The sequence below is a fragment of the Stigmatopora nigra genome, chromosome 1, assembly GCF_051989575.1.
Source record: "Stigmatopora nigra isolate UIUO_SnigA chromosome 1, RoL_Snig_1.1, whole genome shotgun sequence".
Taxonomy (NCBI): Eukaryota; Metazoa; Chordata; class Actinopteri; order Syngnathiformes; family Syngnathidae; genus Stigmatopora; species Stigmatopora nigra.
Window position 1 is genome coordinate 4,813,502 of NC_135508.1, and position 144,179 is coordinate 4,957,680.

Below are 144,179 nucleotides of genomic sequence, written 5' to 3' on the forward strand. Positions count from 1 at the left end.
ACTTTGTACCAATTCTGGTTGAGTTTAATGACTTTTTAAGGGTTTTGATGGAGCATAACTCCATTATACCATTAAAATACAGTGTTCAAGTCACATAGTCATCATTCCTTATATTCCCAAAATAGCGAAAACAGATTATTGATCAACAAACAAACAAAAACTGATTATGACAAATCTCATACATTGATGCACTGATGGGGAAACCGTAGTACCAAGAGAAAACCCACGCAGGCCCGGCGAGAGCATGCAAACTCCACATAGGTGTACCGACCTGGATTTGAACCCAGGACCACAGAACTATAAGGCAATCGTACTAACCACTCATCCGCCAGCTGCTCATGCAAATGCTAATAAATCGTATTTATGCTTTTGACAACAAAGCAAAATTGTTAGAAACTAGAAACCAAGTTATTCCTTGAAAAATTGAATCAAATTTTTATTTCAAGGTTCAACCACATTAATCTCATGACTGTTGAGCCAACTCCAGTAAATTCCTTGTGACGGCTCAGTAGACACAAGCTAACATTTATAGTCTCACATCACTTGTAAGGATGACACATACACACACACCAGTAACACCCATTTGCAGACAAAGAATTCCTGCCTTCCTCCAAAAACCACTCTGCTGAAAGATGTGTTTCGACTTGAGGCTGCGTATTCATGCATCACTAACGTTACCTTTGGTAAACCAAAGCAGCTAATAGTGGACAGAATCCAACGGGTTTCCTCCCATGCAATGTTCCCTCTAATTTTCAGACACAAAATATAGATCTGTTGTAAGTCTTAAGTACTGAATGTGATAAGCTACCTTGTGAAGCGTTCCTTTGGAGTCTCCTAGGAAAGCAATGCTGTGGTCATACCTCACACTGATTGCTATACCGCCTTAGCTACAATAGGCACTCCGCTTGCCATTGGACTTGGGGTGTAGTCTGAGCCACATTGATATGCTAGAAGTGTGTTCTATAATATACACATAACCATCATTCAGTATACAGTGTTCCCTCGCTTATCGCGGTTAATGGGGACCGGGACCACCCGCGATAAGTGAATTTCCGTGAAGTAGGGATTCCCCTCAAAAATGCTTAATTTGAATTTAATTTCAAAAAATTATTATTTTTTAATCTATTTTTTATTAACCCCCCCCCCTGTATACAGTACACCATATAGAATACGGGTAGAGAGAGTGCAATTCATGTTATAACAAAAAAAACACTGTAAAACATGTTGTCTCAATGCAATATTTGTATTTTTTTTAATCCAAAAAAAATCTGCGAAGCTCTGAGTCCGCGGTAGCTGAACCGCAAAGTAGCGAGGGAACACTGTACAAAAAAACAATAACAATCATTTATTTTCAAATGACAAAACTTCTTATTGTTCAGAAGACCCTTGACCAATGTTCCCTCTAATTTTTCATTGGTCTGGGCAGAAAGAAAACCTGCCTGAGCGCACTGAGCGACATCATCATTGCTCGCTATGGCCACACCAGTATCACACTTGCTATAAGCAGGTGTATGTCAATGTTTCATCTAATTTTTTATGTAAAACATGCTGTAAAACACTAAAAAACATAAGAGTGGACAGAGCTACTGCCACTGGCTGCCACGTAAACGGCGCCTCATGGAGAAAGGGGTATAAAAAAAAATTGGATTTTATTTACTGCACGCCATATGATTGCTGCTGCGCAGAGAAGACGACAGTAGTGCGCAATTAGAGGGAACATTGCTCCCATGACACTGTGAAAGAATGACTGTTTTTAACCATGCATTCTTCTGTGGTTGATCTAAATAGGGCAACAATATACCATCACACAAAGCAAGCTGTTGGTTTGAATGTAAAATACTTTTATTTGACCTTCTCAAACATCTTTGAGTAACAGAAATTGTCATAGTGAGTGAGTAACACTATTCATATAAAGGTATTAATTAGACAATATGACTTCAAATTCAAACTAAGCATCATGTTAGCATAAACAATGAAAAGCAAAACAAACTCATTTCAGATTTTCCACAATAATGTAAATTGAAATTGTTCGTTTCCTCTTTTTAAAATCTATTTCTTAAATAAAAAATAGATTTCTTTAGATTCCAACAATCAATCATACATTAGTGAATTGAAATTAATCAAAGTGAACTCATGACAAAACAATAACCATCTATAAGAAAATATACTTAAAGTAAACCTTAACATTACGTTAAGATAGAGAACATTAATAATAATTTGAAAAAAATTCTGACAAATAGCCGCAGAATTCTTTTGTGACATACACCCACACACACAAAAAAAACAGATAAAATATTTCTTCTTTTCTTCATGTAACACATGATATTTTGGCAACATTTCTAGATATAACAGAAAGATCAACAAGAATCAGAACATAATTCACCAGACTCTAGTCATCATTGCCCCAATCCCATAACCCAACATGATGTCTTTATACATGGTATTGAACAACAAAGAAAATTTGATGACATTTACATGGTCCACAAACAGTATTGAGATATTAGAAAATAACCTACCAATCCCAACTAAATCTTTACGTCTTTGAATTAACCTCCTAAGGCATGCATTTTTATTTTCTCTTTGATAATTTGGCTAATGCCAGGCCCTTGTAGTCCAAAATTTAACATTGGTGGCTTGTGACAACCAAAAATTTGCGTGACCGGACGTTTGGTTGCTGGTCTTTTGGTCCCCGTTGGTCACCGGTCTTTTGGTCGCCGTTAGGGTTAGGGTTAGGGTTAGGCTTGGGGGTAGACTTGGGGTTAGGGTTAGAGTTAGGCTTAGGGTTAGTCTTAGGGTTTGAGTTAGGGTTTAATATCGAAGTACATTTGACAACCCTAACCCTAACTGCGACCAAAAGACAGGCGACCAAAAGACCGGCGACCAAAAGACCGGCGACCAAAAGACCGGCGACCAAAAGGCCGGCGACCAAAAGACCGGGCGACCAAAAGACCGGCGACCAAAAGATCGGCGACCAAAAGACCGGCGGCCAAAAGACCGGCGACCAAAAGACCTGCCCCAAAAGACCGGCGACCAAAAGACCGGCGACCAAAAGACCGGCGACCAAAAGACCGGCGACCAAAAGACCGGCGACCAAAAGACCGGCGACCAAAAGACCGGCGACCAAAAGACCGGCGACCAAAAGACCGGCGACCAAAAGACCGGCGACCAAAAGACCGGCGACCAAAAGACCGGCGACCAAAAGACCGGCGACCAAAAGACCGGCGACCAAAAGACCGGCGACCAAAAGACCGGCGACCAAAAGACCGGCGACCAAAAGACCGGCGACCAGAAGACCGGCGACCAGAAGACCGGCGACCAAAAGACCGGCGACCAAAAGACCGGCGACCAAAAGACCGGCGACCAAAAGACCGGCGACCAAAAGACCGGCGACCAAAAGTCCGGCGACCAAAAGACCGGCGACCAAAAGACCGGCGACCAAAAGACCGGCGACCAATAGACCGGCGACCAATAGACCGGCGACCAAACGTCCGCGCACCAAAATTTGGGGTCTACGTATACATGTGGACGCTAGGTCCTAGGAGGTTAACTTTGATGACTTTTCACCATTCAAAACAAACAACTAAGTTGGAAATTCAGTTCCATTGCTTGAATTGAAACTCATTTGCAATCAAACCCATTTCACATCACTTAAGCGCTCAGTCGGAGTGTTGGAGTCTTTTAGTAGAAAGAAAAAAAACCCTACAATGTCTCTACTTGTTTTGATGGTTCCCCACCATATCTGGATCAAAAGTTCTTAGAGGCACCTGGAGTAGTAGAAATATGTGCTCATCAAGGTGAAGATAGCGTCAATTTCATGTTAACGTTTGTTTCAGTTCAGCGTTGACTCCTCACAATTAAGGACAAAATGGAGCCTGGATCGGCCAAAGTACAGCCAATGGCGTTTGGATGTCCAAATTGGACTATGTAAGCCTCTTTCAAGTTTTCTTTCATTTGTTTTGAAGATCTTTTTCTTTGTTTGTTTGTTTGTTTTCTTGATTTCTTCTTATTTTTGTTTTAAAGGCATTCTGGACCCTTGAAAGAATTCCCAAAATGAGATCCTGATATTTTCCCTACCAAGACACATCTTTATGCATTGTGGAGATGTCAAAAGGCCATGATTTAGGTGTCATCAAGTGGACTATTTTGCTCAAAATCGACCTAAAAAGGTAACCCCACAATTTCTAAAATTTCAGCCATTACACAATTATCATACAGTTCATTGTTGCTTTCAAATCAAGGCTTGACTATGCGAGTTTTGTCAGTTTGACAGCATTAGCTTCAATATGGAGGCTATTTTCATATAGCCTAGCTAACCCATCTTGAAAAAAACGAGAATACTTGTTCCCAATTTATCAAAAGGAACAAACAAGAGATGCATTCATATTCAAAGCATCTGCAAGACACGCTTATTCCCATTACAAGCTATTAATATAGTGCTGTGTGTACAGCTTCCTGAGAGTTAGCTAGCATCCCCCAACAAAAAAAACAACAACAAAAAACTACATCTAGGAGTAAATCTAGCTAATCTGCTCATGACTGTACCCGGAAAATAAGGTCAAAAGGTACACACAGTATTTTGCTGTGGAGTAGGCTTGGGTGAGACTATTTGTATTTAAAATTGCTGTTTTGATTCATTTATGGTAAACATGTAGTAAACGTGCTTTGTTGAACAAACCAGCAGGTGTTAGAACCTAGAAAATTTGTACTATAAAGTTCTTTACTTGTGAATTTTGCTGTATAATATGCATTTTGCCTCAAGTTCAAAGACCCTTTTAAAACTTAGTGGACATTCAGAACTTGAAAATAATCACTTCCAGTAGGCGGGTATACCATTAAATTTAGTTTTCAGTAGTTTGAAATTAATGAAAATGTCCGTTATTGCCATTCTAATTTTGTATTTCTTTTTACCAAAACAGATGACAATAATCAGAATTTAGTTTTTGCCCCTCCCCATTCATGACACACATGTAATGTATATATAAATATATATTTATATACAGAGAGGGCATCTTAGTGGTATTTCTTTCGTTCATGTCATAATATCGTTTTCTTTAATGAGACGGTGTATGTATTTTATTGATTGATTTTTTTGTTCAGATTATTTTGCCTTGGAAATGATATCCAGAAAAAGTTTTTAGGAGGTCTTGGCAAGTGTTTCATGCATTATATCCAAAATCTGTTATAGTTTATGGAGAAAATATGTTTAAGATGTGAACACATTCATGTTAGGAGCTTGGTTATGGGACAGAATGTGCTCGTATCTAGAGGGTCCATTGTATTATATTGTTTTGTTTTGTTTTTTAACTTTAGATTCCAGCTCTCAACTACTGTGTTTGATCATTAGTTCTGATGGTCCACTGTGTTTGACATGGGCCTACAGCAGGGGTGAGCAAACCTTTCGGCCCGGGGGCCACATTGACTTTAAAAATTTGACAGATGGGCCAGGTCAGCACAAGATAGGATACAAATAAAAAAGTGCATCCGTTAACAGTACAAATGAAACATAAACAGAAAAAAGGACTCAAGTATTAACATACTCATTACTCATCATTAAAGTAAAAAGTATAAAGTACAAAGTCAAGTGAAAAGGAATGTATATTAAGAAATATTAAAATGTAGTTAAAAAAAGAGGGGCTGTAAAACACAAAAAAACAAATAAGAGTGGACAGAGCTACTGCCACTGGCTTCCGCGTGAAGGCGCCATCTTGGGGATTTAAAAAAAAAAAAAACTATTTGGACAACGTCGGTGGGCCGGATTAAAAAGCCTAACGGGCCATATGTGGCCCGCGGGCCGTAGTTTGCCCCATTCCTGGCCTACAGTAAATTTTCAGTTGTTGTAACCAAGTCATGGTATGGCAAAAACAGGAGCTACAGGTTTTTTGGTGCTATAATAATATTTAAGAATTTTATGGAATGCCTTGAAAAATGTAGTCAATGGAATTGCTAATTTTGTTTGTTTGAATTCATTTCTACTCTAAATCTTGAATAAAGTACAAATCCAGGATTTCCCCTCATGCATAATGTATGACATACTATAAAATCAGATCTTACTCTTGTCATGGTGTTCTGTGACAAAATTTAACATTAGAAATAAGCAAAACAACAGAATAGTTAAAAACATAACCCAGCTTTCTTGGGAAGAAGTACAATATTATTTTAAAATGAATCATTTGTGGGGGGCAACAACGTATAACAGTTAAAGGGGTGCTTATGTAGCATGCACAAACCCTAACAGTGACAACATAACACAAAATAGAATATAATAAAGTATAATCATGATTTGAATTGATGTATTTTGCTACATAGTTAGCAAAATATTGCCCGAATATTATTTAGAAATCTTACGCTGGAAGCTGTAGCTTTCCAATTTAAAATAAAAATGTATTGTAAACATCTTTGATACAAAGTCCCATTATTAGACAACTGGCTTTCTGATGATTCATAATTGTATATAAAGTGATCTGATATAAGGAAAACAATGATCACAGAATTTGTACACATTTCCGTTCGTAAAACACAACAAAAAATGTCAACATGGGTAAACCAAAATTTGTAAATGTTGTGTATATATATGGTAACTGTATGTCGAAATTATTTTGCTATTTTGGTTAGAAAATAAAGGCTTTTTAAATAGCAAATGAATTACTAGTTATCTCCATCACCATCATTGTAATCATCATTGGGAACAATTCATTGTTTCTAAATGTTGCTCCAGTAAACTATGAATTAATTTTCTATTAAGGAATCACTTTCCTGTCAATCACAAGTCAAATGCTATTGTTTATACCCAGGAATATTATTCATCACTAGCAAAGAAGAAAAAGTAAAATATGAATTTTTCCGGTAGTTAATGGTTCTCACAACTACCAACCATTTCACTAATTTGCGGCCCTAAATTTTATTATATGATTCTGCCTTTAATAAACTATGCATTACATTTATTTTGTGTCAGTTTAGCTGTTTTTGATCGTAATCAACAGTTGTGGTTATGTTAATTGAGCATGTTTGGCTTCTGCTAACTTTGAAACTAAAGTAAACGTATTTTTTGTATTTTGTAATAATAAACCTCTATCATTTTCTGCTATTGATGGCAATGTCTGGCTTAAGAATTAAAGCTAACAAATAAAATGGTTTAAAATATTGGCGCAAAGCACTGCAAAACTGGATTATTTTTGTCCGTGTGAAATTGGAAAACTGGGAAATGCTGGTAAAACGTTCCAAAACGCAGCGTGTAAGTTATAATTCGATGGGAGTTGACTCATTTTTCCTATTCGTTGCTGGAAATAAGGTTTAAATCAAGGGTGTCAGACTCGGGTTGGTTCGCGGGCCACTTTAACGTCAACTTGATTTCATGTGGACCGGACTATTTTAGATATAATATTTATATATTATTTTATAAATGGATTAAAGGCCCGGGAATATTCCTTTTTTTGTAGATCTAAAACAATGTTTATTTTAGCTTTTTAAATATATTTTTAGATTTTAAAAAAAGGATTTTTAAACTAAAAACAGGAAAAAATGATTAAAAAATTACAGTTATTGATTTAAAAGGGCGAAAAAATCAGGAAATTTAATAAACCTCTATACTCCATTTTAATTTGATCCTAAAACAGAAAGTCGGCACTCATGATTGACGTTCTCGGGCCGCACAAAATGATGCGGCGGGCCATATCTGGCCCCCAGGCCGCCACTTTGACACCTGTGGTTTAAATGCTGCTTCTGAAGAAGGGATCTAAACTTGAGCGCAAGGTTGACCGCTGGTCTAAGGCGATTTTGGTGTACCTGCGATCAGGACAGGATCAGGCAGAGAGATTAGCAAAATCTATGAACATGATTGATGTGATGTGATCTATCCAAGCCAATTTGACACCTTTTTAAAGTCTGATTACACTTTCTTGTACCAAATGTACATCGACTGTAGCAAAACAGCAAACAAAAGCCTTGATAAGGACTGGCAGTTTAAAAAAGTAGACTACCGTATTTTCACGACTATTTGGCGCACCGTCAATGAATGACACATTTTAATTTTTTTCCATATATAAAGCATACTGGATTATAAGGCGACCTATCTATTTTGGAGAAAATTTCAGACTTTTAAGTGCTCCTTATAGTCGTGAAAATACGGTAATCATTTCTTCCATTGAAGGCATTGTTAGTGTAGATCCCATAACTTCCCCTTTTGCTAGATGATCTTGTATATATAATATATTATATATTATATACCGTATTTTCACAACTATAATGCGCACTGTATTATAAGGCGCACTGTATTATAAGGCGCACTGTATTATAAGGCGCACTGTATTATAAGGCGCACTGTATTATAAGGCGCACTGTCTATTTTGGAGAAAATTTAAGACTTAAGTGTGCCTTATAGTCATGAAAATACAGTAATTGCTATTGACTTCCAGGTATGAAGCACACAGTCACCTTTAGAGCCAGCCATTGTTGATGTTTTGGATTTTTTTTGTATAAAATCTTGCAGTGGGGGAGGAGCTATATGAGGGAAGATGTTGTGAACTAAGATGGCATCTGCATATTTAACAGTATTGTTTCAGTTCAGGCGTTTGTGTTTTGTTAATATCCAACAGTGGTGTTTTTTCGTTTTTGGTTTTCTGTTGTCTCCATATATAAGACGCACTGGATTATAAGGCGCACTGTCTATTTTGGAGAAAATTTAAGACTTTTTAGTGCGCCTTATAGTCGAGAAAATACGGTAGATATATATATGCTCTTTACTTAAGCCTTAACGTCATGTAAAGCACAGAATTTCCCAATGGTTTTTGTAAAGCTGTTATGGGGTAATCCTGGAAATGTCATCAAGGAGCCACCTGCTATTGTTGTTGGTTCATTTCCAGGAGTATTGATATTTTGAATGAACTACTGTACTGGATAAGTACTCTCATTTGTAAATTGCGTATATGAAAATACAAAAAACACACAGTGATGACGTTGCAAAACTAAGGTCCAAACAAATTATTGACAGACAAGATTTTTTTTTGATCTTATGTTTCGTCACATAAATTAAGATAAATAAACTTTCCCCACACCATAAATGTATTTTTTTCTGAAAGTCAAGTGTTCACTCCACTGTACAGATGTTTTTTTTCTTCAAAATATAGTTTATCCCAATTATTATTATGATTTTTGCTTAATATTTTACATAATCCTGTACACTTTGTGTCTGTATTGACATTGGGTGAAATCCTGATCATTGCAAAGAAGAGAAACAGGGTAGAGGAAGAAGAAGAAGAAGAGAAATAGAGAAGAATAGTAGAAGAAGAGTAGATGTCCAGTGCTATCGTCGTCCTCAGTGGAGACGTTGTACTCCATATCTTGGTTCTCTTCTATCTCGAACCTCAATCTGAAGAAAGAAAAAGTATCATGATACAGTTCATTGCTAGTAATGAAAAACTTTTTCTTTAGTTTTCATAAATTAAACCCTAAATCAGGGGTGTCAAACATATGGCCCGCGGGCCGCATCTGGCCCGTCTGGTGGTTTGGTACGGCCCGGGGAAGAAAGCTGCATTGTATAAAAAAAAAATGAATTTTCTTTAAAATCTGTAGTTCTTGTATTGTCCGCTAAGGGGCGCAGTGTTTTAGTAGATGCAGACAATATGAATTGACATTTATTTATGTTCTTATGTTATTCTCTTGTTCATAATATATTGTTCATAATGTAAAAGGGAAATTCTTTTAGTAAATATTTTGATAATTTACTCATTCTTTGCACTAATTATTAGTATTAGTGACTAATACAAAGGAAAAAAGTGGGCTTATTGTTAGTTCTATGTCATTTTGCAATGAGTTTACTGGTCCGGCCCGCTTGATCTCAAATTAAACTGAATTCGGCCCGCAGACCAAAGGGAGTTTGACACCCCTGCCCTAAATCATATAAATAATTCGTAAATTTTATATAATTCCAGGCACAAGCCACCACAGAGAACATTTATACAACGAATACATACATGCATGGGTAGACAGAATAGACACTTGCTAGCTATTTACCGGCTTCAATAAATAAACAAGGAAAGTAAAGGGGTAGGGGCAATATTCCCTCTATTTTTTCATTGGTCTGGGCAGAAAGACAACCTCCCTGAGAGCACTGAGTACCAGTGTGAGCGACATCATCATTGCTCGCTATGGGCACACCAGTATCACACCTGCCATAAGCAGGTGTATGTCAATGTTCCCTCTAATTTTTCATGTAAAATATGCTGTAAAACACAAAAAACATAAGAGTGGACAGAGCTACTGCCACTGGCTGCTGCATAAACGGCGCCATCATGAGGAAAAGGGTAAAAAAAGAAGTTTGGATTTTATTTACTGCGCGCCATATGATTGCTGCTGCGCAGAGAAGACGAGACTAGGCAAAGTAAGCAAAGTTTTCAACTCTTCTCTTAAGGAAGAAAATTGACAATCTTTTAAAACACTCTTATACAAACATACACATTCAGAATAGACTTTAAAGGTGAACAATAACACACTTTTCTCCAACTATCAACAAGGTCAATAATCTAATATCAATCAGTTTTCAGCAAACTTGGAATTTCAATCTGCCCGAGTCTTAACTAGTCCCAGATGTTCCAATTAAGTCTAAATTCATGTGATTTTTTTGACTGGCCAATCACACGCCAGTATTTTTTTTTTTTTGCTCCATTCATTTGTTGCAGCTGAGTTCCACAGCTGGAGTGTTAACAGTCCAACACAAGCTCACCACCATGACAGGCAGTTTACCTAAATCTGAGTGATCATATCCCTCTTAGCTGTCTCCCTATCCCTCCATTTTGTCCATAGTTACCTTTCATTAACTGCCAGGAGTACAAAACTAACTTGCCCTTGTTTGTGCATCGTTTTGTTTGAAAATGCTACAGCAGACGGTGAGTTTGGCAACATTTTTATTTCCCCTACCCCAGCATTGGCTCCTCTTGGGACCACCTACTGAGCTTTCCTGTGATTAGCTACCAAAGACAAATTTACACCTTGCTGCAGTTCTTTTTATCTGCTTAATTTTCCATGAAATGAAACTGTTTGGCACTCTGATGACTCATTATTTTGGAGCCAAGGAAACACCTGAATTAAACCTTTTTTTTTCTATAAATCTGCCCGGCAACCCCACACATTCTCTTTGGTGTTACATGCAGAAAGAAATGACAAATGGCAATATCACAGAAACACATGTTTTCACAGGAATATACTCTAATTATTGTGAAAATTAGATTAGTCTGAATAAACTTAGTTATATTTCGCATTAATGAATGCATTTTACCAACCATGTGTTTGTGTTGATGAACAGTGGTTAGTCCATTTGGTTCACAGTTCTGAGATAAAGGGTTCAAGCCTGGGGTCTGGCTTTCCCTTTTGGACTCTGAATGTTCTCCCGGTGCCTGTGTGGGTTTTCTCAGAGTATGCCGATTTCTACCTACTTACCAAAAACTTGCCTGATAGCCTGATTCAATGCTTTCAAGTGTTAGAAGCAATGTTCCCTATAAGATGTGTACTACTCTCGTCTTCTCTGCGCAGCAGCAATCATATGGCGCGCAGTAAATAAAATGCAAAGTTGTTGTTTTTTGTTTTATTTTACCCCTTTTCCCATGATGGCGCCATTTTCTTGGTAGCCAGTGGTAGTAGCTCTGCCCACTCTTATGTTTTTCATGTTTTACATGAAAAATTAGAGGGAACATTGACATGCACCTGCTTATGGTAGGTGTCATACTGATGTGCCCATAGCGAGTAATGATGATGTCACTCACACTGGTACTCAGTGTGCTCAGGGAGGTTGTCTTTCTGCCCAGACCAATGAAAATTAGAGGGAACATTGGTTAGGAGTGTGGGGTTGAATGATTGTTTGTATTATTGCTACCGCTATTAGCTGGCCACCAATTGAGGATTTCCCCCTGGCTACTTCCTATTATTGCCTGGGTTATGCTCGACCACCCCTACGGAGATGAGCAGTGTGTAAAAACAATTGAAAAAGTGAATGATCTGTTTTATTTGTATACATGTCTGCATTTTTGGGTAGCAAGCAATAGGTTGAATTTGACCAATAGGAATACAGCATGAAATAAAATTATTTCGTATGACTTAGTAAGGTAAATAATTCCTTTGTAAACACCCAATTTACTTTATCAAACAAACTAAATTTGTGTTTTTCATAATTTAAATAATGCAATGTTGCTGTAATGCTTGTTTATCATGCACACACATACACACACACACACACACACACACACACACACACACTTATTGTTGTCTATTTGTAATTCACATACAACTTACTAAGCAAAATTTCTTACTTACCCTGGACACTGCAAAATCTGGAAAGACACAAATGGGACAACAGTGTTGGCTTTTTTTTTTAAAGGTGAAAGAAAACCCATGTGCGCAAAACATTATTATGCTTATATAAGTCTGCTTTAACCATATACATCATTGTTTATGGCCAAATGAAGACATTTAATAGCTGCCAGCGGGGTTAATCAAATAAAATCAAAAGTCACGCCCACACACTGGAATATCTCTTGTTACCATGGCAACTATCAGAAGTCTATTGGAGAAGGGAGACCCCTATCTATTGCTATATCTTATTATCTTACACTGTTATTGAAATATTGTCACTATGTCATTGTGTCATCCTGTTTATTTTTTTATTTTTTTAATACAGATTAATAATTTTATTCATTTCTTTCCTCCATTGTATGCTTTCACATAGCTTAACGAGAAGGTTTTAAGCATCCTGATGCAACTTTAAGCAAGCTATTTTACCAAGGGAGCTTCTCTAGCTTTTCAATGCAACACTGAAACTAAAATGGAAAAATGAGTGAAGTCAGATCCGAGTGTATTTTTTTTTCAAATATGAGAACCTGTACCAAATTATATTTCTTTCATTTGTATTTGATGTATTATAATTTTTTTAGGGTAAAGGCTTTTCCATGCTAATTCTAAACAATAATAGTTTAACCTAGGGGTGGGAAATTTTTTTACTTCCGGGGGCCACATTGACTTTAAAAATTTGACAGATGGGCCAGGTTAGCACAAAATACGATACAGATAAAAAAGTGCATCCGTTAAGAGTACATATGAAACATAAACAGAAAAAAAGGACTAAAGTATTAACATATTCGTCACTCATCATTAAAGTACAATGTAGAGAAAAAGGAATGTATTAAGAAATATTAAAATTGAATTTAAAAAAAGATAGAGGGGCTTTAAAACACTGGCTTAACCTCTTTAAGACCCAAACTCTTTCAAAGCATGCATTTTTATTTTCTCTTTGATATTTAGTCTAATTGGTACCAGAGTATAAAAAAAACAAAAAATATTATTATTATTTTTTTTTTACAAGATTTTAATAGGATGTCTATCAAAGCACAAAACAAGTTTGTCTTAACCTTTGTTGTCGGTTTGCAGGTCATCCAGGTAGAAATCATTCTGCCGGTTGCCCAGGACGAAGGCAATTAAAGACAGAATCAGGGCGTTAAGGATGCCCATGATGGCCAACATGTAGGTCCAGCGTACAGAGCAGTCGCCAAGGGAGTACTTTCCTGTATGCTCCCCGCACATGTCCCGGATGACTTCAGCATCCCATCCATCAGGAAAGATTACGCAGCCCAGCACCAAGCACACTCCTGGAGGAGAACAAGTAAGAAAAGAAAATGATGATTTTATATATAGACCTAGTTTACTTGTACACAATTGAGGGTGCTCGGACGTTTGGTTGCTCGAACGTTTGGTCGCTGGCCGTTTGGTCGCCGGACGTTTGGTCGCCGGACGTTTGGTCGCCGGACGTTTGGTCGCCGGACGTTTGGTCGCCGGACGTTTGGTCGCCGGACGTTTGGTCGCCGGACGTTTGGTCGCCGGACGTTTGGTCGTTGGGTCTTTTGCTCGCCGGGTCTTTTGGTCGCCGGGTCTTTTGGTCGCCGGGTCTTTTGGTCGCCGGGTCTTTTGGTCGCCGGGTCTTTTGGTCGCCGGGTCTTTTGGTCGCCGGGTCTTTTGGTCGCCGGGTCTTTTGGTCGCCGGGTCTTTTGGTCGCCGGGTCTTTTGGTCGCCGGGTCTTTTGGTCGCCGGGTCTTTTGGTCGCCGGGTCTTTTGGTCGCCGGGTCTTTTGGTCGCCGGGTCTTTTGGTCGCCGGGTCTTTTGGTCGCCGGGTCTTTTGGTCGCCGGGTCTTTTGGTCGCCGGGTCTTTTGGTCGCCGGGTCTTTTGGTCGCCGGGTCTTTTGGTCGCCGGGTCTTTTGGTCGCCGGGTCTTTTGGTCGCCGGGTCTTTTGGTCGCCGGGTCTTTTGGTCGCCGGGGCTTTTGGTCGCCGGGGCTTTTGGTCGCCGGGGCTTTTGGTCGCCGGGTCTTTTGGTCGCCGGGGCTTTTGGTCGCCGGGGCTTTTGGTCGCCGGGGCTTTTGGTCGCCGGGGCTTTTGGTCGCCGGGGCTTTTGGTCGCCGGGGCTTTTGGTCGCCGGGGCTTTTGGTCGCCGGGGCTTTTGGTCGCCGGGGCTTTTGGTCGCCGGGGCTTTTGGTCGCCGGGTCTTTTGGTCGCCGGGTCTTTTGGTCGCCGGGTCTTTTGGTCGCCGGGTCTTTTGGTCGCCGGGTCTTTTGGTCGCCGGGTCTTTTGGTCGCCGGGTCTTTTGGTCGCCGGGTCTTTTGGTCGCCGGGTCTTTTGGTCGCCGGGTCTTTTGGTCGCCGGGGCTTTTGGTCGCCGGGTCTTTTGGTCGCCGGGGCTTTTGGTCGCCGGGGCTTTTGGTCGCCGGGGCTTTTGGTCGCCGGGGCTTTTGGTCGCCGGGGCTTTTGGTCGCCGGGGCTTTTGGTCGCCGGGGCGTTTGGTCGCCGGGGCTTTTGGTCGCCGGGGCGTTTGGTCGCCGGGGCTTTTGGTCGCCGGGGCTTTTGGTCGCCGGGGCTTTTGGTCGCCGGGGCTTTTGGTCGCCGGGGCTTTTGGTCGCCGGGGCTTTTGGTCGCCGGGGCTTTTGGTCGCCGGGGCTTTTGGTCGCCGGGGCTTTTGGTCGCCGGGGCTTTTGGTGACAGAAAATTTACTGTTGAAGCCAGCTCTATCTAAGAGAGAGAGTTTACTATCTAAATACTCTTTAATATCTAAGTACATTTGACCGGCGACCGAAAGGGACTAAAATACTGGCGACCAGACGTCAGGTCACGCAATTGAGTCGACGTGAACGGATATTTCAGAATAGCTTTGTTTATATTTCAGAGACAAACTTTTATGATTGTTATATATGTTATAAAAATTGGTACAGCCTGAACCGGGTCAGTGGCATTGTAATGGTTACACTGACTGATCTTTGTTCAGCTAGCGTGATTTTGAGCAAGATAAACTGAATAGAATATGGATGAGTCGATGTAAGCCCTGACAAAAACTGGAAAACACATGTGACTTATTCAGGTTAACTTGGCCTTGATACCCTTTTACGTCTTAGCTGCAGTGCTTTAGAGTGATACCTCACCCACTGCCTCTAATGTCTACAGGATTTCAGTGTTAGTGATCTTAAATGTTGTTGAGGGACAGTATTCATGCATAAGGTTTTGATATTGGAGGACAGACAAATACGACAATCAGCTAACCGCTAACAACAATTAGCTAACAGCGAACAACAATTTGAAGTCCAAAGAAAATAACCTCAAGTTGTTTCCACTGATACCCACAAACACAAAACATTATAGATTCAAAGACTGCAAGAGATATGGGAATCCGAACCTTGTGCCAATGCGAATCCATGAAATAAACATTACTATGGGAACTGATTGGACCATGTCCCACGTTTACCAGCTCTTTCTAAATAGTGTTCAGCCTGAGGCTTTTCAAGGAAAGCAGTGGGCTATACCGGGAGATGGTGACCATACATGGCAGGCGTCACACCAAATCCTCATTCAGGCCAGGCTGTGTCTTTTTAAAGCCAACATCACCAAGAAACATTTATAAAAGAATCATATTAAGTGATTATTGTGTACCACTCAATGTTACAAAGTCCTATGTTCTGCTGAAAAACTGAAACAAGATAGACTGTTTTTAAAACTGAATGGCGCCAGTAGCAACCACGGCAAACAAAACCAATTATTATAAAATACCGCCTAAACTTATGGCTAAAGAGGGTGATCAAGTAGGAATTTCATAGTTCCTCATACTTAATGTGCAGTGACCTCACAGTGACACCAGTTTCTCCTTCTGTCAGGCAGACCATGAGGGGTGTAATAAACACTAATGTGTTTTCAAGGAAATGGTAAAATGGTCTGCTTACTTGTGTGACGGTTTTGGTGGTGTTCACGCCTATTACCAACACATCCCACTCTATTTTCAAAGCGCATTTTGTATATAAAGACCGTTCATTTGGCTAGATTTAGACGGTGTATGAATATAGAGCTCTAAAGTCAAGTAGAGTAGGGAATTTGAAATTGGTTATACCTTGGAGCTGCCAATTTTTGAGTATTTGGGAGTATTTGGGGTTATGCTGATGCATATTTTATGTATTCATGTTTTGTAACTTTGTGTATAGGTTAAGGGTGTCAGACTCGGGTTGGTTTGCGGGCCGCTTTAACGTCAACTTGATTTCATGTGGGTCGGATCATTTCAGATATAATACTTAGATTATTTTATAAATGGATTAAAAGAACTGCATTAAAAGCCCCGAATATTCAGTTTTCTTTATAGATCTAAAACAATGTTTATTTTAGCTTTATATTTTTTTAGATTTTACATAATGCTTTTTGAATTAAAAACTGAAAATTTTGATTAAAATGACAATTATTGATTTAAAAGGGGGAAAATCAGGATTCAATATACATCTATGCTCTTCATTTGAATTTTCTCCTAAAACAGAGTCGGCGCTCATGATTGACTTTCCCGGGCCACAAAAAAACGATGCGGTGGGCCAGATTTGGCCCCCGGGCCGCCACTTTGATACCTGTGGTTTAGGTGCTAGACATTATATTGATGTACGCAAAGTTGATTCTTCAGCAGTCCATGCAATGCGTTTATACCGTATTTTCACGACTAAGGCGCATCGCATTATAAGGCGCACCCTCAATGAATGACATTTTTCCATATATAAGGCACTAAGGCGCACTGTATTATAAGGCACACTGTATTATAAGGCGGACTGTATTATAAGGCGCACTGAATTATAAGGCGCACTTTATTATAAGGCGCACTGTATTTTAAGGCGCTCTGTCTATTTTGGAGAAAATTTAAGACTTAAGTGCGCCTTATAGTCGTGAAAACACGGTATCTAAAATTAAAGTCCATGAGGCATATTGTAGGTTCTTGAAACATTAGCCATTCCTTGTGAGAACCCCTTGCTTTACCTTCTCATCCATCACAAGTCAATGGTGGGCGGTGAACTCTTGGCAATAGATGAGGGAGAATACAAGATTAGTCAGCGCACATCTTGAGAGAGGATACACTCAGAGTGGTTCTGCTCCCCCAGAATCATTGCATGCATAATGAGGGAATGTAATGAGAAGGGATATAATGACAGTATTATAGTAAGTAATGAGAGAATAGAGGACCAATATGAGCCATCATCCTGGGAAATCAGAACATTATTAGCTTCTCTTTATGACCACCACGCAAGATAGAAACAAAGACGGGCGAAGAGGGGGAAAAAATCATTTACAATGTAATGAGTATCAGTTAACATGTTTTAGAGGTTTTTGATGAACATGTGAGATTTGACAATTCTCTACAGTCGCATGGAGTTTCTTTGAGAGTGAAAAGATCGTTTCGATGAAACATATCTGCTAGAGGGAAGCCCGATTAATAAGTGTACTCCTCTTTGTTTACCTCCAATCATTCATTCATGCATCTGCCGTACAGCTCATTCCTGTAAATCATTATAAATGGAATAAAAGAACTGGATTAAAAACCCAGAATATTCAGTTTTTTTATAGAACTAAATCTGTTTATTTTAGCTTTTTTTAAATATATTTTTAGATTTTACAAAAGGATTTTTGAACTAAAAAAACTAAAACAATTGATTTAAAAATGACTTAATTTGAAAGGGGGACCCATGTGATGATTATGAATGAAAAAAAGAAGTATAGTACATCACACACGGAACTATTTAGCTACCTCACAAACAAGTACCGTATTTTCACGACTATAAAAGCGCACTTAAAAGTTTTAAATTTTCTCCAAAATAGACAGGTTGCCTTATAATCCAGTGTCTTTTATATATAGAAACAAATTAAAATGTGTCATTCATTGAGGGTGCGCCTTATAATGCAGTGCGCCTTATAGTCCTGGAAATATGGTAGCATTATTAGATGTCAAATGGATTGGATGTTTATTGCTGTCAGTGCCAGTCACAGAGTTGAATTACGGTAACATCAATTAAATTTATCATCGTAAAAGTACACCACTTGTTAACTTAATTTGAACAGATACATTTCCAATTGTATTGCTAGTTCCCTTTGTAAATTCTGTGAAAGTACCAGTGAGCAAGACACTAAACCAGGGGTGGGCAAACTTTTCGGCCCGGGGGCCACATTGACTTTAAAAATTTGACCGAAGGGCCGGGTTAGCACATGATACAATAACATATAAAAAAGTGCATCCGTTAACAGTACATATGAAACATAAACAGAAAAAACGACTAAAGTATTAACATACTCGTCACTCATCATTAAAGTATAAAGTACAAAGTCAAGTATAAAGGAATGTATTGAGAAATATTCAAAAAAGGGGAGGGGCTGTAAAACACAAAAAACAAAAGAATGGACAGAGCTACTCCCACTGGCTTCCACGTAATGGCGCCATCTTGGGGAAAAAAACTATTAGGACAACGTCAGCGGGCCGGATTAAAAAGCCAAACAGGCCGTATGTGGCCCGCGGGCCGTAGTTTGCCCATGTCTGCACTAATACTGGTTGGTCAAATGCCATTCAAGTACACTGCCAAGCTAGAAATAAGAGACATGGTTACACTAGCCTCCATCTTTCCATTTACTCCTTACTCTAGTGTTTAAAAGTGGCCACCATTGAGCTAAAAATAAAACTCGAGAAAAGCCCTTTGAAGCTGTTGGGGTTTTCCTCTGCTTCTTCTTCTCATTCCAATTTCTCAAGGCGCTTCTTTCTGAACTCACAGCCCACAGACATCAAAGTTGTCAAGTAGGAAGATCGAACAGCTAGTGTAAGAAAGAAAAAATAATTTAAAAAAGCCGGACGCTCTCTGCTACAATACACCATTATGTCTTTTTTATCTATCTTCACGAGCTGTCAGCTGTTTGGAGCATAGCTTCAAAGACAAAACCCCCCTAATGAGAGTATTTGAGATTTAAAAGATGAAAAAAAATCTAAGGCACAATTGTGATCGAACTGGTTAAATATTCTGCACAAGCAGCTATATATAGCACATCAAAGATATTTCTAGACCTCTTATATAACAATTTTGACAGACTTTCAGATCCACATGGCATTCTAATTCTGGTTAACCAGCCCAATGTGATTATATAAAGGTCCTAAAAATACATTCAGTGATCTAAATTTAAGTGTGTGGGCACATTTTCATTTTTTTTTATCTTGAGGGAGCAGCTTTGCTCTACGTTTTTTCCTGAGTATTCTGATTTTATCTTATATGCCGTATTTTCAGGCCTATAAGGCGCACTGCATTATAAGGCGCACTGCATTATAAGGCGCACTGCATTATAAGGCGCACTGCATTATTAGGGGCACTGCATTATTAGGGGCACTGCATTATAAGGCCACTGCATTATAAGGGCCACTGCATTATAAGGGGCACTGCATTATAAGGGGCACTGCATTATAAGGGGCACTGCATTATAAGGGGCACTGCATTATAAGGGGCACTGCATTATAAGGGGCACTGCATTATAAGGGGCACTGCATTATAAGGGGCACTGCATTATAAGGGGCACTGCATTATAAGGGGCACTGCATTATAAGGGGCACTGCATTATAAGGGGCAATGCATCATAAGGGGCACTGCATTATAAGGGGCACTGCATTATAAGGGGCATTGCATCATAAGGCGCACTGCATTATAAGGCGCACTGCATTCTAAGGCGCACTGCATTCTAAGGCGCACTGCATTATAAGGCGCACCCTCAACAAATGAAAAATTGAATGAATGTTACTGTAAATCCAATCCATTTGACCTCTAATGAAGCTACCGTATTTTCACGACTATAAGGCGCACCGCATTTAAAGGCGCACCCATAACGAATGATACATTTAATTTTTTTTCTCCATATATAAAGCTCACTGGATTATAAGGCGCCCTGTCTATTTTAGAGAAAATTTCAGACTTAAGTGCGCCTTATAGTCGTGAAAATACGTTATATTTTACCAAAATTCAGAGAAAAGTCCTGTTAAAAAAATAGTGTTCTTGTATATTTATTGAGTAAAGCGTATTCTCAGTAAGAGAAATCTCAAAAATTGGGGGAAAAGATTAAAAACATGTTATTTCAACCTTAAGGTGAAGGCAATAGATCCTTTTACTAGTCCAAGCACAATTATTATTTCTGTGTAAACCAGGAGCAGGGAACCTATGGCTCGGGAGCCACATGTGGCTTTTTTTGTTGGTAAAAATGGCTAAAATACGGAAACTGCTTGTGACAGAGCTGAGATATTACGTCTAAGGCTGCTTTAATAATTTATTTTTTTGCATTAGACTTCTGGGATACATACTCATTGATTAGCAACTGCATAATACAAGTATTTTCCACTTAAAAGTTGTGAAATTACAAAAAAAGGCACCCACTTACATGTATTTTGCCTTTTAAATTTGGAACATGGCTCCTACGGAATAACATTAGAAAATAGGAATTGTTTGTAGCTCTCTTCGTCAAATCAAAAAGGTTCCCGACCCCTCTGGTGTAAACTAACATGAATCAAACACACACATAATGCTGGGTGACCTATTGTTTTCAATGTCTTCCTCAGCCATTGTACTTCTTTGTTAGAATCATTTGTGATTTTCATCTCCTCTGGGAATATGTTGTGGAAATATTTTACTTGCAGCCATCTGCTCTGGCAAATGGTCCAAACTGTATTCTGGTCAGCTCAAGTAAGCCTGATCACTTGTTGAAAAATTAGCTTAAAAAAAGAGACTACTAAAATAGTCAGTGAAAACTGGTGGTAGCAAGTTTGTACAAGTAAAGTGCAACAATCAGTCAAAAACAGACCCCCAACATGCGTACACTGACAAGCGAGACAGCCAAGGAGGGTCTAAGAAATCCATTATTCATATTTCAGTCTATTTTTAGAACTACCCTAGTGTCTTAAGAATTATTTATTAAGTGCCTGATAATTAAAACATGGACATTTGTTTGGGAAAAGCCATCCAGAAATCTCAGAAATAGAGCGAAAGGGAGGGGATGGAAAGAAGGGGGGGTTTAGGGTATTCCCCTCGGAATCTCTCTCTTTCTCTTGTTCTATATTTAACTCAACCACTGCAGAATGTATTAAATTATGGGCACATTTGTCTGTATACATGCACTGAGACTCTCGATAACACACAGTAAAGTGGAAATACTTTAGGTGGGCAAACGTGTCTTTGAGGATATTTGGCATCCACAAAATACTGTTGAAGGCAGGTGTCAAAGTGGTGGCCCGGGGGCCAAATATGGCCCGCCGCATCATTTTGTGTGGCCCGGGAAAGTAAATTATGAATGCCGACTTTCTGTTTTAGGACCAAATTAAAATGAAGAGTGTAGATGTATATTACATTTCCTGATTTTCCCCCTTTTAAATCAGTAATTGTAATTTTTTAATCATTTTTTCTTAGTTTTTAGTTCAAAAATCCTTTTTATTAAATATATTTAAAATAAAAAGCTAAAATAAACATTGTTTTAGATCTATACAAAAAACTATATTTTGATCCAGTTCTTTTAATCCATTTATAGAAAAAAATAAAATCTAAATATTACATATTTGCTGATTTTCCCCCTTTTAAATCAATAATCATAATTTTTTAATCCATCTTTTTCAGTTTTTAATTCAAAAATCTTTTTTTTTTAAATGTAAAAATATATTAAACAAAAAAAGCTCAAATAAACATTGTTTTAGATCTATAAAAAATAATATTCAGGGCTTTTAATCCAGTTTTTTAATCCATTTATATAAAAAATCTAAATATTATATCTAAAATGGTCTAAAATGGAAGTTAAGAATATTGTCGTCACCAGATGTCAATATAACTAACAACAAAAGGTTAGAATGTAGCTTTAACCCATTTTTGCAACACTTCCAAATATCCCAAAGATAACTATAACATAATATTACTACCTAGACATTCCCAAATATATTGTCATATTTATAGTCTTGCCTATTATGCCTTAAGGCTATATTTTCCGGCAAATTGTATGTCACAGAAATCCTTTAATGAATAAAGTCTTGCCTTGAAGAATTATACAGCATTTCATTCTAATTTGGTTTACAATTGCCATAACTTGTCATGTTACTGCAGAAAATTGACAGTGAAATCCTCAAAGGAAAATGAACCAATCAGGATTAGGCAGAATGTAATATTTCTGTCTTGGGATCAAACACAAAATAATTGGCATTGCTAATAAACAGTAAAATTCTAATGATCTAAATGTAATATAATTGCAGATTCCATTCGGTTAACCTCGAATTAAAATGTGGACCATGTAAATATAATTCCATAGTAAGAAATTGGAGTATTTGGGCATAGAGTTACTCCTAAGGATCAGATGTGGCTGTGTTAGCTAATAATAGCGCATATGGATATGAATATTAATGTAATTCTGAATTTAAAAAAAAACTAATTGTCTACCATGTATTCTCACAAGGGTCGCAGAGGGTGCTGGCAACAGTGAGATTAACATCCAGTCACACTCATACCTAGGGCAATTTAGAGTCCAGCCTACCTTGCATGTTTTTGGGATGTGGGAGGAAGCTGGAGTACCCAGAAAAAAAACCACACAGGCATGGGGAGTACATGCAAACTCCCCACAGAAACTTTGAGGCTGACACGCTAACCCAGGGGTGTGTAAACTTTTCAGCCCGGGGGTCACATTGACTTTATAAAAATTTGACGGACGGGCCGGGTCAGCATAAGATACGATACATATAAAAAAGTGCATCCGTTAACAGTACATATGAAACATAAACATAAAAAAAGGACTAAAGTATTAACATACTCATCACTCATCATTAAAGTCTAAAGTACTAAGTAAAGTATAAAGGAATTAATAAGAAATATTAGAACAGAATTTTTAAAAAAGATATATGTTCTCAGATGTACTGTTAACGGATGCACTTTTTTATATGTATCGTATCTTGTGCTGACCCGGCCCGTTTGTCAAATTTTTAAAGTCAATGTGGCCCCTGGGCCGAAAAGTTTTCTCATCGCTCATCATTGAAGTAAAAAGTATGATGTACAAAGTCAAGTAAAAATGAATGTATTAAGAAATATTTAAATGGAATTTAAAAAAAGATGGAGGGGCTGTAAAACACGAAAAAAAATAAGTGGACAGAGCTACTGCCACTGGCTTCCGTATGACGGCGCCATCTTGGGGTGGGAGGGGGTTGGTTGGTGATACTAATGAAATTAAATTAATTGGACAACGTCCGCGGGCCGGATTAAAAATCCTAACGGGCCGTATGTAGCCCACAGGCCGTAGTTTGCCCATATTTGCCCTAACCATTCACCCTTTATAATCTTACAGCAGTTAAAAGCAGCCCATTTCATTGCACAGACTTATTTATTTGGACGACCCTTTCCAACACATCTAACATCAATTACACACACACACATGCGCAATCACTCAAAAAAAAAACACGTTGACCGTGCAGAAACTGACAGTTCATTTGTACCAAGACAGCTCGTCCCTTGAGCCACGGCCCATGTCCTGCTTAGTTCTGTTTAATATTGCAACAGATGAGGTCAGATGTAAAGAGGGAATGGATGGATGGATGAGTTGATAGTTGAAAGAAGAGTGACTAATGGGCCACATGCCTTCTTCCTATAGTAACTAATTTCTTCTGGAAGGCTGAAGAAAGACAACATGAGTGATAAAGTGGAAAAGGGGAATAGAAGGGGAAGTAAATTGTGTTATGTAAACATGAAAATAAAATCAAAACAGGTCAATCTCATTGAGATTATGCTCTTTTGCACACAAATAAAGGTTTTTGGGAAGGCCTAAAAACATGAAAACAAACTAATTTTTATATGGGAGAATGTTAGCAGAATGAATGGAAATGTATGTCAAAGTACAGGCAGAAAAGATCCTCCTAGACCACAAATTCTTTGGGGACATCTTGTCCTGAACTTGTTCTTTTCGTTTGAGGAAGCGTGCATCTTCTTCGTCTAGACTTTTAAAGTTATATGTCTATTATTCATGTTTCTTGTGAAGGTACGGGGATAAGAGGGAGGAGATACAATGTCACGACTTCAACTCGGTGATGCCGTAACGGCACTGGGGAAACCCATGCCATATTCATTTATTTATTGGTATTAATCATTGTAAATTAAGGATGGAAAATCTAAAATAGTTTCTTTTTAAGAGCTAGTTCTAGTTTTGTCCGTCTCCTTGTGCTCTACGATTGGCTTGCCACCGAATAAGGGTGGTTTGGTCGCTGGACGTTTGGTGGCCGGGACGTTTGGTGGCCGGGACGTTTGGTGGCCGGGACGTTTGTTGGCCGGGACGTTTGGTGGCCGGGACGTTTGGTGGCCGGGACGTTTGGTGGCCGGGACGTTTGGTGGCCGGGACGTTTGGTGGCCGGGACGTTTGGTGGCCGGGACGTTTGGTGGCCGGGACGTTTGGTGGCTGGAGCGTTTGGTGGCCGGGGCGTTTGGTGGCCGGGGCGTTTGGTGGCCGGGGCGTTTGGTGGCCGGCGCGTTTGGTGGCCGGGGCGTTTGGTGGCCGGGGCGTTTGGTGGCTGGGGCGTTTGGTGGCCGGGGCGTTTGGTGGCCGGGGCGTTTGGTGGCCGGGGCGTTTGGTGGCCGGGGCGTTTGGTGGCCGGGGCGTTTGGTGGCCGGGGCGTTTGGTGGCCGGGGCGTTTGGTGGCCGGGGCGTTTGGTGGCCGGGGCGTTTGGTGGCCGGGGCGTTTGGTGGCCGGGGCGTTTGGTGGCCGGGGCGTTTGGTGGCCGGGGCGTTTGGTGGCCGGGGCGTTTGGTGGCCGGGGCGTTTGGTGGCCGGGGCGTTTGGTGGACGGGGCGTTTGGTGGCCGGGGCGTTTGGTGGCCGGGGCGTTTGGTGGCCGGGGCGTTTGGTGGCCGGGACGTTTGGTGGCCGGGACGTTTGGTGGCCGGGACGTTTGGTGGCCGGGACGTTTGGTGGCCGGGACGTTTGGTCGCCGGGACGTTTGGTCGCCGGTCTTTGGGTCGCCGGTCTTTTGGTCTCTTTTGGTCGCCGGTCTTTTGGTCTCCTTTTGATCGCCGGTCAATTAGTGGCAGAGTTTACTCTTGAAGCCAGCTCTCAAAATTATATTCATGAGAGAGTTTAATATCTAAAAACTGTTTAATATCCAAGTACATTTGACTGGCAACTAAAAGACCGGCGACCAAACGTCCGGTCACGGAGTTTCCCGCCGTCTCTACTTTTTTCCTAATCGAACTATTTATTAATTCTAACTGGACATTCCCTTTTTTAAAGAAGCGTACATTCACAAATTGGATTTGACGGTACTTCAGCACCGTGTGGGCGGTCAGAGATTTAGTGTGGTTTGATCTGCTATAAACCTAAACTGATAATGGCATATTTCCCTTTTACCCTCCGAGGTGGATTTGAAAGCACAACGACCTCATGATCCTCACCCTAACTGCTCTGGAATTGACACGTTTGGTCTATTTGGCCTGAATTGAGGCCACCGTCAGTTCAAATTGGCCATCAGTGCATTCGCAGTGGCATAGCTGGCCAATAGGCTGTGCCAGGGGACGTGCTGTTACCTCCATCAAGTCAAAGTGGAGGATTAAATGTTGATGTTCAAGGTTGTGAACAACATTTGGCCATTGGCCAAGCCTTTTTGACAACTTACCTCTGTCCCATTATACGGTTTAAGTCCACAGAGAGAAGGTTTGGTACTTGAAACAATATTGTAATACATAATTGTTTCATGAATACTTGAAATTCATTTATTAATTCATCTTATGTACTCCACATCCTTGTATGGTTTGGTGGAGTCTATCCCCAGCTAACTTCAGGCAAAAGGTAGACTACACCCTAGACCAAACTATGGCTTGTGGGCCACATCCGGTCCGCCAGGCCTTTTAATCCGGCCCGCCGACGTTGTCCAAATATTTGTTTTGTTGTTGTTGTTGTTTTTCTTCAAGATGGCGTCGTCACGCAGAAGTCAGTGGCAGTAGCTCTGTCCACTTTTATTTGTTTTTTGTCTTTTACAGCCCCTCTATCAATTTTTTTAATTTCATTTTAATATTTCTTAATACATTCCTTTTTACTTTACTTTGTACTCTATACTTTTTACTTTAATGATGAGTGAAGAGTATATTTATACTTTAGTCCTTTTATTTCTGTTTATGTTTCATATGTACTGTTAACGGATGCACTTTTTTATATGTATCGTATCTTGTGCTGACCCGGCCCATCTGTCAATTTTTTTTAAGTCAATGTGGCCCCTGTTTGGGGCCATAGTTTGCCCATATCTGAGATAGACTCTGCTGTTAGCTCAGTAGTTAGCACATCTGACTACCACAGTGACTACTTGAGTTCAAAACTCCAGCTCGAACAGGGGAAGAGAAAGAAATTCAATGATACTTTTTGCAGTATTTTTAAGCTAAGCATTCATTCATTCGTTTCCCATGTCATAACATACGAAATATACCTCAAAATAAGTATTTATCCGGGATTTTATTATTAATTTGACAGTTAACCTTTTACTGTTACCCTGCAACGGTATAATTCTACCAGTATTATCCAGTAAATTTGCGTTTATTTCATAAATACAGTCGATTGACAGCCTTGGAATTCCCCTTTCCCCTCCAACCCGTTAGAATGAGGATATGTAGACATGGATACTGCAAGTGAGGCCTAAAACCACACCAATTAGATTCTATATTTACCAACAAATCCTTACTTTAAGATTAAATCAAAACATGCTCAAGCCAGAAACCCCCTTGCTACACCAATACCACGTGCATCTCAAGGACCACCTGCCCCCCTCCCATGAAATATAGACAAAAACAAACAAAAGATGCGGGTATTCCCTTATTTGCCAAACATGCACGCGCTTACCGCACAGCAGCTGCATCCAAGCGCAGGTCTTGTAGACGGTAGAGGTGTTGCAGAAGAAGAATAGCGCCATACACGCTATGCAACCAATGATCAGCACCATGGACAGCAACACAAACACCGATGCTGCTTTAAAGGCTCCGGATGGGATGGAACTAAAGTCGGAGAAGCTGCCCACGCAGGTGAGCTCCCGGCTGGGCGACGGCCCGGTGCCCACGCAGTAGTGAAAGAGGCCGAAATAACCGGCCTGTTGTGTATTCACACTGTCGCCGATCCAGTAAGGTTGGATGAAGACCACCACGTTGACGATGGCGAAGCAAATGGTGAAAATGGCCCACAGTACTCCAACAGCCCGTGGGTTGTAGTTGTAGTTGTAATTGCTGTGGTAGATCTTGGAGGCTTCTTGAGAAGGCAGCATGTTTTTTTTTTTTTTTTTGCTTTCTTTCAACAAAAAAAATGGAAAAAATAGCTTTTCTGCCAAAAAGAAGCAAATAAAATCCACACCAAAAAAGATACTCTTCAGCATCCACTTGATAGTAAACCTAAGTGTATATGGACTATATTTTTTTTAACAAGAAAAATCATATATGGCGAAATAATAGAAAAAAAATCATATAGTACCAATGAATTATTCACTAGGACAAGTGATTCAACATTGCTCGTTTTCCTTAGGGCTACACTATGAATGATTAAAAAGGAAAATCAATAAAAAAGAAGGGAATTTCTCTATTCTACAATCTCTAGCTCTGCCTTTTAATTTAAATCTTCTAATTATCTTTCTTTATCAACAAATACAGCTTCCATCATGTCTATTACAAGCATCTTAAATGGTGAAATGATGGATGGATGTATAAATGGATGGATGGTAAGCCTTGTTGCGTCCTGTTTTTTTTTTTTTTTACCTTCCCATGCATCCGTGAGGTACTCCCCCTTCTCTGTCTCGGTTAGATGAGCACGTAGGATGTGCAAAATGAAGAACAAAATAAAAAGAAGAGAAAGAGAAAGGATGTAGGAGACTAAGAAGAGGCGTATAAGGAGAAAAAAAGGAGCCTCCTCTGTCAAATTTGAGCAGTCCTTTCTTGCAAATCCACGATTCTCCACCGCCTCGACTCCATCCTCATCATGCTCCTCGTTGTACAGCCTTTCCCCCCCCCACCACCACAACGTCCTGCAGCGGTGGCAGCACCAGCAGCCCCTCTCTCTTTTTTTTCCCTCTCTGTATTTCCCTCTCTCACCTCCCGTCTCCCCTTCCTCGGGCTCCTCGCGCGTACCCGGCAAAGACGCTGATGTTTGTACTGATGACAGCCAGGGGGCGCGTTCGTGTGCGCGTTCGCGATGAGTGGAGGGAGGGGGGTGGGGGTGGTTTGCGTCAAAGCGCGCCACTGCTGGTTTCATTTTTAATTCAGATTGAAGGTTTGTTACCTCCCCCGTGATTTGGAGAAAACGGTTTGGTTGATTAGATTTTTTTTTATACATTTTTTATATATATTTTTTGCTGGTAGTGTGTTGCATTTCAATGAAAAAGTGGGAGTAATCGGTTAAAAGACCATAGTAAACATTTTCATTTTTCCAATTGAAACCTAATGGAATAATATCCCCACTCATATTCTATATGCAGTGCTACCTCGACATATGAACTTAATCCGTCCCAGGGCTGAGATCGTATGTCAAGCTTTTTTTGTAACGTCCCTTTTGGTCGCCGGTCAAATGTACTTAGATATTAAAAAGTACTTGGATATTAAACAGTACTTAAATATTAACCAGTACTTGGATAATAAACAGTACTTAGATATTAAACTCTCTCTCTTAGATATGAAACTCTCTCTCATTAATATAATTTTGAGAGCTGGCTTCAACAGTAAACTCTCTATCACCATAAGACCGACGACCATAAGACCCGACGACCATAAGACCCGACGACCATAAGACCCGACGACCATAAGACCCGGCGACCAAAAGACCCGGCGACCAAAAGACCCGGCGACCAAAAGACCCGGCGACCAAAAGACCCGGCGACCAAAAGACCCGGCGACCAAAAGACCCGGCGACCAAAAGACCCGGCGACCAAAAGACCCGGCGACCAAAAGACCCGGCGACCAAAAGACCCGGCGACCAAAAGACCCGGCGACCAAAAGACCCGGCGACCAAAAGACCCGGCGACCAAAAGACCCGGCGACCAAAAGACCCGGCGACCAAAAGACCCGGCGACCAAAAGACCCGGCGACCAAAAGACCCGGCGACCAAAAGACCCGGCGACCAAAAGCCCCGGCGACCAAAAGCCCCGGCGACCATAAGACCCGGCGACCAAAAGGGACCAAAGAACCGATGACCAAACGTCCGTGCACCCAAAAAGAACACGGAAAAAATGCAAACCTACGCCCTGTGCTCGTAGAAATCTTTCTACGAGGGATATACGACAAGAAAGATGTTATCAAAGGCACTCTCTCGCGTCTCGTTCACTTTGCTGTCTCTTATGCTCATATCTCAAAATTTACTCTGATCTCAAGGCGAATATTTGATCGGAATTTTTCTCGTATCTCAAATTTCCCGTATGTTGGGGCACTCGTAAGTCAAGGTATTACTGTAGTCATTTCTGTCATAGGTAAGATGAAATCCATCTCAAGCTGCCAGATTCTGGACTCAGCCAATCGTGCCAGATGGCCTTCCCAATAAACTAACTCAATCTGGTTGGGGTTCATTTGCGAGTGGGTATTGGCACAATCTCGTTTTGCTCATGAATGCCACTAGGGGCACACTAGTAAAAGCGCTCATGAATTTTGGTCTTCGATGAATATATTAATATTGCCAACATTGCCACGGTTAATTTAATGAGGGTGCCGTAGTTGTCCTTCCCAACTGGCCGAACGTAGTGGAAACGACCTAACATAGGCAGATTGTGGAATACTTTTTATTACCAATGTGTCTCCATGCTAGATGAATGCATCACCTTTAAAAATTGAATTTTATTAGGATGCAGTCTATGGTTGGAAATGTCTCTCATATCCAAATATGTTCAAACCAATATCTTTTAAACCAAAATTAAAGTAAAGCTTGCCTGTTAATGAGGACAATTGTCACTACAGTGTTCCCTCGCTTATCGCGGTTAATAGGGACCGGGATCACCCGCGATAAGTGAATTTCCGCGAAGTAGGGATTCCCCTTCAAAAATGCTTAATTTGCTTTAATTTTTTTTTCAATTTTTTTTTACGCCCCTGTATCCAGTACACCATATAGAATACGAGTAGAGAGTGAAATTCATGGTATAACAAAAAAACTGTAAAATATGTTGTTTCAATGTAATATTTGTATTTTTTTTCCCCAAAAAATCCGCGAAACTCTGAGTCCGCGGTAGCTGAACCGCGAAGTAGCGAGGGAACACTGTATTTTCTTAATTCATTTATTAGTATCTTGTTTTCTTTGAGGCCAGCTCTTGCATTAACTATTGAAGCCATTTTTCCTCTTTCTATTAAAAGCCCTATAATAAATACTCTTGAGATTGATAAGTGTATCTTCTTGTAGACAGCATATTCATTCAAAAACAAGGCCAGGACATTAGTGTCTTATTGAAAGTGGATAATAAAGCCTTTTCTTTAGTTTTAAAAACATTTCGAGACAACATAAGGAACAGTGCTATGAAGACCTGAATAATTGTATTCCTACGATTATTTTTTTCAACTCAAATTTTCGCATGCCTACGATTCTTATTCGGGTGCTTACGCTTATTAATTTTTGCCTCAATTAAGTCCGTGCAGCAGCAACATTGTTCTATATCATTAACTTTCTACGTGTAAAGCACACGTGCTGTTTTTACTAACGTAGTAGTACTAGTAAGAACGTGCAATTGCCACTGGTAAAGTTGCAATATACATACTAGCCTATGTAATCGATCATCATGACTTTAATTTGTAGCTAATTGTGGAATTTAAACATATTATTTTGTTTCATGCTACTAGTAAACTGTTGATTAAACTAATAATTATTGTCCTTGTTATGACTTTATAATAAATATTCCATCATAGCTTTAATTCTATGCATTGAATCTGTTTAGACACTAATTATCTCGTGCCTACTAATATTCATTATTTTTGGAATTTTCCACTGCCTACTGTTATTCAAGTGCCTACTATTATTCGGGTCTTCATAGTACTACAGTGTTCCCTCGCTTATCGCGGTTAATGGGGACCGAGACCCCCCGCAATAAGTGCATTTCCGCGAAGTAGGGGTGCCCCTTCAAAAATGCTTAAAGAAACGTGTAACACGTGCACAAATGCACCACCATGCAAAAACATCATAGTAGTCCGGATGGAGGATCTTCTGCAGTTTTTTGCACGTAAGAAACATCGGTATTGGGAGTTGTGAACATTGTTTTTTTTGGGCGGTGAAGATGTGCCTGTAAACAGCCATGACATCATCAATGCCATTCCTGAACTCTCACCATGTTATTGACCATTTCTTTGGCCTTTTTTTGATGCAATTACTAATTCTCATTGAATATTTCGTTTCCACCTCTTGTAAGATGATGTAATTTATAATTTTAACTTAATATCTTTACATTTTTTATTTATTTTTCCTGAAAAAAATCCGCGAAGCTCTCAGTCCGCGATAGCTGAAGCGCCAAGTAGCGAGGGAACACTGTAGTCTTACCCATAAACATTTTTTTTTAAAGATTTTCACCATGTATTTCTTCATGCATCATGATGTATCTTCGGGTTGTGTTGCAAACAGCACATCTGTATTGTGTCTAAATAAACATCTATGTCTGACCTCCACTCCCACAACGTTCAGGCTCTATTTTTGTCATCCTAAGGACTCCTGTCATGTCGACTGGGTTGGGGTTTTTTGATGAACTATCTGTGTGTGTGTCTATGTTTGTGCACAAATATGTGTAGTTTGTACTTTGGTACGGCTATAAGTGGTTTACTGTGTGCGCATTTTTTTTTGTGCACAAGTGTAGCGTGTTAATGGGTGCCCAAAAAACTAGCAGAGCGAAAGGTGCAATGTATTTGCTGAAGTGAGGACATGTCATAGGAAAGAAAATAGACTGTTCAAGCTAAGGGGGGGATGCCTCTTGAGGACTCAGGTGTTTTTTTCCAGAGTGAAGAGAAGGGGTTATGAGTTGACTGTGTGTGTGTGTGTGTGTTGGGGGTGGGGGGAAGGGATGTGGTGTCAGATCAGAGGACAGTGTAATGCCAACCTCATAAATATAGACTCAGAAGTGTTTGCTTCAATCCGTTTCAACCTTGGTTATTTTATATGTTTCGTATTATGAATGTTGTGCTCCATACTAGCTTATATTTTGTGCTATATTGCAGTTTATCTCTAAGTGTGTAACATAGACGTAGCAGGAAATTAAAATAAGTACAGTGTTCCCTCGCTACTTCGCGGTTCAGCTACCGCGGACTCGGAGCTTCGCGGATTTTTTTGGGAAAAAAAATACAAATGTTTTATTGAAACATCATATTTTACAGTTTTTTGTTATAACATGAATTTCACTCTCTACCCGTATTCTATATGGTGTACTGTATACAGGGGGTAAAATATATATATATATATATATATATATATATATATATATATATATATATATATATATATATATATATATATATATATATATATATATATATATATATATATATATATATATATATATATATATATATATATATATATATATATATATATATATATATATATATATTAAATTTCCTGATTTTTTTCCATCTTTCCATTTTTTCTGTGTTTTTAGTGAAAAATCATTTTGTAAAATCTAAAAATATATATAAAAAAAGCTAAAATAAATTTAGTTTTAGATCTATAAAAAAATGAATATTGAGGGCTTTTAATCCAGTTCTTTTAATCAATTTATGTAAAAAAAAATCTAAATATTATAACACTTAACTTAAACACTTAAACACAATGGCTCCCTAGTTTTCATAACGTGGTGACTGAAACTTTGCTGTTTTACCTGATTTCGTTTTTGAGTAGTACATCTGCAAGTTGTTTTATTTTCTAATCTCATCTAGTCTAAATCTAAATCTATCTAATCCTTATCGAAGTCTCCTCTACTGACATAAGTCTTGGTTTCAATACAATTGAAGTACAGTACAATTTCAACAGGTACTTCTATTTGCTCCTACGTATCCAAGATTTATTCAAATTTGTCTGCGTGAATGGTTGTTTGTCTGTGTGCTCTGTGATTGGCTGGCAGTCAGTTGACCCCCGCCTGCTCTCCCTTGTAAACTAGGATAGGCTCCTGCACCCCTTGCGACCCTCGTGATAAGTGCTTCAGAATACCATCACTGAAATGTATTAAAACCATGAGATAATTATATTTTATTTGCATATATACCATAGTAGTTAAACACTGACATGTACTACTGTGACATTTGGACTGAGCTCAAACTAAAAAATATACAGAATACTCCTGTAAAACTTACATTAACCACTAGAGCGCAGCATTTAATCAAAACTGTCAAAAAGATGCTATAGTACTACTTAATGAAGTGATGCTGATTTCCATAGCGAATCATTATGCTCATACCAGTAGAATATTTAATTTTAATCAATTCACTCATTATGAGGAATTGGACTTTTATAACATTTGGGGCGGTACACTTTAATTGGATGGCTTGCCTCAGTGACTTGAAGTCCAAGTGTTCACTATGGTTTTGATTCAGGACTGCTTATTTGCAATATTTATGTGGTTGTACCAGCTGTGCAATTGCAAATGTGCTGCTACATTATAGAAGGTCAGGCCTGTAAGTAGAGTAACCGGGTTTCCAGCCAATTGCAGCGCAGATGGAGATGAACCACCATACAGTCATATCTAGGGACAATTTAATGTGTTCAACCAGCATAACTTAGTACCTGCTTTTAGGGATGTAGGAGAAAGCCAGAGTTATATATATATATATTTTATCCTCTCTTGTTTCTTGCATACATATACTTACATTTGCATACATATGTACACAAACCTTTGCAAAAGGTTTAGGGCAGTAATGGGCAAACTACGGCCCGCGGGCCACATCTGGCCCGTTAGGCCTTTTAATCCGGCCCGCCGACGTTGAACAAATAATGTATTTTTTTAAATTTTATGTTTTTTACCCAAGATGGCGCCGTCACGTGGAAGCCAGTGGCAATTGCTCTGTCCACTCTAATTTGTTTGTTGGTGTTTTACAGCCCCTCTATCTTTTTTTAAATTACATTTTAGTATTTCTTAATACATTTATTTTTACTTTACTTGGTACTTTATACTTTTTACTTTAATGATGAGTGATGAGTATGTTAATACTTTAGTCCTTTTTTTCTGTTTATGTTTCATATGTACTCTTAACGGATGCACTTTTTTATATGTATCGAATCTTGTGCTGACCCGGCCCATCTGTCAAATTTTTAAAGTCAATGTGGCCCCCGGGCCGAAAAGTTTGCCCACCCCTGATTTAGGGGCTAGTATTTAATAATGTGGAAGAAAATTATACTAATTCAAAGTAAAATACATCTTTACTTACATAAGCACGAGTACGTACAGCTGTTTAAATGATTGTCAGGGCAACATTCTATCCAAAAATCACACAATTCACTCTACAGAAATGAAGTATATGAGATCAAATGAATACTATTAATTTCAGGAAAAAAAGCGACATAACTTGATATGAGTATATTTTCAATATACAATTTGATTAGTAGGTAAATAACTAAAATGGAATGTGGCCTTTTGGTTTATTATATGATTGCGTAATGTAAAAATAAAACCATGATCATTCTCAATCATTTAAAATATGTGGAAAATGAGAATATCTTGAGCCAACAACTGCGCTCTAAACATTTTTAGTGTCAAAAATTTATGAATGAATGAATGAACAAACATGGCGATAAATGTCCAAATAAATTAAAAGTAAACAGTAAATCATATGCCAAATTTGAATGTACTTTCTTTCATAAGTCATGTCAATGGATCTTTCCTTTCAGTTGTGGCAGCAGCACGCAATCAATTCTGGTAGTTGCGTTGAGTCCTCCAAAATCGGCTGATGAGGAGTAACCATTTTGAGTGCATACGAGTCTGGAGCATCCTCAAGGATTAAAGGACTGGGAGAGGCCTTCCACACAATCTTATGATGTAACTTCTCTTCAAATGCAACATACTGTGTATGCAGTCTCTGAATTACAGCACAGCGTCTTGACCACGGGATATCCAGTTGCCCCAACCACCAATCATCTTATAGCTCCTATCCCTGCAGACGAGCAGTGCCATTTCTCTCCTAGAAGATCAAACTTATCACCTCTATTGAAGAAAGTGATTAACACCACCCAGAAGATTGTCGGCTGCTTTCTGCCCTCACTGGAAGACATTGCCAGCCCTCGTTACCTCAGCAGAGCCAGGAACATTGTCGGGGACCCATACCACCCTGGTCACAATCTGTTCCAGCTGCAGTCCTCTGGAAGACACTATAGGTCTCACAAAGTACGGACAAATAGGCTTAAGGACAGTGTTTTCCTACATCCATCTGGACTCTAAACTTGCGGTAGCACGACACACAATCCCTTCTGTGTAATAACTTCGGGGTGAAGTAATATGGAAAGGCGTTGGGCGGTGATATGCCTCCTACTGGCTGACTGAAGGTGAGTGAAAGACTGTGAGAGGTAAGTGATCCGCTCGGTGGTGATGCGATGTATCTATAGCGGCAGAATGCCAGATTACGAGTCTGAAATTATCACTTATTCGGGTGTTTTGCCGAAAAAATGCACCTTATGGAGAAGCGCTACCAATTTCGTCATAAGCAGTTTCTAGGTATGATGACAATTAGGCTTTTGTTTTTGTTTTTGGAGTCAATGATGATGAAAAAGCCTATGTCCAATTATTATTATTACTACTACCAAGAGATGGATCTGAGATATTTGCTCATCACCATATGTGAGGGTCGGAACATAGAAAAACAGTGAAGAGCTTTAGCTTTTGGGTTGCCTCCTCCTTTACGAGAGTGACCCTTTAATCCAGTGGTCTCAAACCGGTCCTCAAAGGGCCGCAGTGGGTGCAGGTTTCATTCCAACTCAACAAGAATACCTTTTGCAAGTGCAATCAGTTAATTAGAGGGAGATGCTACTTATTTTAAAGACACCTGATTGGTTAAAATGTCGGCACTGGATCGGTTGGAACAAAAACCAGGACCCACTGCGGCCCTATGTGGAACCGGTTTGAGACCACTGCTTTAATCCATTCAGTTAAATTCATCCCCAAACAGAAGAGGATATTCCACTCCCCTACGCCTAACTGATGACCAGTCTAGGGTGTAGTCAGCTGGAATAGGCTCCAGCGCCCCCGCAACCCTTATGAGGATGCGTGGTATGGAAGATGAGTGAATGTATATTGGTAAATTTGTGGACACATGCTGCCATGAGTCAAATTTTGTTCTGTATATGAAGTTTTAATGGGAGAAAGTACTTTTAACAACAACTTGATGTCAGTATATTATATCTTCTCTGTACAGATGAATGGGCACTAAACAGGATGTCTACTCTTTGGATAATTGGCTCCCAATCAACAACACTGCTCTCTCTTGCTTAGCCATCCATCTTAATTTTGCCCAATTATAAATGGCCTTACTTGGACTCCTTGTATGCAGTGAACAACGTCATTGAGAAGTTGATTCAGACTCATAATGATTTGTGCATGAGTTCTGTTAACAACTCATTAGTCCTTTGTTATTTTTGCTTCAATAGGCAGAATTTAAAATAGGTTCAATCACACTTGAGGTGACAAATAAGACAAGACGTCTCTTTCTTTATATGCCCAATGATTATCTCAATCGAGCAGTTTTAAGTGCTTCTTTGAAGACTGACACGTTGTTTGTTGCAATAACTCGTAGACAAGTACCGTATTTTAACGACTATAAGGCACACTTAAAAGTCTTAAATGTTCTCCAAAATAGACAGTGCTCCTTATAATACAGTGCGCCTTATATATGGGAAAAAAAAACAAGATGAGAAATGAAAAACCACCACTGACGGATATTAAAAAAACACAAAGGCCTGAACTGAAACAATACTGTTAAATATGCAAATGCCATCTTAGTTTACAAAATCTTCCATCATATAGCTCCTCCCCCACTGCAAGATTTTATACAAAAAACAATGGCTGGCTCTAGAGGTGACTGTGTAGTGAGTGCTTCATACCTGGAAGTCAATAGCAATTGCCGTATTTTCACAACTATAAGGCGCACTTAAAAGTCTTACATTTTCTCCAAAATAGACAGTGCGCCTTATAATACAGTGCGATACTATCGACTGATTTATTTTCTTTTATCGTGATAACAATTTTAATATTGGTCCATATATAAAGTGCACTGGATTATAAGGTGCCCTGTCTATTTTGGAGACAATTTAAGACTTTTATATGCGCCTTACAGTCGTGAAAATACAGTAATTTAGTGTCAGGGCGTTGATTTTATAGATTTTGTACGTTTCTTTCTCATACAAAAACATTTACCCATCGTCATAATGATTCATTATAATAACAATTAAGGCAATAATATTACTCACCACACTCTAATTGAGTTGAATTTAGAGGTATCAACATTAATTAATTTTCTGATCTACTTATCTTCCTAGGAGTTGTGGAGGGTGCTGGAGCCCACCCCAGTCAAGTAAGGGCACCAAGGATTACTATGGATTTGCGTTAATGCCGTTTTTGTTGCTGTGATTACACAAAAGGTGTATAAGTTAGAGTGGTGGTACATGGCAACAGAAAAGCTCATTAAATTTGGAGGGAGATCGCTTTAAAATGTTAAAATATCTAAATTAATTTCTGGGGACTCTACACTAAATGGAAACACCTTTAATAAAAGTACAAGGTTTTGTCTTTTCCAAAGACCTAATTATATATAATCATGTTTTTTTGTGTTTTCCCATAGGGTTCATTCATTGCTGTAGTTGTATTTTCTGCTAGAATGTTTCTTATGGAATAAAAAAAAAATGGAGGGATCGGGGGAGCAGAACTCATTAATTATTTAGTGCGCAACTGATTTAGGAAATATTTTAGGGTGATAAAAAAAATAGGGTGTTAGGTAGAACCACAATGTTGATTCACTCATTCATTTTTTGAATTGCTTATCCTCATACTTGAGGCTTATCCTCACAATTCTTATAAGTGGAATGGAAAATAATATATTAATCAACTTTTGATTGTCGTAAAAGTAAAATTGTAAAAAGTATTTGCAAGTACAAATCAGTTTAATGTATTTTTAAGCACTTTAATTCAAAATATATTTAAGGTTTATTAGTAATAATAACCTTCTTGCTTCTGTCACATTGAAATGTCCTAAATACTTAATGAATAAAGTTATCAAATCCAACTCAATCCAAAAATATTGTGCTACAACAAGTAACTGCTACAAAAAACATACACCTCATCAAAAGTGTACCGTATTTTCACGACTATAAGGCGCACCGCATTATAAGGCGCACCGCATTATAAGGTGCACTCAATGAATGACATTTTTTCCATATATAAGGCGCACTGTAATACAAGGCGCACTGTCTATTTTGGAGAAAATTTAAGACTTAAGTGCGCCTTATAGTCGTAAAAATACGGTACATTGAATTCTCTTTTCTTGATAACTTATCGAAAACTAACCAGTCATTTAAATTAATGTGCCCAAATTAGATCTATCTATCTATCCAAGTTATCCAATCCAATCCGATCCAAAAATATTATCCTACAACAAATAACTTGCTATAAAACACGTACACATCTCATCAAACGTTTAAATTAAATTCTCTTTTCTTGAGAACATATTGAAAACTAACCAGTCATTTAAATTTCTGTGCCCAAATTAGATCTATCTATCTAAATCAGTGGTTTTCAAAGTGGGCGGTACCGCCCCCCGGGGGGCGGTGTGAACTTTCAGGGGGGCGCTGACGAATAAACAGGCGAATGGGGGGCGTTGAAATTGTGAAGGGGGCGATGGAGCAATTACAGTAAAATGTGACGTTGGTGTTTGTAGAAAGACCGGAAAAATGGATTGTCTGTAATAAAAAGTCGACAAAAACCAAGCTTTATTGAAACAAGAAACGTTGTCTGCTCGAGCGCTCACGAGCAGCGCGCATATACCGTATATCACTAATTGTCGCGAGTTTATCGTCGATGCAGGCGACTGGGGAAACCACCACCATCCAGTCAGCCGCAGAGGAGCACACAATAGCGCGCCGGCAACGCTTAACCACAGACGTATGCGCACAGCGACCGGCTTAATGCATCAGCTATCAATTTTTATGATTCGAGGTGAACTGCGCATTGGTCTATTAAAAGAAACGAAATTAGCGAATAATATCTGAGGCGCCTGTCTTCTATTTATTTAAGCTTCGTTCGTTGGAAAGGGGTAAAGAGGGGGGCGTTGGCATTTTGGCCCGGCGGTGAAGGGGGCGGTGGCCAAAAAAGTTTGAAAATCACTGATCTAAATGATCCAATCCGATCTACAAATATTGTCCTACAACAAATAACAGCTATAAAAAACATACACATCTCATCAAAAATTTAAATTAAATTCTCTTTTCTTGCAAACATATTGAAAACTAACCAATCATTTAAATTTCTGTGCCCAAATTAGATCTATCTATCTATATATCTTTCTTTTTCTTGCTTTAAACACACAAAGGATTGAATGATTTAATTGGATTGGCATGAGATGCACTTCAGGGGCGCACCACGAATGAATATTGTACTATAAAGTTGATGTCGTCCATCTCCCTCCTCACTAACTCCCTCCCTTCCTCCTCACTCCCATCCTCCTATCCCACTATCTCGAGCTTTCTCTCCTCCTCTCTCCCTCCCTCCCCCCTCTCTCTCTCCCTATCTCTCTTTCTCTCTCTCTCACCCCCGCGTGTGCACCTCTCTCGGGCGTTCCATAGGATCTCAGCCAGGGAGGAAGAAGATTCTCCACAATGGACTTAACCGCATCATATTGAGATGTTGAGATTGATGTCTTTCTTATCGGATGCTTAACGTCGCCTCACCTCCTCCTCCATTGTCCAGATCATGGCAACCATCGGGGAATTCGATCCACTCAACACCAGAGTCCCCGCAACTAAAATAGAAGTTACCGTCTCGTGCCGGTAAGATAAAACTCTTATGCAAATAGATCCTTATATGTTATTAACCATAACAGAAGGCATAAATGCAACATTTTTCACTCTCTACTCAAGTTTTTGTATCTATTTATCTATCCATTTATCCATCTATCCATCTAAACTAATCTAATCTAATCTAACCCCTGAATGAGTATATTTATTTTTAATATAGCACCCCTTTAGAATCTGTGACCTTTTAATTTCCCTGCTCACTAGGAAATTGTTGATCTGAGCAGCAGGTGCCTGTATAGAAGCTATTAAGGAGGTTCTATAGTCCAGCATTAATATTAACAGTCATTGTGGACACCTTAAGGTTGTTTTTCAAGGTGTACCGTAATTTCACGACTATAAGGCACACTTAAAAGTCTTAAATTTTCTCCAAAATAGACAGTGCGCCTTATAATCCAGTGCGTCTTATATATGGAAAAAACAGAAAACCAAAAACGGAAAACCACCACTGTCGGATATTAAAAAAACACAAACGCCTGAACTGAAACAATACTGTTAAATATGCAGATGCCATCTTAGTTTACAACATCTTCCATCATATAGCTCCTCCCCCACTGCAAGATTTTATACAAAAAATCCAAAACATCAACAATGGCTGGCTCTAGAGGTGACTGTAAAGTAGTGAGTGCTTCATACCTGGAAGTCAATAGCAATTACCGGATTTTCACGACTATAAGGCGCACTTAAAAGTCTTAAATTTTCTCCAAAATAGACAGTGCGCCTTGTAATACAGTGCGCCTTGTAATACAGTGCGCCTTGTAATACAGTGCGCCTTGTAATACAGTGCGCCTTGTAATACAGTGCGCCTTGTAATACAGTGCGCCTTGTAATACAGTGCGCCTTGTAATACAGTGCGCCTTGTAATACAGTGCGCCTTGTAATACAGTGCGCCTTGTAGTACAGTGCGCCTTGTAGTACAGTGCGCCTTGTAATACAGTGCGCCTTGTAATACAGTGCGCCTTGTAATACAGTGCGCCTTGTAATACAGTGCGCCTTGTAATACAGTGCGCCTTGTAATACAGTGCGCCTTGTAATACAGTGCGCCTTGTAATACAGTGCGCCTTGTAATACAGTGCGCCTTGTAATACAGTGCGCCTTGTAATACAGTGCGCCTTGTAATACAGTGCGCCTTATATATATGGAAAGATGTCATTCATTGAGGGTGCGCCTTATAATGCGGTGCGCCTTATAGTCGTGAAAATACGGTAATTTGGTACAAAAATGGGCAAAAAAGTAGCATGCTACTGGAAAGTATCTTATTCATGAGAAATTCAAATATGTATGATATATGTATGTATAGCCATGATGGCTTTTCTCTCTGAGATTGGTTTTTGATGTCATCTTGGATGGTGAATTTGTGGCTTACTGGTAGACCAAATAGAGCTGTTAAAACGCGGTCAGGCTCGTTGAGGCCATCAGCTTGCCATGTGCTAAATGCCTTTACACTCAATTCCTGAAAAAAATGAATAATGAATGGTTGGTGCTCTTGTGGTGTAGTCCCTCCTCTGATCAGCCCCACTTGAGATAATGACACATCTCAGTGGACACAAGCTTTGAACTTCAGGATTGTCTCAACTAATATAGTATATATTATAACATCTATGGATTACGAAATTTCATTCCGCTAAACGAATCGAGCTAAATTTTTCTAACTAAACCAAAAAAAAATTGAATTACTTCAACACCACAAATATTTCCTGAACATGTTTCTATTTCTGCATGGTGATTTTATTCATGAAAGACATATTAGACCAAGGGTGGGCAGACTTTTGGGCCTGGGGGCGACATTGACTTAAAAAAAATTGACAGATGGGTTGGGTCAGCAGAAGATACGATACATATAAAAAAGTGCATCCGTTAACAGTACATATGAAACATAAAAAGAAAAAAGGACTAAAGTATTGAGATACTCATCACTCATTAAAGTAAAACGTATAAAGTACAAAGTAAAGTTAAAAGGAATGTATTAAGAAATATTAAAATGTAATTTAAAAAAAAGATAGATGGTCTGTAGAACACAGACGGGCAGTAGTTTGCCAAAACTGTATTAGACCAATAATTTTATTTATTTGTTGCAATGTTATTGATAAATGCATTAAAAAGAATCTAACAGTGTCAGTGATTTTTTTTTAACTGTGTTGTTTGCTGTTTTTTTAGGAGTCTTCTGGATGTGGACACATTCTCCAAATCTGATCCTGGTATGTATGGTCTTTTTCACACAATAAAAATCAGATAGGAATGTTGGAATATGATACAAATAGTTGTTTTGTTGTTGTTGTTTAGGATTTACACAATAAGAAAACTAACACAAATGGTGGTTGCTGGGGACAATTAAGCTATAAAGAAGAAATACAGGGTAATTGTTGGGTGGAAGGGTTAGCATACTGGCTGGCATGTGGAAAAACGTTTAAAAAAATGAAAAAGGGCATATGAATGTCAAACTTGAATAATATTGTTAAGGGTAAAAAACTTTGGTGTGAAAGTGTATGTTCTTTGGATACTCTGAAAAGAGAAAAATATAATGTGGCCCTCTTTTTGGTAATTAAGATACAGGTGACCATGAACAACTTTCACTATTTAGACCACCACATTATGAACATTAAGTAGTAAGCTCCTCTTAATACGTTATCAATCTTTTAATGCACCGTTTGGCAATTTTATTTCAGAAAGTGCACTTTAAATTTCATATAGTACTGAACTTTGAATAGTGTGCAAAAATGATCAAGGTTGAATTTTAATGGCAAAGTTACAGGTTGACATGCAGTACTACAAAGCGTGACCGGACGTTTGGTCGCCCGGACGTTTGGTCGCCCGGACGTTTGGTCGCCCGGACGTTTGGTCGCCCGGACGTTTGGTCGCCCGGACGTTTGGTCGCCCGGACGTTTGGTCGCCCGGACGTTTGGTCGCCCGGACGTTTGGTCGCCCGGACGTTTGGTCGCCCGGACGTTTGGTCGCCCGGACGTTTGGTCGCCCGGACGTTTGGTCGCCCGGACGTTTGGTCGCCCGGACGTTTGGTCGCCCGGACGTTTGGTCGCCCGGACGTTTGGTCGCCCGGACGTTTGGTCGCCCGGACGTTTGGTCGCCCGGACGTTTGGTCGCCCGGACGTTTGGTCGCCCGGACGTTTGGTCGCCCGGACGTTTGGTCGCCCGGACGTTTGGTCGCCCGGACGTTTGGTCGCCCGGACGTTTGGTCGCCCGGACGTTTGGTCGCCCGGACGTTTGGTCGCCCGGACGTTTGGTCGCCCGGACGTTTGGTCGCCCGGACGTTTGGTCGCCCGGACGTTTGGTCGCCCGGACGTTTGGTCGCCCGGACGTTTGGTCGCCCGGACGTTTGGTCGCCCGGACGTTTGGTCGCCCGGACGTTTGGTCGCCCGGACGTTTGGTCGCCCGGACGTTTGTTCGCCGGACGTTTGTTCGCCGGTCTTTTGGTCGCCGGTCTTTTGGTCGCCGGTCTTTTGGTCGCCGGTCTTTTGGTCGCCGGTCTTTTGGTCGCCGGTCTTTTGGTCGCCGGTCAAATGTACTTGGATATTAAACTCTCTCTTAGATATTAAACTCTCTCTCATGAATATAATTTTGAGAGCTGGCTTCAACAGTAAACTCTCTGTCACCATTTGGCCGGCGACCAAAAGACCAACGACCAAACGTCCGAGTACCCTCCAAAGAAGTCTTTTGTTTGTGGACATGTAAACACCAAAGCATGCAGAGGCCAAGAATTGTAAGATACTTATTATTATTGTTGCATCACTTAATCAGGTTCTTCTTCCTTGTAAAAAAGGAACACGCAAGCCCAAATATATCATGAACTATTAAAATAGAAAATAGCATTAATTAGAAATAAACTTTCGGACTCGATGTGCATTAATTTAACATTCCAATCTTATGAAACACTGTTAATATCAAATTCATTGAATTGATTAAATGATTGCAAGCAAAAGTATAAATATTCAGTGCACAAAAGGTCATCTTGGCAAGTCTTCTTTTAAGCCTGGTAGTTATTTTGGGTGACCTCATTAGCTTTTTAGAAACAATTTGCAAAAGCGCAAAAAAAAGCAATGCTCAGCAAATATATTTACAACATGATTTAATATTTTCTCAAAGTGTAAATTGGTACACTTATGGCATTTTATCCAATATAGTGGTGATATAGTTAGAGGATCTCCTGGCTGGTCCAACAAATATTATACATCACTAAAGTAGGTTACCTCTGGTTGCCATAGTAATGATGCAATTTACTATTCTCCATATTACGAGAATGTATGCCATCCAAAGTTGCATACAGTGCATTTATAATGAGTGCATGGGGATGCTATTATGTTGTATATTTGTTTAAAATGATTACCTTAATCATTTTAGCTGGATATTGAACTAGTACTTGTACAGAAATACTTTATAATGCATAACATGGTGGACTTGGATTTAGAAATCTATATTACAGTTTGTTGATTATCAATTAAACACTTGAATTATGACTCACAAATCTTTTGGGTAAAGATGTGTTTTTCACTATTATTTAGGAAATTAGTCATTTTATTTGTCACAGTTGAAGGCAGGTGTGTCAGACTCGGATTGGTTCACGGGCCGTGTTAACGTCAACTTGATTTCATGTAAGCTGGACCATTTTAGATATAATATTTAGATTTTTTTTATATAAATGGATTAAAGGAACTGGATTAAAAGCCCTGAATATTCCGTTTTTATAGATCTAAAACAATTTATTTTAGCTTTTTTTATATATATCTATTTACATAATTTTTGAACTAAAAACACTGAAAAAATGATTAAAAATTACAATTATTGATTTAAAAGGGGGAAAATCGGGAAATTTAATATACATCTATACTTATATAAAAGATAAAAGTTTAGATGTATATTAAATATTAGATTTTTTTTTAATATAATTTGATTAAAAGAACTTGGTTAAAAGCCCTGAATATTCTGTTTTTTTTAGATCTAAAACAATGTTCATTTTAGCTTTTTTTTAAATATACTTTTAGATTTTACAATATGATTTTTGAACTTGAAAAAGTGCTCAATGTATCATATCTTGATGGCATCATCTCCAGCAATTTTCTTGGTCTTGCTCAAACGCCAAATGAAAATCTTTCATATCTCTAGCTAAAGATTTATATTTTTCATCTGAAGATGCCTCTTTTGCAGGCAGTATATTTCAGTTTTCTGAAAGATTACTCCTATTCCAATTTTGCTTGTTGTATATCAGCAGTATGGAGATTTGATTTTATCAGTATCCGATTGAGATTGTTAAATGTCATCGAAATTACGTTGTATCTAGTGCTACAGTAGTATCATGTGTGTTCTGAGCTTTGTTTATCTTTTACCAACCCACCGCAAATATTTTATGGACGCCAAGGGATTTTTAATTTCAAAATTGCAGTGTGTTCACACCAGCCAAAAACAAAAGCAGTTTCTCAGGTTCAGCAATCTATAGTGCTCTCGAACTTATAAAGACTTGAAGCAATATAAGAAGATAGTTATGTTTTGGAGAGCTAATTTATATAGTATAAAGACTTGGGAGTGCAAAGTTAACAAAACGTAGGTTGCATGTTTAATTTGATCTTCAATAACCACACTGGACATAGTTTTTTTTTAAGTTAAAAACAAATCAGCGCAACTATTATTTGAAATGAGTCGGGTTGGTTCGCGGGCCGCTTTAACGAAAACTCGATTTCATGTGGGCCGGACCATTTGAGATATAATATTTAGATATTTTTTTTATAAATGGATCAAAAGAACTGGATTAAAAGCCCTGAATATTCAGCTTTTTATAGATCTAAAACAATGTTTATTTTAGCTTTTTTTAAATATATTTTTAGATTTTACAAAATTATTTTTGAACTAAAAACACAGAAAAAAAATGGATTAAGAATTACAATTATTGATTTAAAAGGGGAAAAAATCAGGAAATTAGATATACATCTATACTTCATTTTAATTTGATCCTAAAACAGAAAATCAGCATTCATTTTTTAACTAAAAACACAAAAAATGGATTAAAAATGACAATCATTGATTTAAAAGGGGGAAATGAGGAATTTTAATATACATCTATACTCCTCATTTTAATTTGATCCTAAAACAGAAAGTCAGCACTCATCATTTACTTTCTCGGGCCGCACAAAATGATGCGGCGGACCAGATTTGGCCCCCGGGCCGCCACTTTGACACCTGTGGTATAAGGGAATGTAAAATGAATGGAGTTAAGTTTTTCCTTTGTAGGTAAAACATAAGTAATGCTGTATTAAACAGCTTTATTATAGCCCCTGTCTAGACAAGTATTTGTTTCTAAATAAAGTGCACAAATTTCAAAGGGAGCTTTGCTGTCTGACTCTACTCCCTCATCGTTTGATGCTCAAGCAATAACATCACCGATTAGCCACTTGGTAATGGCCGACTGAATGGCCTCATAAACCACTAAACAAAGTATGACTCGTTGTTTTGCTACAGTCAGATATATAGTAACAGTATAAGGAATGTGAGTAGTACATATACAGTGGATCAATCAACACGCATAGAGCCTTAGTTTTAACTAGCTTCTTGATGCGCGTGAGAAAGTGGTGAGCATTGCACGGGAATACAACTTGAATCGTTTGACCGTCAGTACCATTTCTAAACAGAAAGATGGAGCAGCAGGACCCAAATATTGAACGTTGCACAAAATTTGCAAATCAATCGAATGATGCCATACAGTGTCATTTATGATGAAAAAGAGAAGAAAACTGTGCAATACTCATTAGATAGCTTCTTTCGGCCATTTTCTAGTAAATCTCTTTCTCTCTAATGTGTATATACACAGTACTGTATGTAATCTCTGCATTTTATTAAATGTTTTTTTCAGTACCAACCAATGTTGGTTACTTATACAAGCCTTAAACATACAAATGCACTTATATAAACCTTCCATATAATTAAATAGGCCTTAAACATAAATTATACTACAAAATATAGCACTGAATCAACTTCAATTTGAACACTTTCAACTTATGAACACTTTCAACTTATGAACACTTTCAACTTATGAACACTTTCAACTTATGAACACTTTCAACTTATGAACACTTTACACTTATGAACACTTTACACTTATGAACACTTTACACTTATGAACACTTTCAACTTATGAACACTTTACACTTATGAACACTTTACACTTATGAACACTTTACACTTATGAACACTTTACACTTATGAACATTTTACACTTATGAACACTTTACACTTATGAACACTTTACACTTATGAACACTTTTAACTTATGAACACTTTTAACTTACGAACACTTTCAACTTATGAACAAGCGCTCGGAACCTAACTCGTTTGTAAGTAGGGGAACGTCTTTACTGTAAAAACCCTCACATTAAAGTACAAAAATATGGCTGAATATAGCAGAAAAATAAGTCAGCATGAAACCTATTTCATGTTCCTCATCTTACTGACAGTATAATTGCTCTTTAAAAAAGAAAAAGTCGCATCCAGCAGGTGAGCCAATGCAATCAAAGCTGGTCTGTATGATAAATTTCTTCCGATTCACGAGGTGCTCACCAGGTTCAAGGAAATGCAATAATAGTGGGCCTCAATAGGGGTGGGAGTTTTGTCATATATACTGGCGAACACTAATAAACAGAACCACAATAATATCAACTCCAGACTCATATACTACACTATCTCATGCTTTTTCTTTATACTAGCAGTAGTGTCAGTACAGGCAATGTAAAATGTAACCTACCGTATTTTCACGACTATAAGGCGCACTTAAAAGTTAAATTTTCTCCAAAATAGACAGTGCGCCTTATAATCCAGTGCGCCTTATATATGGAAAAAAAACAGAAAACCAAAAACCACCACTGTCGGATATTAAAAACAACACAAACGCCTGAACTTAAACAATACTGTTAAATATGCAGATGCCATCTTAGTTTACAAAATCTTCCATCATATAGCTCCTCCCCCACTGCAAGATTTTATACAAAAAAATCCAAAACATCAACAATGGCTGGCTCTAGAGGTGACTGTAAAGTAGTGAGTGCTTCATACCTGGAAGTCAATAGCAATTACCGTATTTTCACGACTATAAGGCGCACTTTAAAGTCTTAAATTTTCTCCAAAATAGACAGTGTGCCTCATAATACAGTGCGCCTTATAATACAGTGCGCCTTATATATGGAAAAAATGTCATTCATTGAGGGTGCGCCTTATAATGCGGTGCGCCTTATAGTCGTGAAAATACGGTAATCTGAAAACAAAACATTACTGGACTAACAATTTGTGCTAATGGGAGAAAGCAATAACCTGATTGGGAGATGTTCCGTCAAGATAACATGATATGATGACAACATTTTATTGTTCCTATTTTTTTATAGCCAGCCACTAAATTTGCATTGAAAGCCACACTCTGCATTGTCCTCATCTGCTGTTGATTTAACAATAATTATGAATAAGAGTAAATGGCCTGGCACTAACATGACCGCAATTTAGGTGACAGGATAGACGTAATTAACAGAGCAGGCAGGCGCCATACAGGAGATTGAAGATTGATGTGATATAATGGTTTAATTAAATCACACACTTATAATCAGGGCTACAAGTAATCCCCATGGACCCACTGATTGTGTGTAATGCTAAATATAGGGTTGGATTTTTCTGCTCATTTATATCATTCAGAACTAATCAGCATCAATTAGCAAATGGGTCAGTGAGATACAAAGTTTAAAAGTAGGACTTCAGCAGTTATAAATCCTGATAAAATGGAGCTCTTTAATGACCAAAGTACATTTTAAACACTGTGAACTTGCACCCATTGCACATTATATAGTATAAGCCAACGGCAGTTTGTGACCGGACGTTTGGTCGCTGTTCTTTTGGTCGCCGGTCAAATGTACTTAGATATTAAACAGTACTTAGATGTTAAACGGTACTTAGATGTTAAACGGTACTTAGATATTAAACGGTACTTGGATATTAAACGGTACTTAGATATTAAACGGTACTTAGATATTAAACGGTACTTAGATATTAAACGGTACTTAGATATTAAACAGTACTTAGATATTAAACAGTACTTAGATATTAAACGGTATTTAGATATTAAACGGTAGTTAGATATTAAACGGTACTTAGATATTAAACAGTACTTAGATATTAAACAGTACTTGGATATTAAACAGTATTTGGATATTAAACGGTACTTAGATATTAAACAGTACTTAGATATTAAACGGTACTTAGATATTAAACAGTACTTAGATATTAAACGGTACTTAGATATTAAACAGTACTTAGATATTAAACAGTACTTGGATATTAAACAGTATTTGGATATTAAACGGTACTTAGATATTAAACAGTACTTAGATATTAAACGGTACTTAGATATTAAACAGTACTTAGATATTAAACGGTACTTAGATATTAAACAGTACTTGGATATTAAACGGTACTTGGATATTAAACGGTACTTGGATATTAAATGTTACTTAGATATTAAACAGTACTTGGATATTAAACAGTACTTGGATATTAAACGGTACTTGGATATTAAACGGTACTTGGATATTAAACGGTACTTGGATATTAAACCGTACTTGGATATTAAACGGTACTTGGATATTAAATGTTACTTAGATATTAAACGTTACTTGGGTATTAAATATTACTTGGATATTAACCAGTACTTAGATAGTAAATTCTCTCTTAGATATTATACTCTCTCTCATGAATATAAGTTTGAGAGCTAGTTTCAACAGTAAACTCTGTCCCCATTTGACCGGCGACCAAAAGACCAGCGACCAAACGTCCGAGCACCCCGGCAGTTATTCGACATACTTTTAATTTGCAGAACCCTGTGGAATTATATTATACACTTTTTTTCATTGTTTATTGGGAATTATTTAAGAAGCAATCAAGGAACTAACAAAAAAAAACATTTCTTTTGTCGTTTCAATCAACAAAGACCACTTCCAGTATTTTACTTGTTTTAAATCATCAGAACTTCCTTGCAAATGTTTAAAACATCTCTTCCGAGAATGTTAGTTAATAGCAAGATGAGTCTCAAGGCACATTTATCCTCTATCAAACATCTCAAGTACATTAAAAAGCTCTATTCCAATTCTAAGAGCTCAATGATCCAAACCTCAACTCAACTATAAAACCTTCTACTTGCGTAATTGATCATCTGCCTCTACAACAGTCTAAAATGCCAAATACTACACAAAAAGGTGTGCAAAGTATTTTCTAAAGTAAACTTTGATATCCCCGTATATTTGCAAATCACAGCGAATGATGTGACACCATCTGCAAAGGGAAGCGATAATAACACACTCGACTGTACTTCACTATACCTCAAAAGGAGTGGAGGTGAAACAAATGCACACACACACACACATGGACACACACCAAAGAGAACATCAGAGCCAGCATTCAAAGGTTTTGACACTTTGATGGCACTCCATATGAAATGATACTTTATGATACCTAGCAATCCAACCACAGAAATTCAGTCCCATTTTGATGCAGGATTCAATCACTATTTTGTCTCTCCCAAAGCATTCAGATGCTAGCATTGTGAGGCAGATGGACTCGCGAGAATACATGCTGCAATTTCACAAAGACATCTTGCCAAGCCGGATACTATTGTGGTAGGCACAAAATAGTGTGGGCCAGATGGTTTAGATGTCATGAAAGTGACAGTGAGCAGCAGTTTTCTCAGAATTGCAAAACATGACTCATGGCTTGTTCCATAGCTCCTTAACCAGCTGTTTTCATCACAGCACACTTGCTGCTTGTCAAGATTGCAATCCGATAGACTCCTCTTCGCCACTTGTTTACTGAATGTATTGATTGTGAATCTGGTACATTTAGCTGACTGTTGATAGATGTTGTCCCCCGGGCTTTTGTACAAAACCGGGAAAGCGTATTGCGTTCGTAAACATTGATCATCCCGGATAACTGCCAGGTTGGATGGGATTAGTAAGGAGGCAATAAGAGGGACCGTGAAGGTTTGGCATTGTGGATTGTGGAAAGATCAGACTTCAATGTTCAGAGGGGACATAGGGACTTTATCGATAGAGGGATGTTGGGGTTGTAGCTGCCGAGGAACAGGGCTAGAGGTGATGAGAAGATAGATATTGCTATGAAAGTAGTGAGGGAAAACATGAAAGTGACTGAAGGATGAACTTAAACTGAAATGGAAAATGTTGATTTGCTATGGTGACCCCTCACTGGACATGCCAAAAGTGTGGCAGTAGACAACCAAGGTGACCACAAGAGCATCTCTGAATGTACAATACATCGTATCTTGAGGCATAATGGCTGCAGCAACAGATTGCAATGGGTGACCTTTCCTGTCAGCGAAGGAAAGAAAACTGAGGAGTACCTGGAAGTCTCGTCGACGGACGTTTGGCCGACATACAGTTCTCTCTCTCATGATTATAATTTTGAGAGTGAGAGATTACCTGATTGATCGCTTTCAACAGTAAATTCTCTCTCTCTCTCATGATTATATTTTTGAGAGCGAGCGAATCCGGCGACCAAACGTCCGTTCGACGAAACGTTTAGGGACCAAAAATCCGTTCAACGAAACGTCTGGGGACCAAACATCCGTTAGACGAAATGTTTGGGGACCAAACGTCCGTTTGACGAAACTTTTGGGGACCAAACGTCCGTTTGACGAAACGTCCGAGGAACAAACGTCCGTTTGACGAAACGTCCGAGGACTAAACGTCCGTTTGACGAAACGTCCGGTGACCAAACGTCCGTTTGACGAAACGTCCGGGGACCAAACGTCCGTTTGACGAAACGTCCAGGCACCAAACATCATTTTGACGAAACGTCCGGGGACCAAGTGTCCGTCGACCAAATGTCCGGTCACAAAACTGAGGTTACATTTAGCATCGGCTCGCCAAAAATTGGACAACAGAGTATTGGAAATATTGGTTCTATAGCACTTGGATTGGAGGCCCAAGATTTTGTGTCAAAAACATGGATTTTAGCATCTTCCCTGCTGTGATAAATGATTTTGGCTGGTAGTAGTGGTGTAATTTTCTCTTTTTTAGCACATTGCTTCAAGAAAGACTCTTGAGTGCTTATGTTTTCATCTGCTAATTTACAGATGACTTAAGTGTTTGTCCTTGGAGATGTTGTACAGCGTTGCATTGTCAAGGTGTAAATTAAATTACCGTTTCTGTTTGTCCGCTACCAAATTACTTGAGGAGTAACTGTGTGATCAATTTGCGTTCTTCCATCTGCAGTCAGGATCAAGGAAACATAACAGAGTTGCCAATGAAGAGTGATTTTTCTTCCCCTAGGATGGTTTAGAACTTACGACACATCAATAAATGGAAGCACAGAAAGCTAGAGGAAGCAATCACCAATTTAATTTTAGAGCTGCTCTGTTAGATAAATTTACCTGTCTGGTTGTACGACATACACAAGATATTTTTTCTTGCTATTTCTGTTCCATCTGCGACTTCTTCGAAACGGACATAGTAACCTGTAATTTGCGTTCAAAAGCTAATGCCAATTTATGCTTGATATGACTCGTTTAAAACGACTTGTGGACAATAGGTAGTAGTGGCATTTCAATCATATTGAACTTTTTTTGTGTATGTAAGAGTACACTATACAGTACTTATAATATAATTAGGGTTAATTCCAAATAGTTTTATCTGGAAGACTACCGGGATGCTATTGTTTTATTGATCAACTATCGTCATGTAAACGTGTTTATTCTATTGCAAGAACCGTATTTTCACGACTATAAGGCTCACTGCATTATAAGGCGCACGCACCCTCAATGAATGACAAGTTTCCCATATATAAGGCGCACTGGATTATGAGGCACCCTCAATGAATGGCACATTTGAAATTTTTCTAATATATAAGGCGCACTGGATTATAAGGCGCCCTGTCTATTTTGGAGAAAAATCTAAGACTTAAGTGCGCCTTATAGTCGTGAAAATTCAGTATGTTTTTTTTTTAGCATTTATTGTTTTTATTCTGCGTGGAGGCCACTATTGGTTGAAGTACTATTGTTTATTCAATATATTTTTTTGCATGTATCAGTGTCAGTACAGATTTTGTTGTTTTCCAGCCTTATTCTATTTCAAACTTGACTGTAGAGGCTAAATACCGTATTTTCCATATATAAGGCGCATCACATAAGGCGCACCCCCATGGAATGGCACATTTTAATTTTTTTCCATATATCAGGCGCACTGGATTATAAGGCGCCCTGTATATTTTGAAGAAAATGTAAGACTTTTAAATGCGCCTTATAGTCGTGAAAATACGGTATACCTAAATTTCTAAATTTCAATGTATCAATTATACTAAAATACAAATTTTGTGCTTTTGTATGTAAGGGACCTTTGCCACATTGAATGATCTTGCTGAGAATATCAATGACTATTCACATTATGAATTCATTAAAGCACTAGTATACATCTATTTAGGTCAATTATGCAGGCATACATGTAACATTAATGCCACTAGGTCGGATTCAAGGCTACGTTACTCTTTGCCAAGTATCTCTATCTTAAAGAAGGACTTATATTAGTTGGACAAATTAACCCATGATGTTGGGTGTCACTCTCAAATATCCAAATACATAATATATATAATTTTAATAATTATTTAGTTTGTATCAAGTCACAGTTTCACTCTCACATTTCTTTTTGTATTTATTGCATTAGCATGAGTACTTTCAGGATTTTATTAAACATGAGAAGCTTTTGACTCGAGGCGTTTATTATAATGAAGTAGAAAAAAATATGCTAATTGCATGCATAGTGTAAAAAAAATGTTAGTTTCTGTCTTCTCTAGATTTAAAAAATAATAGTTATATTATGGAAAAACAAGAATGTCATCTTGCTGTTCATTTATTTATCTCCATTGGAATTCCTCAAGAGACACTTGGCTCTTGGTAGTATGTTATTATCTTTTGGTCTTGCTTTTATATGTAGAATAAATAATAAATCTGAAAAACATTATGAATAAGAAAAGCTGTAGTGAGTAGTATTGGTATTTAAATAAACTAGTAATGTTCCTTGGACATTTGAAGTAATTTTGTATTCATGAAGTCATCTTGTGATTTATGCTGTCAGTCTGTGTTTTAAAGATTTTTAATGAGAATCCTTGCTCGTAGAAAGTCACCAGCGTTACTCTGTAACACGGTCATATTCAGTTCCATCCCATGGAGGTTTTAACATATTCCAGGCATGCATGACCTCAAGTACTTTGTCGCTGCCCTTGAGGAGTCGCACAAGGCTATTTTTTCGTTTCCCCAAGCTTGTGAAGTCTACTCTGTTTGAACCACAGAAGAGAGATTGTAGTGTAAAGTGAACTAAATCATTTCTTTCTTTCCAGCGACATAGCAATGGATGATATATTTTTTAAAACCTGACAAAGATTGTCATCTCAGTTAAATAGGTAGTGTGCAACATTGATGAACATCCTTTTGATAGTAAGCCTTTTGCCACTAAATCAGTGAACCTTAAAATATATGTGAGAATTTTGATGAAGATCAGACCTCTGAATCTTCACTTTACGGTTCAATATTGGATTGGATAACTTTATTTATCCCGTATTCGAGTATATTTAGTTGTCACAGTAGCAAGAGGGTGAGGATGCAGGAATAGGAAAGTCATTTTAGACATAAATAGATAGGTAATAAGTAAGTTAATAAGTAAATTAATGAATAAATATATAACTGAAGCGCGAAGTAGCGAGGGAACACTGTACTACAGAATTAATCCAACAGGCTGCAAAAACCTTGTTACACACAACCCACTTTACCATTCACAACTTTCCAAGGAGTTGCTATGGTGTAAACTGTGCATATAATAGCTGAAAGAAGAAATTCCCTGCCAAAGTAGCAATGTAGGAATAGTATTAGGAAAGGTGATTTCTCCTGACATCACCCTGCTGTTCCACTGCCTGACTCTTGTACCACTTAATACATGAGACCTTAATGTGATTTGTGCTTGCGTCCAACATCAGCCTATTACTGAGTTGCCGGTATCCTGTCCTGTCCTGTACTCCATTGTCAAGAGTTGTATTTAGAAGTAGGCACTTGAATGCTGGCAATGAATAGCCTTCTGATTTGGCTCCTCTGAGGCAGACCAGATGGGCGCTTTCCTCTTTCAGTCACTTTCCATAAAAGAGATAATCAGTCAGGTTCTTTGGCCGAGACTCCATTGGATTAGTCTGATGTCGCCGTGGTGCTTTGGTGCTGTTGCTCTGCAACCTTGGGGAGATACCAAGGTCCCTTGACTTTGATTGCGGACAAAACGCTTTTGCTTGCTTGGACATCATTACTACACATGTTGGCGAGGAGACAAAATAAGGTGAATACCGTATTTTCACGACTATAAGGCGCACCGCATTATAAGGCGCACCGTCAATGAATGACATTTTTTTCCCATATATAAGGCGCACTGTATTATAAGGCGAACTGTCTGTTTTGGAGAGAATTTAAGACTTTTAAGTGCGCCTTATAGTCGTGAAAATACGGTAATTGCTATTGACTTCCAGGTATGAAGCACTCACGACACAGTCACCTCTAGACCCAACCATTGTTGATGTTTTGGATTTTTTTGTATAAAATCTTGCAGTGGGGGAGGAGCTATATGATGGAAAATTTTGTAAACTAAGATGGCATCTGCATATTTAACAGTATTGTTTCAGTTCAGGCGTTTGTGTTTTTTTTAATATCCAACAGTGGTGGTTTTTCATTTTTGGTTTTCTGATTTTTCTATATATAAGGCGCACTGGATTGAGGCTCACTGTCTATTTTGGAGAAAATTTAAGACTTTTAAGTGCGCCTTATAGTCGTGAAAATACGGTACTTTGGATTAGAATCTCCTGAGAATATTTGTGGGTTGTAATGTCGTTTCTTTTATTTGCTCACAGTTGTTCCATTATCATACCTGTCAACCTCTGCCAATAACTGCCGTTATAAATGATTGTGATTCCCCGTACAACCCCCCCCCCCCAAAAAAAAAACGTACAAACACCGTACGACACATGTTCACTCGCGGTAACTCGTTTCTAACTGTGACTCCTCCATGCTTGCTTCCACGATATTTACTCTATGTATATCTACGCATGCGCATGTAAAAAAATACATACGATTGAGGATCATTTTTGCTGGTATACCGTGACAATAGTAACAATCGACGACAGTAGCGTCGTTAGCTAACAGCCTACGAGACTATCTGGATTTTAGCCAAAACAGTCTTGTTGAGATCAGTTTTCAAAAAATATTGGCGATTTTTTTTTTTTTATTTCCCCGTACAAAAGTCGGTGTACAGCGTACATGATTTGAAATGTTAAAAAAAAACACATAAAATACGTATAAATCGTACAAGTTGACAGGTATGCATTATGATCGTTACATTAGTAAAACCCATTGGAAAGAAATATGGCTAACAAACTAGCAATGGAAGGATTTTCTTCCCTGCCAAAGATACATTACTCTAAATGCTCCATCCCTTCTGCTATTTCTCTGTTATCATCTTTCACTTAAGAGCTCATTAGGAGAGAAAATGTGGTTTTAATCGTGTGCTGGTCCAAAAGTACATTCAAGCTAATGAATTTTGCTGAAATACACAATGGCTGATTGTTCTCATCCAAAGACAAAAAGCAACACTTGACCGATTTATTAAAACAAGCAATTAGTGCCTAATGCAAGTGTTGTTGGGATGCTTAGGCAAGCATATTTTTTTGTGTGTGTGCATGTGTTCATTTTATCTCATCATGACAAAGTGATGAATTTGTGGGTTTGTAATTTAGCTACTGCTGTTGCATTATTGCTTATTTATGCAGTTATGCTCAATGTAGCTCTGGGAATAAAGCTTGATAATGTTCAGAAAATTGTTTTCTAACACTGTGGATACAGCTCTTTTTTTTACTTATTGGGATATAAATGAATAATAACATATTTTCATGATAGCCAGTAAAGAGAATTAAAAAAAAGTTACCGTATTTTCACGACTATAAGGCGCATTGCATTATAAGGCGCACCCTCAATGAATGACATTTTTCCATATACAAGGTGCACTGTATTATAAGTATTAGAATGTGCACTGTATTATAAGTATTAGAAGGCGCACTGTATTATAAGCTGCACTGTATTATAAGGCGCACTGTATTATAAGGAGCACTGTCTATTTTGAAAAAGATTTAAGACTTTTAAGTGCGCCTTATAGTCGTGAAAATACAGTAATTGCTATTGACTTCCAGGTATGAAGCACTCACTACTTTACAGTCACCTCTAGAGCCAGCCATTGTTTATGTTTTGGATTTTTTTGGTATAAAATCTTGCATTGGGGGAGGAGCTATATGATGGAAGATGTTGTAAACTAAAATGGCATCTGCATATTTAACAGTATTGTTTCAGTTCAGGCATTTGTGTGTTTTTTAATATCCGACAGTGGTGGTTTTTGGTTTTCTGTTTTTTCCATTTATAAGGCGCACTGGATTATAAGGCGCACTGTTTATTTTGGAGAAAATGTAAGACTTTTAAGTGCGCCTTATAGTTGTGAAAATACGGTATGTGAAATTAAAATAAACATCAATTTGTTTAATGGTTTTTCATTTTATTTGAGAAAATAATCATCTGACCGCCTTAAAATATGATGATTTTTTTAATATGTTGCCATGAAATACAAACATCTTCCTGCAATTTAGTCAACATTTTTCAATGTTCACCCATTGATTTTGTATTTAACCCACAATAGGATCACACATGTTGCTTTGTCCTTATTATTTTTTCAATAGGATTGTGTCAAAGTTAATTCTTGTCCCACTCTTTTCTTTTCAGTGGTGGTTCTGTATTTGCAGGCTATAGGAACGAAAGAGTGGAGGGAGGTAAGAATACTATTTCTTTAAATTCCATACCGGGTTGTCCATCTCCTTGTGGCCTGTGATTGGCTGCCGTCAATTTAGCGCACTGTCTATTTTGGAGAAAATGTAAGACTTTTAAGTGCGCCTTATAGTCGTGAAAATACGGTAATTGCTATTGACTTCCAGGTATGAAGCACTCACTACACAGTCACTTCTATAGCCAGCCATTCTTGATGTTTTGGATTTTTTTGGTATAAAATCTTGCAGAGGGGGAGGAGCTATATGATGGAAGATGTTGTAAACTAAGATGGCATCTGCATATTTAACAGTATTGTTTTAGTTCAGGCGTTTGTTTTTTTTTAATATCCCACGGTGGTGGTTTTTCGTTTTTGGTTTTCAGTTTTTTCCATATATAAGGCGCACTGGATTATAAGGCGCACTGTCTATTTTGGAGAAAAATTAAGACTTTTAAGTGCGCCTTATAGTCGTGAAAATATGGTCACTAATTTTTGTCAATATTAATGTTACACCACAGAACAAAGTTAGACAACACATTAAAAATTCAGGTATATTCTATATTTTAGTCTAATTGAGACAACAACTAGTTAATTTTCTTATTGTGTATAGCACACACAGTGTGTGTTTGTGTTTATTTTATTTATTTATTTTGGAGGGACGGCAAATTGAACCAATAACTCAAATCTTGGATAAAACTCCAAGGTTTGCCAACCTACCTTGTTACCATAGAAACACATCCAGATATGTTAACCCCAAAAGGTGATCTGTCTAAGCAATGTATAATACTGTACCATATTCTATACTATATATAATGTATGTCTATAAACATGTAAGAGCATACAATATAGATTCATCATCTTATTTGATGAAAAATCTAATTTTCCTTCCTTCTGAACAAGGTCAACATGTTTGTGTCGAATTCAGAGCTCATTATTCATCTTCTATTACACATTAAACCAATCAAAATTAATGAGATCCTCTAAGAAGAAGCCAAAAATGTCAACTTGTAACTGCCCATAAATCTTAGTTGACTGTTTTAAATTGTACAATCTGCAATGATTTACGATGCTTACAGTGTAGTATGTGTCCTTTCTTTGTTCAAAAAATATAACCACCCTAATAAGTTGGGGCCACATTTAAGTATATAGTACTCTCTTGCAAACTTGGGAAGTATTTTTCACCGCTTCTGTTGCTTTAAATTAAGTTAACATAACTTTTCATGTGGGCCGGACTATTTTAGATATAATATTTAGATTTGTTGTTCTTTATAAATGGATTAATAGAACTGGATCGGAAGCCCTAAATATTCTAGTTTTTATAGATCTAAAGCAATGTTTATTTGGGGTTTTTTTTTTCTTAAAAATGGAAAATGTCCTTTAATCATGTTTTTTATTTCAAATGGAAACAAAAATTTAAAGTGGAAAACGGAAAATTTGTATATTTATTTTTAGATTTTACAAGATGCTTTTTGAACTAAAAACATAAAATAAAAAATTGGATTAAAAATTGCAGTCGGCTCTGAATTTTAAATTTTTTACAGATATAAAACAATGTTTATTTTAGCTTTTTTTAAAATATATTTTTAAATTTTACAAAATTATTTTTTAACTAAAAACAGAAACAAATTATTAAAAAATAACAATTATTGATTTAAAATGGGGAAAAGCAGGAAATGTAATATACATCTATACTCTTCATTTTAATTTGATCCTAAAACAGAAAGTCGACACTCATGATTTACTTTCTCGGGCCGCACAAAATGATGCGTCGGGCCAAATTTGGCCCCAGGGCCGCCACTTTGACACCTGTGCTGTAGATTAAAAAGATGCTCCTCCATATAAAGTGTACACATTTGGGTTGGGTAGCCTTTAACCATGGATAGATGGAAAGCAGGCTATTGCTGTTTACTTTTAAAATAACATTTTGAGAAAAAGACAAAATAAATATGAGTGATATTCTTCTTCTGGGTCTGAAAACTAGTGGTGATGGCTACATAACCGTATAAACGGAAACTTCAATCTTTGGAGTTGATATGTAAGGATAGGATATGTGTAGTTGAGGTGATTTTTTTTTTCTCCGTGCCACGATGACAGCTGACATCAGGCGAAGAGAAGAGAAGGCCCTTTCAAACTTGACAAGTATAAAATTTATTGTCTGGAAAGGTCACTGTGTCAGACTTTGATTAAAAGAAGAGCCGGCCGGTGAGCATAGAAAACGTGCTTTGATTTTTCAGAGGCAATACAAAGATACATTTTGCCTACTATTTGGACAATGTTTGATTGAGGTTTGGGGTTTTATTTTCATCTAAGTTTGTTTTGGGAACTCTTGGGAACGTGAGTAAACACAATTCAATTTCTGGTACTTAGGCCTAAGCCAATAGAAAACAGTGCTTTATTTCAGCTAAGCAATTTGAAAATCAATAATAGTTCTCTCTTATAAGCTTTCAAAAAAAAAAAAAAAAACATTACACAATTGTGATCAAGTACTCTCCCAAAAAGTAATGGTAGGTTACATTTGATATTTATATTACAATGTTACGGGAGTGTTATTTTAGATTATTTATAGAGAAGAAATGTATGATATTTCAATGACATACAAACTCCTCAAAATATTGAATGTTGATCATTAATGAATTGTTTATAGCACATGTGTCAAAGTGGCGGCCCGCGGGCCAAATCGGGCCCGCCGCATCATTGTGTGGTCTGGGAAAGTAAATCATGAGTGCCGACTTTCTGTTTTAGAAAGTATAAATATATATTAAATTTCCTGATTTTCCCCCTTTTAAATCAATAATTGTCATTTTTAATATTTTTTTCCGTGTTTTTAGTTAAAAATCATTTGGTAAAATCTAAAAATATATTAAAAAATCTCAAATAAACATTGTTTTAGATCTTTAAAAAACTGAATATTCAGGTCTTTTAATCCAGTTCCTTTAATCCATTTATATTAAAAAAATCATACATTTTCCCCGTGTTTTTAGTTCAAAAATAATTTTGTAAAATCTAAAAATATATAATAAAAAATCTAAAATAAATAATGTTTCAGATCTTTGAAAAACTGAATATTCGGGGAATTTAATCCCGTTCCTTCTTTATATCTAAAAAAAAAATCATACATTTTTTCCATGTTTTTAGTTCAAAAATAATTTTGTAAAATCTAAAAAAAATATATAAAAAATCTCAAATAAACATTGTTTTAGATCTATAAAAAACTGCATATTCAGTTGTGAAAATTCCTGTTGTTAATTGTTTTCCCTACAAAAAAAAAAACAATCCCAGCTGATAGAAATTTGAAACCAATCGAGGATTTACGTTAGGATCGATGTGGTAGGTAGATAGGTTTGACAGTGCAGGCCACTTCCATGCAAGACCTTCAGTAATGAATAGGGTGAGAACATAGCTGATAGCATCGCCTATGTGTCCAGGGCACTAAAGACATGAATCGAGGTATTACAGCTACGGTGAGGCAATGTCGAAATCAATAGCTCATTACATGGTGCTTTCGGGCCAAACCACGGAGGCGAGGCTGGTAGTCCACTGGGGGAATTAGAGCTGGTGTGATTGTCAGTGAGACGAAAAGATAGCTTGGCCCAGAAAGGAGATGGTGGGAACAGCCTAGCCTTTTGTGGATAAGAGTCTTTGATTCTTGCTCTAAGTAGCTCTCATGAGGCAGAACATTTAGTCCAAATCCCAATGATTTCTTGAAAAAAATTCAAAATTATATTTGTGTGTATTGAAAATGGTGACTGTTTTTTTTTTGTTTTTTGGTTTTTGACTACTTTTAACATACCTGATTAAATGATAATGATTCCCCGTACAAACGCCCCTCCAAAAAACGTACAAACACCGTACGACGCGTGTTTACTCGCGGTAACTCGTTTCTTACTAGGTGGCTCTTCCATGCTTGCTTCCACGATATTTACTCTATGTACCGTATTTTCACGACTCTAAGGCGCACTTAAAAGTCTTACATTTTCTCCAAAATAGACAGTGTGCCTTACAATCCAGTGCGCCTTATATATGGGAAAAAAACTGAAAACCAAAAACGAAAAACCACCACTGTCGGATATTAAAAAAAAAAAACACAAACGCCTGGACTTAAACAATACTGTTAAATATGCAGATCCCATCTTAGTTTACAACATCTTCCATCATATAGCTCCTCCCCCACTGCAAGATCTTATACCAAAAAATCCAAAACATCAACAATGGCTGGCTCTAGAGGTGACTGTGTAGTGAGTGCTTCATACCTGGAAGTCAATATCAATTACCATATTTTCACGACTATAAAGCGCACTTAAAAGTCTTACATTTTCTCCAAAATAGACAGTGCGCCTTATAATACAGTGCGCCTTATATATGGAAAAACTGTCATTCATTGAGGGTGCGCCTTATAATGCGGTGCGCCTTATAGTCGTGAAAATACGGTATATCTACGCATGCGCATGTCATCCTTTATCGATATTGCCGTACGCACCGCTAAAAAAAATACATACGATTGAGGATAATTTTTGCTGGTATACCGTGACAATAGTAACGGTCGATGACAGTAGCGCCGTTGGCTATCAGCCTACGAGACTATCTGGATTTTAGCCAAAACGGTCTTGTTAAGATCGGTTTTCATAAATATTGGTGATTTTTAAAAATAATAATAATAATTTTCCCCGTACAAAAGTCGGTGTACGGCGTACGTGATTTAAAATGGTAAAAAAAAAAACGTATAAAATACGTATAAAACGTACAAGTTGACAAGTATGCTTTAATCACATATATTTTCCTTTTGTTGTAGTCTGGCCGGACAGAGGTGATTGATAATACCCGGAATCCTGATTTTGTCCGGAAGTTTGTGTTGGATTTCTTCTTTGAAGAAAAGCAAAATCTAAGGTTTGATGTGTAAGTAACTTGATGTTTTATTTACATAAATGAATTAAATCCTAGTTGACTTTGTTGCATCTTAACTCCGTTTGGGGAAAACACATCTTTATTCTGTAGGGTTGCAATGAAGTGACAGCAAAATTCAATTTAATGAATAATTTAAAAAAGTAAGCCATTTAGTGGCCTCACTGATCAAATTAGATTTGTCTAAATATCCACTTAACTTCTCTAACCATTTTATTTTTAATCAAAAACAGTCGAAGGCCACAAAAGATTGCACTTTAGTTTCATCAACAAGGCATGAAATGTGTAATAATTGTTTCAATTCTGTTAAAGTAAACACAATTGTGGATAAAAAAAACTTTGAATCGGGGATTAGTCTAAAACAGTCTAAAAGTGTCTCTCCTTTAAGGTCCATTTATTCATTTAATATCTAATTCTTAAAATATACAAATCTGGTAAAGCAGGTTGGGTACGATAACACCATTTACATATATGAAATTTCAACATTTGCATTAATCCGAAATAATTTAAAAAAGTTTTGTTACATTTAACTAGGGTTCTTTTAATTACCCTCTCCCAAAGTTACCTAAATTGCAAAAAATAATAATAATAATAATAAAGTCATACTTGACTAATGTTAGACGAGACGTGGGCAAACTACGGCCCATGGGCCACATCCGGCCCGCTAGGCTTTTTAATCCGGCCCACCGACGTTGTCCAAATGTTTTTTTTCCCTCCCCAAAATGGCGCCGTCACACGGAAGCTAGTGGCAGTACCTCTGTCCACTCTTATTTGTTTTTCGTATTTTACAGCCGTTCTATCTTTTTTTAAATTACATTTTAATATTTCTTAATACATTCCTTTTTACTTGACTTTGTACTTTATACTTTTTACTTTATACTTTTTACTTTAATGATGAGTGATGAGTATGTTAATACTTTAGTCCTTTTTTTCTGTTTCTGTTTCATATGTACTGTTAACGGATGCACTTTTTTATTTGTATCGTATCTTGTGCTGACCCGGCCCATCTGTCAAATTTTTAAAGTCAATGTGACCATAACATAAAGAGAACCATATCAAAGTTGTGTTGATTTTACCACAATGTATTCATATTTGCATTGATCTTGGCCAAAAAACTGCAATCAACTTTTGTCACAGGAACATTCTTAAATCATCATATATTAGTCAAAGTGATTAAATGACACTGCCCATATTATTAGTTAACATATCTCATATCTTAACATTGAACCTTATAAATGTAGTGCAAATCCCAACATGCCTTGCCACAATCATATCCCCTCTTTGTTTCTACCAGGTATAATGTGGACTCCAGAAGCTGTAACATTTCCAAACACGTAAGTGCGCTATGTCAATGTCAACTGACAGTTTCAACTCAGAAGTGATAGTTCAGTGTAAACTCATTTACAGAGAAAACAACAGCCATGTTGTGACTCACTGTACATTGCTTGTCAGAATTCATAGCGTGAGTTTTTCTCTTGACAAATGTCCCTTTTTTTGTATTTCCAAAAACTATCAATCTCCAATCTGAGCAGAAGGTGAGTATTTTATGATGAAAGAGACTTTACATTGCAGTACTCATCCTCCTTCACTCATTTTGTGATTTATGTTCTAAAATAGTCTGCTTCATTTTTTTTCTTCCATTTCATGTCATGAAGGCCAAACACTGCCAAGACAGTTTACGAATTTCATAATGTTCTTTCCAAATTGCCTTCAGATTCAACTCCAAATGAACAAGACAAAATAAAAGATGACTAATGTTTAATCCTGTTATTATTGCTTTTTTAGATCTGTATTTTTTTTGGGTAGTCTGGGAGCAATGTTCCCTCTAATTTTTCGTTGGTCTGGGCAGAAAGACAACCTCCCTAAGCGCACTGAATACCAGTGTGAGTGACATCATCATTGCTCGCTATGGACACACCAGTATCACACCTGCCATAAGCAGGTGTATGTCAATGTTCCCTCTAATTTTTCATGGAAAACATGCTGTAAAACACAAAAAACATAAGAGTGGACAGAGCTACTGCCACTGGCTGCCGCGTAAACGGCGCCATCATGGGAAAAGGGTTAAAAAAATTGGGATTTTATTTACTGCGCGCCATATGATTGCTGCTGCGCAGAGAAGACGAGAGTACTATGAAGACCCGAATAATAGTAGGCACTGGAATAATAGTAGGGAGTGGGAAATTCCAAATGAATTAATAATAGTATACACCGGAATAATAGTACTACTACTACTACTACTAATATTCTTTAATTTTGTAATTTTCCACTGCCTACTATTAATCCGGTGCCTACTATTATTCGGGTCTTCATAGTAGTGTGCCGCTTAGAGGGAACATTGTCTGGGAGGCAGATGGAAGAACTGAAAATGTTTCATACAGTGATGAAACTAATGAATTAGAAGTGCTAGTAAAGGTCCTTTTAAAAAAATAGGAAGTACATACACATGATCACAGTGGAGTTGAATTTCTATCGAGAGAAATCTCAGCCCGGGAGATCTGTGGATGATTCACTGACAATTCAGCTTCAATTATTAAACTGGCACACAGAAAGTGGCACTGCAGGTTATGGTCCTGATGGACTATTAGTCCTGAGGTTTTCATGCCTGTTGTCATGTAGCTGTCATGGCTGAAAAGGGAATGACTGGAAAAGCAAGTGTCTTTGATAGCTTGACAATTTAATTTTAGTCTAATGCACTACAATAGTTAAGAAGTGAAAAATGCCCAATACAAACATCTCATACTGAAATGATCAGAACATTTAGCCTTACCTAACTTACCTTCTTGACACCCCTAAATTCTTGCCGGCTTGTTTGTGTGTCACGCCTTCACAATTTCCATCTTTTCAATACTGCATGTCCATTGAGCTTTAATGTACATGAATATTTCTATGAGAATGTAGCATGTTATTGATTAGTAATATCGTTTCAAATGACATAAGAAAAAGAAAAATGCTTTCTTAGAATTTTGTTTTCAGAATCATAGTCTTGATTGTCAGTGCACAAACAGGTGTGTATTAAGGGGTTAAGTTGCTAATTTATGAATTCATCCATTCATCTTCCAAGCCGCTTATTCTTGCAGGGTTTATGGGTGTGATAGGGTACATCGACATTTTGGGTGCTCGGACGTTTAGTCGCCGGTCTTTTGTTTGCCGGTCTTTTGTTCGCCGGTCTTTTGGTCGCCGGTCTTTTGGTCCCTTTTGGTTGCCGGTCATATGGTGACAGAGAGTTTACTGATGAGGCCAGCACTCAAAGTTATATTCATGAGAGAGAGTTCAATATCAAAGAGTGAGAGTTTAATATCTAAGTGCTGTTTAATATCTTGGTACATTTGACTGGCGACCAAAAGACCGGCGACCAAAAAGACCGGTGACCAAAAAGACCCGCGACCAGAAAGACCGGCGACCAGAAAGACCGGCGACCAAAAAGACCGGCGACCAAAAAGACCGGCGACCAAAAAGACCGGTGACCAAAAAGACCGGTGACCAAAAAGACCGGCGACCAGAAAGACCGGCGACCAAAAAGACCGGCGACCAAAAAGACCGGCGACCAAAAAGACCGGCGACCAAAAAGACCGGCGACCAAAAAGACCGGCGACCAAAAAGACCGGCGACCAAAAAGACCGGCGACCAAAAAGACCGGCGACCAAAAAGATCGGCGACCAAAAAGACCGGCGACCAAAAGGACCGGCGACCAAAAGGACCGGCGACCAAAAAGACCGGCGACCAAAAGCCCGGCGACTAAAAGACCAGCGACCAAAAGACCAGCGACCAAAAGCCCGGCGACCAAAAAGACCGGCGACCAAAAAGCCCGGCGACCAAAAACCCGGCGATCAAATGTCCGGTCACGACATTTTGGCGTCTCCAATCAGGCTACCTACCTTTGGGATGCGGGAGCAAATCGGTCTACACTAAAAAAGTTCACAAAGGTATGGGGAGAACCTTGCAAACTCCACACAGATTGGCCTGATTCAACCCTGTACTGTCGCTTTTGAGTTATTTGATGAAGGTTTTTGACACCAACACCCTTATAGCTAGATTAAGCAGTGTCAAAGATGGATGAATATGTCTCACATCTTTCCTAGTCGAGTTAATACCGGCTATTATGACGACAGTTCAACCCTGGAAACATACATTTTAATAAGTTATTTGAAAATCCATCCAACTCTTGTCCCAGGATCGATTGTGTTTGACAGGAGTAAGGCTATTTTATTATTAGTTTCCAAGTCATGCAACTCATCCACTTTCATCTCTTTCCTCAGGATTTTTTGGGCCAGACGTTTTGCACCCTTGGAGAAATCATTGGCACTACAGGCGGGCGGCTGGAAAGAACTCTCTCGTAAGTACTGCAATGCAACATTGTTTATACTAATATAATACCTCATAACCAATTTATTCTTTGTTTTTGTTATGCCCTAGTCTTGTGAATGCTACTAAATTGTATACTTATGAATATTAATGAACGGCCCCTGACCAAATCTTTACAGGAATCCCAATCACAACAATTTGTTCTCAATATGTTTGCACACCAAAGTACATAATAAGGTATCCATGGCTGAAAATACTTGAATGTCACATATGCATAAATTTTGTAGTAATATATCAAATCGACGTTGTCTGATCTGTGTACAATACAAAAAAAACAAAGACGGAATGCCCTATTCAATCAATAGACGATTGGAATTCAGTGTGTGAACTTGAAAGACAAAAAATATCGGTGTGTGTATAGTCAGTTTTAGTTTATCCACACTCATATCCTTTGGGTCATACAAATATGCTGAAAGGTTTGGTACTGAAAAATGTATGAACTGATGTTTCCTTTTAAAATGTGAAAACCTGTACTGTGTACCTGATTTCATCTCAGCTTGAACACTCCCTTACTTCCAAATAACACTTTGCCTAAATGGCAGTTAGGTAACAATAACACAGGTAGCATTTACTACTTTAACAAACCGCCAGAACCACTAATACTACTTCCGCACAGAGAAGGTACTGTCTCCCTAGTATAGATATCCATATCTAGGTTCCCCAAACTTTATATTCCTTTTTGTCTCCCATTTGAGATTGGCCGTAGCATGCAAATGTTCGTGACCGGACGTTTGGTCGCCCAGACGTTTGGTCGCCCGGACGTTTGGTCGCCCGGACGTTTGGTCGCCCGGACGTTTGGTCGCGCGGACGTTTGGTCGCTCGTACGTTTGGTCGCCGGTCAAATGTACTTAGATATCAAACAGTACTTAGATATCAAACAGTACTTAGATATCAAACAGTACTTAGATATCAAACAGTACTTAGATATCAAACAGTACTTAGATATCAAACAGTACTTAGATATTAAACAGTACTTAGATATTAAACAGTACTTAGATATTAAACAGTACTTGGATATTAAACAGTACTTGGATATTAAACAGTACTTGGATATTAAACAGTACTTGGATATTAAACAGTACTTGGATATTAAACAGTACTTGGATATTAAACAGTACTTGGATATTAAACAGTACTTAGATATTAAACAGTACTTAGATATTAAACAGTACTTAGATATTAAACAGTACTTAGATATTAAACAGTACTTAGATATTAAACTCTCTCTTAGATATTAAACAGTACTTAGATATTAAGCAGTACTTAGATATTAAACAGTACTTAGATATTAAGCAGTACTTAGATATTAAACAGTACTTAGATATTAAACTCTCTCTCTTAGATATTAAACAGTACTTAGATATTAAACTCTCTCTCTTAGATATTAAACAGTACTTAGATATTAAACTCTCTCTCTTAGATATTAAACTCTCTCTCTTAGATATTAAACAGTACTTAGATATTAAACTCTCTCTCTCACGAATATAAGTTTGAGAGCTGGTTTCAACAGTAAACTCTCTGTCACCATTTGAAGAACCGGCGACCAAACTTTCGAGCACCACAAATGTTTGGTTACCCTGGTAATGATTAAACCTTCTCAAGCTCATTGTATATCCTTATACCTGCCTTCCGCTCCCCTCAGCTGAAATCTGTTTACTACTCTTTGTGGTAGTTGTATAAGCTAGAGTTGTAACTGATCTATAAACATTTTTACTACCCCTCCAAAAATAATAAATGCAATTTCTCAACCACAGTGCTAGATTTGTGGGTCAAAAAAAATACCAAAACTAACCAATCATAGTCCATATGGAATCTCATATGTTAACATCTCTTGTTGATCATATTGTGTTGTGTGGAAGTGAAAATATATCAACATAATCACTATATCCTCTGGAAATATCACGACATTTACCCCGCAATTATCTTCAATCATGTATCTACATGTATGTACAATAAAAACATACTCATGATGACATTAACCTCTGGAAATATTCCAACTATCAGGCCAACAAATCTCTCACTGTCCTTTTAGAAATCTATCTGTTATCCAAGAACCTTTTTTTTATTTTAGTGTAATGAAGCTAAAAAACAAACACTGAAACCAAAGATACACTTTATTTTGATAGCTTTTGATATTAAATTTCCAAACTAGCCATTGGGAAATCAAAAGAAAAGGTTGAATACAGAGTAGCCTGAAGCAACAGACTGTGTTTTTCCTTGCTTTTTGGAGGCCAAACGAGCACAATTATGATTCCTTCCATACGGCCTGTGCCTCTGATGCCGATCTGCTGGGGATAGACAGCTGCCAGGAGTCTTGTAGACCAGACACAGCTGTGCCCAGGGGAAGAAACACGGTGGGCATGAATAGAAAAGCACGTAAAGGAAGGTGTGTGAAAGTTGACAAACCAGTAGAGCAGAGAAAAGGGGAGTATATCAATGCTGAGATACAAGTATTTGATAGAAGAGGAGGATGAGAGGCAATGGAGGGTGGAACAGAAAGAGGCTGATTCCAGAAATTCCTCCCTGATTGGATTGGATTGCTTTATTCGTTCCGTATTCGAGAAATTTTGTTGTCACAGTAGCAAGAGGGTGAGGATGCAGAACTAGCCAAAGGCATTTTAGACATAAATAGATAGGTAATAAGTAAGTTAATAAATAAATACATGAATAAATACATACACATACATATATATAAGTACATATATACATACACATACATATATAAGCACATACATACACATACATATATAAGCACATACATACATACACACATATATAAGCACATATATACATTTATATAAGCACATATATACATTTATATAAGCACATATATACATTTATATAAGCACATATATAGATCTATATGAGCACATATATACATACACATACATATTTAAGCACATATATAGATAGATATATATGAGCACATATATACATACACATACATATTTAAGCACATATATAGATATATATGAGCACATATATACATACACACATATTTAAGCACATATATAGATATATATGAGCACATATATACATACACATACATACATAGGCAGATATATACATACACATACATATATAAGCACATATATACATATATATAAACACATACATACGCATACATACATAAGCACATGTATACATACACATACATATATAAGCACATATATACATTTATATAAGCACATATATACATTTATATAAGCACATATATACATTTATATAAGCACATATATAATACATATATATGAGCAGATATATACATACACATACATATATAAGCACATATATACATACACTTACATATATACAAGCACATATATACATACACAGCATGCATACCATAGGTCTTAAAAACACAGCCATTTTTTAATAGAAACCATGTGTTTTTTGTTTGTTTTTTAAATGCCTACCTAAAACAAAAACATAAATATGTTATATCCCCCCCCCCTCCCCCCCGAGCTACAGGTACATTTCCAAATTATGTACGGTGCTAGTTGCCTCCTCATGTCAGTGGGTGTTTGCTTTTAAAGGGTCACCACTTTTAGAAACAGACTCCATGCTGCGTGGCAAAGTAAGCACTTCTTTCCACTTACCTGTGTGTTGCTATGGCAACCAAAATATGGGGTATCAGATGAGGCGGCAAATGTATAATAATGATTCAAAATACAACCGTGAATACACATTGTATTCAGTGGGAGCATCAGATAGCAGAGGTTATTTTTAAACCTGAAAGTGTTTGAGATTATGTTCACAAACAGGTAGGAACAGTTTTGCTATTTCAACATGACGATTTAGCAATGCTCAGTTTGATATGAAACGCTGACATTATGAAAGGTTGAAAAAGAAACAAAAATTGCATATCGGCAATGGTGGAAAAAATGAGGCCGATCTATTAATAATAGCACGGTCTGCCAAGACAGCCTTGTGTGGTTTGGGATTAGACAGGAATGGCTTTTTTTTCTTCTTTTTTTTTGCCCAGAAGTCAGTTGCGGCACTCACCCGAGCCATGTCTTCATCTTGTTAGAAATAAATAACCTTCTTTGGAGGTTACTGAAGTATGGCACATTCATTTGTACCGGCCTGAGGTGGAAATATAGAAGAAAAAGTATGAATCAAAGACCAATGATTCTGTCCGTTAAAGAGAAATTGTGGACATCATGATACATGGAGGAATATGAGGATGATAATATAGATTGTTAGATGCCCTTCAGGATTATTGTGGGGTGACGTTGAAAACGTTTTTTTTTTGTCTTCTTTGCTTTCTTGTGGCGTTCCTGTGAAAAATTGAATCTCTCATCTCTCAGCCTGATCCCAATTCTACTTAAGAAATTGTGTTTGTCTCAGCAAGGCATGGGTTTTATAGTTTATTTATTTCTATACCAATTTTAAGAGCACAAAATATTGGCTGTGCTCTCTGGATAGCATAATAAAATATTTTTTTTGACCCTCTGAAAGAAAACTATTGGGCATACAAGTAATCCTTTGTACAGGAATATTGTGACACTATATTGGCTAGGAAGAGATTTTTTTTAGAACTAAATTATGCCAATAGTTATGTCAACCTTTTTTTTATAGATTGCATTTTGCTTTTTTTGTCTAAAACAGGGGTGTCAAACTCCCTTTGGCCTGCGAAAAACATAGAAATAACAATAATCCCACTTTTTTCCTTTGTATTAGTCACTAATACTAATAATTAGTGCAGAGAATGAGTAAATTATCAAAATGTTTATTAACAGAATTTTCTTTTACATTATGAACAATATATTATGAACAAGAGAATAACATAAGAACATAAATAAAGTATGTGTAATTTTAACAACACTTTTACACAGTTAAACATATATTTAAGTGTGTTTAAGTGTAAAACAATGCGCCCCTAGCGGATAATACAAGAACTACAAATTTTAAAGAAAATTCGTTTTTTTTTATACAATGCAGCTTTCTTCCCCGGGCCGTACCAAACCACCAGACGGGCCGGATCTGGCCCACAGGCCGTATGTTTGACACCACTGGTCTCAAATCTTCGTCTTGTGTATGTTGGAGTGCATTTGGAATTTGGTTTCTGGAAAAAAAAAACATTTTTCTGGGGAGTTAGTGGTGGAAAATTGTAAAATGTGTTGTGCGACAATAAGAGTCGGGATTCTGTACATGAGCGCCTGGTCAGTCTGTTGGTGAAATGTGTTGGTGGATGGCAGGGTGTGTAATTGTGGGCAGATGGTGGAATGACTTCAGTTCTGTGACCCAATACACAAATGTCAACTGCATTGGGCAATTCTAAAAAAGCAGAAATGTTCCATATTTTAAACCTTAAAGTTATGTGATCTGTGGTGTCCTTTATCAAAAAAAATAAAAGAGAAGATAAAAAGGCATTCAAAGATCATTGGCAAATTACCCCCATCATAATCCTTATAATGCGTGATGTTTGTGTGTGTATGTTAAGATTCTCTCGCTATGTTTGTCCAAACCGTGCAATGTAGAGAGTTTAATTTTTTTATGGTGGTCAGAAACGGCTGTTGGATCCTAATAGATAAGTAATTGAATTTATTCGCCTTCTCTAAATGTGTAAAATCTTATTTTTTAAACACCCATTTTTTAATAGTGCAACAATTGTCTTTTGATTCTAAACAAACAGGGAATACCCGCAATTTATTCATACAAAATAAATTTTAGATTGTCATTGTAACCATGCATATAAGAATCACAATAGCAACATTCATTTATTAGCTTCAACAAATGTGTACTTGTAGTGCTATTTCACATATGTATGTATATCCTTGTGTACAATTACACCCAATTGATAAAGTGTTGTCTAATCAATCTAATATTACTAACAGCTAATATTACTGATAACTCAAATGATTTAGTGGTTTCCAACTTAGCCATTTATATACTATATACAGGTATTTCACCACTTATTTTTTAGAAAAGCAGTCATACTCATACTGTCCTGTTAGCCACCTTTCCAATTGTGTAAATACACACAAACGCACACACCCAATCACACGCATGGAAAACAAAAGACACAATTTGCTTTCCTGTGGCCAGTGACCACCAGAAACCTCATTTTGCTTTTGTTGCAGTTGTCTTATCTACTTGACAAGACCGAAAACTACATTTTCTGAAACTAGGGAACTTATTATACCAATATAACCCAAACTTCAAATGGTGACACTTAATTTTATGCCTGTTACAGAGCTATAAAATGTGTGTGTGTTCATATCAAACTGTTACTACATTCTGTGTGTACTATAAGTCCTCAGTAAATTAAAAACAATAATTAAAGCTGGTTTTAACGCCATGTTTTCACGACGCAAATGTAACTTTGATAGCATAACCAAAGAATCAGAGTAAATATGAATTTGTTCCTTTTCCAACTGGCAATGGTAAGTTGTTAACTTGCTAAGCACATATCTGTCAACAGTTGGCATCATTTAATGTGGAAATTAGTGATTCCTGCTTGCCAGTGAGAGTCTTGGCATACAATGTGACAGTGTTGTTCTGTGACACTCTTAATCTGTCTGCCACACCACTTGTTGTATCAACAATGGATTTGGAATGAAGCATATTCTAAGCAACGGAGCCACTAAAGATGCTCTTTCAAAATTATTCAACTTTTCTTCCTTCTTTTTTTAATCTCATGCCATATATCAAGTAACACAACACATAACAAGGCTTTCTCAACCAATCAAAAGCTTGAAAGTATAGTCCAGGGGTCTCAAATTCATTTTTTGGTGCTGGCCATGTTGTAGTTTTGATTTCATCAGGACAGTATGTGTTCCAACTAGGCTGGCAAAATTAATTGATTTATAAATTGGCAGTTTTTCCCAATCTTTATGATCAATAGATCATTTTTGGACGTTCAAATTTGTACAAATCGTCTGCAATTATTGATTTAAAATGAGCAAACACAGGAAATACTCGGGTTGGTTTGCGGGCCGCTTTCATGTCAACTCAATTTTCTGTGGGCCGGACCATTTTAGATATAATATTTCATTTTTTTTTTTTTAACTAAATGGATTAAAAGAACTGGATTAAAAGCCCTGAATATTCAGTTTTTTCATAGATCTAAAACAATGTTTATTTTAGCTTTTTTAAAGATATTTTTAGATTTTACAAAATTATTTTTGAACTAAAAACACAAAAAAATGATTTAAAAATTACAATTATTGATTTAAAAGGGGGAAAACTGGAAATTTAATACACATCTATAATCTTCATTTTATTTGATCCTAAAACAAAAAGTCGCCACTCATGATTTACTTTCCCGGGCCACACAAAAATGATGCGGCGGGCCAGATTTGGCCCCCGGGCCGCCACTTTGACAACTATGGTATAGTCCGTGTTACTTCTTCAACGTCAGACCAATAAACCAAGCAATCATCAGTTATAGGAACTCAAGGCACATTAATAACAATTTAAAAAAAACTACAAAGATAAACAAATGTATTGTCAATTGATATTTTAAATTCCATAAGATACTGTCAAATGTTTTTCTTGTAAATACTAAATCATGCTACACACAGTAATGGGTAAATTTTTAAAATGTGTACCTTATCTGGGTATTTAAGCAAAAACAACCACAATGTTCAACTTTAATGACATTGCTGATATATTGTCCGTAAAGTCATGAAAACTTTAAACCTTAAGACTAGACTTGATAAACATTTAATACTAAAATGTGGAGTGAGAAGAGTTTGGATGGAAAAAGCACAAACAGGCAGCTTAGGTCTTAAATAGAGAAAAGACATAACCTTAATTGAATGTTACTGCTATTTGTTTAGTGACCCGAGAATAGAAACACAAATGGTCCTTGCACAGTGATTTCAACATAGTTTTCCCAAGGTAATCTAATTCCTGATGTATCTTTCATAGCTTCATTAGTTGGGCAAGCGAAATGACTTTGCAAAGACTCTTAGTGCCGATGTCATTACTTGATGTCATTTGTATGTAGATTGAAACAGTCTCAATTAGGGACTTGGGATTCATTCATTTGAAAACTTGAGGTCTTTTACATTAAAGTTTAGTCTCAATTAAACCTTGTGTAACTTTCAGAAATAAAATGTAAATAAAATTCCATTTAAAACAAGAATAACTAAAACAAAAACTAACGAGAGCTTGTAGAATTGCTTTAGTTGGCTTTGAAGAGAATTGAAAAACACTATTGAAAGCAATCGGCTAAAATGTAATTACCCCAGAAAATTAAAAGGCGCAACAACATTTTCTGGCAGTCTTTCACATCTCTGTGGAAATATTTTGGCCCACAAGTGCATACATCATCTCGTGACTGGACGTTTGGTCGCCGGACGTTTGGTTGCTGGTCTTTTGGTCGCCGGACGTTTGGTCGCCGGTCTTTTGGTCGCCGGGCTTTTGGTCGCCGGGCTTTTGGTCGCCGGGCTTTTGGTCGCCGGGCTTTTGGTCGCCGGGCTTTTGGTCGCCGGGCTTTTGGTCGCCGGTCTTTTGGTCGCCGGTCTATTGGTCGCCGGTCTATTGGTCGCCGGTCTATTGGTCGCCAGTCAAATGTACTTGTCTATTAAACAGTACTTGGATATTAAACGGCACTTGGATATTAAACAGTACTTGGATATTAAACTCTCTCTCTTAGATATTAAACTCTCTCTCTTAGATATTAAACTCTCTCTCTTAGATATTAAACTCTCTCTCTTAGATATTAAACTCTCTTAGATATTAAACTCTCTCTCTTAGATATTAAACTCTCTCTCTTAGATATTAAACTCTCTCTCTTAGATATTAAACTCTCATGAATATAATATTGAGAGCTGGTTTCAACAGTAAACTCTCATTTGACCATTTGACCGGCGACCAAACGTCCGAGCACCCATCATCTTTGTACAATACTAGGATTTTTAATCATTAAAGATGAGGTATCATGTAAAAGAAAAAAAAAACAATGAAATAATACTTTTTTCAATACATTCCTTCAAAAGTATGACTATGCTTTTCATGGACCTCCAATTGAGTAAATTGTGTACCAATGTTAGATCAATATAATAACTCGGCCAATAAAGGAACCTCCTTTCAACCTCCACTACGAATCAGATCTTAGAAGTCAATGAGTTCAAGTCTCATGAAGGCTAAAACAAGCACCAAAGCCGCGATTTTAGGAAGCAAATAACTTATAAAGCCATCCATTATCCTTTTGATTCATTCATCTCCCGTTCCACCTGAATCGTTTTCCAGCCAATTACAGGGCACCAGGAGACCACCAACCAAACAATTGTGCAATTACACATTGCATGCACGTATACTATGTCCTCACGAGGAGAATATCCAAACTAAACAGAAGAAGGACAAAGCCCTGGATTAAAACCTTGATCTCAGAACTGTAAGGCGAACATATTAACCACTCCTTCACCGTACCACCAAGCTAGGCAATATTTGTTGACTCCTTTATTAGAAAAATTTACTTTTTGCTAATTTTTATCACTCCAGTGAAGCTTGATTGATGAGTCTGAAGCTCAAATGTAATATTTTGCATGTAAAGGCAAAAAATCTATTTTAATAAAATTGTGTTTCCCCCAAAAACAACAGTAACTCGGAAGCACTCAATAGTCAAGGTCGCAATGTTCTGTGTAATGCATCACTACCTTTTGTAGCACCTGGAATTATATTGTAGAATCCTGGATACAAAGCAAATATTTCCATGTAAGGATTAGTGTAGGGATCATCTTATTGGACGTGCAGCTTTTGCTTTGAGGCAATGTCATTATATCTTTGCAACGGCACTTCTTTTTTTGCCAATTATCTCACCTTTCATCTACTTACATGTAAAAAAAGATCACTCATTCTGTACTGATAAGCATTTGAAATGAGAAAAAGTAATAACACACCCAGATATTTCCAAGGTCACATTTACCTCATGTTTGAATCGTTTAAACCATTCATTTGTTTTTCTTTGAAAATGAACCCCAAAAAATGAAATTGTGGAAACATTCCTTGAGTTGGATTGGATTGGATAACTTTATTCATCTCGTATTCGGTAAATATTGTTGTCACATTTGCAAGAGAGTGTGGATGCAGAAATAGGAAATGCATTTTAGACATAAATGGATAGGTAATAAGTAAGTTAATGAATAGATATATAAATAGATAAGTGTGTTCCTGAAATTTATATATATACATATACATACACACATATATATATATATATATATATATATATATATATATATATATATATATATATATATATATATATATATATATATATATATATATATATATATATATATATATATATATATATATATATATATATATATATATATATATATATATATATATATATATATATATATATATATATATATATATATATATATATATATATATATATATATATATATATATATATATATATATATATATATATATATATATATATATATATATATATATATATATATATATATATATATATATATATATATATATATATATATATATATATATATATATATATATATATATATATATATATATATATATATATATATATATATATATAAGCACATATATACATACATACACATAGATGTACATGCATGCATATATAGTAGGTCCTAACACTTTAAAATTTTATTGTTAAAGAGCCTGACAGCTGATGGGAGGAACCTTCCTGCAATGAGAGTGCAGCAGTCTATTGCTGAAAGAGCTTTGGAGGGACTCCACAGACTCATGCAGGGGTTTGGGAGGTGCTGTCCATAATGGACATCATCCTGGTCAGCATCCTCCACTCTCCATCATCCTCCACAGAGTCCAAAGGACAGCCCAGAACAGACCTGGTCCTTCTGACCAGTTTATTCAGCCTGTTCCTGTCCCTCTCTGTGCTCTTTTATAATAGTCAGCTCAATAGAATTCACCTCTTGCAAGTAATTTGACAAACGAATGTCATTATATTTTAGATTATTTTTGTGAAATGACTTCAAACTAACAAAGATATGCAACAAAAATGTACACAAATATATTTCAGATATACAAAAGCATTAGTGCAGACTTGCTTGATGGTTGGGTCATCTCTAATTGTTACTGCAGGTTGACAGACATCAATATTAGGTTCATTAATGATTACCTTCGTCCGTAATTATCAATAACTGCAGGCAGACATCTTATTCAATTATTGACATTTAATTAAATAGAATAGATCACAGGTAAAACCTCAGAGGGGAGATTCAGCAAGCCAGAGTTTCTCCTTCAACTTCCGAACGTCTCACCGAATAGACATTTTCGTACGATTCTTATTGCCATGAATCAAAACAATTTATAGAGTTGTTGATCATTCCATCACGTATGAGTAAAAACAACATCTGGAACTACAATAAAAATCAAAGTATTTACCAATAACAAAAACAGGAGACTAGACCTAACAACATTTAGATTAGAACAATTATGCCTTCCTTGACCTAAGAATCATATAATATAATCATAATCATATAATAATTACATAAAGAAAAACCTGAAGTGCTATGTTGTAAATAACAGAAACAACATTCTTGTTATTGGCCGAATAGCCCTGGCCTCGTTACAAAAGGGACCACCGAATCTCGAAGACTCAGATTGGGTGAATTGTTTGTATAAACATCCTGGAACAGGCAGTCCAGGTTAAAGATGACTTGGCGGTTATTCATGACCTCGCAACACTTTGAGAATAACAAGAGAATGGTTTAACAAAGAAATGACTTAATACAACTATATTTATAATAGTAATACAGAATAAACCCAACAATTAATTTTTGGTTAATTTCAAATCCTATGAAAAAAAAACCCACCATGCCAAGCATACAACAAAAGCTGACTTGGATGAGCATGTAATTATTATTTAGCAATCACTAACGAGACAATTTCTAGCGGGAACGTGGGCAGGCTACTTGACAGTTTAGCAATTGGATCAGTTCAAAATGCCAGAGTGCAACCTGTGGGGTCTTGCATATTATAACACTACTATATCATCATTAAAGTGCCAAGCTGGTAGATTTAAGTGAACATCAAGACGGACTACTTCTCTCATAATGCTCAAATTCCCACTTTATATTGTTTCTTTATCCTCAGGCACTACCCTTGGTGTCCCGGAACCCTTTTTCATTTTCTCTCACATCTCTTATTCCGATTGCTTATCAAATAAATAAAGATAAAAACAAAAAAACACATAGCTGGAACCTCTGAAAACACTATAATTATGCATGCGGCTTTATCATTAAATTGACCGGCTGAGTTCCAATAAAAAAAATATGGTTTGTGGCTTTGTCTGTTGGCTCAACCTTGGGCAAAAATTTTATCTAACTTAGATTTGGGTTCAGTCTGTGACACTTGGCTGCAAATACCTAGTAAATAATGATGGAATGAAATTAATACAAAGTGTACACAGTAGTTACTTGCCTTTAATCATTTTAAGAGCCTTAAGAGCTGTAACTCATACATTGATTCAAGTACTAAAGCTAGAGAAAATCTAAAGAAATTCACCTTGTCCTTCATTTGACCAAGGTTGTTCCAGTTTGAATGTATCCCAAAGAATAAAGGTTTTGAAAACTAGGTGAATGTTTTTATTGAGAGCTGTTTAAAAAAAAAAATCTAAAATATATAACGTATTTTCACGACTATACGGCGCATCGTATTTTTAGCCGCAGTGTCAATAACGAGTGCTATTTCTGTATTTTACACACACAAAGGACGCACCGTTTTTATGGACGCAGCCAGGTATGGCAAAACATTCACCAGCTTAAACATAAACGCTACACCCACACGCTAAAAACGTGTTTTTAAAAAGGCAACGGAGGCAAAAATGAGTTCGGTTGTACTTTATTTAGTCATTTTACAATGTACTCACGTCATCATCACCCACAAATCCATCAAAGTTGCTTCGTAAAGCTGTTTTGATGCCGATCACCAGGCCACAATCCATTTGCAAATAGTAGCTAGCTAGTAGCTAATGTCCATGCTTCGTAAAGCTGTGTTGTTATCAATCGCTAGGGCACAATCCATTGGGTGTATTGACAAAACGAACTACTATATATCCCAGCAGTCACTGCACAGTACTTTTTCTACGGGAAAATAGTAGAGTCTGGTGCTGCTTGCTGTATTTTTGAGAGCTGTAGAGGATAGTGTACCCTATTGACTGATTTATTTTATTTTATCGGGAGAACAATTTTAGTATTTGTCCATGTATAAAGCGCACTGGATTATAAGGCGCCCTGTCTATTTCGGAGAAAATTTAAGACATTTATGTGCGCCCTATAGTCGTGAAAATACGGTATATTATATTTAAAACTGCATCACACATTTGTTAATTAGTTTTTGACAACTGTTTGTTTTAAAATGACCTTAGTATAAAGCTATAAAACTCTCGCAGACACTATCCACAACCCCAAAAATGTAGATCCTGTCAACTTGATGACAAATTTACTTTGTGGTGCATTTGTCATTTGGATTCCACTCAACTTTTAACGTCATCACAATTAATGAGTCAACAGGAAAGTAAATTGTCACACAAGCCTGATTATCTCTTGTCTTTACAAATCAAAAAATAAGTGCACTTAACTATAAGATGAAGTCATTCAATAATTCAACAAAATAACACAATCCATATAAATTCAAGAATAGATGAGAAATAATACTTGTTCCTCCAACTTTTTTCATATTCCCATTGTCGATTTACTATCCAGGAAAAGTTGTGCTATAACTTTGGTGTCTGTTGTTATTTTTTTCTCCTTATCAGTTGTCCCCATAGTTTAGAGTCATGTCTAATAGATATCCTTGTTTTTTTACGACTCTGTCATGACTCATTTGACATTCGGAAGGTGGTTTTTTTTTCCGGTATATTGGTACACAACATCATTAATTCTGACTGTGAACCTGGCAGCAACCTTAATTTACATAGAGTACAAACCTGGCAACCCAGACAAAGACAGAATAGATCTCATAATTGGTTGCTGATGGATGCCAGAACATCCGTTGTAAACACAGAATCAGAACAACAACAATATTGCACCACACAAATAGTCTTTAAAAGGGGAAGATTTTTCTAATATGTTTCGTTAATGTCTATGGAAATATCAGGAAGATTTGATGGAAAATCTTACATAATGCTTATTTAACATTTTGTAGCTTTGTCTTGGTGAACATGATTTCAGTTCTGGGCTTTTTCATCCTGCGATTGATTTAGACTGACAGAATGACCTTCTGATTCTATCCTGGTGTCTGGGTTCCTTTCCTAACACATCATATGTAGTATAAGCTGCAGTTTCTAAGTCAAAATGCTTAAAATACATGTGTCAAAGTGGCGGCCCGGGGGCCAAATTTGGTCCGTCGCATCATTTTGTGTGGCCAGGGAAAGTAAATCATGAGTGCCGACTTTCTGTTTTAGGATCAAATAAAATGAAGAGGATAGATGTATGTTAAATTTCCTAATTGTCCCCTGTTTAAATCAATAATTCTAATTTTTCAATCATTTTTTTCTGTTTTTAGTTCAAAAATAATTTTGTAAAATCTAAAAATATATTTTAAAAAAGAAGCTAAGATAAACATTGTTGTAGATCTTTAAAAAACGGAATATTTAGGGATTTTAATCCAGTTCTTTTAATCCATTTATAAAAATAAAAAAACCTAAATATATCTAAAATGGTCCGGCCCACGTGAAATCAAATTGACGTTAAAGCGCCCCGCGAACCAACCCGAGTCTGACACCCCTAGTTTAAAGTAATTACTTACAATTGTGCTGAACCAATTCTGCCCAGGAAGTCAATTTGTGAGTCAACAGAAACAAGATTAACACTATTTAAAATGTTCAGCCTCTGGGCTAGAATCAGCTGGGATAGGCTCCAGCACCCCCCACGACCCTAATGAAGCTGTTCAGAAAATGAGATGAGAGATGAGGTTTATTAGAGTGTAGGGAACATTAAAATATGTGACAATTATGACCACTCCAAGCACTGTGATGGACAATTGACATTGATTTATTGCATCTTTGATTTGCTAATTTTGACCGGTGGCTTTTCCAAACATGAGTTTAATTTGGCTGCTTGACTAAAACAGCTGTACATGTTTATGGAGACAAATATTTTGGCATTGGTGCCGATTAAAACATTTCGTTAGCCAAGTAGGTAAGATATTTGTCCTTATAGTGCATAATATATAAGTCTATAAGTGAAACATGGAGATACACGTTCCAATACACCTATAGTTTTTGTCCAGGAAAAATGTGAAGTTTCAAACACATTTATGTTAAACCATATGAATAATTCCATGCATCAATCATCCTTTTTTTTGCAGAGGGATTCCAGGAAAGAAATGTGGTGTCATTATCTTCACAGCTGAGGAGCTCAGCAACTGCAGGGTCAGTATCCAAGCACACATGCACACACTGACACACTAATATATACACACTGAAGCAGTGCTCCAATAACAGGATACCCACATAACTGCAAAAAATGTATTAATGATGGGCCCCACTTTATATTGGATAAGAGACCATGAAATGTGACAAATGAGCTGGAGTTCCACATGTGAATCACTTAAAAGGCAAATTGTACCGTATTAAAATTGAAATATAAGGTACTAGTGCAGGGGTGGGCAAACTTTTCAGCCCGTGGGCCATATTGACTTTAAAAATTTGACAAATGGGTCAGCACTAGATATGATACATACAAAAAAGTGCATCCGTTAATAGTACATATGAAACATAAACAGAAAAAAGGACTAAAGTGTTAACATACTCATCACTCATTATTAAAGTAGAAAGTATAAAGTACAAAGTAAGGTAAAAAGGAATGTATTAAGAAATATTAAAATGTAATTGAAAAAAAGATAGAGAGGCTGTAAAACACGAAAAACAAATAAGAGTGGATAAAGCTATTGCCACTGGCTTCCGTGTGACGGTGCCATTTTGGGAAAAACATACAAAAACAAACAAAAACAAACAAACAAAAACAAACAAGCAAAAACAAACAAAAACTAACAAACAAAAACTAACAAACAAAAAACTAACAAACAAAAACAAACAAAAACATACAAAAACATACAAAAACATACAAAAACAAACAAAAACATACAAAAACATACAAAAACAAGCAAAACAAACAAGAACAAACAAGAACAAACAAAAACAAACAAAAACAGACAAAAACAGACAAAAACAGACAAAAACAGACAAAATCAGACAAAAACAGACAAAAACAGACAAAAACAAAATCAAACACAAACAAAAACAAACAAAAACAAACAAAAACAAAAAACAAAAACAAAAAAACTAAAAAACTAAAACAAAAATAAATTTATTATTTGGACAACGTCGGTGGGCCGTATTAAATGGCCTAACGGGCCGCATATGGCCCGCGGGCCGTAGTTTGCCCACATCTGTACTAGTGCAATTTAATATCTTATTTTTTCCTTTCCTACCCATTTCCAACTATTCTAAGAAAATCAAGGAATTGATTTACCCAACTTTGAACATATAATAACATTGACTTATAGTGCATGAATGTACAAGGGTAATGTAATCGTAAAAAAGAACATCAAATTGGATATTTACATATCCAAATGAGACCTTGATTATGCATCGATTAAAAAAAAATAAAATAAATGTGATGAATGAGATATATATCATCTTAAATGGCATGTCATATAGTCACAAATAAACATGAGTATCATGTGCCTAATAGAAATTGAGGTGTTTCATGTAGACTGTGCGTACTGAAAACCAATGGGTTTTTTGAATGATGCTTTTATACAGGATGTGTTGAATAAGAGGCCTCATCAAGGACACTCTATCCATCTTTCCCTCTACTGAGCCAAAGCATGGATCTGAAAACAGCATCTTTTAATACGACAATGTCTCATTAATGGGTGCAACTGCTTATAAATATGTATGAGGCTTTATGCCATTCCTTTGTGACTTTATTGCAAACGGTCCATGATAACATTAGTTTCTTCCGTTGGTAAAATGTATCGTTTAAATGAAACACTGGATTGAATTCATAGTGTAATATATGCAGTCATTATGAATATGAGGCTTGACTGGTTGCTTGCTTGGGAATTTGCATCGCTATTATACAAGTTGTGACAATTGTGCTGCATTCATTCTGGGTGTTGAGTTCAAGTCTAAAAAAAAATCATGTTCACAACTTGTTTTTTGTCTTTGAAATGAAATTCCATTATAAAGTTGAGAGATATTTTCTCATCAAACCTTACTTGTCTTCTCTCAGGATATTGCTACCATGCAGTTGTGTGCCAACAAGCTGGATAAGAAAGACTTTTTTGGAAAGTCAGACCCTTTCCTGGTTTTCTACCGCAGCAATGAAGATGGAACGTGAGTCTGAGAAGCCTTATGGTGTAGCATTAGCTATGCAGGTGTCAAAGTGGCGGCCCGGGGGCCAAATCTGGCCCGCCGCATCATTTTGTGTGGCCCGGGAAAGTAAATTATGAGTGCTGACTTTCTGTTTTAGGATCAAATTCAAATGAAGAGTATAGATGTATGTTAAGTTTCCTGATTTTCCACCCTTTAAATCAATAATTGTATTTTTTTAATCTATTTTTTCTGTTTTTAGTTAAAAAATAATTTTGTAAAATCTAAAAATATATTTAAAAAAAGCTAAAATAAACATTGTTTTAGATCTGTAAAAAAAACTGAAAATTCAGGGCTGACTTTCTGTTTTAGGATCAAATTAAAATGAAGAGTAAAGATGTATATTAAATTTCCTGATTTTTCCACCTTTTAAATTAATAATTGTCATTTTTAATCATTTTTTTCTGTGTTTTTAGTTAAAAAATCGTTTTGTAAAATCTAAAAATATATTTTAAAAATGCTAAAATAAACATTGTTTGAGATCTGTATAAAACTTAAAATTCAGAGCTGACTTTCTGTTTTAGGATCAAATTAAAATGATCATAGAAGTACATTACATTTCCTAATTTTCCCCTTTTTAAAATAAATCATTGCAATTTTTAATCCAATTTTTTCTTTTCTGTTTTTAGTTCAATAATAATTTTGTAAAATTTAGAAATATATAAAAAAAAAGCTAAAATAAACATTGTTTTTGATCTATAAAAAACTGAATATTCAGGGCCTTTTATCCACTTCATTTAATCCATTTATAGAAAAAAAAATCAAAATATTATATCTAAAATGGTCCGGCCCACATGAAATCGAGTTGACGGACACCCTTGGACTAGTCTATGTATTTTTAAGCTAAATTTGTAGAACCACCCAATTCAAAAGTATTACAAACTTTGATATCTGTTTCAATTCATAGAAGCTTCAAATCTGATTCAAAGTTTGCATTTTCAGGCTACCAACACACTGCCATCATCCAAATGAATAGTCATACTATTAAATGTTCCATTTTCCTAGATGTAAACCTTGGGAAATTCCATTAAAAAATATGGATTCATTTTCCCCCTCATCTGAATTGCTTGTTTATAATTCTCATTCAACCAACCCACCAAAACTAATATAAAATATTTTTATCTCCACCAAAACTCCATCTGCTTATGTCTCCCAGACAAACTGACATAAAAAAACAAAGTTGTGATTATCCTTAACAAAGCAAATGAACAATTTTATCAATATTTACCATTTTTTTGAACAGATTCACCATCTGCCATAAAACCGAAGTGATCAAGAACACACTAAACCCTGTATGGCAATCCTTCACTATCCCTGTAAGAGCTCTCTGCAACGGTGACTATGACAGGTCAGAAAACTGCTGCCGGGATAATGCATAAATTCATGGTGGCTGTTTTGATCACACATGTATTTTATGCACGTATCATGCCTCTATATACTGATGAAGGTACTCTTGATACGTCAATGGTGGACTTTAGGATGACATCACCTGTTGCCGGGGCGGTAAGAATAATGCCAGCAGTCGGTCATGGTGTCCTGGGGACCAGCGCTGGTGTTATTAAAATCGCCCCGGTTTGTCCCATCACACTGTGCATTATATTGACATTCTGACTGTGCCGAGCAGATGTCATAGCCATTTGCAGACAGGTGCGATCTGGTTGTACATAAAGTAGGGGTGTCAAACTCCCTATGGTCTGCAGGCCTAATACAGCTTAATTTGAGATCAAGTGGGCCGGACCAGTAAACTCATTGCAAAATTACATAGAACTAACAATAAGCCCACTTTTTTCCTTTTTTTATTAGTCACTTAATACTAATATATAGTGCAAAGAATGAGTAAATTATCAAAATGTTTATTAACAGAATTTTCCTGTTACATTATGAACGAAATATTATGAACAACAGAATAACATAAGAACATAAATAAAGTATGTGCAATTTTAACAACACTCTTACACAGTAAAACATATATTTAAGTGTGTTTAAGTGTAAAACACTGCGCCCCTAGCGGATATTACAAGAACTACAAATTTTTTAAAAAATCATTTTTTTATACAATGTAGCTTTCTTCCCCAGGCCGTACTAAACCACCAGATGGGCCGGATCCGCCCCGCGGGCCGTATGTTTGACACCCCTGACTTAAAGTCTTCATCCAACTTCTCCTTTTTATCTGCTTTTATCCATGTGGGAAAAAAAGATCATAGTATTACACCCCTAACCGTGAGAACTTTGCACGAATTTGCATTGTGTTAGAAATTCTTCTCCAAAAATCCTCAATCGTTATAATGGGTTATTTTTTCTCGCCCTCTAGCCAGTTCAACGAAATATGGAGAGAAGAGAATTTCTAGGGGCTCTTAAGGGCATGTTTTGCATTTAGTGTTCTCTTGAGATTCTTTTTTCATGAGGGAATGAACTATAATGCTAAGAGTTGAGTATGTAAGCCTTATCGTCGTCTAACAGTAAAAAATTGGATTGTATAACTTTATTCATCCAGCATTCGGGAAATTTCATTGTCATAGTAGCAAAAGGGTGAGGATGCAGAAATAGGAAAGGCATTTAGACATAAATAGATAGATAATAAGTAAGTTAATAATAAAATACATGAATAAATATATAAATAAATGAGCCTGTTGCTGAAATATATATACATTCATACATATATATGTAAGCATTTATACATACACATAGATGTACATTCATGCATACGGTAGGTCTTAACTCATTTTCTTGTTAAAGAGCCTGAAAGCTGATGGGAGGAAGGATCTGCGGAAGCACTCCTTCCTGCAATGAGGGTGCAGCAGTCTATTGCTGAAAGAGCTTTGGAGGGACTCCACAGACTTATGCAGGTGGTGGGAGGTGCTGTCCATGATGGACATCATCCTGGTCAGCATCCTCTGCTCTCCCACTTCCTCCACAGATTTCAAAGGACAGTCTAGAACAGAGTTTTACGATTTAAAAAAAAAAATATATATATATATATATATATATATATATATATATATATATATATATATATATATATATATATATATATATATATATATATATATATATTTTTTTTTTTTTTTTTTTTTAAATTCCATCAGTGACTCCTTGCTTGGCAATTTGCGACAACGTTTTGCTGTTCAACGTAAGGAAGATGCAGACTAAGCTACATGCACGCAAACAATATTATGATCATGAATTCCATGTACCGTATTTTCACAACTATAAGGTGCACTTAAAAGTCTTAGAATTTCTCCAAAATAGACAACGCGCCTTATAATCCAGTGCGCCTTATAATCCAGTGTGCCTTATATATGGAAAAAACAGAAAACCAAAAACGAAAACACCACTGTCAGATATTAAAAAAACAAAAACGCCTGAACTGAAACAATACTGTTAAATATGCAGATGCCATCTTAGTTTACTTCCATCATATAGCTCCTCCCCCACTGCAAGATTTTATACAAAAAAATCCAAAACATCAACAATGGCTGGCTCTAGAGGTGACTGTGTAATGAGTGCTTTATACCTGGAAGTCAATAGCAATTACCGTATTTTCATGACTATAAGGCGCACTTAAGTCTTAAATTTTCTCCAAAATAGACAGTGCGCCTAATAATACAGTGCGCCTTACATATGGAAAAAATGTCATTCATTGAGGGTGCCCCTTATAATGCGGTGCGCCTTATAGTCGTGAAAATACAGTAGCATTTTTCAATTGAAGCGATACTCGTAAGGAAGATAAGTTTCACCATTACGATGTGCAAAAAAATTCTAAATTGTGTGCTTTCAAAGCTTTGTCTGTCACGTTTAGAATTACAGTGGCATTTTTCAAGTATATCTTGCACTGAGGGCATTGAAACATTATTAACTTCAAATGAAAACAATACATCAACAAGGAAGACAAGAACAGCAAAAATATGACCGCGGAGTAAATATTGGCCAAAAGATGTTTCAAAAAGATGACGACATCTTCATGAATTGAAACTTTATCATTTGGTTGTCCATCCGGATAATTTTGACATAAATCATAACAAATACTGTCAAAACAAAATCTAAAATATGAACAGATCAATTGTCTTTAAAATGACGACTGTTTATTCAATTCACTTTGTATTAAAAACACAAAAAACATACTGTATGATAACCCTCTTTGTATTTTCAACTCCTCTGAAGTTCAATTAGTTGCACGTCTTTCATCACCCTTACTTTAATGAGGTTTCATTTTGCAATGTGTGACAGCCTTTTTAAGGCCATCTGCAGCTAGCTGCTAAATCCCACTTGGTTTCTCTCTTGTCTGTTTGTTTTGTGTGTAAGTTTTTCAAAGGGTGACTCAATATCAGAGAAATATGGAAATACAAAAAAATACATAAACCTTTAGAGAAATATTGGGTTATAGTCATTCTTTTAGGGCAGCTTGTGTTTCTGTTGTAGGTTGAAATGACACTTAGTTTGCTTCATAATGCTAGCAGTTGCTACATTTTTTGCCAAATTCAATTCTTTATTGGTTGAACAATTGAATTTTGCGGTGGTACTCATTGGATAATGTTTTCTGATTTTTCAGGACGGTAAAAATAGACGTCTACGACTGGGATCGAGATGGAAGGTAAAATCATTTCACTTCTATTGTGACTCTTACTGTGATTGATCGTTTTCCTTTTTTAGTTGGTTTGTCTTTTAGTAGGTTGAATTGACATTTGTATTAACTTCTTTCTTGTTCTTACTGAGAATATTTATATAATCGATGCTGTTTTTTTGCTTCATACAACTTCAAGCATTTTGTGTTAAATTTCATTGGGTTGGTGCAAGACATAAAGTGATCATTAACGGTGGAAGATTTTTTTTTCTTTTCTTGTTTTTTGCATCGCGCTAATTCTATTTCTCCATTTCAGCCCGTCATCCATTTTCCGTAGAAGTTATTTTCACACGAACCACGGGGGGTGCTGGGGCCTAACCAGGCGGGGCACTACCTGAATTGGTGGCCAGCCAATCACAAAGAGTTTAATATCTAATACAGAGAGTTTAATATCTAAGTACTGTTTAATATCTAAGTATTGTTGAAAACAGTAGATATTTAGATATTAAACTCTCTCAAAAATTATAATTTTGAGAGATGGTTTAAACAGTACTTAGATATTAAACAGTACTGAGATATTAAACAGTACTGAGATATTAAACAGTACTGAGATATTAAACAGTACTTGCATATTAAACAGTACTTGGATATTAAACAGTACTTGGATATTAAACAGTACTTGGATATTAAACAGTACTTGGATATTAAACAGTACTTGGATATTAAACAGTACTTGGATATTAAACAGTACTTGGATATTAAACAGTACTTGGATATTAAACAGTACTTGGATATTAAACAGTACTTGGATATTAAACAGTACTTGGATATTAAAATGTACTTGGATATTAAAATATACTTGAATATTAAACAGTACTTAGATATTATACTCTGTCTTAGATATTAAACTCTGTCTTAGATATTAAACTCTGTCTTAGATATTAAACTCTGTCTTAGATATTAAATTCTGTCTTAGATATTAAACTCTTTCTTAGATATTAAACTCTCTCTCTCAGATATTAAACTCTCTTTCTCATGAATATAATTTTGAGAGCTGGTTTCAACAGTAAACTCTGTCACCATTTACCTGGCGACCAAACGTCCGGCCACGCTTAGTTGCGTTACACTAAAATTTGATACAGTGTGAAGTCAGTGTGCACATACAAGTAGTAAGTGCAAGCAGACCTTATGGAATGATTATGTAAAGGTAAGAGGCGATCACACATCATCAGAGTGAGTCCCACTCCGATGGCTTAGAATTTCCACGTGTAACACTCCTACTATCCTCACCCCCATCTGTTTTGCGACCAGTGGGATGATTTTGAAACTGTAATAAAGATAAAGGATAAGTGTAGAGCAATTTTCAACCACAAAAGTGTCACTTGCGCCAGTGGTTTTCAAGAAATCATTTAAACCACTGTAAAAAATAAATAAAAATCCTTTTATACAGCTTTTTTGCCAGTGCAAACTATATATGATAATTTACCCTTTGTCTGCAATGTTAATATTTGGCTTAATTCTTGACCAATGTGTGTTGTATATTTGCAGCCATGACTTTATTGGAGAGTTCACCACAAGCTACAGAGAACTCTCTCGGGGACAGAATCAATTCAACGTCTATGAGGTGAAAATTAAAATATTGTTAACAAATGTTATTGGAATAATGTGATCATTAAGTCCACTATAAGGTGGTTATGGCACAATTCTGTGAAACATGATGACTAAGTTGAGGCAGTCATTTTGTAGTACCGTATTTTCACGACTATAAGGTGCACTTAAAAGTCTTAAATTTTGTCCAAAATAGACAGTGCGCCTTATAATCCAGTGCGCCTTATATATGGAAAAAACAGAAAATCAAAAACGAAAAACCACCACTGTCGGATATTACAAAAACAAAACGCATAAACTGAAACAATACGATTAAATATGCAGATGCCATCTTAGTTTACAACATCTTCCATCATATAGCTCCTCCCCCACTGCAAGATTTTATACAAAAAAAATCCAAAACATCAACAATGGCTGGCTCTAGAGGTGACTGTGTAGTGAGTGTTTCATACCTGGAAGTCAAAAGCAATTACCGTATTTTCACGACTATAAGGCGCACTTAAGTCTTAAATTTTCACCAAAATAGACAGTGCGCCTTATATATGGAAAAATGTCATTCATTGAGGGTGCGCCTTATAATGCGGTGCGCCTTATAGTTGTGAAAATACGGTAATGCATAGTAATTAATTATGTGCTCCACCATAATTTTAAATGGCTGAAATATAATTGTGTTCTCAGCACCCAAAACAAAAATAGCTTAATACTTTTATGTATGCTCTTATACAAGGATTTTGAGAAACAATGCATAATATTAATTTTCACCAATAAATCACCTATAATAATGATGATAATGTTGACATAATTAATGCATGTCAACAACATATAACATTTTATTGTTTTTTAATTTTTAGACCGCCACTATGATGATTGCCGCTATCATTTTAATTTTAAAGCTTTTTCCCAATGTTAATTTTACTCTTTTTTTCTCACCATGACAGGTTTTAAATCCAAAAAAGAAGGGCAAAAAGAAAAAGTACATCAATTCAGGAACTGTAAGTCTTTCCGCCTACCCTACAATTGCCTGTTTGTGACATGTGCACGAATCATGCTGACAATAAAATATAAAACTAATATATAGTTGTTAGGGTAGAGCTGTTCTGCTTACCGGCTACTCTCGAGGTGACTTTGAGCAAGGCTAATTCCCCAATTATTATTATTTTTTTTTTTTGCAAATCTTTTATTTCCCTCTCTCTGAATCTCCTTTTCTGGCAAAACATACAGTGGAATGTTATTTAAATTCCTTTTTCAGCGATTTTGAAGAATATAGTATAGTATAATATAGTAAATTTAATTTAATGATTGGTCTGTACAGTGTTCCCTCGCTTATCGCGGTTAATGGGGACTGGGACCACGCGCGATAAGTGCATTTCCGCAAAGTAGGGATTCCCCTTCAAAAACGTTTAATTTGAATTTAATTCCAAAAAAATATATTATTATTATTTTGTATTCCTTAGCATTGATAAAATTGTCCTTTTCCACCTTCTGTTTTTTTTACTTGTTTAAATGTGTGTATTTGTGTGTGTGTGTTTGTGTGTGAACACAAGGTAACTCTGCTGTCCTTCAAAGTGGAGTCTGAGTACACCTTTGTGGATTTCATCCGAGGAGGGTGAGTGGAATAATAATTAGCTTGCTCACACTGTGTAATGCCACTCTATTGAGGGTTTCAATTGTTTGAGTGTGTGTTGGTGTGTGAGTGTGTTGGTATGTTCACAACTATATTTTTAATGCTATATCAAAAATATGTTTACTTCGTATTTATTTAAAATGCATTATACTATTCACTTGTTTATTGATATTGACTTACTTTTTGTTCTTTACCCTCTTTTTGGTGGAATAGGACACAGCTGAACTTCACTGTTGCCATAGACTTTACAGCATCAAATGGTACAATACTTAGGACTGCATTTTATTCAGTATTTTACTCAATTTTGGTAGTTTAAAAAAATCATGTTGTTTCGTGCATTGTGGTATTGATCTTTGCGAAAATGGAAAACCTACTGACTAGCCACAAAATGGCTTATGTGGTGGTTACGACACCTGAGCAAATTTACGCCTACAAAATCCAGGCAAAAATCTAGCCAAAAAATGTTTTTGGTGCCTATAAGTCAGAGATCCAAAACTCAAATGTTTTCAGTTTTTATTTCATATGTAAATATAAAAATGATAAGCGGTATAGAAAATTGTTTGGGGGATGGAAAAAATGAATGACCTTGTAGTAAAGATATGGGCAAACTACGGCCCGTGGGCCACATTAGGCCTGTTGGGCTTTTTAATCCGGCCCACTTTATATTTTTTCCCCAAGATGGCGCCGTCACGCAGAAGCCAGTGGCAGTATCTCTGTCCACTCTTATTTGTTTTTCGTGTTTTACAGCCATCTTTTTTTTAATTACATTTGAATAATTCTTAATACATTCCTTTTAACTTTACTTTGTACTTTATACTTTTTACTTTAATGATGAGTGATGAAAATTGTAATACTTTAGTCCTTTTTTTCTGTTTATGTTTCATATGTACTATTAACGAATGCACTTTTTTATATGTATCGTATCTTGTGCATTGACCCAACGCATCTGTCAATTTTTTAAAGTCAATATAGCCCCCTGGCCAAAAAGTTAGCCCACCCCTGTTGTAGTATCTAAGTTTAGTTTGATGATCCTCCACTCATGTCTAAATAGTCCATCATATCCTTCAAACCATCAATTCAGCATAAATATACAAACTAGTAGGGGAGTCAGCAGTAAACAAATCTTCCTTCTTTAATTTCTTCTGTCTTCTTACTTATAAGGAAATCCATCTCAACCCACCTCACTCCACTATATGAGCCCCTACCAGATGAATGCATATGCCATGGCATTGAAAGCCGTGGGTGAGATTATCCAGGACTACGACAGTGACAAACTCTTTCCTGCCTATGGCTTTGGAGCTAAAATGCCCCCTGATGGCAAAATCTCTCACGCATTCCCACTGGTAAGACACACACACATACACATACACACAAACCTTTCATTACCCTCTAGAGGACAAACATATTGGTATACTACACACAGACACAGGATGTGGCTTAGTAGAGTTGTTGCTGTGACAACAGCTGGCCGAAAAGTTGTGCTTATGTGCATACCAGCGGGAAATCATTGCATTCCAATCTGTACCTTAGTTCCTGTTTCTGCTTGGCTCTGCAATTTGTCCTCGAATGTAATTTACTTACAGTTGATATCATTAACCTTTACAGTTTGTAGTAATGATAGTACATCCGTCTGACATTAGCACAGGTAGCATTGGATCAATTCAAACACAGTGGGGTTATTATGGTAGGTGCAAATGGTTGTCTATCTTTGTGGATGATTTGTGACTGGTTGTAAACCAGTTTAGGGTTTAATCCAATTTTTGTCCAAAGTTAGCTGGAATAAATTCTGGAAACTTGTGAGAATGTCATTGACAAACGGTGTTGTTGAAGGTTGTGGGGATGGCGGATGGAAGATGTATATTCCTGGGTAACCTCTTGGGGTTGAAGAGGGGAAGAAAACAATATCTTACAAAATAGGACAAAAAATGAGAATAATCGGAAAGGTAGAACTCTGAACAAATGCAATCTATTCCAGCCTCAGGAGTTTAGATTGATGTTTGCCTTGGGTCACATTTTAGTGTGACCGGACTTCTGGTCGCCGGTCTTTTGGTCCCCGTTGGTCGCCGGTCTTTTTGTGGCCTGTCAAATGGTGACAGAGAGTTTACTGTTGAAACCAGCTCTCAAAATTATATTCATGAGAGAGAGTTTAAAATCTAAATATCTACTGTTTTCAACAGTACTTAGATATTTAACTGTACTTAGATATAAAACTCTATCTCATGAATCAACATTAGATATTTAGATATTAAACTGTCATGAATACAATTTTGATAGCTGGTTTTAACAATATTTAGATATTAAACAGTACTTGGATATTAAACAGTACTTAGATATTAAACAGTACTTGGATATTAAACAGCACTTGGATATTAAACAGTACTTGGATATTAAACAGTACTTGGATATTAAACAGTACTTGGATATTAAACAGTACTTAGATATTAAACAGTACTTGGATATTAAACAGTACTTGGATATTCAACAGTACTTAGATATTAAACAGTACTTGGATATTAAACAGTACATAGATATTAAACAGTACATAGATATTAAACAGTACGTAGATATTAAACAGTACGTAGATATTAAACAGTACTTGGATATTAAACAGTACTTGGATATTAAACAGTACTTGGATATTAAACAGTACTTGGATATTAAACAGTACTTGGATATTAAACAGTACTTAGATATTAAACAGTACTTCGATATTAAACAGTACGTAGATATTAAACAGTACTTAGATATTAAACAGTACTTGGATATTAAACAGTACTTGGATATTAAACAGTACTTAGATATTAAATAGTACTTAGATATTAAACAGTACTTGGATATTATGGAATGAACTTGAGGCAAAAAAAAAAAACATTCTCAAAAAGATGTGTTTCCCATAATGGTGTCTTTTTTCATCATGCAGGGTGGGAACAGTGATAATCCAAACTGTGTAGGCATCGACGGAGTCATGGAGGCATATTTCCAGTGCCTGAGGACTGTGCAGTTGTATGGCCCTACCAACTTTGCACCCGTTATTAACAAAGTGGCAAAGTGAGTAAATCATGAGTGCTGACTTTCTGTTTTAAGATCAAATTAAAATGAAGAGTATAGATTTATATTAAATTTCCTGATATTCCCCCTTTTAAATCAATAATTGTGATTTTTTTCATAATTTTTTGTGTTTTTAATTTGAAAATCATTTTGTAAAATCTAAAAATATATAAAAAAGCTAAAATAAACATTGTTTTAGATCTATAAAAATCCAGTTCTTTTAATCCATTTATTTTTAAAAAATCTAAATATTATATCTGAAATGGTCCGGCCCACATGAAACCGAGAATTATTGTTAGCCTGTCAGCAATGGTCTTACTATATGATGTATTTTAGCATATCTTTTTGTGTTGTTGTCTATCTGTATGTTTGTGCATTGTTTGTGCCAGCTGCGCATCAGAGATAACAGATGGCTCTCAGTATTTTGTCCTATTGATGATCACAGACGGAGTAATATCTGACATGGTCCAAACCAAAGAGGCTGTGGTCAATGTGAGTAAACATGTTTGCACTAGCATTTTTCCAATACATTTCTTCAACTTGCACTAAATTCAAACAAATGTATCGTGCACGGATTTGATGGATGACAATCCCATACCTAATACAATATTTCACTTCACACTACAGTGGTACCTCGACATACGACTTCCCCGGACATACGAGCAATTTGAGATACGAGTAAGATTTTGAGTAGATATTTGTCTTGAGACACGAGTACAATTTTGTGCCGATATTTGTCTTGAGATATGAGTACACTTTTGAGCAGATATTTGTCTTGAGATATAAAAGCACAATTTTGAGCAGATGTTTGTCTTGAGATACGAGTACAACTTTGAGCCGATATTTGTCTTAAGATACGAGTACAATTTTGAGCAGATCTTTGTCTTGAGATACGAGTACAATTTTTAGCAGATATTTGTGTTGAGACACGAGCACGATTCTGAGCAGATGTTTGTCTTGACATACGAGTACAATTTTGAGCCGATGTTTGTCTTGAGATACGAGTACAATTTTGAGCAGATCTTTGTCTTGAGATACGAGCACAATTTTGAGCAGATGTTTGTCTTGAGATAAGAGTATAATTTTGAGCAGATATTTGTCTTGGGATATGAATACAATTTTGAGCAGATATTTGTCTTGAGAGGTGAGTAAAATTTTGAGCAGAAATTTGTCTTGAGAGGTGAGTACAATTTTGAGCAGATATTTGTCCATCTCTCCCCTTCGAAATCCGCATAATTTTAGTACTATTAAAAAGACATTTTAGTAATATCAAACCACTTATGTGTTACTTTGTTAATAGACAGCAAATTAGAACAAATAAAAAATGTTTCTCCAATCCAATATCCTGTTTTGGGTGTTTTTTCAGAAGGTTGGAATGAAGTAATTTGTTTTTAGTTCATTTTTATGGGAAACGTTTGTTTGAATTACAAGAATTTTGACATACAAGCTCAGTCTCGGAACGCACTAAGCTCGTATCTTGAGGTACCACTGTATTTCTTTTAATGTAGCCAGTGATTTCCAAAAGAATACTAATAGTATATGTTTTTATACTGTATGAGACTTATGGTTTGATATGAATCATATTTAAATAATTGCTTGATCAAAAATGTGCTGAAAGTAGTCTGACAATGTGTATATTATGCATTGTATACACATAATGTAGTCTTATTTCTATAATTGGAGTACAGTTATTATAAGCAGCATGAATTCCGATGCTTCATTGTCATTATTGATTGTGAAATAAAGTGCATTTTGCGTTTGCATTCAGGTGTGCAAGCTGGATGCCACAATGTATTGTAGTTAGTGTCCATGCACTATCACTGCTATCACGAATTCTGTCATGTCTTCTCTCCTCTGTGCTGTTTCATGTGCAGGCTGCATCACTCCCGCTGTCTATAATCATCGTAGGTGTAGGGCCTGCTGAGTTTGATGGTAAGTAATGCTTTTTGTTTTTGTCCCTGTACAGATGGGGGGAGGGAAAGTAATGACTTCAAATTGCATATAATTTAAGTTAATAATGGTTAATATCATAACAATCCTTGCTGCAAATGTGCAGTTAGAGGTGAGCAGTAATGTGATTCCACCAATTCAAACTGATTGTTTTTATAAGTGACATGATATAAGATTATTTTTTGCCACCATCATTTATTTAGAATTATTGTCGCTTTGCATTGTAACGATTATATTTTAATGAACAATTACTAGTCATAGCACAATTACTCAGAAATGTCCGGTTGTATTAGGTCAATCCTTCTTTGAGAATGGAGTAAAAAAGTAAATATATTCCACTTGCACTTATGATCAGAATTAAAATTTACCTTTTTATCCAAACGCAGTTTGTTGTTTAAGAACACAACAAGACACTTTTAGAAGATGTAAATCTAAGCCAGAATAAATGGTGCTCGGACATTTGGTCGCCGGTCTTTTGGTCCCTTTTGGGCGCCGTTTTTTTGGTCGCCGGTCAAATGGTGACAGAGTTTAATGTTGAAACCAGCTCTCAAAATTATATTCATCAGAGAGTTTAATATCTAAATATCTACTGTTTTCAACAGTACTCCGTTATTAAACAGTACTTAGATATTAAACTCTCTCTCATGAATCAACAGTAGACATTTAGATATTAAACTTTCTCTCATGAATATAATTTTGAGAGCTGGTTTTAACAGTACTTGGATATTAAACAGTACTTGGATATTAAACAGTACTTGGATATTAAACAGTACTTGAATATTAAACAGTACTTGGATGTTAAACAGTACTTGGATATTAAACAGTACTTGGATATTAAACAGTACTTGGATATTAAACAGTACTTGGATATTAAACAGTACTTGGATATTAAACAGTACTTGGATATTAAACAGTACTTGGATATTAAACAGTACTTGGATATTAAACAGTACTTGGATATTAAACAGTACTTGGATATTTAACAGTACTTGGATATTTAACAGTACTTGGATATTAAACAGTACTTGGATATTAAACAGTACTTGGATATTAAACAGTACTTAGATATTAAGCAGTACTTAGATATTAAACAGTACTTAGATATTAAAATCTCCCTCTCTCATGAATCAACAGTAAATATTTAGATATTAAACTCTCTCTCATGAATATAATTTTGAGAGCTGGTTTCAACAGTAAACTCTCTGTTACCATTTGACTGGGGACCAAACGTCCGGTCACGGAATAAATTGGCGCACGCTGTAATTTAAAGGTTCCACTGCTGGATACAGTGAAAGTTGCACAAATAATGCTGAAACGCCTAATATGAAGTGTAGGCTAGTGTGATATGAATGAAAGCAAAATAGGTTTAGTTCCCACTCAGTGCAAGTGTGTAACTGTAAATGGCTTTATGTTTCTTTAAGTGCACTGTAACAGGCAATAATTCAAGGCTGCCTTTTGACCAAACTCAACTGAGATAGGTATCAGGTTCCTAAAACCAAATAACCAGAAAAATCTTCACCAGAAAATTGATGGATGAAATACTATTAAAGGTAACATTTCATGCTTTAAATCTACACACAATTCCCCAGCAGGAGCAAAGACTCCAAAGCTAGAGTGACCTTTGGTGATTAGTTACGGTTGCCAAGAGGTAATTGACAATTTCTGTCAGAGAGTAAAGTGTGGAAAGTGATCTTTATTTTTCACACAGTTTGCTCTCTCGTGAAATTTCTATCCATAGTTTAAATATAATAATACCAATGCATTTATTAATGATTAAAGGGCCTTCAACTCATGTAAAAAAAATCCATGCTTGAATTATTCAAAAAACGTGAACAGTTATGTACAATTGCAAAGAAATAATGTGTCATAACAGCATCAAAATGATCAAAAAATCTGGAGAAATCACTGCATTTCCAGCATCGGCAAGGGTGAAAACTAATGTAGAATTCCTGTGACGTTCTATCACTCAAACAGCACTGCATCATAAATCGACATCATTTTGCCAAGGATATCAGCACATACCGTAATTTAACGACTATAAGGCACACTTAAAAGTCTTAGATTTTCACCAAAATAGACAGTGCGCCTTATAATCCAGTGAGCCTTATATATGGAAAAAACAGAAAACTGAAAACCAACACTGTCGGATAATAAAAAAACACAAATGCCTGAACTGAAACTATACTGTTAAATATGCAGATGCTATCTTAGTTTACAAAATCTTCCATCATATAGCTCCTCCCCCACTGCAAGAATTTAAAACAAAAAAAGCAAAACATCAACAATGGCTGGCTCTAGAGGTGACTGTGTAGTGAGTGTTTCATACCTGGAAGTCAATAGCAATTACCATATTTTAACGACTATAACGCGCACTTAAAAGTCTTAATTTTTCTCCAAAATAGACAGTGCGCCATATAAAACAGTGCGCCTGATATATGGAAAAAATTTCATTCATTGAGGGTGCGCCTTATAATGCGGTGCGCCTTATAGTCATGAAAATACATAGGTTCAGCACCACTTTAGAAAACTAATGTCATTAAATGCAGTTTGGCAAGGTAAAACTATACCATGCAAAGTAAAATCCAACAACAGTGTGGCTTGTAAGACTTTAAAAATGTCCTCAGTCCCCCCCAAAATGATTAAATGTTGTTAAAACAAAGTGTAGTGTAACACAATGGTAAATATAACACTGTACCATTTTTGGGGGGGACCCAGCAAGTGTCTGTTACATTTCTTTTCACATGAATGCCTTCTGAAACTATCTGAATCCCTCCTGTAGTTTCACATTGACACTATTACCCGGGGTTCTCACTTCGCTCACCTGTGATTTGTATTCACACCACGTGTGCTTTAACCAGGACATTTCTCTGTTTCATAACTCATTCTTTACTCTCTACCTTTCCCAAAGTCGTTCCGTTTGAATAATTATGATAATATTTTCATTTTCCTCTTCAGTAGCTCTTTTATTGAGTCATTCTCTTGTTCTCTCATTCTGCTTTCAGCAATGGAAGAGTTGGATGGAGATGAAGTGAGAGTATCCTCCAGAGGGCGCCTTGCCGAGAGAGACATTGTACAGGTAGCCAACTCCTTCATTCCATTAAATTAGGGGAATACAACTGTAACCAGGAGTGCATAATGGAAGGATGCTTTTTTGGGTACTCGGACGTTTGGTCGCCCAGACGTTTAGTCGCCCAGACGTTTGGTCACCGGACAGTTGGTGGCCGGACGTGTGACAACATGACAGAGAGCTTACTGTCGAAACCAGCTCTCAAAATTATATACATGAGAGAGGGAGTTAAATATCTAAATATCTACAGTTGAAACCAGCTCTCAAAGTGATATACATGAGAAAGAGAGAGAGTTAAATATCTAAATATCTACAGTCTAAACCAGCTCTCAAAATTATATTCACCCGGGCGACCAAAGGTCCGGGCGACCAAAGGTCCGGGCGACCAAAGGTACGGGCGACCAAAGGTCCGGGCGACCAAACGTCCGGGCGACCAAACGTCCGGGCGACCAAACGTCCGGGCGACCAAACGTCCGGGCGACCAAACGTCCGGGCGACCAAACGTCCGGGCGACCAAACGTCCGGGCGACCAAACGTCCGGGCGACCAAACGTCCGGGCGACCAAACGTTTTTCTGTTTGTTTCATATCTAGTACTGTTAACGGATGCAGTTTTTTACATTATAATTTTTACTTTAATGATAAGTGATGAGTATGTTTATACTTTAGTCCTTTTTTTCTGTTCATGTTTCATATGTACTGTTAACGGATGCACTTTTTTATTTGTATCGTATCCTGTGCTGACCCGGCCCATCTGTCAATTTTTTTAAGTCAATGTGGCCCCCGGGCCCAAAAGTTTGCCCACCCCTGGTCTAGTCCCAAGTGCTGCTTTCCACCCTTTTCCTTTCAAAGACCCACCGAATTTTGGAAAGACTATGGAATAGCTGTTCATGTAGTCATTTTACTAAACAAGTAGTAACAATATAGTTCAAACTTATGTTATTCTCTGCCACTCCAGTTTGTTCCATTCCGGGACTACGTGGACAGGTCTGGAAACCAAGTACTCAGTATGGCACGTCTGGCTAAAGATGTCCTCGCCGAGATACCGGACCAGCTTTTATCCTTCATGAAAAGTCGAGGAATTGAACCACGACCGGCTATCTGTTCCTCACCACTCCCATAAACGAAAAGACCCCCACTTATCTCAACACCTCTCAAACCAAAACTATCATCAAATCCACCGCTTCGGCTCTCAAAGTTGAAAAAAGAAGCACCATCCCTTCTCACGGAAGTTAAAATGCAGCAAAACACTAAAACCAAGTCCACTTTCCACTTCCAAATATGTATTTTAAAGTTCGAAATCAACACGGCTTCATAATTCCACTTCAGGTGATGTTTTATTGGACAGAATCTCATCAATTTATAATATTAATTCTGATGAATTCAATGGAAATATCAACCTGCCCAAGGTAGACATGTGCTAAGATCCAGTTGTATCTACCAAACCAATACTTGGCGCTCACATACAGTTTATTTTTTGCCACGCCCACTCATCTTTACACAGCGTGAAATGATGCTGGGCGCAGATTTGCCCTCCTGCTGTTAGAGAAATGCCAGTCTCCCTCCCCAGCTATCCTGCAGAGAGGAGGAAGAAGAAGAGGAAGGGTGGCAAGGGGAGAACTGAAAAGCATGACAGGTGCAAGTAAGCGAGGAAGTCAAGTGAACAAAAAAGAAAATGGAGGGTCATGTGGCGTAATAAAAGAACGACACAAAAAGTGCACACCTCCCTACCTGATGGACACATGCACAATCTTTTGAAAAGCAATAGACTTAACCCTGAGTGTAATCTGCTTCCTATGCATGGCAGGCCTTCTCTACTGTTTAGCCACCCCGCCATGACCTGACTGGGTGTCAGAAATTGAGCTGTGAACAAAGGTCGCCCTCTAGTGACCGTTCTTTGTATTGACAAATATCGCTATTATGCATGAAAACTACTATACTAGAATGATCATACTAATAAGTATAAAACACTAGTTACCAAATGAATATATATTAATAGAGTTAAATTCATCCATAGGGTGTATTTTTGCATAGATATATTTTTGTTATTTTTATTATGATTTAACATTTGTGCAAGTATTTTGTATGTACATTAATTTGATCATCTTGTAGTATGGTTATATTATAATATGATGTTGTCTTTGAGTCCCATGCATGTTGGGGATGTCCAAATATTCGAAATATATTATTACTAGAGTTACAGAGTCTAGTTAAAATGCACTAAGGAGCCACAACAGGTAATAACGTTCAATTGTATTTATTTTTGTGGTTGTTATGTGAATTGTCTTGAAGAAATTAAGAAAACTTGCCATTCATATAAAACACAACATACCATATGTTGTCATATATTATAAATCTTAGCAAGATACTGACTAATAATAGTTGTTAACACCTTTTGGTCTGTCTTAATAGATTTATTTGTCTGTCTTTCACCATTGGCTTATGCATGAATAGAATGATCCATACACCAACCTCAGATTTACTGTACAGCTTAAAAATTCATAATTCATGATGCTTAATATAAAATACATTTGGTATTACACTTGGCGCTTAGTAGCGATGCCGCAAACTTTTATATTTTATCTTAATGCTAAGTCTATATTGTATTTTGGTGAAATAAATGTTTGAACTTCTAAAATGGTCAAACACAAATTTGAATGTCAGTTTTTTTGGTTAAAATTGAAGGTTAAATGTGAAAGCAACTGTGCACGGAATTGTGATTTTCATTGTTTTCATACAATGTCGTAATCAATGTTCCCTCTAAGATGTGCGTAATTGCGCACTAATCATGTCTTCTTTGTGCAGCAGCAATCATATGGCGCGCAGTAAATAAAATCCAAACTTTTTTTTTAACCCTTTCCCCATGATGGCGCCGTTTACGCGGCAGCCAGTGGCAGTAGCTCTGTCCACTCTTATGTTTTTTTGTGTTTTACAGCATGTTTTACATGAAAAATTAGAGGAAACATTGACATGCACCTGCTTATGGCAGGTGTGATACTGGTGTGCCCATAGCTAGCATTGATGATGTCGCTTAAACTGGTACTCAGTGCGCTCAGGGAGGTTGTCTTTCTACCCAGACCAACAAAAAATTAGAAGGAACATTGGTCGTAATAGCAGTGAAATATATGCATTTAATCTCAAACAAAGTAACACTGCACCAAAAAAAAAAAAAAACAATAACTAGTTCAATTTCATTTGCGGACAGTGAGGAAACTCTTTCCTTTGTCATTTGTCCATGTGAAATATATGTGTATGAAATGACTTTTATAGGGGCATTTGTCTCTCTGTGTGCTCTATGGCTGACTAGCGACCTGTCTAGAGTGTAGTCTGCCTTTCGCCTGAAGTCAGCTGGTTTAGGCCCCAGCAACCCTTGTAACCATTTCAAGGATGCACCGTATGGAAGATGATTGAATTAATTATTTCTATGGTGTAGCCTACGTGTCAAAGTGGCGGCTCGGGGGCCAAATCTGGCCCGCCGCATGATTTTGTGTGGCCCGGGAAAGTAAATCATGAGTGCCGACTTTCTGTTTTAGGATCAAATTAAAATTAAGAGTATAGATGTATATTATATTTCCTGATTTTCCCCCTTTTAAATCAATAATTGTCATTTTTTAAATATTTTTTTCTGTTTTTAGTTCAAAAATCATTTGGTAAAATCAAAGAAATATATTAAAAATAGCTCAAATAAACATTGTTCTAGATCTATAAAAAAAACTGAAAATTCAGGGCTTTTAATCCAGTTCTTTTAATCCATTTATTTAAAAAAATCTAAATATTATATCTAAAATGGTCCGGCCCACATGAAACCAAGTTGACGCTAAAGTGGCTCGCAAACCAACCCGAGACTTTTTTTAAAAACTAAAAACAGAAAAAAATGATTAAAAATTACAATTATTGATTTAAAAGAAGGAAAATCAGAAAATTTAATATAAATCTTTACTCTTCATTTTAATTTCTGACACCCTTGGTTTACGATTTTGAGGGCTACTCAGGAAGCCACTAATAATCGGTTAATGATCTGTTTATCATATAAATTATATAATAATAAGTGTTTTAACTCTAGTAGTGATGTGATAAATGACAACTTGTGAATGGTGATTGTAATCACAGATAAACAATGTTCCAAAGAAGCCTTGTGACGCAAACACTACTTAAGTGAGAATGTGGCGGCACAAAGGGAAAGACCAGTAGTAGTAGTCCGAAATAGAGAAAGTGCAGTGTAGCGCACTCAGCTTAATGATACCCTCTTAAGTACTTACCAAAAGTGACTTCATTTTTGTATTTACCACCTCAATGGCTCCTACACTCAGTAACCACTCAGTACAACAACAAGCAGATCCTGATGTCATGACAACTCACTTTTTCTAAACATAATTCTCCGCATTAATAGCGGCTTGGAAAGCAAAGTGAGGAGCAACATCTGGCAAACACGTTTTTTTAAAGGACTTTGAACAAAACAGGTTTTGTGGGACTTTGGGTAATGGGTCAAAGAGGCTTCACTCAAGGAAAGTGTGGGTAAATAGAAATGTAGCTAGCAAGCTAGGCTAACTTTAGATATGCAGCAAACAAACTAGAACAGGGGTGTCAAACTCCCTTTTTGTCTGCGGGCCGAATACACTTTAATTTGAGATCAAGTGGGCTGGACCAGTAAACTCATTGCAAAATTACATAGAACCAACAATAAGCCCACTTTTTTTTCCTTTGTATTAGTCACTAATACTAATAATTAGTGCAAAGAACGAGTAAATTATCAAAATGTTTATTAACAGAATTTTCCTTTTACATTATGAACAATATATTATGAACAAGAGACTAACATAAGAACATAAATAAATGTCAATTCATGTTGTCTGCACGTACTAAAACACTGCGCTCCCCAGCGGATAATACAAGAACTACAATTTTTAAAGAAAATTCATATTTTTTTATACAACGCAGCTTTCTTCCCCGGGCCGTACCAAACCACAGACGGGCCGGATCCGGCCCACGGGCCGTATGTTTGACTTAACTTAACTGAACATGGTTATGCTCTGTAACATTTAAATCCAAGTATTTATAAGAATAATGTGACTGAATTTGTTTGGTTTTCAAGAGACAGCTTGACAATGGTGTACATTAGTACAGAGTAAATAATAGAGGAGGGTGTCGTGTTCAAAACTATGCCATAAAAAGCACGATAGCATTAGCAATAACAACAATGAGGCCTCTGTTTTTCCACTGAGTTGCTTCATAAAACATGTTTTTGTTGTTGTTGTTATGCTGTCAAAGGTGAGAGGCGCTGTGGATACAGTTATTGGGCCAAGGTCATTGCAAACATAGGCTGAGGAAATGACATTCCCGGGAGAATCCCTCTATGAAGGCTGGGGGGGGGGGGGGGGGGTGATATTCTACTAAACAATTGGATGGAGCTGGATAGCACATTTTGCTATGTGACCTAATTGAACAGATTTAGCTCTGGTTTTTGGTTTGCATTCTTGAACAATACATTTTGGGATAGATTTTTGAACATTACACATGGACAATAAGTCACTAAATCTTAAAAATTTGAATGCGTCATGAAACAAACTGGTAAAATCATACCTGTCAACCTCTGCCGATAACTTCCCTTATAAATGATTATGATTCCCCGTACAAAACCCCCAAAAAACGTACAAACACCGTACGACGCATGTTTACTCGCGGTAACTCGTTTCTTACCAGGTTGCTCCTCCATGCTTGCTTCCATGATATTTACTCTATGTATATCTACATATGCGCATGTCATTCTTTATCGATATTGCAGTACGCACCGCTAAAAAAATACATACGATTGAGGATAATTTTTGCTGATATACCCTGACAATAGTAACGATCAATGACAGTAGCGTCGTTGGCTATCAGCCTACGAGACTATCTGGGTTTTAGCCAAAACGGTCTTGTTGAGATCGGTTTTCATAAATATTGGCGATTTTTTTTTTGAATTTCCCCGTACAAAAGTCGGTGTACGGCGTACATGATTTGAAATGGTAAAAAAACGTAGAAAATACGTGTAAAACGTACAAGTTGACAGGTATGGTAAAATAGTCCACTGCCAGGCCTCAATGTCAAATTCTATTGAATGGAACGTATTCCCATTACTGGTAGGGAAGGAGTTAAACACTACAATATCCATTGCCACATTTCTTTTTCTAGTACTCTCTTCGAGATTGCTTCCATTCTTGGCCCCCAGTGTCAAAACAATTATTTTAACAGCATACTTAAATGAGATTGTTGCTTAACTTCCTCGGATACACGAATGCCCTTAAATCCACTCAAAAAAAAACGATAATCCCAAAGGGAGACTACAGGCCAATACAAAAGTGCTTTGGCAATATGTCTCCTACTTTTACTACTAAATTCTGAGTGTCTCTTGTGAAAGACGAGACATTATCGTCCTTAAGTCCTGATTTATCCCAATGCCATATTGATTGTATCAGTAAAGAACTTGAAGTACATAAATCTTTTCATTCCTGATCCTTACTCAATAGATACGTGAAAAAAACAGTTTTGTGCCGCCAGGGCCTTCAAGGCCTTCTCTGCTGGCCCAAGAAATATCTGAATCATATATTATATTTTGTCCATCAATACTAATTAAATAATTCCAAATTGTCTGTTAGCTTCCTTTCATTGTGTTTCCCTCTGGTTGCAATGCTTCCAGATGTGAGTTTTCATATTGAACTATTTAACAAATCACTTTTCAGCCATTATTTGTTATCAGGGTCAGAAATCCTCCTCAAGGCCTTCACAATCATTTCTGCGGGCTGTGCTACATTAAACAAGCGTTGATAAGACTGTTGCTTTAACCAATCAGATTTCGAGTTGGCAACACCACAATGCCTTGTCGCAGGGGTAGGGATACGTCATTGCCTTCTCGCAGGCGTAGGGATACGTCATTGCCTTCTCGCAGGCGTAGGGATATGTCATCGCTTTTACCAACTATGAGTGGCTAGTGATAAAGATCAAAAAAAAAAGATGGACATCATTAAGAAAGGCTGGACAACTCCAAACTCCAAAGCAAGCAAGCCTGTCACAACCGGGAACAAACATTTTCAGCACTAAATCGATTAAAAACGTATGCCAGAAAAACGACCGGACAGGGTCGACTTTCAGCATTAGCATTGATGCCGATAGAAAAGAAGGAGGAAAGAAAGGAGGATGGATATTGTCTACAGTTAAAAAGGATTTTTGGTGAGTAAAATATGACTATATTTCTAAAGAATATTTCAATTGTATGAGTTTATTATTGATTATTTTTTGTGTTACAGCTGTAGCTGCAGTAGAGGTTTTATAGCCATAAAGTGGTTTTTGCTGAAGGCGTCAGTAGGAAATACACGGCCCGCCACTGTCACAGTCAATTGAAGTCTGCACTGAACAATGTTAGCAATAGCATACCAACATGGTAAGTATTCCAAATGTCGATATAAGTATGGAGAAAATAGACTATGAAATTATGACTTGTTGGCTAGACAGATGAACTAATCCAGAGAATGTAAATATATTTTACTTTATTGAATAAAACATTTAATTTACCAATGATTGATTAAAGGTGTGTAGCGAAGAGGACAAAGCAAATATTTGCAGACAACTGCAAGATTTGTTGACGACATAATTGTTTGAGCAACTTTGAACGGTGCTTGTCAAACCCTGACCTTGTCATGGTTTTCCAGATTGAATAAACTGAACAATGCAACAGTGCAAAGAAATGGAAGATTTACAAGCAATTCATAAGTTGGTTAGTCAGTTTTATTTTATGTTGACGAATAGAGCACCAGCATTTCAAATGAAAACATTAACATGGAAAATCCAGCCAAAGTAATCAAAATCAGTACCGTGTTGAAAAGTGAACTTTGTTACATCTGAAATGTGCGTCATCTTGTCATGAAGTCAGAGGTCATTAACCTGTCATACACTTACTCTTAAACTTTGAAACAAACCTGCTATTTGATTATTCTCTACTTAAACTGTGTTCCTTTGCTTCTAACTGTTTTTTTTCACCAAAAAACATATTGCTGTGACCCTCAGTATAACATAAATGCACAAGTACCAAACTTGGAAACAATATGTTGTTTAAAACAGCACAAAACATTTGGTAGGTTTTTGGCCACATGGTCACAATAATGCTTTAGATCAGGGGTAGGGAACATATGGCTCGGGAGCCACATGTGGCTCTTATGATGGGTGCATATGGCTCTTATCTAAAATATGGAGACCAATGGTGAGAGTCTCGAACGCACCAATAGGAACGTCACGTCGGGACTGTCATTGATTTCATTGATACACATTGAACAACCGTATTTTCACGACTATAAGGCGCACCGCATTATAAGGTGCACCCTCAATGAATGACAATTTTTCCATATATAAGGCGCACTGTATTATAAGGCGAACTGTCTATTTTGGAGAAAATTCAAGACTTTTAAGTGCGCCTTATAGTCTTGAAAATACGGCAATTGCTATTGACTTCCAGGTATGAAGCACACTCACTACACAGTCACCTCTATAGCCAGCCATTCTTGATGTTTTGGATTTTTTTGTATAAAATCTTGCAGTGGGGGAGGAGCTATATGATAGAAGATTTTGTAAACTAAGATGGCATCTGCATATTTAATAGTATTGTTTCAGTACAGGCGTTTGTGTTTTTTTAATATCTGACGGTGGTTTTTGGTTTTCTGTTTTTCTGTTTTTTCCATATATAAGGCGCACTGTCTATTTTGGAGAAAATTTAAGACTTTTAAGTGCGCCTTATAGTCGTGAAAATACGGTAATTGATATTCATTGATTAGCAGCAGCATAACAACGTTGTCAAAGGAATTCAAAGACTTTTTTGTACTTTAAAAGTTATAAAATGACTGCAAAATGTCATGTATTTTGACTTTTAAATAGTGAGTATGGCTCCTGAGGAATAATATTTGAAAATAGGAGTTGTTTATGGCTCTCTCTTTCAAAAAGGTTCCCGACCTCTTTTCTCGGCAAAAAAACCCAAATAAGTGATCATTTCGTACTCGTAATTTGGAATTCTGCCGTTTTGGATACATCACATCACCCCAGGATGCGAATCACTTATCTCTCACTGTCTTTCACTTACCTTCAGTCAGCCAGTAGGAGGCAGATCACCGCCAAACGTCTTTTCATGCTACCTCACCCCGAAGTTATTACACAGAAGGGATCGTGTGTCGTGCTACCGAAAGTTTAGATTCCTGATAGATGTGGGAAAAACTGTCCTTAAGCCTATTTGTACATCCTTTGCAGGCAATAACAAACTACAATAAATCGTTATTTTTAAATGAAATACAACATTTTAACCCTTAAAAAAATTAATGTTCTTTTATTTCAGGTTTACAACAAAATGACGAGGCCCATTCATCTGTTTAAATAATCAAATGTTGTCCTTGAGCACAAAGGTTTCCCCATAGATGCAATATGAGAATTTATGTACTCTTGAGTGAGTTGCTTGCGTATGTAGGCCAAAGGCAATCACTTTTAATCCATCAAAGAGGATGAGACGTGCAAGTGTAACTGGAAGCCATCTAAGCTGTCTGAGATCTTAAAGACAGAAAGAGGACGAGAGTGTTTGTGATTGTGGCTGAGCTTTAAAGGTAAGCAATACATGGGTAAGTCCTTGTTGAGAAATTCAAATGTTCTCCTCCAATTCACAACATCAAAATTTATTCATCAGTACACCTTCAATGATATCCACCAACCTGTGTTGAATTTGAACTCTAGTCAGTACCTAAAGATCAGGAATTACATGTACCGTATTTTCACGACTATAAGGCGCACCGCATTATAAGGCACACCCTCAATGAATGACATTTTTCCAAATATAAGGCGCATTGTATTATAAGGCGCACTGTCTATTTTGGAGAAAATTTAAGACTTAAGTGCGCCTTATAGTCCTGAAAATACGTTAATTGCTATTGACTTCCAGGTATGAAGCACTCACTACTTTACAGTCACCTCTAGAGCCAGCCATTATTGATGTTTTGGATTGTTTAGCATAAAATCTTGCAGTGGGGGAGGAGCTATATGATGGAAGATGTTGTAAACTAAGATGGCATCTGCATATTTAACAGTATTGTTTCAGTTCAGGCGTTTGTGTTTTTTTTAATATCCAACAGTGGTGGTTTTTCGTTTTTGGTTTTCAGTTTTTTCCATATATAAGGCGCACTGTCTATTTTGGAGAAAATTTAAGACTCAAATGCGCCTTATAGTCGTGAAAATACGGTACTTCACAGCTCACGCACAGTGAGGTACTCAATGCCAATTCAATAATCTCAATACTTTATCATTATAGCAAATACTAGGCTGCCATGAGGAAGCAACATAGCTAAACCTTAAGGTGTGGGTATACAAGTCTAGCTGTTCACTAGTCTTTGAAAACAACCCAGTTGGGTGGGAATAGCAACACGGCTCCCACCACTGCTTGACGTTAATACATTACTGTTCAACAAGGTTCCTCAAATAATGATTAAGTTGTACCTTTAACACATTTTTAAAAACATTTCTGCTCTATACAGGTGAATGCTACTATGTAACATCTAAGTTCTCACACATGGTGGCTTAGTGTATCATGGTGCACTTTAAATCTCCTCTTCCTTGCCAGGTTACTTTATGGACTGTGTATGACCCATTCGTATGTTGTATTTCCCTGTCAACTCTGGGTCAAAACAACATTTGCAAATAGAGCTAGCTTGTTGAAAAAAAACCCTGAATCATTTGCACCCAAGATCACGTGCAAAGTGAGGTTGACTTATGATGTACCTGCAAATTCTTCGCAAAAGACTTGTGAAAAGAAAATAAAGGGAAATATTGTTAAAATGGCCTGTTGTTTTGCATATTTTGGGATTTATTTTTACCTTTATTCTCAGCTAGTCTATAATCCTTATAAAGCGTGATTTATGGGTGTCTAGTGTGTGTGTTTGTGCGTATGTGTGTGTGTATGTTAAGATTCTCTCGCTACGTTTGTCCAAACCGTGCGACTGAGAGAGTTTAATTTTTTTTATGGTGGCCAGAAACGGCTGTTGGATCCTAATAAACGAGTGATTGAATTTATTCACCTTCTCTTAGTGTGTAAACTCAATCTTATATTGGTTAAACAACCATTTTTCAAATGATATTTTTTAATAGTGCAACATTCGTCTTTATATTCTGAATATGCGTTTAAATAACAATTTAATTTTTAGGAACAAGGACATATAGTTACAATAATAACATACATTTCATAAAATCACTACCTAATAATTAATTACAGTTAGATTTTTGTGTTCACTGTTCATACAAGATCTATTTTTTTAGAAGGAATCACAAAACCAATCTGAATTCCTTTCTGTCACCATCATTTTAGTCTTGACAAATTAACGTAAACATGCACTTAAAAAAATGCACCGAAGATACACACATTTTTCCCATTCAAAATTTGGCAGGTTGCAAACGCTGCCGGAAGCATCCCATTAATTCATTACGTCCATGTGGGTGTTACATAATGTGCCTACTTGTTGGTATTTGTGAGTGTGTACTCACCGTCTGGTACCAATTCATTTGTTGAGGAGTAACAGGAACTTCTGTTTACCTCTAGGCACTACATTACTGAGTTAATAATATGTGCTCACTGAACACCTCATTAAGATCACTCCTGTGTAAAGTACACTCCATTCCAATAGGCTCAAATGCATGAAAGAAGGATGAAATATCCTGTAGCATCTGTAATATTCAATTGAATTTAACTGACTAGATCCCCTGCCAAAGTTTAAATTATGATTACCGTATTTTCACGACTGCACACTGCATTATAAGGCGCACCCTCAATGAATATATAAGGCGCACTGGATTATAAGGCGCCCTGTCTATTTTGGAGAAAATTTAAGACGTTTAAGTGCGCCTTATAGTCGTGAAAATACGGTATTATATACATCAACTGTAGTGGAGTCACTATAGTTAAAAAGAGCCATTGTAAACATAAAATAATATTTAAAAATAAAATAATTTCTTTATCTTTTATTTCCTGATGGAAAATATTCAACTACTGAATTTGTGTTCTATTAACACTTAAATATTTATAGATGAAAAAAACTGACCATCTAGTGAACACGATTTATGATACTTTTCTGCATTGGTAAATATATTATAAGTATCTTCAACATTGCTTAAAGTGCTACCGTATTTTCACGACTATAAGGCGCACTGCATTATAAGGCGCACCCTCAATGAATGACATTTTCCCATATATAAGGCGCACTGGATTATAAGGCGCACCCTCCATGAATGGCACATTTTAATTTTTTCCATATATAAGGCGCACTGGATTACAAGGCGCCCTGTCTATTTTGGAAAAAATCCTAAGACTTAAGTGCGCCTTATAGTCGTGAAAATACAGTACTTTTTTTTTTTTAGGATTTTTTTATTCCGCGTGAAGGCCACTATTGGTTGAAATACTATTGTTTATTCAATATATTTTTTTGCATTTATCAGTGTCAGTACAGATGTTGTTGTTTTCCAGCCTTATTCTATTTCAAACTTGACTGTTGAAGCTAAATACGTATTTTCCATATATAAGACGCACCACATTATAAGGCGCATCGCATTATAAGGCGCAGCCTTAATGAATGGCAAATTATATTTTTTCCATATATAAGGCGCACTGGATTATAAGGCGCCCCATCTATTTTGGAGAAAATTTAAGACTTAAGTGCGCCTTATAGTCGTGAAAATACGGTACTTACTAATTTTGCCAACGATATGCACACAGGAATAAAACATTTGTGTTTGAGTTGCTTTTGGAAGAATTGAAAAGCTGTTTTAGTGATTTACATCTCATATTCGGCTTGTAACCTAAGACTATGAATTGTATAAAAACTGTAATTATAATGACATTTTAATGTGATGCAGTTATAGTAAGTACTTACCCTGATCAAAACTAACATCTACTCTTCAAACAGAGCTTTTCAGTGTGAAAGTCTAAGCATACATATGCCACCGTGACTCCCCTTGGTGCATACAGAAACACATTAAATTACTGCGAATGTTTACAAGCAGAATGAAAGAGAATCTTTTATCCAAACTCCCCCTTGGAAAAAGAGTTTTTATACAAGTTGTGGCTACAAATCAAAATTAGTTGGAGCCAGAGAAGTTACCTCAGAAATGTTTTGGTGAAAGGTCTGCTCACTTCCAGTTGAACCTAATGTTCTATTACTGATGTCATTAGCAAACATGTAAATAAACTCTCTCATCTGGTGAATAGGTCACTTGCTCATAGGCATTTTGCTCACCTAGGGATGACCTATGAGTTTGACTTGGGTTGTTTTTTGAGGGCACTATTTAGAGCTAAAAGTCAATTATGGTGTAGTTGTTACTTTCAGATGATTTTGGCGCATGTGGCATTGGATCAAATCCCATTCATTGGCTGGGTGATTGTGGGTGAGAATGGTTGTCTGTCTTTGTCAACTGACTGGCAACCAGTTCAGGGTGTAGTCCACCTTTGGGCTGGGGTCAGTTGTGATAGGCCCCAAAACCCTCACAAGAATTAGGAGGGTTGAATATAAATGTTTGATACACTTTTACCAACTAAAGGTTTATTTTATTTTATTTTTTTAAAGTTTTTGTTTTGAGGTCCGGTGATCGGCTGGCGACCAATTCAGGTTGTCGACATGCCTGAAAGTCAGCTGGGATAGGCTCGAGCACCCACTGCGACCTTTGTGAGGATAGTCATTTCAAGTCTCATCTCATCTCATTTTCTGAACTGCTTTATCCTCATTAGGGTCCCTTGGGCTCTGGAGCTTATCCCAGCTGACTTCAGGCCAGAGGCTGGGAACACCCTGAATTGGTGCCCAGCCAATCGCAGGGCACAAGGAGACAAACTCAAACGGGACCAAAAGATCGGCGACCAAAAGCCCGGCGACCAAAAGCCCGGCGACCAAAAGCCCGGCGACCAAAAGCCCGGCGACCAAAAGCCCGGCGACCAAAAGCCCGGCGACCAAAAGCCCGGCGACCAAAAGCCCGGCGACCAAAAGCCCGGCGACCAAAAGCCCGGCGACCAAAGGCCCGGCGACCAAAAGCCCGGCGACCAAAAGCCCGGCGACCAAAAGCCCGGCGACCAAAAGCCCGGCGACCAAAAGCCCGGCGACCAAAAGCCCGGCGACCAAAAGCCCGGCGACCAAAAGCCCGGCGACCAAAAGCCCGGCGACCAAAAGCCCGGCGACCAAAAGCCCGGCGACCAAAAGCCCGGCGACCAAAAGCCCGGCGACCAAAAGCCCGGCGACCAAAAGCCCGGCGTCCAAAAGCCCGGCGACCAAAAGCCCGGCGACCAAAAGCCCGGCGACCAAAAGCCCGGCGACCAAAAGAACCGGCGACCAAAAGCCCGGCGACCAAACGTCCAGCTACCAAACATCCGAGCACCCTCGCACCGGGCTGCCCCTAAGGTATGTATTTTGGTTCAGATAATGAATGACTGTTTGAAGTCCTATTTTGGGTTATTTGACTAACAACCAGTATTTACAAGTTACTATCCTTAAATAACTTTTTTTACATATTGTAATTCCCAGTTGAGGTCAAGTGTATGCAGTATGTAAGGTATGGGCATTTGTGGATTATGAATTATCAACAGAATATAGTCTTTACAACAACAACAACAACATGTCTCATGTTCCTGTTTGTGTCTTGCACATGATCTAGCGTCTCCCTCTTCTCCATTGACGCCATTCCCCACGCCGGCCTCCTTTTACGAGCAAACAACCAATAGGAACGCAGGGAACGGGCGAGCCCTCACAAACCGAGCCCACATCACCACCAGAAGAGCTCATGTGACTCAAATGCGCTGTCCAATCAGAAAGCGACAAAAGGAGTGAGCATGTGTGTGTGTATGCGTGTACATTTGAGAAAGCGAGAGAGGGGGAAGAGAGAGAGAGTGAGAGTGTGTGTGAATGTGTGTGAGAGAGATAGATAGAGAGAGAGAGAGACAGAGAAATTCGCCATGCTGCCACCCGCAGAGTGATCTCACCATTACACACGGAGGAACACTCGAAAAGAGGAGCACGTTGCAGTCAATAGTGAAAAAAAACCTTCTTCCCACGCAGAGGTGAGAAAACACGCGCACGCACACGCACGTACACGCGCACGCACGGATCAGCGCATCGTTAATGTGATGTTTTGATTTGCCGCAGAGCGAACCCACGGGAGTAGAATAGGTGCTCGCAAACTGCAAGTTTCTATTGAGTAATGCGCTTGTTACAATGTTATAACATGGGTGTTTTGGTGTTGTTTTAGTTGTGCGTCTTTGTGTAATAACTGCTGTTGCTTGAGTACAGTAGTACTGTGAATGGTGCAGCCGTGCAGAGGTTACTATAGGGCAAATTACTCCGCAGCACGTAAAGCTCGTGTTTTTATCAACTATTAAGCTGTATTGAGTTTTTGGGATGTTTTTTTACTTGCATATACTTGATAAAACACTCCTATTTTTTTATTATTCGTTCGCAAATTCATGCGTCAAACTTTACCATTTTTTGCAAACTAAATATTGCCACTTTGGATAGAGAAAACCCGTTAAATCGTGCAAAAATGTTCAACTTTTGAAGAAAAAGTTATCATATTTCAAAGAAAAACCCACAAAAGCAATTCTGACATTGCTTCAGTTTACTTTGGAAAATGAAATTCCACAACTGACCACTAGATAGCGCTAATCGAAGCTTATTTGAAGTTGGCTTGGATTTGCTAGTTTTTTTATGGCTTGTAATTAGATAGTAAAAAAAAAGTCATTGTTTCATTGTAAAAGGCTCTTGAATTTTAGGACATGTTTAAACTTGAAAGTCAAGCTTATTTGCAGTTATCTTGTAATGACTGTTCTTAAAAGTACCAGAAAGCTTTTTCAATACCATCACACTGGGATCCCTTGTTGTTTTCCCTTCGAGCCATGCGGTTCTTTCACTTATAGCAGCTGGGGAAATGGGAACTCCTGATTCTACAAGGTCAGTGTACACCACACCAGCTGCTATATACAAACAACACATTGAACCTTTTCCATAAATGAAAAGCAAGCAATGACCAAACAATCGTTATTTCCAGTAACTCAGTCCATTAGGTTTTAACATTTGGGTGACGCTTGCATTAAGAAGCCTTGTAGAACATTAACCTCAAAGTTGAGGTACCATAGAGGGTGATGCTAAATGCTAAAATGGATCTACCAAAGAACCCCTAGATCAACATGAATTAAAAACTCCAACCTTACAAAATCGGTCCTAACAAGTATTTCCTCAAAAAAAGACATGAGTTCCTTTGCTAAATCCTACTAAATAGTAATTATTATTTGTATCATTTTGTCTCCTGCAGGAGGATGAATGACTTTCTCATTAATATTTAGCCAAGTTTGCAAACTTGATCTTGTGAGCAGAGCAGAGTCCAGCTATCATTCATCCTCACAGGAATGGTGGATCACTTACCACTTGGCGAGGAGACCTTTCTGTACTATACAAACTCATCGCCATGCGACCATAACAGCAATGCCGGCGAAGGACTATCCCGAGGAATCATGGTGACCGATTCGTGCCTCTACCACCCCTACCCGGGGTTGTCTTCTTCCCCCGTACTCTCCGAGGACGAACTTAGTATCTCCTCTAGCCCTCGTTCTTCATTCTGCTCAAGTCCAGAGACCTCATCGCCCAAATCCCACGCCCATGTGAGCTCTAGCAATGAGAGCAGGAGTTCCTCAGAAGGTGAGAGTCAAGACAGTCTTCTTGACCTCCTTCTCTCCCAAGGAATGACCACCTCAATAAGCTCTAACCTTGGTAACAACAACAGTTTCCTCTCCTCAACGCCTTCATCCTCATCCAATGCCCCACTTTTACCAATGGGTCTTACTTGGGAATCCAAACGAGACCAGAAGTTGGGTCTTCTCCAACACCAAGCTAAAGAGGACTATTGCGAATTCCCTATCTTTCTGGATGAACTGCAAGATCCTGCGTCACTTCTATTTCAACCAACTTTGGAAGAGATTGAGGAGTTTTTGGAGGAGAATATGATGGTGGCGTTAGAGAAGGAAGACGATGGTAGCGATGAAGCTATGTCGCCGATTCCAGAGGATTCCCAACCTGACAGAACAAAGATGATAGCCAGAGACGTCCTAAGACATGGGGATCAAACTGTACCTGTTGCCATTTCTCCACTGTCTTCCCTCAGAGAGACCAAACAGACAATGAACACATCAAACATGGACAGTTCTTCAACAGTCGATGTGAGCTGTATAAGTTTGAACTCCACTGACAGTGAAGTCGATGGAATTAAACAGGAAAACTCGGATTCGCCTTCATCATCAGGAGGAGAAAACTCTGGTGCTAGTACAACTTTGCCGGTTATCTTACAAATACACCCTGTACAGATCAAGCAAGAAAACCAACCCTGTATTGTTTCAGAAGCTCAAACGCAAGAGGCTCAACTCCAGAAGCCTCAATTAGCACAGGATATCAAGATAGCTCAACTTTTGGTTAATATCCAGGGCCAAACTTTCGCCTTGGTGCCTCAACTGCTTTCTCCAGCCAATATTGCATTTGCCAACAAAAATTCATCTAAATTTGTTAGGATTGCACCAGTACCCATTGCTGCCAAACCCAATGGGCTTGGGGAGTTAGGTAGTGGAACAACTACTGGGGTCCTAGCTGGGGGCCAGAGATATCAGAAGAACGCAGTGGCAGATCTTATCAAAATGCACAAGTGCTCTTTCCCGGGCTGTAATAAGATGTACACCAAAAGCAGCCATCTTAAAGCTCATTTGAGGAGGCATACTGGAGAAAAGCCTTTCGCATGCACGTGGCCTGGTTGTGGATGGAGGTGAGAAAAACAACATTATCATTATAATGGACTGTAAACAGCAGGGGTCGGGAACTTTTTTGACGATGAGAGCCATAGACAATTCATATTTTCAAACATTATTCAATTGAGAGTCATAGTAAGAATTTAAAAGTCAAAATATATGGAAATGTAAGCATTTATTATTCATTTCAACCCTTTGAAAGTTGAAAAAAAGTCTGAATTCTTTTGAGAAGATTATTTCACTGTTGATTATCAATGAGTATCAGTGAGAATATGCATGCAGAAGAGTCTAATGAAGAAAAATTATGATTTAATGACAAAAAATTATGATTTAATGACGAAAAATTATGATTTAATGAAGAAAGAGAGCCATATACACCCATTAAAAGAGCCCCATATGGCTCCCGAGCCATAGGTTCCCTACCCCTGGTATACACAGTCTCAAATAGCGACACATTATGTGCACTCAATGATAACCACTTCCATTTAACTACTATAGTTAGATCTTTATAGTCTTTCTGTGGGGTATTTTGCTGTGAAACTGAATACTTGCAAATACTCATCTAGACTGAAGATTCATCCTGAAATAACATGACTTTAATGTTGAGTATATATATATATAAATAAATAAATATACAAATATATATATATATATATATATATATATATATATATATATATATATATATATAATAGTAATGGTAATAACAATAAGAAAATTCTATCATTACTATTATTAAACCAGGTTTTCAATTGCCGTTCAAAGCAGTGCTTGTCACCAGCCAGATTGTAAACTAACATATTTATGGGTCTCCTTGAAAGCAACATTGAGCATTTATTTGAATTGTGGCACTCCGGGGAAGTATTTTAAGCTGTAGGCACATACAGCTTCTCATATCTTCTAACTCAATGGAGTATTGGTGGAATTGGGCCTTATAATAGTAACGAAGATGCAATTCTACAGGATAACTACTGATGTGAATGAATATCTTTTTGTTGTACTCATGTTGTAAGTATCTTATATAATAAGGGGTGAAGCAACTGGCACTATAGTGGAATGAGAAAAGCTTGTAGTTGTGGCATGTGTTTTTATTAAAGCCTTTGGCTTTGGCTATGTGGGCAAACTTAACTAAGTGGATAACCATTAGTATTAGGGACATCATTTCATATACCCTGTTAATCCAGACCTGTGGTAGTCTACAACAAGTTTAGGTACCGTATTTTCACGACTATAAGGCGCAGCGCATTATAAGGCGCACCCTCAATGAATGATATTTTTTCCATATATAAGGCGCACTGTATTATAAGGTGCACTGTATTATAAGGTGCACTGTATTATAAGGCACACTGTCTATTTTGGAGAAAATGTAAGACTTAAGTGCGCCTTATAGTCGTGAAAATACGGTAATTGCTATTGACTTTCAGGTATGAAGCACTCACTACTTTACAGTCACCTCTAGAGCCAGCCATTGTTGATGTTTTGGATTTTTTTGTATAAAATCTTGCAGTGGGGGAGGAGCTATATGATGGAAGATTTTGTAAACTATGATGGCATCTGCATATTTAACAGTATTGTTTCAGTTCAGGCGTGTTTTGTGTTTTTTTAATATCCGACAGTGGTGTTTTTTTCATTTTTGGTTTTCTGTTTTTTCCACATATAAGGCGCACTGTCTATTTTGGAGTAAATGTAAGACTTTTAAGTGCGCCTTATAGTCGTGAAAATACGGTAACTTCATTGTCAGGTGGAGGCATGTACTTTGGGTAGAGATTGGAATGTGTTGCTTAGAAAAGTGAATTTTGACAACTCCTTACACTAATTAACAGGTTTGGTATCTTAAATTACTACGAGAAGATCAAATGAGCAGATTAGATTTGGAAATTGGTTAGAGAGATTAGTTGCTGTGAAATTGGCCCTTGTAGATCCATTCCACTCGTGTCAGTGTTGTGACCCTTTTACCACCTCTACCCGATTGGAAATGCCAAAGCCAGTAGGAGGGTTATAGAAACAGTACTCTGATCGTAGAATTGCTGCAATTTCACAAATAAAAAATACTACTGATCATAAATCCGATTTATAGACTATGGCAACATTCAAAGGACCCAAAGACACTTTATAATGGAGAAGGTATAGAGCAGGGGTGGGCAAACTACGGCCCGCGGGCCGCATCCAGCCCATTAGGCTTATTAATTCGGCCCACCGACAATGTCCAAATAGTTTTTTTATTTAATTTTTTTTCCAAAATGGCGCCTTCACGCAGAAGCCAGTGGTAGTAGCTCTGTCCACTGTTGTTTGTTTTTCGTGTTTTACAACCCCACTATTTGTTTTAAATTACATTTTAATATTTCTTAATACATTCCCTTTTACTTTACTTTGTACTTTATAATTTTTACTTTAATGATGATGTAGTGATGAGTATGTTAATACTTTATTCCTTTTTTTCTGTTCATGTTTCATATGTACTGTTAACGGATGCACTTTTTTATATGTATCATATCTTGTGCTGACCCGGCCCCTCTGTCAATTTTTTAAAGTCAATGTGGCCCCCGGACCGAAAGGTTTGCCCACCCCTAGTATAGATAGTCATGTTAAAACTTTATAATTGGAACATTACACTTTTGAGTAGAGCATCTTTCGGGTTGATCGAGGATGGGAGTTAAAGTCCATCGTTAAAACACATTTTAAAAAGATTTGGACTCGTGTTGATATAAGCAGGGCAACTGCTAGCTTAGTGTCACCACTATCTGTGTGTTTTTGTACCATGGTTTAAAAAAAAAAGAAAAAAATCTGATTAGATTAGTTTCTTTTGAAGTGGACTGAATGTAGACTTTGCCCCTGTTAGTTATTGCACTTGTTTGCTAACTGTCTGTGAACGCTACACAGTTCACATACACACTCATAGAGAGGCGCATCGGTATTATGGAATCAAGTTCAAAGTTTTTTACCTCCATGGCGTGCATATACATGTTCAAGTTAGCCATGATGCCAACTTTAGACCTAAAATTTTACGCTTCTTGCTCAACATAGAGTGAGAATTGTGCATTTGTGCAGTAAAAAGCATTTTTTCCTCTCTATACAACTATGTTTTGTTGTAAAAGCACGTTATATAATATACAGAAAATTCAAAGGAGTCATGAAGCTGGAAACACACGTGAATGAACATGTGTTGTGAACTTTTCCATTCGGAACATTTACAGAACTGTCAAATAAGTTAGTCTTACTCGTCATATTTATTTGCACAACCTGTGACAGTGACAAGCAAACAAGGGGTTATTTGACAATTTTAAACATTCTGAATTATATATACACTGGGAATGTTAATGTGGGAAATAATTACTGTCAGTTTTGGACAGCTGCGTCAATGTATTTAAATTTGTGACCGGACGTTTGGTCGTTGGTCTTTTGGTCGCCGGTCTTTTGGTCGCCGGTCTTTTGGTCACCGGTCTTTTGGTCGCCGGTCTTTTGGTCGCCGGTCTTTTGGTCGCCGGTCTTTTGGTCGCCGGTCTTTTGGTCGCCGGTCTTTTGGTCGCCGGTCTTTTGGTCGCCGGTCTTTTGGTCCCTTTTAGTCGCCGGTCTTTTGGTCGCCGGTCTTTTGGTCCCTTTTGGTCGCCGGTCAAATGTACTTAGATTCTAAACAGTACTTCGATATTAAACAGTACTTAGATATGAAACAGTACTTAGATATTAAACAGTATTTAGATATTGAAAAGTACTTAGATATTAAACAGTACTTAGATATTAAACAGTATATAGATATTAAACAGTACATAGATATCAAACAGTACTTAGATATTAACTTCTCTCTTAGATATTAATTTCTCTCTCTTAGATATTAAAATCTCTCTCTTAGATATTAAACTTTCTCTCTTAGATATTAAAATCTCTCTCTTAGATATTAAACTTTCTCTCTTAGACATTAAACTCTCAGATATTTAACTCTCTAAGATATTTAACTCTCTCTCGCTCTTAGATATTAAACTCTCTCTTAGATATTAATGTGTGATTTCACCACTTTTAAAGTACAAAAAGTCTCTGAATTCCTTTGACAACAATGTTATGCTAATAAATCAGTATCAGCGATATCATACACACAGTAGACTAATAAAAAAACAAGTTATGATTGAAGAGGTGGTAGAACTAGTGTCACGGTCTCCATATTTTACCTCACAGGTTAGTGGAGAGCCATATGCACCCTTGAAAAGAGCCACATACGTCTCCCGAGCCATAGATTGCCTACCCCTGCTCTAAATGTACTTATCCTGCCAACAACTGCACTTTAAGTGCCTCAATATGACATCAGCATTAGAACATAAAATATAGTTCTCTCTTCCAGCTCTCTCTCTTCACCCCCTGCCAGGAGCTAGAGGTGAACTAGGACGTCCTCGTAAGAGTAACTTCAGAATAGATCCATGTGTGAGGAATAGGCAAGAGTCGTATTTCATTGACCAGGCTCCTACATATAACTTAAGAGTCATATTTTATACCTGTCAAATAACTCGACTCGTTTTATCCCTCCGCTTCCTTGATGTTTTACATACATAGTTATAATTGCGCAAACATATAGTGAGTGGGAGGACCAACATTCCCAAGTAAACAATGAATACACACATAGGGTTTACATACATACATAACTCCATGTGTGTTCAGCTTTGACCTGCATAAAGACTCTTATTTGAGGTCAGTGTTCAATGGCCTTGATCAAACCTAAACAGTTTACTGTCACAACATGCATGTATGTGTGTGTGTGTGTGTGTACTTGACAAGACTTTCACCCGATCAGGGGTTTGTCAGCTGATGCATTCTTTGTCGTAGCAAAGAACAGAACTGTTGCCAGGCGGTCACACCATCAGAGTTATCTTTAGATTTTGACACCTTTTTAGATCAATGCAAACTGGTACTTTCAAGACATGACAGTGATGCCATGTAGAGTCTTATTCCAACCTGAAACCTTGTTAAAGACAAACACTTTAGGTGTTAGATGCTGTGTGTTATCGGTAGATTTTTTTTTTGATAAAATACTGCCAGTGATGGAATGGTTTTTATCCACTTGTGTTGACAAGGTTACAAAATATGAATTGAAATAATAGAATTATATTTTTATTACTTGACTGCAACTTGATATGGGAGCTAAAAGGTCAGATCTAATCCATAATTTTTAGACCCTAAGACAGAGGTGTCAAAGTGGCGGTCCGCGGGCCAAATTTGGCCCGTCACATCATTTTGTGTGGCCCGGGAAAGTAAATCTTGAGTGCCGAATTTCTGTTTTAGGATCAAATTAAAATGGTTCTAGATGTACATTTCATTTCCTGATTTTCCCCCTTTTATATTAATAATTGTATTTTTTTATCATTTTTTTCTGTGTTTTTAGTTCAAAAATCATTTTGGAAAATCAAAAAATATATTTAAAAAAAAGCTAAAATAAACATTGTTTAAGATATATAAGAAACTGAATATTCAGGCCCTTTAATCCAGTTCTTTTAATCCAGTTATAGAAAAAAAATCTAAATATTATTACATGTAACATTTTTACATATATTACATTTCCTGATTTGATCCTTTTTTAAATCAATCATTGTAATATTTTCAATCCAATTTTTTTTCTATTGTGTTTTTAGTTAAAAAAGCATTTTGTAAAATCTAAAAATAAATATGTAGATATTTTCCGTTTTCCACTTTAATTTTGAACATAATTTAAAAAAACAGTTTCCATTTGAAATTAAAAAAAACATGATTAAAATAAATGTTCCATTACTAAGAAAAAAAAGCTCAAATAAACATTGCTTTACATCTATAAAAACGGACTACTTGGGGTTTTTGATCCAGTTCTCTTAATCAAATTTAGAAGAAAAAAAATCTAGATATTAGATCTAAAATGCTCCGTCCACATGAAATAGCATTGACATTAATGTGGCCCTATAAATAATGTGTAAAACAATGCAGACACCTGCGTCTTATAGTCCAGTGACACTTAAATGTCAGCAAAACTGTTTTTTTCGTCTATATTCGCGGGTGTGGTTTGTAGGCCAAGAACTATAAATCACTTTGATGCCAAAACAAGAAAAACCACATCCAACTGCCTGCATCATTAGCAATACCGCACATGAATTCAAAATTAGAACATTTTTCAGCTATTTATTCAGCCATTGTAGTAACTCTGACTTCCTAGAAGTCCATAGACCCAAGAGTTGTGATTAAGATCCACTTCTCTTCTTGCATACCTTTAAGTCCTCACTCACTTTATGCATGTACTCTTTACAAAGCGTCAGTCACAAGAGCTTTCCCCCCCAAGGGCACATGGACTCAAGTACCCTCCACTTACCCTCTGGTTCAAACTAGCTTTGCACCTGGAACACAGTATTTCGGTAGCAAAATTTCACACGAGTTGTTGTGGGTTGTTAAGAATTGACGGCGTGATATGTGTGTACAATCTTTCACAAATAAGCTATAAATATCTACACAACACTGTGTTGCCTATTCAGGGGCAATCCTAGTTCCTTTAAAAAAAACCTGGTTTGGTCACCACTGAGTCGAAATATCTATATTTAAAATATAAAATTTAAAAAGTATATTTTATAGCCTGTGTATGTAGAATAGGGGTGGCTAAGTCCAGTTCTAGAGAGCCCCTATCCAGTCTGTTTACCATATCTTCCTCCTCTACCACACCTTAATCAAATGATCAACTAATCAGCAAGCTATCCAGAAGCTTCATACCGATCCCGATTATTTGATTCAGGTGTGTTGGTGGAGGGAAACATGGAAAACAGACTGGATAGGGCAGGGGTGGGCAAACTTTTGGGCCAGGGGGCCACATTGACTTTAAAAATTTGACAGATGGGCCAGGGTCAGCACAAGATATGATAACATATAAAAAAGTGCATCCGTTAACAGTACATATGATAAATAAACAGAAAAAATGGACTAAAGTATTAACATACTCATCACTCATCATTAAAGTAAAAAGTATAAAGTACAAAGTAAAGTAAAAAGGAATGTATTAAGAAATATTAAAATGTAATATAAAAAAATAGATAGAAGGGGCTGTAAAACACGAAAAACAAATAAGAGTGGACAGAGCTATTGTCACTGGCTTCCGCGTGATAGCGCCATCTTGGGGGGAAAAAAACATTATTTGGACAACGTCGGCGGGCCGGATTAAAAGGCCTAGCGGGCCGGATGTGGCCCGTGGGCCAAAGTTTGCCCATCTCTTATAAATACAGTATATATATACGTTAAAAAAGACATTGTACATTAATCACTGATCAATGTTTATGGAAACTTCTTGTTCTTATATCAGATGTCAGTAGGGCATCAAAATACATCAATACTGGCACTATAACAAGTCACATCATATAAAAACTTTACAACATGACAATAAAAGCATTTACAACCCAGTCAAATAATTGCCCTCGGTCAATCCTTTAAAATCACAACAGTAGTCTATTTTTTCTCCCAAGATTTTATCAATGCAGTTTTTTTTGTTCAAATATTTATTGATTAGTTTGAGTATAGATTTAAACCATTTATTGCAAAATCCAAAGTGACCATGTGATTGGCTGGCCACCAATTCAGGGCATTCCCTGCCTGGTGCTCATAGATGGCTGGGGTAGACTTCAGTACCCCCTGCAATCTTTATGATAATAAGTGTTATGGAAAATGAATGAATGAATGTGAAACTGACTTTGATACATGACTATAACATTAAAATTGAAATTCCGAATCATAATTCGTACTCATTGCATGATTGATTAATCAACTAACAAACTAACATTTTTGCAAACTGCTAATTGTTTGGAGTTTGCATAGGAAAAATGATGTTAAACATTGTAAAATGGATTAAAAAAATACATGCACACACACAGTCTGGGGTTAATTTTTGTTCTTGGCCCAAGTCCGTCCGCCTCAGTACAACGTCCAGAACTGTGCAGAACTATTTAAGCTCAGCTGTTGTTAATTTTATATTGGAGATTGTGGTTTGAATTGCTGTGGTTGTGAACACTTTTGGATCCATTCACAACCATTTATAGTGGATTCTCTCATCCTCTAAAATATATGTATATAGTGTTTCCTCGCTACTTCGCGCTTCAGCTATCGCGGACTTAGAGCTTTGCAGATTTTTTCAGGAAAAAAAAAATTAAAGATATTAAGTTAAAATTATAAATTACATCATTTTACAAGAGGTGTAAACAAAATATTCAATAAGAATTAGTAATTGCATCCAAAAAAGGCCAAAGAAATGGTCAATAACATGGTGAGAGTTCAGGAATGGCATTGATGACGTCATGGTTGTTTACAGGCGTATCTTCACCGCCCAAAAAAAACAATGTTCACAACTCCCAATAACGATGTTTCTTCTGTGCAAAAAAACTGCAGAAGATCCTCCATCCGGACTATTATGATGTTTTTGCTTGGTGGTGCTTTTGTGCACGTGTTACACGTTTCTTTAAGCATTTTTGAAGAAGCACGCCTACTTCGCGGAAATGCAGCTATTGCGGGGAGTCCCGGTCCCCATTAACAGCAATAACCGAGGGAACACTGTATATGATGATTTTTCAAATGTTATACGATGATAAGAACAATATATTGCATTCATTGAATTGCATTGTGCAATGATTCTGTAGGCTTAATGCAAACCATTCATAAGTATGAATGAAATAAGATGGAGTATGTTTGTATACAATAAAATAATTCACCAAAAACGCTTAAGTATGCTTTGGTAAGGACTATCTTTTAGGCATGTTCTGTCAGTTTCCAACCATTATACAGGAATATATGCCTTGAGATACAAGATACTTGATGCGTATGTCGATTTACTCTTATCTCAAATCAACTCTCCATAGAAATGAACTAAATACAGATTAATTTGTTCCGGCTCTCTGAAAAAACACCAAAAAAACGGAATATTGGATTAGAAAAACATTTTTATTTGTTCTAATTCGCAGAGTAACTAATAAGTATATAGGGGCACCTATCCAGGGTTGTTTGCTTTTGTCTACCCTTGAAAATATTCCGAAAATGACGTCCACAAATGTCCTCAGATTAGGATAATGCACGACCACTTGCCAAATAGTCATCATACGCATTTTCTTTGCACAACTCTTCATTCCATCTGCTTGCTTTGGGACCATTGTTGTTCCCTTTATTCTGCACTGACTCAAGGGGAAAAAATTACGGAAAAAATGGACGCACTGTCCAGTACTCCTTGAGATCTTTACACGAGGGAGTTGAGGCGATAAAGACAGTGGGGCTGAAATCATAAGAAGCCTCTCGACTACCTGTCTTGTATGCTCGTATCTCAAAACTTACTCGCATCTCAAGGCAAATATTTGCTCAGAATTTTACTCTTATCTCAAATTCCCTGTGTATCGGGGTACTCGTATGTCATATCATGTCGTATTACTGTATATATTTTCTCTTCTCATGTTGTTCTGTTGACAAACCTTGGAGACTGAAGCTACGTAATCAGAATTAATCCCTTTTTTGTTTGCATATGTAGAAAAAAAAGTAACAGTGCCAGCTATAAACTAAGTAACATATTACCGATAAACCTTCATCATTACTGCCATAAATTCTTTAACTTTCTAATCTTGTAGTTCTGATTTCATTGGTGACAAACCTGTCAGTTACCCACTCAACACTGAATGTCCATTTAAATGATGAATTGACTAGTTTAATGCATGTCTAAGGTAGAAGAGACTTGAAATAACTAAAAATGACCATTTGAAATCACTTCCAATTATCACCCTGCAAGAAAAACATAGGGAAGTCCCCGGGGTTTCAACCTCATGTTAAAGCTAATCCGATCTTAACAGCTTTACTAATACATCCTACAGGGACTTGCATATAATTCATGTGCTGAATTGTGCGAACGCTACTCTATCATCCACTTAAAGCTCCCCTGTCATGATATCCACAGTGTGGCGAGCCCATGGAGACCTGAGGGCAGGCAGCCCAAGAATAGACTAGAATTTGCGGAGCTCATGTGTTGGAGCTAAATATGGGCTCTCTCCTCATCTTCTCAGAAAGGTTGCTAGCCAATACGCATAGCAATATAGCATCACGCTCCTCAGCTTTCCATCGAATAAAATAGCTCAACTTTACTTTTATGTTATTTGGCACTTGGAGTGTATTTCAATGATCCCTAACCATACGAATCCGTCTTGAAAGGTTACACCATGTGTTGTGTGTGTATATATGTGTATATATCTATATATATGTGCATACGTGTATATATCTATATATATGTGTATATATGTTTATATATCTATATATATATATATATATATATATATATATATATATATATATGTCTATATATGTGTATATATATCTATATATGTGCATATATGTGCATATATGTGTATATATCTATATATATGTGTGTATATATGTGTATATAACTATATATATGTGTATATATCTATATATATGTGTATATATGTGTATATATCTATATATATGTGTATATATGTGTATATATCTATATATATGTGTATATATGTGTATATATCTATATATATGTGTATATATGTGTATATATCTATATATATGTGTATATATGTGTATATATCTATATATATATGTGTATATATATATTTATGTCTGTATATATGTGTATATATATATTTATGTCTGTATATATGTGTATATATCTATATATATGTGTATATGTGTGTATATGCGTGTATATATCCATATATGTGTGTATATATGTGTATATATCTATATATATGTGTGTATATGTGTATATATCTTTATATATGTGTGTATATGTGTATATATCCATATATGTGTGTGTATATGTGTATATATCTATATATATATATGTGTGTATATATGTGTATATCTATATATGTGTGTATATATATGTATATATCTAATCTATATATGTGTGTGTGTGTGTGTGTGTGTGTATGTATATATTTATATATATATATATATATATATATATATATATATATATATATATATATATATATAAACTATTTTAAACAGCACTGGGTTTAATTTATTTTCTTTTGTGACTCAAAGAGGGTCTTAATTATTGACATAATGACATATAATGATATTGTCCTGTTACTCTCATCAAGCAAATCTCTAATATGTCGTCAATCTTTTGCCGGCAGGTTCTCCAGATCGGATGAGTTGTCCCGACACCGGCGTTCCCACTCTGGAGTAAAACCATACCAATGCATCGTCTGTGAGAAAAAGTTTGCTCGTAGCGATCACCTGTCTAAACACCTCAAAGTCCACCGCTTTCCGCGAAGCAGCAGGACAGGGCGCTCTGCAAACTGACCCCTTTGAACCCCGCTCTGAAAGACTGACGCTAAGCAAAGGGCGGGGGGGCACCTATGACGAAGGATGGACAGAGGATGACAGGGAAAAGGGTTAAAGGAGTTTTTGCAGGACTTGGGTTCAAATGCGTGTGTGACGTATGTACTGTGATCATTTAATGGGTGGCAATGAAATTACTGTATAAGGTAAAAAAAAAAACCATGTTACTTGACATACACCCTTCAAAAAATAGAATAAGCTTCTTGTACAGGACAATTTTATTTTGTCTCGCTCACTTATGGGACTAATCAAAATGGAAGATCAATTTCTCAGAGTATTTTTTCACTTGCTGACGTCTTTATGTCCAAATAGCCTTACAAAAAAGGTTACGTCACTGAAGATTCTGGTACTCAAACAATCCAGGTGTTGTTTTTTTTCTCTGCGTTTCTGGAGCCAAATGTTGCCATAAAGGATCGACTAACTCATTTGTTGTAGAGATAACTTAATATGCTGGACATTTTATTATTGTGCTTTGTGAATTGTAATTGTGGCCTTGGTTTAAATTAGCTTCATGCCAAGTTAAGATTACTGTAAAGGTGATTTTAACCAAGATTTTAGTCATCTATTTTGAGTTATACTTTTCAAGAACATTGTGAAATTTTTTTTTCCGGGCACTATTAATATCAGTCAAAACTTGAAATCAATTGAAACTACAATCTTCAAACTGGTTTGCCGGTGCTTGTAAAGTGAAAATGAATGTGCATACCGCAGATAAAAAAGTTTTAGTACCATGAAAAAAAAGGCTTCAGTGTACAACGCTGTAGTCTTATCCGTTGTACGAGCTACACAATGTTCTCAGTAGCTGGACAGCAGTGTATTTATTGCTGTTTTTATTAGAGACAGGTGATAAACCCATAGCAAAGTCCAATTAATCAGGAAAACAAAAACACTACTGAGTATTATATACATCGTAGTTCTCATCCTGTGCATTCATTGCACTCGGAATTTAAGAAATTATGCTCAATATGCATATTTTTTTTGACATTCTATCAGTCATAGATCTCAACCAGTCGTTCTCACACTGCTATCCTTAAACTGGAATCCGTCGTGACCGGACGTTTGGTCCCCGGACGTTTGGTCCCTCGACGTTTGGTCTCCCAGACGCTTGGTCCCCCGGACGTTTGGCCCCCCGGACGTTTGGCCCCCCGGACGTTTGGTCCCCCGGACGTTTGGTCCCCCAGACGCTTGGTCCCCCGGACGTTTGGTCGACGGACGTTTGGTTCCCCCGGACGTTTGGTCCCCGGATGTTTGGTCCCCCGGACGTTTGGTCCCCGGGTGTTTGGTCCCCGGACGTTTGGTCCCCGGACGTTTGGTTCCCCCGGACGTTTGGTTCCCCCGGACGTTTGGTTCCCCCGGACGTTTGGTTCCCCCGGACGTTTGGTTCCCCCGGACGTTTGGTTCCCCCGGACGTTTGGTTCCCCCGGACGTTTGGTTCCCCCGGACGTTTCGTTGAACGGACGTTTGGTCGCTCTCAAAATTTTAATCATTAGAGGGAGAGAGTTTACTGTTGAGAGCGATCAAGAAGGTAATCTCTCGCTCTCAAAATTATAATCAAGAGAGAGAGAACTGTCCATCGACCAAACATCCGTTCGACCAAACGTCCGGGGACCAAGTGTCCGTCGACCAAACGTCCGGGTACCGGAATCCGTGGTCTACTTTACAGCCTTAAAGTATGAAATTATATTCTTTAGCAAATAATTGGTCACAGCTTTTAACCAGTTCTGCTCAATTATTTACTGGTCAATATCATAAGTCTCAAGTTTAAAACTTTAAATCAACTATTTTCTCATTCAACAACAACCATACCCTTTTTAGTTGGGAAAAATCAAGGCCAAGTTGCTACAATTGTGCTCTATGCTAATCAGTGAATGCTTTGCAGGGGTGAAGCACTGCTTATTTTCTACTTCTTCTACCCTACATAGAAGGGTAAATGATGCATCAACATTCCTTTGAAATTTGAATAAGTGTCTTTGTGGAATGGCAGGAAAAAATGATATTGAAGAAAAGAACATTGCAGAAGTAGTATATAATATTGTTTACTGCCCCATATCATGACACTGTAATTTACACCAGCATCCAAAATATTTCTGGTTGTCTGCCCTCACGGAAATAGTTTCGAGAATCGAGTATTGTGGATAAGCATGACTCAGATCTCCGAAATGCCTTTTCTGGCTCATCTGGTCTAAATGTCTATCATCTTGTTTTATTTTTTGTTTTTTGTTTTTTTATATTCCTATTTAAGGCAAATCAAATCAAAACCAGGTGCTGCTTATATTTTGATGATTCATACAATGCTTTGTAATTCTGTTTGTTAGAAGACAGACATCTAATAAACCTTCATGTCCCTTTAACGCATCCTGTTACATATATGAAAGAAGTCATAAAAAAAACTATGGACACATCCTTGAACTCAGCAAGATGGTGAGTCTTCTCTGGTTCAATCATATATATCTATTCTTTATGCGCATTTTAATTTCAGGATGGATAAATATGTCATATGTCAATTTAAATACAAATATTACAAGTCCACATCATGAAAAAAAGGCCATTTTCATCCTCATGTTGCTTCAAATTGTAATATTTTGTATACTTTGGCAGGTTAAAAGAAGAAATCCTCATTGGGCGGTAGGATTTTTCTTGTTTTTTTACTACAACCATACTCATTTGGTTTTAAAGTCAAAGTGTGCTTATAATACAGTGTTCCCTCGCTACTTCGCGGTTCAGCTACCGCGGACTCAAAGTTTTGCGGATTTTTTTGGGGAAAAAAATACAAATATTTTATTGAAACAACATATTTTACAGTTTTTTTGTTATAACATGAATTTCACTCTCTCTACCCGTATTCTATATGGTGTACTGTATACAGGAGGGTAAATAAAAAAAAAATAAGTTAATTTTTTTTTTTTTTTAAATTAAAAAAAATACATTTTTTTTTTAATTAAATTCTAATTAAGCATTTTTGAAGGGGAATCCCTACTTAGCGGAAATACACTTATCGCGGGTGGTCCCGGTCCCCATTAACCGCGATAACCGAGGGAACACTGTACCTTGATCTTAAAAGACACCAATAATTACTTTGAATGAAACGATAATAAAATGGAAGACATTGATGTGTCCTGACTGGTCCATCAATCATCATAGCTCACTAAGGGAGTGGTCATTGCAAAAAAAATGTTTAAACAGTTTTCTATAGGTGTTTAGTACGCATTACTGTTGTCTGCATTCAATGCACAAGTATTCACTAAACTCAATCTAATTTTCTGTATGTTTTTTGGTAAATAATGAGCACTTATGATGGGTCTTTTGGATGCTTAGCCTCAAAACCTATCCCAGCATTGATATACAGCTGAGTAACTTGAAAATAAATATCTTTCTCATTGGATTGTAAGGGAACAGCTCTTTTTTTGGGGGGGGTCAAACGTTTGAGTCTAATCTATAAGATTGCTGAAATCTGAATTTTTGATGTTTGGGCGTATACGGAAAAATTTAATGAGTGAAAACTATGTTTCTCAATTGTTTTTATTGTGTAAACTGATGAATGTATGTTGTATATACATTTCATAGGAGCAAATGGAAAAATGTTCTGTGATTATGAAATATTTTCTGTAAAGAAAGTATACAATCGATTCTAATACAGTACATATGAACATGCACCTGGTGACAAATGGCTTTATTAAAAAAGCTTTGTAAAGGTTTCATGTTTTGATCTACCGTAAAGATATTTATAGATCTTTTGATGCTAAAAATATATATATATACTATTTTTGCATTCATTCCTTGGCCTAAATTGTATTTACAATAAAAGCAATATTAATAACAAATAAGGCAATACAATCTGTGTAATTTTTGCTGCTATTTTATAAGGAATTCCACTCTTATTTCCTAACACACTGGTGTCAAAGTAGCGGCCCAGGGGCCAAATCTGGCCCGCTGCATCATCTTGTGCGGCCCGAGAAAGTAAATGATGAGTTAAATTTTCTGATTTTCCTCCTTTTAAATCAATAATTGTAGTTTTTTAATTGTTTTTTTTTTGTCTTTAGTTAAAAGAAATGCTCGGGTTCGCTCGCGGGCCGCATTGACGTTAACTCGATTTCACATGGGCGGGACAATTTTAGATATAATATTTAGATTTTTTTTTTATTAAAGGAACTGGATTAAAAGCCCTGAATCTTCAGTTTTTTTTTTTATAGATCTAAAACAATGTTTCTTCTAGCTTTTTAAATATTTTTTTTATTTTACAAAATTCTTTTTGAACTAAAAACACAGAAAAAAATGATTAAAAAATAACAATTATTGATTTAAAAGGGAGAAAATCGGGAAATTTGATAAACATTTAGATCTATCATTTTAATTTGACCCTTAAACAGAAAGTCGGCACTCATTATTTACTTTCCCGGGCCACACAAAATGATGCGGCGGGCCAAATTTGGCCCCTGGGCCGCCACTTTGACACCTGTGACATAGGCAATAGGTACTGATTCAATTATAAGTTTTTATTAGAATTGAAATGTTATTTATAGTGACTGTGTCACCAGCTAGCACAAGAATAATTATTTAACTACTGAGCTAAACGTACCTGCTATCAAGCAATTTAAACCATACTAAGTCTTAAATCTATTTCATGTGGATACTATATACATATATAAACAATACATACATTCATTCAGTCCTTTTGAAAATCAATGAATGAATGAAGTAAAGTCTGATTGTTAAGGTAAATTGGGCTCTGAAATACCTTGTGATTTCCTTCTAAATTCTCATTCTCTGAATTTGACAAAAACATAGTCAGTTTACTTTACTTTACTTTACTTCATTCATTCATTCATTTTCAAAAGGACTGAATGAATGTATGTATTGTGTATGTTTAAAACTCAGGTTTTTAAGTAAATTGGGCACTGAAATACCTTGTGATATCCTTCTAAATTCTCATTCACTATTGGAATTTGACAAAAACATAGTCAGTTTACTTTACCTTATTCATTCATTCATTTTCAAAAGGACTGATTGAATGTATGTATTGTGTATGTATAAAACTCAGGTTTTTTGGTAAATTGGGCACTGAAATACCTTGTGATTTCCTTCTAAATTCTCATTCACTACTGAAATTTGACAAAAACATAGGCACTTTACTTTACTTCATTCATTCATTCATTTTCAAAAGGACTGAATGAATGTATGTATTGTGTATGTATAAAACTCAGTTTTTTTGGTAAATTGGGACCTGAAATACCTTGTGATATCCTTCTAAATTCTCATTCACTATTGGAATTTGGCAAAAACATAGGCAGTTTACTTTACTTCATTCATTCATTCATTTTCAAAAGGACTGAATTAATGTATGTATTGTGTATGTTTAAAACACAGGTTTTTAAGTAAATTGGGCACTGAAATACTTTGTGATTTCCTTCTAAATTCTCATTCACTATTGGAATTTGGCAAAAACATAAGCAGTCCACATTGCAACTGTCAGAGAAGAAAGAGGAGCAATGGAAAATGTCCAGAAAAATACATTCTTTTCTTCAAGCTCTAAGTTGTTTTGAGTAAAGCTCATTCCTAGAAACAGAGTTTGTAGTTTTTTTCCAAAGAAAGCAAGGATGGTTTGGCAAACAAATTTATGACTTGTTCGATTCTTCAAGCACCAGGAAGCAATTTTTCTGACGCTTGTGCAATTTTTATATCACTGCAGTCAATCTAATCTATCTTTTTTACCATATAAGCATTCTGGCTTTCCTACATATTCAATCAGCCAGTAAATATTGTTAGATCCCATTTTGTATTGAACATATAGTAAATCACAGTAATTTAATCTATAGCGACATAGTCTATGATATATATTGAGTAAGTCCTAAAGATTTTTTTTATATAGAATAACCCCAACCCCCCTATAGAGTTTTCTTTCTCTTGGAAATACTGTATACGTGCCAAAAATATTCAAACTGTAAACTCAGCAGGGCAGTGGTGTAATGCACACATGTTATTTTCCTGTAACTGTGGGAAGGTAAATTGCAGCTTGCCTGCATATGTGAGGACAATTCTAAACCAATCTTGGCAATGGATATTCAGTATTGTCTCTTGCCTTATTCACAAATAGGATTTTAAAAAAAAACTGTATCTATAAAACAAGAGAGACAAAATAGACAAGGTTAATCAATTCAATCGAGTCAAGACAACCTTGCCAACCAATATTGCAACAAGTCACCTTTGATTATCCCATTAAAAATAAAATTTTAACGAAAAATCAATTGACCAATTCATCTAACAGAATAACTTAAAAATGAAAAATATTATTCCCATCAATATATAATGCTCATGCACAAGACCTCCCAGGATGGGTGCTCGGACGTTTGGTCGCCAGTCTTTTGGTCGCCAGTCTTTTGGTCGCTGGTCTTTTTGGTCGCCGGTCTTTTGGTCCCCTTTGGTCGCCGGTCAAATGGTGACAGAGAATTTACTGTTGAAACCAGCTCTCAAAATTATATTCATGAGAGAGAGTTTAATATCTAAGAGAGAGAGTTTAATATCTAAGAGAGAGAGTTTAATATCTAAGAGAGAGAGTTTAATATCTAAGAGAGAGAGTTCAATATCTAAGAAAGAGAGTTTAATATCTAAGAGAGAGAGTTTAATATCTAAGTACTGTTTAATATCTAAGTACATTTGACCGGCGACCAAAAGGGACCAAAAGACCGATGACCAAAAGTCCGGCGACCAAATGTCCGGCGACCAAATGTCCGGCGACCAAATGTCCGGCGACCAAATGTCCGGCGACCAAATGTCCGGCGACCAAATGTCCGGCGACCAAATGTCCGGTCACGCCCAGAATGCACTCTCACAAAATATTGGAGGCAATAAGCAAACACTGAAAAAAAATTGTTTATTTTTCCTCATTTTGGGATAGACTTCAGCAACCCCCGCGACTCTAGTGAGGATAAAGCAGTTCAAGGAGAATGAATGAACTATAGCATTCCTCTTTGAGTTTAAAGATGCATTAAAGTTTCATTGTAGTATACACATACTGTTTTACAGCATCAATACCACAAAAATCACAACTATTCTACGTCATTTTCAAAACATGGTCATTAAGTTGGGAAAACAAACCATCTCGTGGAGCGCAATAAGCAAGCCACCATCTTTTCCACATTCAATATGGCAAGACAATATGGGCGTGGTTACACTTATTGGTGACATAGCTGCGTAAATCAAGCACATGCGCGGTATCTCCTCCATTTTGAACAGTTTTTTTCTATGTTGATGGACGACTAGCACGACGAGGTAAGCAATTTACTCGCCTAAGTGTGAAGTTGGCGGCAGGTTCTCCAGATCTCTGGAGTCTATGTGGAGTTTGCATGTTATCCCTTGGACCACATTACAAAAACATGCATGTTAGGCAGATTGGACAGTCCAAATTGCCCCCAGATATGGTTATGAGTGTGCATTGGTTGTCTGTCTTCATCTGCCATGTTATGCTACAGAAGAACTGCTTCCCATAAATTGCATGAGGAACATAAAACTGGAAAAAATGTGAGGAATGTCAATGCGTGAGTTGTTCCACATGGCAAATTTGCAAGGAAATTATACCCCTTGTTATTTTCTGCTCATCCTTCAGCCTTATTCTACACACTACAAGCAGAAAGTACCTTGGCATAATTGTTGTATAATATTATAATGTTTTTTTTGTTTTGTTTTGGCATTGATGCATAGTTGCTGTGGAGTTGAAAGAGAAACGAAAGCCATCCTGAAACCTGCCCTTCACATGAATGGAGTTGCTTTATGAGAGAGCGCAATAAAGTATACAACAGGAGGATTTATTGCAACACATCTGAAGCTGAGCTGCTCCCAAAGGAATGATTAGGTGAGACAACAAAAACAAAAAAGTTATGGCTGTTTGTATACAATAGATAAGGTCATTGTTTTATCCACTGGTCCACATTAGACGAGGTGGAAGAAACTAATGTGACGGGACGTTTGATCGCCGGTCTTTTGGTCGCCGGGTCTTTTGGTCGCCGGTGTTTTGGTCGCCGGTGTTTTGGTCGCCGGTCTTTTGGTCGCCGGTGTTTTGGTCGCGGGTCTTTTGGTCGCCGGTCTTTTGGTCCCCGGTCTTTTGGTCCCCGGTCTTTTGGTCGCCGGTCTTTTGGCCGCCGGTCTTTTGGTTGCCGGTCGTTTTGGTCACCCGGTCTCTTGGTCGCCCGGTCTTTTGGTCGCCGGGTTTTTTGGTCGCCGGGTTTTTTGGTCCCCAGTCTTTTGGTCGTCGGTGTTTTGGTTGCCGGTGTTTTGGTCGCCGGTCTTTTGGTCGCCGGTCTTTTGGCCGCCGGTCTTTTTGGTCGCCGTTTTTTTTTGGTCGCCGGTCTTTTTGGTCGCCGGGTCTTTTGGTCGCCGGTCTTTTGGTCGCCGGTCTTTTGGTCGCCGGTCTTTTGGTCGCCGGTGTTTTGGTCGCCGGTCTTTTGGTCGCCCGGTCTTTTGGTCGCCCGGTCTATTGGTCGCCGGTCTTTTGGTCGCCCGGTCTTTTGCTCCCTTTTGGTCAAATGTGTCAGGTGGATAGGCTCCGGCACCCCCCAAGACCCTAATGAGGATAAAGCGGTAATAAAAATGAGATGAAATGGGTTGGATGGTTAACATAAATTTCAGTATTCTTTCATTATGTCTCACTTTACTTAATTTTCCTCATTCACCAATATGCAAGGAGTCTTTTATTGATGACAATGATTGGTAAAATTCTAAGTTTAACTCTTTTCAAAGTGTTTTATTTTGGTTTTAAGTAACTTAATCAGTGTTACTCAACTCAGAAACAATATAAAGAGATCAAAAATATTCAAAAATAATGTCAAACAAGCCTATTCCCTATAACTTTCCTGAATTGTCCATTGGAACACTTGTTTCTTACAACATACAGTATTTCACATTCTCTTTCATTGAAATACTGCGTTCAATTCTCTCCCCAAAGCCACAAATAAGGGATTAGACTAGAGTTGTGTTGAGGAAGCATGCACTTACATAAGAGTCATCATCTGATCTCAGATGTCGAATCAGCACAAGGGCAGTTATCATTTGAAACCGGCTAACTTGGCTCTGTCCTTCAACTTGTGTGCACGCTCTGTTTCTTTGTACAATTCATTGGCTCACGTTGTGCAGAATTAGAAAAAGATGTTCCCCACTTAGAGAACAGTCAATGCGTGACGTGTATTTGCAATACTATAGTATATAGTGTTTCACCCAAACTTAGGTCATATCACATTTTTACTAGTTGCCAACTTCGCGTGTTTCGTGTAACATGATTGCAACCTAAGTCTCCTCCAGTAACCTTCATAAATACTCATTGACAAATGCTTGGGCAATGAAATACAGTGACAATCGTTTAGAGATTTCTTTTCCCGTCTAGGTCAGGGGGTGGGCAAACTTTTCAGTCCGGGGGCCACATTGACTTTAAAAATTTGACAGATTGGGCCGGGTCAGCAAAAGATACGATACATATAAAAAACTGCATACGTTAACAGTACATATGAAACATAAACAGAAAAAAAGGACTGAAGTATTAACATACTCATCACTCATCATTAAAGTAAAAAGTACAAAGTAAAGTAAAAAGAAATGTATTTAGAAATATTCAAATGTAATTTAAAAAAGTTAGAAGGGCTGCAAAACACAAAAACAAATAAGAGTGGACAGAGCTACTGCCACTGGCTTCCGCTTGACGACGCCATCTTGGGTATAGAAAATATATATATATTATTTGGACAACGTCGGCGGGCCGGATTAAAACGCCTAGTGGGCCGGATGTGGCCCGCGGGCCGTAGTTTGCCAATGTATGCCCTAATTCCCCTTCTTAGTGGCTTATGTACTTGGGTACAAAAGAGGTGATGTGTGTGATACTTGAGAAAGACAACCATTCACACTCACAATCATACCGCCACCAGCAGGAATCGGAAAAAAAGAATAGGAAACTCTTTCACATACAAAAAAAGGAACTAAAGTGTAACGGTTGTTGGGTTGGCTGGCTCAGGCAATAAGATGTCCCTTATTTCCTGGCAATTCTAAAGCCCTCGCATTTTTTTGCACTGTGCTGGGCATCTTGTAATTACCACCTTAGCTCAGGTTCATGACAGTTTTTGTCTTTGTATGCCAACAAGATGGCTACATTTAATTAGCAACATTAATCACTTCCCTGAGATGTAATACCGAAGTGATTCTTGGTGGAATAAAATACTAGATATCCTTCCAACTGATCCATTCAGGTCTTTCTGAAAAGAAAGGTGGGTGATGAATCCAGGCAATTTCCGGAAAATTGGAAGACAGAACAATTTTTGTTAAGCACAAGAGCACAGTGACGTGCCTCATAGTCAAGAAAGAGTTGAACTGACCTTGATGTAAGAATATGCAGAATGAAAAGAATCCTTTTGACTAGCTATGAGTCAGTCATTCAGAAGCTTCTTTACGAACTATGTCAGATATGGGCAAACTACGGCCCGCGGGCCACATACGGCCCATTAGGCTTTTTAATCCGACCGGCCGACGTTGTCCAAGTATTTTTTTCCCAAGATGGCGCTGTCAGCTGTCAAGTAGCTCTGTCCACTCTTATTTGCTTTTCGTGTTTTACAGCCCTTCTATCTTTTTTTAAATTACATTTTAATATTTCTTAATACATTCCTTTCTACTTGACTTTGTACTTTATACTTACTTACTTTAATGATGAGTGATGAGTATGTTAATACTTTAGTCCTTTTTTCTGTTTATGTTTCATATGTACTGTTAACGGATGCACTTTTTTATATGTTATCGTATCTAGTTCTGACCCGGCCCATCTGTCAATTTTTTTAAGTTAATGTGGCCCCCGGGCTGAAAAGTTTGCTCATGTCTGAACTATATTATAAGTTTAAAATGTTTTGCTTCTGGCAATTCAAAAGGTTTACTGTATTTTCACGACTATGAAGCGCACTTAAAAACCTTAAATTTTCTCCAAAATAGACAGTGCGTCTTATAATCCAGTGCGCCTTATATATGGAATAAACAGAAAACCAAAAACAAAAAACCACCACTGTCGGATATTAAAAAAACACTAACGCCTAAACTGAAACAATACTGTTAAATATGCAGATGCCCTTTGAGTTTACAATATCTTCCATCTTATAGCTCCTCCCCCACTGCAAGATTTTATACAAAAAAAAAATCCAAAACATCAACAATGGCTGGCTCTAGAGGTGCTTCAAGGTGCTATAAGGCGCACTTAAAAGTCTTAAATTTTCTCTAAAATAGACAGTGCGCCTTATAATACAGTGCACCTTATAGTCGTGAAAATACGGTACATGATCGACTCCCCATTTCGCCCAAGATAACCAAGTATTTTCAGTATGAATGGGAGTTAATCACTAGTGTGATCCTCATTGCCCTTGATGCAGGTTCATGGTGGAGTTTAAAGAGAAGCCATTCTGAAATAAATCCTGCTAACCATTTCAACATTTACATGGGATGAATGCTGTTTTATTTTTTTATTCAGTTTCAGTAAAACTACAACATAAAAACAGAGTTGCTATACTACAACTATAATCTACTAGCATCCTTTTATCATCACATAAACAAACACAGAGTTGTGTCAATAAATGGAAAGATACCTTGCCAAGTTAGAGCCTATTTAATCTAGGCATAGGAGTCCATTTTCCAGGAAGGTGTCTGTGTTTGTTATGTAACTCCCAGTGGCCCTTTTTGGAAAAAAAAAGTGGAAACAAAGTGCCTTCCTGAGGAAGATGGCGTCACTGAGGTAGACAAATATCCTGCTTGTGGAACTCAAGTCATCCATATATATTACTCAGGCTTTCCTTTGGTCTGAATTATGGCACTTGTCTTCAGTCCTGAGCATCAGAACACAGTAGTGTCCTATTGCAAGTGTGTGAAGCATATGTGTACTATAACCAGCAACTAATACAAGACAGCTTGGTGGTCAGAGCAAGGAAAGAAGAAGAAATGCTTTACTGTGCTGATATTTGAGGCTAGTCAAATAAATTGCACTTAGTAGAATGTTCAAATGCTTCCAAGGTTAAAGAGTAAACATATTCTAACTTTAACATATGTTTAAAATACCGTATTTTCACGACTATAAGGCGCACCCTCAATGAATGACATTTTTTCCATATATAAGGCGCACTGTATTATAAGGCGCACTGTCTATTTTGGAAAAAATTTAAGACTTTTAAGTGCGCCTTATAGTCGTGAAAATAAGGTAATTGCTATTGACTTCCAGGTATGAAGCACTCACTACAAAGTCACCTCTAGAGCCAGCCATTGTTTTTTGTATAAAATCTTGCAGTGGGGGAGGAGCTATATGATGGAAGATATTTTAAACTAAGATGGAATCTGCATATTTCACAGTATTGTTTCAGTTCAGGCGTTTTTGTTTTTTTAATATCCGACAGTGGTGGTTTTTCGTTTTTCGTTTTCTGTTTTTCCATATATAAGGCGCACTGGATTATAAGGCGCACTGTCTATTTTGGAGAAAATTTAAGACTTTTAAGTGCACCTTATAGTCGTGAAAATACGGTAGTATTTCTAAGGAGCTAATGCTGAGAGTCGAGCCTGTCCTGTTGTATTTCTGGCACAAGTTTTTATTCGATTTAGGGCTGAAAATGTCCGTTCCCGTTTGTGGCTGGCTTGCTAACTTCGTAGTTGTCCGAGCTTTCTTAATGATGTCCAGCTTTTCTTGAAAAGTCCGTCTTGAAAATGGCTTTGACAGTAAATCTGCATACAAATATATTTCTTCTCCTCCTTCAGCCATTGCGGGTTGACAAAACCGCTATTAAATCAACACAACAATATATTTGCTTGTGCAGTTCGCTCCAGATACAGTTTGGTAGCTCTGGTTAGTCTACTCTATCACTCGCCAATCATAGTTGGTGAAAGCGATGACGTATCCCTAGGCCTGCGAGTAGACAATGACGTTTCCTTACGCCTGCGAGTAGGCCTTGGTGTCACCAAATCGAATTCTGATTAGTTAAAGCTACTTATTGACGCTTGTTTGATGCAGCAGAGCCTGCAGAACTGATTGTGAAGGCCTTGAGGCAGATTTCTGACCCTGGCAACAAATAATAGCTGAAATGCCACATCCGGCCCGCGAGGCGTTTTAATCCGGCCCGCCGACGTTGTCCAAATAATGTTATTGTTATATCCCCAAGATGGCGCCGTCACGTGGAAGCCAGTGGCAGTAGCTGTGTCCACTCTTATTTGTTTTTTGTGTTTTACAGCCCCTCTATTTTTTGAAATGACATTTTAATATTTCCTAATACATTTATTTTTACTTTACTTTGTACTTAATACTTTTTACTTTAATGATGAGTGATGAGTATGTTAATACTTTAGTCCTTTTTTTCTGTTTATGTTTCATATGTACTGTTAACGGATGCACTTTTTTATTTGTATCGTATCTTGTGCTGACCCGGCCCATATGTCAAATTTTTTAAGTCAATGTGGTCCCCAGGCCGAAAAGTTTGCCCACTCTTCATAGAGGAATTTGACAAACAAAGCAGAATGTTGTATACATGCAGTATATGTAGAAGAAAAAAATGCATCATGAAAACGTGACACAGTAAAAAGACACTCTTATATTATCATATTTACACAATCCTCTTCACTTGCTTAACCAATATATGTGAATTTTTCTATCCGTGGTAGCAATATAAATGCTAATGCATTCATCACCCTACCTCGGCGCCATTTCGACACTTGTTATTTACAACCGCATATGAACTCTCCATTTCAACTTCATTCTGATTGGGCAAAAAAGAAGCTGTGAATTATAGGCACATGTGTTACTTACAAAAGGTGCTGTAAAACAAGAAAAAGGAGGGCAGAGGGAACATAACACACTGCAAAGGGAAGAGTGTTCTAAAATGCCCTCGGGTCTTGTGAATGTAAAGAATCCACAGCAAGGAGAGAGAGAGAGAGAGATCTGTTTGCCAGTGTGACAGGGTAAGGTAGTTGATGTTATACATGAGTGCAGGTGTTAAGTTAAAATCACGGGTACAACACCAGCAGTTGTACAGAATCCAGATGAGTGTGTGTGTGTATTGCGTAAGTGTGTGTGCATTTATGACTCTCTCTCATACGCCAAACACACATGCCTACATATGGATGCATGGCGGCCACATAGATATACTACATACATACTAGGAAAGCATGACGTGGCACCTACTATGAAGACCCGAATAATCATATGCCTACGATTATTTTTTTCAACTCAAATTTTCGCATGCCTACGATTCTTATTCGGGTGCCTACGATGATTAATTTTTGCCTCAATTAAGTCCGTGCAGCAGCAACATTGTTCTATGTCATTAACTTTCTACGTGTAAAGCACAAGTGCTGTTTTTTACTAACGTACTAGTACTAGTAAGAAAGTGCAATTGCCACTGG

General features: G+C 37.1%; 3 protein-coding genes and 1 long non-coding RNA gene across 4 annotated transcripts; 3 read left to right on the forward strand and 1 right to left on the reverse strand.

Annotated features, from left to right (window-relative positions):
* Positions 1-8,874: 8,874 nt before the first annotated feature.
* LOC144198836 (LHFPL tetraspan subfamily member 4 protein-like) lies at positions 8,875-28,424 on the reverse strand. Its single transcript, XM_077720004.1, has 4 exons — positions 27,169-28,424; positions 13,392-13,628; positions 12,301-12,317; positions 8,875-9,364 (listed from the first exon to the last, which is right to left on the reverse strand). Exons 1-4 carry the CDS (start codon positions 27,689-27,691, stop codon positions 9,311-9,313), a joined length of 831 nt encoding a protein of 276 aa, XP_077576130.1. The 5' UTR covers positions 27,692-28,424; the 3' UTR covers positions 8,875-9,310.
* Positions 10,756-35,296, forward strand: LOC144198844 (uncharacterized). Its single transcript, XR_013326789.1, has 3 exons — positions 10,756-10,880; positions 13,411-13,642; positions 35,137-35,296. It is a non-coding gene; the product is annotated as an uncharacterized LOC144198844 (long non-coding RNA).
* A 4,755-nt stretch (positions 35,297-40,051) lies between these two features.
* On the forward strand, positions 40,052-103,303 carry LOC144203596 (copine-9-like). The gene is made up of 20 exons (XM_077727124.1): positions 40,052-40,275; positions 42,457-42,497; positions 58,133-58,179; positions 62,962-63,065; positions 64,366-64,405; positions 67,331-67,407; positions 82,725-82,788; positions 84,656-84,759; positions 86,039-86,143; positions 89,345-89,386; positions 90,905-90,980; positions 91,903-91,956; positions 92,509-92,570; positions 92,802-92,848; positions 93,750-93,931; positions 95,509-95,636; positions 96,026-96,128; positions 97,511-97,568; positions 100,589-100,662; positions 101,610-103,303. Exons 1-20 carry the CDS (start codon positions 40,199-40,201, stop codon positions 101,772-101,774), a joined length of 1,650 nt encoding a protein of 549 aa, XP_077583250.1. The 5' UTR covers positions 40,052-40,198; the 3' UTR covers positions 101,775-103,303.
* Positions 103,304-115,487: 12,184 nt separating this feature from the next.
* Positions 115,488-133,444, forward strand: klf15 (Kruppel like factor 15). The gene is made up of 3 exons (XM_077725331.1): positions 115,488-115,739; positions 116,987-118,480; positions 129,584-133,444. The coding sequence occupies exons 2-3, from the start codon at positions 117,081-117,083 to the stop codon at positions 129,750-129,752; spliced, it is 1,569 nt and encodes a 522-aa protein (XP_077581457.1). The 5' UTR covers positions 115,488-115,739; positions 116,987-117,080; the 3' UTR covers positions 129,753-133,444.
* The last annotated feature ends 10,735 nt before the right edge of the window (positions 133,445-144,179 follow it).

Coding starts and splice junctions, on each gene's coding strand:
- LOC144198836 (XM_077720004.1), bottom strand. CDS start 27,691: ATGCTGAAGAGTATCTTTTTTGGTGTGGATTTTATTTGCTTCTTTTTG. Junction 13,629..27,168: donor TTGGATGCAGCTGCTGTGCG/GTAAGCGCGTGC, acceptor GTTCTCCTCCAG/GAGTGTGCTTGGTGCTGGGC.
- LOC144203596 (XM_077727124.1), top strand. CDS start 40,199: ATGGCAACCATCGGGGAATTCGATCCACTCAACACCAGAGTCCCCGCA. Junction 40,276..42,456: donor GAAGTTACCGTCTCGTGCCG/GTAAGATAAAAC, acceptor CTGTTTTTTTAG/GAGTCTTCTGGATGTGGACA. Junction 90,981..91,902: donor ATCAATTCAACGTCTATGAG/GTGAAAATTAAA, acceptor TCACCATGACAG/GTTTTAAATCCAAAAAAGAA.
- klf15 (XM_077725331.1), top strand. CDS start 117,081: ATGGTGGATCACTTACCACTTGGCGAGGAGACCTTTCTGTACTATACA. Junction 118,481..129,583: donor TGGCCTGGTTGTGGATGGAG/GTGAGAAAAACA, acceptor TTTTGCCGGCAG/GTTCTCCAGATCGGATGAGT.